The sequence below is a fragment of the Hirundo rustica genome, chromosome 1 (assembly GCF_015227805.2).
Source record: "Hirundo rustica isolate bHirRus1 chromosome 1, bHirRus1.pri.v3, whole genome shotgun sequence".
Taxonomy (NCBI): domain Eukaryota; kingdom Metazoa; phylum Chordata; class Aves; order Passeriformes; family Hirundinidae; genus Hirundo; species Hirundo rustica.
In genome coordinates this window covers 127,056,495-127,172,964 of record NC_053450.1, presented here as the reverse complement: position 1 = coordinate 127,172,964, position 116,470 = coordinate 127,056,495, and the positions used below count along the sequence as shown (strand labels likewise).

At 37.5% G+C, this 116,470-nt stretch overlaps 1 protein-coding gene and 1 long non-coding RNA gene across 2 annotated transcripts; both read right to left on the bottom strand.

The window, feature by feature from the left end:
• Positions 1 to 368: 368 nt before the first annotated feature.
• MEOX2 (mesenchyme homeobox 2) lies at positions 369 to 54,455 on the bottom strand. The gene is made up of 3 exons (XM_040080201.2): positions 53,526 to 54,455; positions 14,219 to 14,391; positions 369 to 1,674 (listed from the first exon to the last, which is right to left on the bottom strand). Exons 1-3 carry the CDS (start codon positions 54,034 to 54,036, stop codon positions 1,450 to 1,452), a joined length of 909 nt encoding a protein of 302 aa, XP_039936135.1. The 5' UTR covers positions 54,037 to 54,455; the 3' UTR covers positions 369 to 1,449.
• A 23,496-nt stretch (positions 54,456 to 77,951) lies between these two features.
• Positions 77,952 to 86,542, bottom strand: LOC120758982 (uncharacterized). Its single transcript, XR_005703084.2, has 4 exons — positions 86,104 to 86,542; positions 85,529 to 85,685; positions 79,205 to 79,303; positions 77,952 to 78,035 (listed from the first exon to the last, which is right to left on the bottom strand). It is a non-coding gene; the product is annotated as an uncharacterized LOC120758982 (long non-coding RNA).
• Positions 86,543 to 116,470: the final 29,928 nt, after the last annotated feature.

Below are 116,470 nucleotides of genomic sequence, written 5' to 3'. Positions count from 1 at the left end.
TTATTGAACAAAGGCATGATTAATACAAGTATGCATCCCTTCCTTATATTTATTCCCCTTCATCCAATTCCTCAAGCTTCAACAAAATAACCCTTTACATTTGCTCTAAATCTGGAAAAATGGTTGAACAGACTCTTGTTGGTTTTGGCTGAAGATATCATTAGCTGCTAGTTAAATTTGTTGCTGCTAAAGGAAAGAGTTTCCCAAATGGATCAAGGTAGAAGGTTTGTCCAGGATTAAAAGCCTAAATTTGAAAACAGCCTTGTATTGTCCCCAGATGAAGGTCCAAAAGACAGAAAAAGGGACAGAGCTGCTTAGGCAAAAATCACTTTTAGACTTCTATGAAATCACTGTAGAGAGACCAGAGTTATTTAAAAAGGATTATTTATTAAACATATTTCTTTACAAAGTACAATCATTGCATTATTTTTTTGGGTTTGGTATTTGCCTGTATGTACACAAAAGCTTATAACAGAAAATGTGTATTGATTTTACACATGGGACACAATATAGAGTTACCTTCATATTTTGATTCCTACCAACATAAGCAGTTGATACTAACTTTCAGTTTTTCTGCTGTTTTTTCAAACTGAGCATGAAGCAACAACATTTCTGCAGAGTGTCAGCATTTATCAATGTACTCAATTATGACAAAGTAGAAATGAATAATCCTTTGGCAAGTTTCCACTGAGCATGAGTGGAACATGACATTTGTGGCAGGTTACTGGACTATCCTTATGATTGTAAAAATCACTTTTTGCAGTTATAAGATAGGAAGAATTGAGGAGCTAGGTAAATTTAATAATACCCTATTAGCAGCAGTTGATAGTAAATGCAACATAAGGTTTGTTTTGTCTGTCATACAAGGATGTGTCCTAGCAGACACTATTGTATTGTTCTCTACTTGAACAAAAGTATCTGCATGTATTGTATGTCTTTGGAAAAACAAAACAAAGATATAGAGACAAAAAGCCATTTATTGTCATGAGTGACTATTGCCATCAGCTAATATGAATGCATTGCTAAAAAGTAGTGAAGACAGGAAAATGCTGTAAAGTAAATATATACAGAGTTAAAATACATTTCTTATCCACTAGATAGTGATTTTGTGGCACTGTGGTTTTCAGAATATAACATCTTTTGGGAGCAATGTAATTTTCAGTGCAAGCTTAAGCAAAAATACCTGCCCGCTGTCATAAAAACGACAAACAAATCTGGAATGTTCAAAGTAAGTTTGTCTTCCACTTCTCCACTCTTGAGGCACCTTTAAGACATGGCACTTACTGTAAACCAACTAAGAATCGAGAAAAACAGACACAATAAGCCTGAATTTTCCATAACAACGTTAAAGATCACTGCCAGAGTCACTTGTGTAAGTAAACGATGCCTGTTTAAGGCTTGCCAGCAAAGCATCTTTCCTGAGAACGGAGCTGGGACACTCTCTGTATATCATAAGTGTGCGTGCTCAGAGCTGTGGTCGCTGTCGTGGCTGTCGTCGTTGGCTAGTGAGTCCCCCGTGTGCTGGAGCCCAGCGGCGCCGATGCCGGAGAGCTCAGAGGGGAGCAGCGTGCCCTTTTTCACATTCACCAGTTCCTTCTCGCGGGCTGCTGCCCCTTGCTGGCCCCCTTTTACACGCTTCCACTTCATCCGTCTGTTCTGGAACCAAACTTTTACCTTCACAGGGGAAAGACAAAACAGGGAAATAAAGATGGGGTCACTGAAGGTAAAAATGAACTTCCTACCTGTAGCACGGCACTTGGGGATGGTATTTTTCTAATGTGCCTTTCTGTCTGGATGGTAAAGAGCTTAGCAAGCTTTCCCTGAAGATCAGGCAATTCAGTTTTGGATAGGATTTAAACACTGGGGATAATGACTGCAAGGGAGGGAAAGGGGTTACTCTAAGACAGCTGGGCTATCTGCTGCAGACAGTTCTTGTAGGAACATCTCTGAGCCCTTTAGAAAACATTAAAAAGATCACATACTCTTGAAAAACATATTAATGCCATTTGTCAGGGAGACAAAGGCAAAACGTTTCCCATCAAGGGACTGTGCAAAAGAACATACATACTGACTAACACAGAACTCCTCATCAGAGGGTAGTTACTCTACAAAGCAACATGCCTGAAAAGTTGGCGTTGCTTTCTGCTTTATTTCTGTAAGCTAGTGATGATTTTCAGGTGCAGCACTTTAAAGGTGCCTTCTTTTTTTTCTTTTTTTTTAACTTGCTGAAATATCTGAAAGACCATTTCTTGCTATAAGAGTTTAAGACTTCCCTGTCTATTTCACAAATGTATTCAAATTATTCTAGTCAACTGATCCTTTATTCTGCTACATATAACTATAGACCCTGATCAAATTTTTTTTGACAAATAAATACCCCCAAAGTCAGAAGGAAGGAATGTATAAATTTGAGTCAAAATTATCAAATAATTTCAGATAAGAATGAAAAAGAAATTCCTAACACAGAAGACTAAAAATGTATCTAAGTCACATTAAACCCCAAGATTTTACTCCAGCTGAAACTCATTTCCCCTCCTCCCCATCTCTGTATGGAAAGGGAAAAGTAAACCTAAATTATTTGCACTGCAAACCACAATATTTTTCAATAGCCAAAAGAAAAGAAAAAAAAAAAAAAAAAAAAAAGGATGTGCATAGCAGCTGTCAAATATATTAGACCAGATTAAAGGCTGATTTCAGATCAGCTTCAAGTACTGTCACTGAGAACATTATGAATAGAATATTGTTCAGTTTGATTCATTTAGAGTTAATGTTGCTGAAAAATCTTGTGTGTGTGTGTGCAACTCTTCAGATGAAGGTTCCACAGAAAAATAAACAATGCCTGCAACATTTAACTTGGAAAAAAAGCAAGAAAAAAATGCCTGCAACATTTAACTTGGAAAAAAGCAATGCTGGTATATCCTCTGCTATGTTCAGCAGAATGTGTTTCAGAGTTTTAAAAGAATCAGCAAGCAACAGGCACAGCAGGATATATTGTAGAACATGAGTAATAGAGCCACAAAAATGCTGTTTTGCTGAATCTGTCTTACACATCCAGGAAACCTCACAATTTTAAACCTTTACTATCGCTTTGAATTTTACATTAAAATTTTACTACAATTGAACTGATAGATAGCGTCACTATCTTTGTAAATGTATATAGGAAGGAAGAGAGGTTGTTTATTTTTTTGATACTAGAGAGGTTGTTTATTTTTTTAATACTCTACATTCCTGTTAAAGCCAAAGTGAGTTGTTAAAGCAAATCACATGGGAACAAAGCAAAGTGATTCCAGGTTAGTTACGAACCTTCAAGCACAGCCCATCTTTTCCTCTAGTCAACTCATCAGAGCTAAACTGCAAAGTGAAATAAGTGTAAGAGGGAAGGTATTTATTTCTGGCTGCTGTGATGCTGGAAATTACCATACTCAGGATTGGTATCAGAAGTGTCTGTGTAAACGACGTCTTCGAGAGGATACACCACTGGCAGCTTTCCAGGAGAAGTGATGTTGTTTTGTTTCATTTGGGCTTTGTTGGGTTTTTTTGGTTTTTTTTTTTGTTTTTTTTTTCAAACAGAGAAGTTTCCCTAGGAAAAGGCATTGCTCTACTTGTGCTAGATACTGTACAAGTAGATGTAGCTGCAATTATAATCTAAATATCAAAAATGATACACTTTGGATTGCACCCATTATCACAGGCTATTACCACACTTCTTATGAAATGAGGGCCAAGAGAATTCTCTTTGGTAAGAAGAAATTACAGGATTGGAGTAATTGCTAAAAGGTCCAAGCAATTCTTTGGATATTTTTATGTCTTTGAACATTCACAGAATAATTCACAGCACTCAAAGCCTAGAACCAGAGTAATAATGTATAGGAAACATGGTTTCAAGAAAAATTACTATGATACATTTGAAGTAACAGTTTCAGTGCACAACCTGGATGCAACCTACTTCAACTTACTGGAACAGGAGGCATACAGGCCTTCTGGATGCAGTCAGTTCATTTGCGGATACTTGAGAAACTGAAGCTAATACTCCTATGACCAGTCAGACACTGTCTTGGATGGGACAGGAGTGAGCAGGATGATTACTGCCTGGCTTCTGTTACAGGTGCTAATTTCTGTTCTCTCACAGACAAAACTAGTACATCTGCTAAGCTGACATTTCTTGACTGTTTTCTACTGTAATTTAAAAAATATTCTGGTTTTCATTTCTTATGACAATACATTTTGGTTCTACTTGTTATAATTCAGGCCACTTCACATAGCAGAGTTGAGAGCAGTCTGTCTCCTTGAGCATTAAACCCAAAAGACTGACCCCAGCTTCCAGGTAATGAGTAGCTGAATCCAGGCTGGGGAGTACTTCTTCACTCACATCACCAACCTTCAGATCAGCTTGTAAGATCATGCCTTAAAGCGCCTCCACCAGGGATTAGCAGAGGTCAGTATCTGCATATTAGCTGATAAAATCAGTTAAGGGATGATGACTTCCCTTTTCAAGAATAAGCACAAGATACATTTTCATATTCCTCCAAGGATCCAGCATGCAACACTACGGCTGCATGTGACCCACTGTATGGGAAACATGGCATTTGGGGAAAGTTGAGCTGAAATTACTCCAGCTATCTTTGCTTGCACCCTCTTGAATGTAGAAGGGAAACAGTAACCCTGACAATCTTATAGGAGGAAATATACTTCTGATGGACATATAGCCTTCCCATGAAGAGAAAATGGAAACAATGTTTAAAAAAAAAAAAAAAAAGAAAAAAGAGCTTTTTTTGCTTTTTATTTTATTAATTTAAATAAACTGCATCTGATTTACTTATAGAATGTAAAATAAGCAATTGACTTTTTGATATGTCAAAGATTATTCTCAAAAGCTAAAAATCATTTTTAGTGAAGTTTATCATTGGAAATATTGTGAGTTTATTTTGATGCCATTTGAAGTGTTAATGTACTGCAGAGGCTCTTATATAAGGGAATACATTATTATACATATACAAAATATTTTAAAATATATATTTATTTATGTCCTCCATTCTGAAGTATTGAAGTCCACTTTTGATCTGACTCAAAGTACACTAATGTCAATTTGAAAATTTTCATACAGCTCAACAGACTCTAAATGAAGACTTTAATGCTCATGTGCTAATAATATGAGATAGGTACCGCACTTGTTATTTCCTCTAGAGATCAAATATAGATATTGGAATTCTGAACTTCCTTTGGAGCTGAAGAGTCAGTTATAGAGGGTATAATTGTTACTGATATGTGATCCATCGACATTTTAGTAATGGAAAGGAAGTGAAGCAAACTTCGTGTGAAGTAACTCAGACCATCAGTTTATCTTCGTTCATGGAAAAATGTGCTTTTTAAACACACAACTTGTTTAAATCGCTCAGGTCTTGCATAAAACATGAATCAAATCAAAACACCCTGAGAAACATAAAGGAGAGAGGACAAAGAGATAAGACAGAAAATAAAAGGAATAGAATAGAATAGAATAGAATAGAATAGAATAGAATAGAATAGAATAGAATAGATCAAGAGTGACAGAGAGTGACTGACTAAGTGAAAGAAAATAAAGAAAAATTAAAATAAAAATTAAGGCAAGAGAAAAAAAAATCCTAACTGAAATGAACTTGATTTTTTTTTTTTTTTTTAAATTTACCCCAGTGAAAGAACTAGTAGTGGCATTTACAACTTTTGCAAAAAATTATATAGTTTAGAGAAGCTTAAAGATCTTTTGTGACAAACTTGGTAAGATTTACAAAACTTTAATGTTATTTTTCAAGGCTAAGTTAGCTCCAGCAGGGTCTTAGTGTGCTCACCACCTCCCGGAATCAGGTCCTGATTGCCTACTGTTTATTGAAATGCACTCCCTCTTCTCCACCCTTTGACTAGCACAACTTGACTGTATAGAGCAAGCAGATGTATACACAGAAAACAAAGGAAGTGACGGGAAATGAGCTATATTAAAGATGATGGTAGCGTTAACAGCTGCTTCTAAATGAGCCAGTCTATTGAGCACATCTGCTTACTGGCACGAAAGCCCTGTTTCTTTTCCCTTAGTCAACAAGTTGTTTAGCATCTGCATCTCCACATCTGATGATTAGACTGTTACTTAAGATATGAGTAAATTATTTCTCATCACGTATCTCATGATATACAAGATAAATGTTTTTGCTGTGACAAATTTATTTTAAGGCCTTCTCTTTAAGATATGAGTAAATTATTTCTCATCATCGCATATCTCCTGATGCACAAGATAAATGCTTTCGCTGTGACCAATTTATTTTAAGGTCTGCTCCGTAGGAATCATAGGAGGGGAGTCAAAACAAGGAGGTTGACATTATTAGTGTCTACATTGCCAAAATAATTATTACAAACTTATGATATATAGGTTCTTAGTAGTCTTAAGGGCCACATGATGTGCTGTGTTGCATGTGTATCTTTAATATAACTTTGTGATGTGGACATCAACAAATCCTTTTGATTAAAAATGTAAATATTTCCAAAACTTTTGATTTAATGCTCCTTCTTCAGCAGAGCGTTTCAGTCATGTAAACTTTCAGAATAGTTGACTGAAAAATTAATGACTGAATTCAAACTACTTTAGTTGCGCTATCTGCTTCCTTTATTCTTTTAAGAAAAAAATACTTTCTCTTTATAAAAGCTATTTTCTGGAAATGAAAGATTCCTAAAATCAGGTTTTCTATTCCAGGTTTTAGTGGCATGTGTCCCAAACAAAATTAAAATTTGAGGTCTGATATCTAGAGAGCCTTAAAAATTAGAAACAAGAGTGCTGTGCCAGTTGTAACTGTTCTTTTGCTTTATGGGATCTATATTTCTAAGGAAGAGTCTTTGCAGTCAGTATGCTAAAATCCATGTGTCAATACATCTAAATAATATGTCATGAAGACCAAAGTATCAAGCCTTTAAAACATTCTGTTTTGGTCAGACACTGTCCATTTTCTTTTGCTTTTATTATTTTTAAATCTTTACTTTCCTCTAATACAGACAAATGTACGAATAACAAAAAATAACCCAGAGTTTTTGAAATTAGAAGAAAAATTGAGCTTTACTTGTAAACATTCTTTGGCCTTGAAAATATTCCTGTTATTTTTAGATAGTACATTTATGCTGCCAAGTTTTAAGGAAAGTCAAACCCCTGAACTTTACAGAAATCCTTGGTGTTATACAGATGAAGCTTACCTTTTTTGCATGTATAGAGATAGTATTTTCATGATAGTTTATTCAGAAACTTATAGTAGTAAATAGAAATGTACAACCTACAAAAAAAAAATGTTCATAGAAGGAATTCCATTTTCTGTTCCAAAGAAATTCTCGTAAAACCCTCATATATATTTTAGAGATTAAAATTAGTTTAAATAAATCTTAGTATTAAATGTCTTCTTAGTTATTATAAAATATTTCCAATATCCATCACTTGAAGAAAATGGACTTATCTTTGGAAATTAATTAGTCGTACCAGAACCTTGTGATTAAAATTACTGAAGTCACCTGCTCACTTATTTAAAATTATCTGCTCCGTGTTATATTACAGAACTTTGCACTGAATGTGTAGAAGTACTTTGCAGTAGCTGTTGAGAGAAAGGGGAGGTTTTGGCAGGTGCACAAAGGACAGCTGGAGCTTTTGGCACCCAGGAAGGTGTAGGAGTGAGTTCTGGTTTATCGTTACATGAAAGTCAGTTGAGATTTCGGTACTGCTTAGGTGATACATTCTCCTTTCTACCTCCCACGTTTGAGCAGGGATGGAATAGACATTATATTTCAGAGGACAGCAGTGATAGCAGTACTTCATTCCAGTTTCAGAAATCTTTGGGAACACTCAGTTTACCTCCCTCTACTCCATCCAAAGAACAGTTGCCTTCTCCACCAATGGTCTCCAAAATTGATTTCATGATCAAACAGCTAAACCTCCTGAATAAAAACCTCTCGAAGGCAGATTTTTCAGTTAACATATCTTAAGCAGAAACCCGTACACTATTTCAGGTACCTTCCTCTTACTGGCTTGTTTTACACAATCTAAGGATGTACTTTTTTGTGAAATTAGTCTTTCCTTTTTTTTGGAAAAAAAAATCTGCAGGGCTGCTGCTAAAACTCCCTCTACCTTATTCTCCTGTAATACATCTTTTTAGAGCCTACTTTCATCCATTTCTTTATATATGTATAGTACCTAAAGGGGGCTTACGAGGACGGAGAGGGACTTTTGATAAGGGCATGTAGTGATAGGACAATGGGGAGTGGTTTTAAGACGAAGTAGGGTAGGTTTAGATTACATATTAGGAAGAAATTCTCTACTGTGAGGCTGAGGTTGCCCAGAGAGGTTGTGAACTCTCCATTCCCGCAAATGTTCAAAACTGGAATGGATGGGGATCTGGGCAACTTGGTCTAGCGAAATGTTCCCCGCCCATGGCAGAGCAGTTGGAACTAGATGATCTTTAAGGTACTCTAACCCAAACAATTCCATGATTCTATGATTGTGTGATTCCAAATCTACAAAATAAGCAAGTGGTGGAAAACTAATTAGTGGGGAAGATGATCTTTAGGTAAACTTCCCTCTTCTTTGTCTAAGCATTTACCTCCATGGATTACTCACATGTAGAGTATTTTACTTCATGATAAAAAAATTGTAATGTGCATCACTTTGCACCCATTTTGCACTGATCAACATTTCTCAGTGGCCTGCATAAAAAATATCTCTTTTATTCTACATGTTCTTTTTTAACTCTCCAAAATCATTGGTTCTCCACTGATTTCTTCTATTTCTTAAAGTGACTACCAATTAAAAATTTAAATGACAAATTCAAATTACACTCTCTTGCTAAACAGTTGACAGAAGAAGGCACAGCTTTCTCAACTTGAATCTAAGAAAGGGAAGGGGTAGGTAATGGTGGTGCCTCACACACTTTGTAAAAGCAGCTGTATGAGCTGCTAATATTCCTGTCCATATCACATATGCTTCTTGGCACAGGCAGAGGTATCTCCCCACCTCGTACCTCTGGGTGTTTCTCTGCAGGTATAGGGTCAATTCACAACTAACAGCTTGAAGTTCTTGGATCTTTGCATATGAACTGCTTGTTTGAATTCAATCAATACTGAAAATTAAATATGCTGATTGAATTTTTGCCATGTGATTTTTTAAAAATAATTATTGTACAAATCTAAATTATGCACAAATTATAACTAAGTTTTCTAGCTGCATTCTTTCCTGAGAAAGAACAGAGGTAGCAGAGTAAGTCTTACTGCAGGTATTTATATTGCTCAAGACAAATATCAAAGTTTTATTTTATTAAGAGTTTTACTTTAAAAACCAAAAAATCTAGAGGATTTCAAGCCACACAAACTCATTATTATAGTGTGGATAGACTGTGCTTAACAAATGAAAAGTGTGGAATGAGCAGCTGCCTTTCAGAGAAGATTTGACAGCATGACAGACAGGGTCAAGCCTGTCCTATCAATACTGTTTGATTTTGATTTTTGTTTGAAAATATTCAACACCTAACCTCAGAAAACTAGCTTCCTAAAGAAGAAAACTACTTATGCCATGTAATGTATGAAGAGACATTTATAGTTCCAGAGGCTGTGCAGAACAAACATGATGGAGGAATACTGAACTCCCTGTTTTCTTGCCTGGGTGACCAAGTGAAGTCACTCTTACCTTACCAGTGAAGTCTAAAAAATGCAGTGATAAGTTTCCCTGGACCTTTGTAATGCTGAGAAGTATTTTAATCAAGTCATTTGTGATGAAGCTTTGAGATAACTAGGTCTGGAGAAAAAATTTCTAGCGGTAAACTTCATGTAGTATTAGCATGGTCTTAACAATGCAGTGCTACAGTGTGGTACTATACCAAAGTGTAATTTAAATAATAGTGCTGCTTGCTTCCATTTCTGGCAGAAAAAGGCATCACAAAACTTCTTTCTTTGTGACTCATTCCATGTTGGTACCATATGCATGGAAGTCAAACACTTAACACAAAAGCATTCTTCATTTGGACAAAATTTTGTCCTTTGCCTATGCAAAATCGATGGCTTTAGGCCTTTTATAAATGATTGGTAGCTTCTAGACAGATATTGAAAATTAAAGTTGAGAAGAAATGAACCTCTCATTGCCATCAGCAGAATTTAATCTGACTAGGTGGGATTTTCCGTTTATGTTGGCAAACCGAAGCATTACATATTTGGACTGTTTATTCCGGTAACCTTAGCTAGCCTGAAGAACTGCAACATTACTCTTTTGATTAGCTCCATGCAAAAAGATCTTGCGAGATGGAAAGATCTCCTACTCTTTCTATATTTGGCAGGATCAACTCCATAAAAATGTCCATTTTGCCACTCCTCTGATACCCCACTGCAGCTGCTTCCTCCCCTCTTCCCACAGTGAGATATTAAAAAGTCTGCATGGAACCTTCTCCAAGTTTATCTGGAGGTACAAAAAAGCAAAGAATGTGCTTGTCAAGGTTACAAATATCTAGGGAGCTCAGATACTTTTTTAGTCTAACTAGCTCTTCAAAATACAATGGAGGCCTGCCAGCTGAAAATTATTAAGTGCTGCCTGATCTGGGATTGTGAGTGCACTCTATAGGAGAGGGAGCAAGAATTATATGTACCTATATTTCTGGAATACTTACAATACCATAATAGAGCCATCCTACCACCAGATGTGCTTGTAATGCTCTCAAAGTGCACTCTTAATATCTAGGCAATTGAGGCACTTATTTCATTTCATCCTCCTGTCCTGTAACTCAGGTTTCCTTTTAGGGAGTGAGAGGATTATTTCCTTCTCCTGAGCCATATGTTATTAGAGATTTTTTTTCAGTATTATTTTTTGTGAAATGGCCTTCCATAAGTCATTTATGTTTGAACTGATCTTGTAAATTATTTCAAAAGTCAAATGAAGCCTTACTTTGATTACTGCAGAAAGCTTTAATACCCTTATACAGCTTTTTAAATATGGTTAGACATATGTTTTTTTCTACAGCTTGTTTAAATGCCAGAAAGGTAATTATGAAGTGTTAGTTGGTCAGTGCCTCTTTTAATCTGTGGCGTATGGTAGAAATTATCACTATAGTCAAGAGGAAGGTAGAGATTTTTTAAGATAATAGGCTCCATGATTTATCTCACGTCTTGGGAAATAACTGAAAGTTGTAGCTTTAGGATGACCCAACAATACCTTCCCCAGATTATTTTGTTTTTTCTTCTGTCTCTGAATAATGCATGTAATTTTTTAAAAATCCTAGTCAAAAAATAATGCTGAACAAATAATTCCATCAGGGGTTAGGTCTGGTCTCAAACCTATTTTCCAAGCAGATACATTAGTTCACCCAACAGCCACCGCTACTTTTTTGCCATTGTAATATCTCAAGCAAGTTTCAATTATCTGTATGCAAATTCAGTGTTTCATGAGAGATCAAGAAATCTCCCAACACCAAGAGGCCTACAGCATGTGATGACATCAAGGCTATCACTTGTGTGTTCACTTATTTCAAACAAAGGAACTATCACTACTTTCAAACAAAGGAACTATCAACCATTGCAATTTCTGCAATGCAGCTTTGGGGAAAAATACTAAAGAAAAACAGTTCAGCAAGCAGCAATTTTCTAAAAATGCCACCTCATGGGAAAAGGCGGGGGGGGGGGGGGGGTGATGGATAATTCCATCAATACATTTTAGATCATTTTTTTGCACTGTTTAAATAGGTATCAAATATGATCTCCTCTGTAGGGATGGCTAGTTTAAAAAAAAAGTAGTAACACTAATAAGAATGAAAATAAGTGCTGTTATCTCACTCAAGAGTAATGATTCATTTTGGTAATGATGGAAAGACAGGTCCTGAAGGAGAGTTCCCTCTCTTAACAGGAGAGAAAAGACATATTAATGTCACACCACGCTCACCCTGAAGTACATTTTTAAGTCACTGGAGGAATACTGATGTAAAACAAGTATGCAAGAAGAGCCAAGTCTTTTGATTTATGGCATTCAGCTTTTGAAGTCTGCCATATACCATGGAAACCCATACCCAGATCCATGCTATTTACACCATTTTTCCATCAAAGCATATTTGGTTTAAAAGAGACATTTTAATTTTACAACATTGCTTGGCTTAGTATGATTCAGGAACTGAAAAATATGTCCAGAATTTCCCCTCAGGTTTCATTTTTTGATTAACAATACAGTTTTTATGCTTTTTGTTTGTTTCTTTCTTTCTTCTCCTCCTTCTTTCAGACCATTTTACTGTGGGAAGATACAGAACTGGATTCTATCAAACTAAAAATCTTAATGCTTTCATTTTCTAAGGTGGTGTTAAACAGGAAGGCAGGAAGGAAAGAAGGGAGTTATCTCTAGGAGCTCAGTTGTCACTCTGTGATAATCTGGAAAAGCAGAGAAGGATCAGATTACATAATTAAATAGACTAATTACAATCCTATAGAAATTATCATAATAATCAGCAGAATGTTTAAAACTGATGCTTTGTGACAGCTGGAGAACAGCAAGTACTGCCATGACTTAAATAAATTCTCTGTGCTTATGTAGTTGGGGTGCCTTTTCTCCTCCAAAAACAATATTCAATATTTATCTGTCCCTTTTCAATACGCTAAATGATTTTAGATTAACTATTTCCTTCAGGATAGTGAACTCTCTCTTCATTGCTTTTTACTACTCAGCATGATCTTTGAAGAAAAGAATATAGAATTTATTAGGGAGAACACTTAAATTCTAGGCTGAATTCACCATTATTAAATATAGGGATAGATCCAGCTGGCTGATTCATGTCAAATTGTCCAGCAGATATTTTTTAAAATTTATTTATCATTGTTCAGTTTCATGATGACTGTATCTTTGTCACCAAGACAAGAATTCATTCCTTCTCCCCTTAGCTGTCAAATCAGGTGTGAATCTAAATAGAATAGGCAGTGGAAATTTAAAAAGGCAAAATTTTATCCATTGTGTGATACATAATGATGTACTTCACAAATGTAACTACTGTACTTAAGTAACTGAAAATTACCCCAGTGAAACCTGGTTATGTAGTAAAATCAAACAAGAAATTGCTGTGGTTTTTTTGAAAAGTTTGAAGGCACAGCCATCCTCTAGAAACTTTCATGGCAAAAAGCTGTTGCATTTGCTTTTGTGAGTAAATGTTCTTTTTTTTTTTTTTTTTTTTTTTTTAAGAAAAGGCTGGATTTGATATATATACCTACCACAGGTGTTAATGAAACTCAAGAAAATTGCAAATCTTCTTATATGTAGACTTCACAAATCGTTATGCTATTTTGATACCTACTTTTAACCAAGTCTAAAGCAATCCCTCTGCCTATATTGATTCCTGAAAAAAGAATGACTATCAGTGGGCAAAAGCTTTCCATTTTAATATTAAAACTCTAGGAAATATTTCATCAAATTTTGTGTGTACTTGAGGCCAATATTATAAACCTTACTAAACCACATTTTACAAATGCGTACATTGATGTAATTATTATTTGAAATGTGATTTCACCACCTATTTAGTGTATAGAGATGAGATCCTGAAATATTTTAATACATGTGTAACATGGATATTTCCATTAGAAATCAATGTGACAACATGCATGATGAAACTTAAGCACATGCACAAGTGTTTCCTGGACCAGGCTTTGGTGAGCAGGAAACCAATAACAGTGATAAGAAATTCCATCATCTCTGCTTTCACAGAGCAGGGTAAGATAAAGGGGTTTAAAATGCCTGTATCCCAGTTTTGCTGGCGTTCCCATTTTTGCTGCCATCTGGAAACAGGATGTTCAGAAACTCTGCATTAATGGCCACAGCATATACTTAATAGACTGAACCAAGATGCTCATATTTGTTGCTTGCAGGCAAACCAACTACTTGCGTATACAGTGTTTGGGACCTACCCCCTCTTCAATGAAATCAGTGTGGCCTGATTAGAAAAGACATGCACCCATCTAACAGATCTATTACTCGTGCTTTTATCTTCCGACTCTGTCTAATAGATGAAATTAATCTGTAAGTGTTACATATAAAAGTATAAATTAAATTCATGGCTGAAAGATAATAAATTTATATAATTTTGCCAAAAACATTCAATTTGATATATCAACATAAATATTAGCATTATAAAAAGGAGCTTTACTGTGAGGAACTACTAATCACTGGTATGTATTGGGCAGGCATTTAAAGTCCATTATTTTTCATCAGTACCTGTCTTTCAGTGAGGTCAAGATTTACTGCTATCTCATATCGTCTCAGCCTGGTCAAATAGTTATGATGGGCAAATTCTGCTTCTAGCTCTCTGATTTGCTCCTTGGTGAAAGCCGTCCTTTCCTTCCTGGGTTTACTGTTGACCTCTGTCTTGTAGTTTCCTTCTTGAGAATCTGGGAAAAAAAAAAAAAAAAAAGTAAAAATAGCTTTAATGACACGTGTACAGCTAAATAGAAAACAAACCCAAAGACAACAATAAGCTGAAGTTACATTCTTCAAACTTTCTTTTCTCTGAAACACACCCTTGCTTTCATTCCAATGGATCATTCGCTGTAAATCAGGAAAGCAGAAGTAATTCTGGCAGACTTGAGCTGCTGCTTCCATTCACACCTATCAAACTTTAGCTTAAAACCTTGCAGTGTTTCATTTTCTAACAATTCTCTGAAGAATTTCTACAAAGCTTCAATTCCTTCCCACTGTTGGCAACACACATCCAACCAGTACAGGATATGTATCATTTGATTACTATACAATGAGTAATACTTCAAGAATCTCTCTCTCCTATCATTTCGCTAATACCTTAAGCCAAAGCTGTTTTACAGCAGACAGTTTAAGGTTTAGTGCAGTTGCAGTTTCAGGGAAAGCTAACAGACAAAGCATAGGAAATTGAACATACGTCAAAAAAAGAAGTTGGTGAGAATGTCCCATGGGATTTTCTCCGACTTATGCTATGGTGCAGGTAGGAACATTTTGGCACAGCTGGTATCAGTATAGGAAATTTTCTACCACTGAAGCTCATTACCTAAGGAATACTTTGGCCACAATCAGAGGAGCTTTGCTGAAAGTTTCATTATCATCCTCATAATTCCTTTTACTATCTGAAACAGGTTTATTTGGTCCTGACCCAAAGTGCTAAACTCAGTAGCTCAGTGACAGTCATTCTATTGCTGTCAGTGAAGTCAGTTTAAATAAATGAATGTTCAAACTATAAGGAAAAAAAAAAATAGAGAGTGGAAAGAATAAAGAAGGAAAGAATAATAATAATAAAAAAAAAAGACCAGACATTTGTAAGTTTGGGTATGATACAACACCTATAAATCCAAAATTAGCAGTATTGTACAATCACTATGAGTATCATTAGTCAAATTCTGGCTTCACAAACCATCTTAAAAATGTCACAGATTAATTCACACTTCAGCTGCTGATTTAAAATAGAAACGTGCATCAACATCCAAATGAACTGGCTCACAAGAAAATCTCTCCCTGGGACTCTGTGTCAGATGAATCATTGGCATCTCTGAGCCTGTCCAACTGGCCAGTGAGTCTGGTTTCAAATTTACATTTTATAAAGATATAAGAATATTTTCACTTTTTTGTCAGTCACTGTCACTTGTAAGGGAACTCTGGGGGTTTTTGTGGGTTGTTTTTTTTGTTTGTTTGTTTGTTTGTTTTTAATGAGAACTGTTGACGCTTGACTCATTGCTATAGTGATTATTTTAAAATGTTTTAAAGCTAGTGGCTGCATATCACCAAACCTCTACTTTTCCTCACATGACATACAGAACATCACTTCAAATGTGAAGTGTAGTGCTGGCTGTGTGACCGAGGGTATCCACCAAAGTTGTTAAGTGAATCTGGGAGTTGTTCAGCCACAAGTGGAGTAGGGATGTCCTAGGGTAGGACCACATTAGATGGCAGGTCCATTGACAATAGTGTGGGCCAAAGGACCTTTTCCAAATTCAACATAGAAAACTTGGTATTTCAAAACTACCTTACACCTAGAAATTCACATTTCTTCCTTTATACTAGTAGGCAAACTAGAGTCACTGTTAACTTCTCTCCAAGATTTTCTGTTTCAGGAACATGCGCATTTTTTTGTTTTGTTTTTTTTCCTTTAAATTTCCTTGTCTGCCATCCCATCATAATGCCCAAATACTAGTAGATTACCTAAATTTAAATGCTTAAATCCCTATATCCCCATTCCATTGAATCACTGAAGAGAGATACCTGAATCATTATTCTTGCCATTTTGGCTTACCATTCTTATACTGCCAGATGTGTTTCATACAGGTTTGAAAGCACATCGGTGTGCATAGTCCTTATCTGCAGCATGACACAGACAAGAATTTCATGCCAGTAATTTCTAAAGTACTCTTGTAACTGTCCTGGTCATCCTGTGCCTGCGCGAGGCCATGAGCCAAGAAGTCTTCCCATGTCAGTGCTTGCTGTAAGAAAGATCTGTGTCTCACAGTTTTCTGGACTAGAGGTTGCGTCGTTAAATTAAAAATAATGTTCCTACATATGACACTGATACCATATTGAAAATTAAGGACTAGAAATGAACACATAAGTCTGGATACACAACAGAAAGAGGGGTCAAGGCTATAAAACCTTGGTAGCTACTTCAATTGTGAATATTTGAAGGGAAAAATATCAGGACTACCCATCCAAACATCTCTCAGGAAGATTCTGATCTCTGTAAGTGACTGAGACTTATAACATGAGGAATTTTTGCAAGCAGATGGTTCCATGAGGAAAACAGTTTTGCTATACAGAAGTAAATGCTTTTTCTTAACATTCAGAGCCAATGGTTCTTAGGATACTTAGGGAAGGGGAGGAATATTCGGATAGGAAAAGGGAAATATAGCTGCATGAGTAGAATATGTCCATCATCTTTGCCAATAGAGAGGAATCAGAATGGATATCAATGTTAGCCCACACAGATCCCATTCATATATAAGCATTCTTGGATTATTGGTTAACTAGACATTCCTTCCATTGCTGGAAACTACCTTTAATTCAATGCTGGATTATAAATGCCTGACAGCCATACTTTTTTCAGCAGTAAGAGTCCACCAGCTGACTGACATAGTGGAAAAGTTGCAGGGTTTTATTTGTTTTTGAGAATATCATTGATTGGATCTGTAATAACTGAAATATACTAAAAAAGGTGTGGTATATTCAAACACTTCTGAAAGCAGAAGTTGGAGAGGTACACAAACCTGGGACAGGTACAGAAAGCTGACTTCCTCTCAATGCTGAGGTTAATGCAACAGAGCAACTGGAATCCCAGGAAATCTGTTTCAACAAAAATACGGCTAGCAAGACAATGGCATTTTGTTTAATACATTTGAGATATTGAAAATATATCTAAAAAGATACTTAAATGGATGTTAGTTAGGTGATCATGAATCTCTTGTTTGCATTTGACTTGCTCGCTGCAGTGGTGCTGTGGTTCATGTATAGGTGGTCTTTTATGTCCTATTCATGTTGTACTGCTTGGACTTTTACTTTTAAAATTCTGGGTTGTTGTTTTAATTTCCAAGGAGAAAGAAGTTAGGTTTACTAATCAGTCGGGGTTTTTTTAACAGTCTCTATAAAGCCAAGACTGGGAACTCCCATCTCTTTCTGACCTTCAGGACTCTGTTCATATCACCTGACTAGCTTCTTTTTGGTGGAAAATGGGTGGGAGACTTGGAAGAGATTCTTGGCAGAACTCACATCAGCCTACATCTGTTTTGCAGCTGTTGCAACTAAGGCAAGAAAAAGGTCCCAAGAACCTTAGTTTTCTTCTACTGGCTACATCTTGTGCCAAGTGGTAGGTGTAGAGGCACAGAACAAAGCCTAGGGGGAACTCAGTTAGACTACTTACCTCTCAAAAGGCACACATAAAATACATACAGATGGTACAAACCACTTGATGAAAAATACAGTAATCTCTGTTGTCTGTCTTCTGCCAGACAAATTCTGGCACACTTTCAGAAGATGTAGCCTACATGCAGGTATTTGTACCTTATCAGTCTCTCTTTTGGAAACCTTTGTTCTTTGGATGTCAAGTAATGTAGGCAGTTAAACACTGCTTTGAGGGATGCAGGTCATGCCTTTTCTTAGAACTAGTGTTTTTATCACTTTTCAAAAACTCCAGGCAGCATCTTTAATGTCTCCTGTTAGACAAAAATGCTTGTTGGTAACTGATGTAAGAAGGTTCCATTTGGAAAGACATTCAGAGTTATATATGGCTATTCCACAAATCTTTGAAGACTTAGATTTTTGCCAAGTTTAATAACCGCTCAAGATTTATTAAAAAAAAAAAAAATCCTAATCGCACTATTCCCCACCCTCTAAAGTTATTTCTGCTTTACTTTAAGGAAAGCTTTGTTCTTAATCCCGATATCTGTATTTTCCCACCAGAGTTTGTATTTTCTTCTCTCTACATCAAGAGCTGAAGCATGCCAAGCAAACACAGGATCAAACTCCTATGTGTAGAATATGAACACTGATAATTTTGATGGTTTTACTTCTGATACATGCCTAGAGAAAAAAAAAAAAAAAAAAAAAAAAAAAAAAAAAAAAAAAAAAAAAAAAAAAAGACATCACAGAACGCGGAAAGAGACTGGTGGGGATGTCTGTGGTACAAAGATTTGCTAGTAACCAGATAGGGTCAGAATCAAAGGTAAAAAGGGTAAGAAACACCTATTTTTTTTCTTGGATTAGTTCACCAACTGACATACATTCATTTTTAGACAGAAATGAACATACAGTTAATACCAGTAATGTAAATCCCCAGAAAAAAGTTTTCAAAAATCAATCAGATTGCTGGTGTTATATTGGTAGTTACAGAAGGTTTTCAGATCCTGACATCCACTCTGAGAGTGAGTAGTAGTAATAACCACTAATGATTTGTGACAAAAAGGGCGTAAGAATTTCACCTTTATTGTTCAGTATTCAGATTTTCAACTTTCACTAACAATTTCCAACACTTACCCTTGAAAAGCACCTTGCACCAGCAAACTATTTCTAAATGTATTTAACAATTTATAGTAAAGTTGGATAAATTAAATGTTTTAACTGTATATCTTCCTATAAATGATGATCAAGTGTTTGCAGAAAACAACTACTACACAGGTATCTACTTAAAAATGAAGCAATCTATGCAAAGTAGTAAAAGCAAAAATCTTGCTACTTCTGGGTAGTTTAATATTGAGTGAAAGAGTATTTCTTACAAACATAAATCTTTGACATTTGTTTAAATAACTAATATGCAACAAAAGCTTCTAGAAATCAAAAGAACACAATAATTATATGTGATTCAATTCAAAATGCTTGCTTACTTTTTTCTTTTGAGATGTGAGCAATATGAACTAAGGGAAAAGTAGCAAGGAGATGGTGCAAAGGTCTCCATATGGTTCCTATTTTTTTGCCAGAAACTACATGTGAGAGCAAGATTTACCCAGAAAGTCGCTTTCAGACATTTTTGACATTAATACAGAATATGATGAAGTTTTTATATTACTTTTTTTTTTTTTTTAGTTTTCAATTCAAAGTTGCTCAGAATTAATATGAAAACTTACCCTGCATCCAAAACACTGCTCTTTGCTTTACAGGATCATAAGTTAAATCCTTACTCCCTACTTTTGTGTATAATCTTTGTACAAAAGAAAAAAAAAAAAGTCTACATATCTATATTTATTTTGATGCACCTCCTCCTATTTGCACCAAATATTGCAGACTTTATTAATCTATTATTGTTTCATAATTTTTCCTTCTCTTCACAGTCATTTAAATAATGCTCTTAAAAGATTTTGCCTAGTGAAAAAGTACACTTCCAGATCACTGAAGACCTTCAGTCTGAGTGCCTCTTTTAAGAATGTCATTAAAAGTATTTCTGGAGCTGCAATTCACTAAATATTGAAAGAAAAGCATCATTATTTGCATAACTCACAACTCTTCATGCGCAAGTGGGCAAAACTGCACAGTAGCACAAGTACGATGTCAAAACTACATGAATCCTTCTTTTCAGTCTAATGAAAGCAAACTTTTGTTTGCTTATTGAGTTAATGCTTTCTAATAGTCTGTGACAATTAACAATTTAAAACAGTCAAAAAAACCACTGACCTATCACAGCAAAACCTGTGGGTATTCTGAAAGACACTGTATACTGTCCTAAACCATTACCTACTAGCTGTTGCTGCCATAATTTTGTTATTATTACCTGCTCAAAGTAAAAACCTAGGAATTATACTGCAGTATTGGAAACATTGATCCATAACACTGTAGCAGCTAGTGCTGCAGGTTCTTGAAGATACCTCTGCTTAGAAAGATATTTTACCTTCTAACTGTGTACAGGTTACTGCTTCTTCAAGCCATGCAGCTATGGAAGACAACATATCTATTGTCTCATATGAGTAATTACCCTAGAGAGTAGATCTTCATGTGGAAGACACTACTCTGGCCAAAGTGTGTGCATAATCACAGCTTATTATAGGAATGGAGACACAGGATTTATCTGAAAATAACTTTACAGGCTGAATTTTGATACAACATTTTATCCACTGGGACTGACAATTCCCGTTTTCAGACACATTCTGCAGATACATCTCTTACATGCAGCATCAAATAACACATGTGCTGGATTTTTGCCTTTTTACCAAATGAGTTTTATAATTTGCTTTCATGTAGAGGAGCTTTACTAAATGATGTTGAGACCTGCCAGGACCATCTCCCCAGTGATTAGAAGTGAATCTCCCAGAGTAGAAGCTAACCTATAAAATTAAACCAAAAGATTTTTCCAGACAGAAGCCTCTTTGAACAAAGATCAACAAGTGAAGAAAACTTCACTAGTTGAGAGAGAAGTTTATATGATTTCTCTTTTTTTTTGAATCTCACCTCCTAGACATTTCCCACAGGTACTCTTTCCAATCAAGAGGAAGAGAATAAAAGTGAAGAGCAACCAAACCCACCCCAAACACTGTGCATACCTCAGTCATCATCATTCTCATAATTCTGATCAAAGTTCTTCCCTGGAGAGGAGCTGTATCAGAACTCTGAGAAGGCATTGAAATATTCCTTTTGGCTCTACATTATTGTATAAAAATATTTGGGAAAATAGATCTTCTCTGCTAAGATAGTATTTGAAAGATCTAAAGCACTAGAAACTGTAGGGAAGTGGTTGCTTGAGAAAAGAGTGTAAGACACACAGAACTTACTTAGATAATCCCTTCTCAACGAGTCTTACCTCCATAAAATGATAGGTTGTAGTTTTTTAGCTTAGCTTTGTAAATCAGAGACCCCTGTCCAGCCAGAAATACTAAGCAGTGGCTTGGAACTCAGGTTTAACAAAAAACCGTATATAACTCACATTAAAAAGAAAAAAAAAAAAGAAGAAGCCTAAAATACTTAAGTGATAAAAAAATGCTCTATGAATCATTTCATCCTTTGGCCAGTAAGCTTTTTAGCTTTTTGACAAAATGCTTTCTCTCAAGTATGCGTAGATTTGCCTATTTAGGCAAAATATAGTTGTGGTTACTCCACTTTATATGACATAAATGCTATACATCTACCTTAAAATATTGCCATCAAAAACTGAAATATGTGTAAGGAATAAAAAAAAATGTTGCAGTGACTTGCTTCTAAGAAAGTCACCAGTAATATACCAAAATACACCAGGATGCTTCCTGCATGTGCTACCTAGAATTCAAACATCATGAAAACAGATACATTATTTTTTTCTCTGTAAAGCCAGACTGCTGCCTCTTAGTGTATTAGAATCCAAATCACAGCAGGATGGGAACATACATTAAGTGATGCATTTTACAAACCTTTCTTTATCTATTAACTTCTTTATGCAAATGGATATTAGTTTTATGTGCTTTCACACTGGCATTGAAAGTCCTTTATATTTAAGCAGCAGTACATTCCAATGCAAAAGTAGCCATGTTTGCTTCCCAGATGGCAGTCAGCACTTGATAATAATTCTCTTGCTTGGTAAGCGCAGACCTTGTGGATACTATTCTTTCAATCAGTGAGTAAAACTTTTTTTAATGTGGTTACTTAGTTACTCCATGGAAAGATGTCAATTATTTAATTTTCTGCTACTACTATAATAAATCTGCATCGTGAAATTCCAAACATATTTCTAATAAACAATTGTGTTCTACCTATAAGCAAATAGGCTTCAAATATTTTGCAGAAATCAAGGTGTAATTTGATTACAGACTTCACCCAGTGTTAAGCCTAGAGCTCTTTCTCCCATAGCTGGTGTGCTAGAGATAGGCAGTGCCATTGCCTCCACTCCTCCCTCACACGCAAGACCTTATATTAGAAAAAAGTAAAAGCCAGAATCTATAGCAATTCTTGTAGGTCCTACAAGAGACCACATCATTGTACCTTCACTAGAGCAAATGGCCTAGAAGAGTATGCCCTCTGGGCCAGTTTCTTAGGAAAGGCCCAGTTCTTCCCCAAATTACACTGAGCAAACTGGAGAAGCTCAAGAATTTCAATGGACTCTCTTCTCAACCACAAGGATATCGGAGCTGATTTTGCTCCCATTATAAATACCAGTTTGTGTAGGATCATGAGAAATATAGAGTTGAATAAAGAAGAGTATTTTCTTAGGTTCCTTCATATATGATTTTTTTTTTTAAACATACAGACTGAACTTACAAAGTTACGCTGACCTATATGTTTGCTTTTTAAAAAAAGTTTCTAACTTAACCTTCTGTCTGAACAAAAAAATAGATACTTTTCACATAAGCCAAAGAATCAAGGATTTTAGTTTTCCATACTTAGCAATAAAAGTTGAAACATTTTACAGCAGTTTAATACAGTTTCTTGAGGACTCCATATTGCCTAACTCGCTCATCTTTTCAAAGCTTCAGGATACAGTTACACAAAGGAAAATATAAATGGGTACCAACAATTCCACTTTAACTCTTTCTAAGAATTATTTTGCTGCTACAGGAAACAGGAAGCCATTTCACAGTGGTATTTTTAATGTAATTCTTCCACATGTGTTACACTACCTAATTTTTTTTCCCCATTCATCATGAAACAGATTTATTTGGGACCCCTTAGTGATGTAGTGAAAATTTTATATATGTTGAACATATGACAGAAAAAAAGCAGTGTCTGGAGCAAATCTAACATCCAATACTTCTGTTTAATCCTATGTTAGTGTGCCCTTTCTCTATTTTTTTTTTTTTTTTAATTCAATCTGCTTGAAATGTTTTTACTCTTTCTAAACCCTGTAATTTTTAAACACCCATAACTGGCCTCTGAAATGTATGTAGCACCTTGCAGAGCTGCAGGATCACAAATCACCTTCCATTTCACAGTCTTGATGAGTGTCACAACCCCTACAAGCAATTCCATGTGGTCATTCTGTGCCTTAGTGGCTGTCCCTATTGGACAAGGCTCAGCTAGTGTGGCATTACAGCTTTCAGCATGAGGCACCAATGTAATCTCTGTCTGGGTCTTTAAGAAATATAGATTTCTGTGCAAATGTATTTGCTTGCATATGTTTTAGTGACATGTTTTGTAAATCTTATTGTCCCTCAGAAAGCATTAAAATTAAGCCAACAGGCCCAGCTGTGCTCGTAACCTACCTGAGCAGATATCCAGACTTTTTCAAAACAGAAAAACACACACACATAGTCTCGTACCCAATAGGATTGCTTTTCTGGGTGTCTTCTATTATTTCATCACAGTTTACAACACTGTGCTGAGGTATAACACCAACTATAAAACTGGAAAAACAGTGAAAAGTACTTTCCCACATAAAATTAAATTGAATTACCTGTCTTTCAGGAAAAGCCAAAATCAAAAGGGTTGTAAAATAATTTTTTTCAGATGTTTTAACTATTTATACCATTGGCATTCCAACCATGAAAGTTTCATTTTTCACTTAAAACTATTACTGTCTGTTAATATGAGATAGAAACCCTCCTAATGACTGCTTTGGAAGTTCTGAATATCAGCTGGTTCTGAATATCAGCTGATTTACCCTAATAGTTCCCCTATTTAGCACCAAGCCACATTTTCCTTTCTTTTTTATCGAATTACTATCGTAAGTGGCAGAATCCTTTAAAAACACCCAAAGGATTTGTCATGTTTGGTGCTTACATAATTTCATTTTCAACCTATAGTATAATTGTTAAGGATGGAAAAATGCTCACATAATTAAACTGAAAACCCAAAATATTTCTCCAAATAGTATATTGGGTGAAGGAAATAAATTTGTAAAAGAAATAAAGTCTAGCTAATAATGCAAGTTTAATTTTTCTTCTAGATATATTCTAGATATATTTTACTATATGTTTTAAAGTCTGGGCTTTTTGATGACTATTTTTTCTTGATTGCTAACAATCAGTGTACATAGTTAAAGCCTGTCGTTCATAAATGAAGGCTTTGGCAGAGTACAGTTTAAAAACCCCTTCAACTTTCATGTGAGCAAAAGGTGTAGCATTAATTTTTTTGGAGGCCTTCCTATATTTTAAGATTAGTGTGCAAGAAAATACTATATATACCAAAGGGGGAGTCACTTCAGGTATGGGTTCAGGTAAAGCTTTTGAGATGGCAAACTTTTAAGCTATTCTTGTACTGCTCCCTTTTGCATGATATAGTGGGACTATAGTTACAGTAACTGAAAATTAAAAACCTTCTTTTAACTTTAAAAATGGTTCTACTACTTCCAAAGGAGTTGATATTCTCTACAAAGTCTTAATTTTCTATTTAGAAAATATTGCAACAGGGACTGATTCTGAAAACATGTCAGTGTGTATGCAAAGTTCTGGTCTCAAGTGAGCCCATTGCTAATACACACTAAAAAAACAAAAACAAAAAAACAAACTAACAAACAAACATACAAAAAAACACAACCCAAATGCATACAATAATTAAATCCCATACCCACAGTATTTTAGTCAAATTAAAAGGTTTTTTTTTTTCTCCAGCTTTATTTCTTAACTCCTTGTCAGTAATGCAAAGTCTTTCTGTGATCACTAAACTCATGCAAAAGTAAAAATTTTAAAACTTTTGTTTTCTCCAATCAGGAGACCATTTGGCAAACAAATGTTAAATAATAGAGCCTGGCTCTTCCATCACTCACCTCCCACAGCTTGCTGCCTACAAGCTGGAGAATAAAGGCCTTCCTGGTAAAGTACTGTGCTAATGAAGTATTCTGACAGTGCATGTCAAAGCTTAGTAAATCCTATATATTTTTTACAATCCTAGACAGTATTTGTTTTACTCTTTTAAAAAAAGCTCATTTTGAATACCTACCTCTACGGGGATAAGAAAATTTTTAAAAAATCATAAATATTGAAGGTAAAAGTTGGATAGGTGTAACTTTTTTTCATCCTAGAAACTGTACACCAAAAATAAATTAAAAGGTTATTTAATTGTACGATTAAAACATTTCAAATCAGTACCCACATTCTCTTACGTGATACCTCCAGTAACAACTGGCAGTTGGATGTAACATATTGTCTTGCCTTTTGACTTTGGTAAGTGCTGAACTACATCTTTCTAGGAAATTAAAATTGGTGTTACATTTCTTTGCTCTTCTTCCCATCCATATAACATAGGGTTGGATATCTGCAGTAAGAGTAGACACAATACTTGAGATTATCAAATCCCAGAAACAGGGGGAAAAATATCAATAAAATTATTAGCATACCTTCTTGAAGGATGTAGGAGTACACTTTAAAAAGCAGAGGCTCAAAGCAACAATGAAATCCCAGTATTTATACTGGTAACTGGCAATTCCAGGGCTGGACTGGAATGCAACAGTAATGCATGCTGCATTTGCCCATGTTAATGCGGTGATGAGGGGAGGTAGATAAATTTGCCTCTAAACCTCAAAAAATACCTCCTGAACTCTGGTCTGGCAGCTTTGAAAAAGAGTATGTAGCAGCTTTCAAATTCAAGAGGAATCTTGAAGTGGAATAAAGGTCTGAAACTTTAAAAAAAACCTAAGTTATAGCAGTTGCACACAAGTTGTGGGGCGTTACTCCTTTCAATATTAAACTTTATTTCATCTGCTTTTAAACTACTCAATCACTGAAATTCCACCCAACTGAATAAAATTATTAGATATTACACTATTTTTATCAAATATAAGTTGTTTTAAAACTGCACATCTTTGAAAGATCATTTCCAATCATTTTTTCACATTGATAACCACCCTGAATATGGGTCTCTTGATTTTTCTGTTCAGGATCTGCAGGTGAAGGGGACACCTACGAACGAGGGGCTGTTTGCTTCTCATAACCACCCCTGCAATATACTGGCTGATGGTTTCTGTTGATGCAAAACAAAACCTGAACCATCTGATCTCAACTGTCTGCTGCATGACAGAGTGTCAAGAGGCAGCTGTAAAGTGTTGAACAACTTCATTCTGTCTCTTACCCATTGTTCTGCTTAGAGCTCCTTAGCAGCACAGCACGTTTAGGATTCATCTGTTTGCTGTCCAGCTATTTAAAGTGTTCAGCTCACATGACTTGCTTTCCCTTGCTTTTTCCCTTCCTTTCTGCATTCCCTGGTGACTCCATTCAGTAGAACAAATGTCATAAATGCCTGCAGTTATCGTAGAGGCTGGACTGAGCATGCTCTGGTACAGCACAGCCCTACAAAAATTATTCTTGTTGAACAACTGCACTGGGTTGTTTCACATTGTTGTGATGTTTTCCAGGGGATTTATGGGCCTCTAGGGCACTGAAAACATGGAGCAACATCGACTTTCAAAGATACAAACATCGGTTTGAATAAATAGTTAATTTCTGCTGGTGTTAGAGCATTTGGCAGATGTTCCTAATCATAAACAAGAATTCTGCATCTTTCAAAACAGAAAGAAAAACTGGATATTGGCTTTCTTTATCATCCAAAAATCCAGACTTCTCCTTAAGCAAAATTGGATGCAGTTCAGTTCACAAATCCGAGTCAAAACTCAAAAGGAAAGGAAGTTAAAATGTTAGTCTGTAATGGTTATAGCTATGCTGAACTCATATGAAAAATCAAAGACCGTAACATGCTGATACATCTGATGTTTTTATGCAAGACTGACTTGTTTCCATTAAACAGCAAAAGGCAGCTACTGTTTAACTGATGAAAACTGATGGAAAATCCTCATTACTATATAAACAGTGGTATAAGGATAAAAAGTGTTTAGTTTATGCATCTGTGCATTTAGCTGAACATTAAGCTTTTTCTAAACACAATTTGGTGCCTTCCTACTCATATATTTTCACTTTTCTTTTTGAAAGCAGGAAATCTGTGTCTTCTCATGCCTTGAAATATAAACAAGAAAAAAAAATCAATTATTTTTGTATTATGTATCATTTTGTATCAACTAACCCACAAGAAAAACCACATACATTGCTTCTAGAATTGTAGTCTGACGTTTCTCTTTTTGTGTGTGTGTGTGTGTGTGTGTGTGTGTGTGTGTGTGTGTGTGTGTGTTATTATTTTGGGGGGGGGGAGGGGGTGCCTTTGTTTTTGGTTTGGTTTGGTTTGGTTTCGGTTTTGGTTTTTTGTTGGTTGGTTGGGGTTTTTTGTTTGTTTTGGTTTCTTTTGTTTGATTCAGTTGTTTGTTTATTTGTTTGTTTGCTTGCTTTTTCCTTTATTTCCAAGGAAGACTTGTCTTTACTGTTACCCTAAAAGACCTCATTGGCTACATCATTCAGTTACTCTGCTTTGGGGTTTGGACTGCTTACTTATTTGGTGTTATTCAAAAATTCACAAATGAACCTCTTTTTCAGTGATGGTTTCCATTCCTGCTTCACCTCTTCGAAATTGTTCTAGTCCTTATTAAAAATCTCAGTATCAACTCCTTCCTTTCTTCCTGCATTTTCATGATGTCAGTCCTGTAAGCCCTTGACATAATAAAAGTTGTCTTGAGTAACTGCCATGCAAGCTAATCTTCAGTTTTGTGGACAAAATGAGAAGACATCTATATTGACAAGGCTGACAACATCCAAAAACCACCAGTCATTCCTTCTTGGATTGCATCAATAATGACAGGATAAAAAGTTCAAATTAAATATCCTTCAACAGAACATTAATTCACCTATAACTTAACATGCAGGCCAAACAGGATTATTTGTGTGGATGGTGTCCTGTTTGTAAATAGAACCTGCCCCTCACAAACTACCGAATAGATCTACACTTTGTTTTGAGTATCTTAATATGTCAAAAGTGCCTTTTAATAATTTAAGAACTGATTCTGATTTGGTTTGATTTAACTTACTTTAATTTGCACTGACAGGTAATAGGAGTTCATTTCAGACAGTTTGTTATTACTTGAAAATATTCATCATTAATTCTCAAAGAAGGGGCATTATCAGGACACTCATGCATGACCCCACTAAGATTTAAAGGGATTTAAATTAATAAATATATTTTTATACTACAACTTGGAAAAGACAGCTATTCAGCTATTCAATCAAAGGCAGAAGCTAGAAATGCTAGTTCCCTAGGAGGAACATTTTTTGTTTCAAAAGCTGTAGAAAGAGCACAGAAGCTCTTTTTTTGAACAAATACATGTATGCCCAAAAAGAATGAGACAAAGAAAGTTCCAAATATATTATTCATTTGCATTAGTGCAGTAGTGCTGCTTAAAGGACTTCCTCATTGTACTGGACGCTGCATGCTATCAAAGGATAGCCCATGTTCCCACGAGGTGACAGTACATTTACCATATGCTGCACCCCACTTCTTCATGGTGGTACCAAGTGAGGGAACATGTTTGCTGCATCTTAGCTGTTATCCTCCTGAGCAGTATAGCGGAACAGGTTTTAAGGAAAGACAGGGAAAATCTCACAACCTCCTTCAACTTAGTCTCATAATTCATCAACAAGAGTTCCCATCTTGAAAAATATTTTGATTCTTGTTCAAGTAAGGTGTGGCAAGAACTGACCGATTTTTTTATAATTACAGACTGTTTTACATACAAATGGTTTTGGACAAAAGACACATTTTTGTGAAAAGAAAGGAAAAGGAGGGCAAAGCAGATTCAGGTTGTGCATGATGGAGTCAAAGATGTACTGACAGGGTGTAAGATGATGTTCATGTCCCATCCCACCAAGGCAGAACTACAGAGGTAACAGCAGCACAGTCTGTTTATCCAAGTCAAAATGGTTTTCTTAAGTGGTCTGATTCTGAAATTCCTTACAGTATGCTTATGACCAAAAAAAAAGTTTTTCTCAGAAGTTGAGGGAAATTAAAGAATCATAGGAAAAGGTCTAAATATGCAATATCCTCTGAGTTAGGTTCAGCAAAAGCCTAAGGAAAGGAAACATACTAGGGTCTAAACCAAGAATGAAAGAGGCCAAAAGCAATATGACTATGATATATAGTCCTTAACAAACCTCTGCAGACATCTCTGAGAAGGTGTGCAAACCTTTTGTGAGAGCTATGTCAGTAGATGGCCACATCTGCTGAGCTACATAACAATTTAACAGCTGAAAGCACCAGGTTTTGTAGGTATAATCAAAATATCTTCTACATGACAAATTGCTAATATGGAATGTGGGTATGATCTACCTTTCATGAACTCTAAGAACTTAAACAGATCAAGAGACCATTATAGATTGACATCTGACTTAAAATACCGGAAATATATTTTGGGAGCAGAAATAACAATTATCCAAAAATGGTTCCAGGGTGACAGCAATTTCTGAAATTATACAGGTGTCATTGCAAATGCAAGAGAACTATTTGTCAACAAGATAACTAAGCAAATCAGATGCTTTTTTTTAGGCAATTCACATGTCAAGTTCCCAAGGAGTAAGATCACTGATCAACTTGTAGATTTTCATCTTCCTAAGTATATTGAGAAGACAGATATTTTGATATTCCCTTTGCACAGAGGAGATGTTTAAGGGAATCAAAATAATTTTTAAACTTGGCAAAAGAACACACGTAGTGTACGAAATTCATTAGCTCAAATCCAGTTCTGAAAACCTGTTTACAAGTCACTATCCCACAGGGAACACATACAGGATATGAACAATAAGTTGTTCCACAACTCCTAGTGTGTGACAAAAGAAAGTAGTAGAAAGTGCTCAGAAAAGTTCTTTTGTATCCATTTTTCTAAGGAAAATTACTTTTGATGAAACAAAATGTTCCATTTTAGTAATTTCTCTACATCTTCGGCTGCTATTGATCATAAAATGTACCTATTCCACTTTTACTGGTTATTACAGACTTTTCTCTCAGATACAGAACCTTGTGAATCATTGTGAGTACAATGTCCCACACTATCTGTACCATTCCCTTCTCAAAGCATTCAGTAGTTTTAAAAACATAGTTAAGAAGCAGTAAGGCAATAATGTCAAAGTGCTAGTAATTATGTTCAGCTCCTTGTTTGCTCTAAATCAATATTAAAAAAAAAAAAATGTTGCAAATGGCAACGTTCTATCTGGTGCAAGTCATCACTTGGACAAAGCATAGCTGACTCTAGATAGGACCAAAGTACTTGTCTGAAATGCATCCTTCTCTCAGAATGCCTTCTGCCTCACTCCCCCTCCTCCTGATGTTAAGACGTGCAGGCAGATGCCCTTGTCACTGTCTAGCCCCTGTGTATTTGCTTGGATTGATGCTCAGCATGCTTGACTCTCTCTCCAGATGATGAAGATTATGCTCTATCCTACCCGAAACAAAGCAGGCACCAATGAACAGAATTTGCTAACTGATGTAATGCATATGCAGGTATTAAGTCACGCATCCTCAAAAAAAATCTGAGCTGCTACATAAACACTCAAGTAGTCTGCTTAGCATGAAGATACCCATGACCACTTTCCTTTCCTGCTCTGCACACCAGCTCCCCTTTGAAGTAAGGAGTCTGCCTCAAAGTCTCTCTCCAGCTGTTTAAAGACCCCAGCAGAAATAGAATAAGCAACCTGGCAGCTTTTTCTCTCCATGATAAGACTTTTCCAAGACAACTGTGCTCTACTGAAACAATTTGAAAATTTATGAGTGTGAGAGGTGCATAAATGCAGAGGCAGGTCTTTTTTGCCACCAACACTGAATCTCCATTCCCATGAAAGTGAAGCTTCAGAATTCATAGTTTATAGCAGCAGACCAAAAGCTCTCTTAACCCTGATTTAATAAGTTACGCACATACACACAACACAAACGGAAGTATATGTATTACATACAGGAAGAAGCTAATTCTATATTAGTGTATAGAATTCATGAACATGACATCTTTCAGTTCTCATAAAGCATCTTAAAAACTGTTTATTATTTCAGTTAATCTCATTCTAAATGTACTCAACTAGCATAAATATAAACAGTAGAACCAGCCTTGAAAACCAACTGTAGTTTTTGTTCTGAACACCTAAACATTTTTGATGTTTACAGGGAGCTTGTCCAATCATTATTTTTGGTGACTGGAATAATTCTTTAAAAAGAATCACAGATCACAGAATAATCTGAGATGAAAGGGACCTACAAAGATCATTGAATGCAATACTTAAATGAATGTTTATTTCTGACTGGATTTACAGTGTCTGCACAATAGTTTTTTTCAGGTAAATTTTTTTTTTGGAGGACTAAATAAACAGTAAATTCACAAATATTTAACTGTTACAAAACTAGCTATCAAAATAAAAACAGAAGTTTCAGTTTTAAGCTTAGTAAAATTTAAAATGGCTTGAAGATCCAGTTTTAGCACTACTTCATCCAACTATTTTTGATCTGGAAAAAAATCTGCTTCTTCACTGCATTCTTTACAACTTCGGAGACATTAAATGAATGAGTAGGAAAATGATCCCTTATTTACTCCATAAAATGCAGAAACATTCTTTACATTTGTCATTTAATTAATATTCCTTGAAGTGTCTTTAATGTAGAGCTAAGTGTTTAGTGGTCCTCAAATTTTCTTTCTTTCTGTAACAAGGTGCTTTAGCAGTAACACAAATCATCTGATGACATAATCAATGAATCCTTATGCAATTTTATTCACACCTCCTTTAGCTATACCTGAGTTTATTTAATCTTATGGGGGGTTTCCCCTCTTTTGTAGTTCAGCCTGAAGTGACAAAACCAGGATTCCCAATCATGCAGAAGTCTACATGCTACCTGACTGATATAAAAATACAGATGTGCAGATACTTCCTCATGTGAACAAACATCAGCCTTTATTGGTAATGAAACCTCTGGGAAACAAACAAACAAACAAAAACTAGATTTAAAGTACAGTATTTTTTGCAAGTTCGACTTCTATAATCTCTGTTTTCTTCGATTATTCCTATAGTTTCATTTTTTTGTTCATGTTGATCACACATTTTGCCTGTGATACAAGAAGACCTGAACAGTTGTGTAGTTTCAACAAAAGGGCCTTTCCAGGACTTAAAGCTACCAAAAATCACTTCGGAAAAATCATCTGTAAGCACATTTGCAGTTTGCACATGGATTCATTTCAGAATATTTTGGCAATTGCAATTTGGAAAGCAATTCCATTTTTTTTAAAAGTAGTATATTGTGTAGGAATTGAACTGTCATACAAATGGCAGACATATACATGCCTTTCTTTTCCTTGCTTTTGTTTTGTTACTGACAGAAAGACCTGCATAGGATTAAACATGAGCTAAAAAATATATATGGTGAACTGGAGCCCAAATTTTTTTTTTTTTTTCCAAAATCAGATTCAGTATCTGCCACTATAACAAGTGCCATACTCCTTTTGGTGTAGACTTGCACCATTTTACTCTGGGTCTGGTTTATATCTCCCCATCATTAATGCAATCCATTATTAATAAAAACAAAAAGAAAGAAAAGAGGAAGGGAAGCCCCAACCCACCATCACAGGAGGTTTTGTGATGGGGTAAGATCCTGGGTCAGGACAAGGTGTGGTGCCACACATCTCACTGGTTCCACACAGCATTTTCTCTTCAATTCTTTTCAATACTTCAGTATATTACCATAAAGGAAGATAGAGACACTTTAGCACTGTGCTGGGAGCATGCAAACACTTGGTCCATGGCAGGAGAGGGACAGATACCCAAATGTCTCCTTAAGTCACCTTTTTTGTAACTTTCTCTAAAAACTCCGTATTAACTTAGGAAAATCACTATATACTAAGAGCATCTGAAGTATTCAGCAATCTGAATACAGATGTTAGAATAAACTTTGGACAGGATACACCTGAAGCCTGTGGTTACACTTGTGGTAATTACAAGAATAGTTTCTACCATACCATGAGTTCAAAATGTTCATGAAGTATTAAGTTTGCTAGCAATAAAAAAATAGAGTGGAATGTCAGCATGAGTCTGAAAATAAGTAGTTTAAAAGGATTTGTTCATATAAGAACAAATTTAATATTTTATTTATGGGACTAACAAAAAAAAAAATAAATTACTGGCTGTGAATCCAAACCCAAGATAGAACTTTTACTGAGCATATAATAACACTGCTTTCCAACAATAACAGTATTCCAATGAAGAAAAAAATCATTGGAAATACTGATGTCAAAACTCTTAACAAGATTTAAAATATTTAGAAACAAGCATAAAAATGGAATGGGTAAAGAAATGTGAAAGATTTTTCAACTCTATTTATAAACTACATTGTAAAACTGTCCCATTTAAAAATTCTCAGCTTCTGCTATGCCAGGGGTCTACTCCTAACAAAGATTCATTAGTTTTTCCTAAAAATGTTGGCTTTCTTCTCTTAGTGATTTTTCCTTCCATGATTTCACCTTCAATTAGAAGCTTCTTGTAGTTTTTATAGTCACAGACATTTGTACAAGTAGAGTCGGGTATTTTATTGGGAAGAAAGCTTAAAGCTACTTTGCTGAAAGTAACTGCAGACTTTTAACAAAAGCTTTTTCCTTCAATTTTACAAAGAAGTAAACCGTGCTAGTTAAGTTAACCTAAAAATGAGTTACAGAAGCAAAAATCAATACTTTTTTCCCTTCACAACAACCATATTTGCCTGTCAGAAGCTTAACTTCCACTGCCTTTTTCAGCAGAAACAGACCATCAGTAAACAACAAGAACAAGTTAAAGACTAGTAGCTTTCTGAGACTAGTTTTTTACATTGAAAAGAGGTAGAAGATACCACTTAAGCCATAGGTTGTTGGGAACAGAGGCTGCAATGAAATTAATTCCATCTCAAGAGTAAAGAAAAAGCAGATGCAAACTTATACATGAGAGCACTTGGCACTACAGGCCGTCAAGGCCCAGAGGGGTGACCTGTGGAATGAAACACGAAGTCCAGCAAGCAGTGGACCATTTAGTTGAAAAATGGAGCCTGAGAAGTGTGGAAGTCAGAAATATGAACCAGGAAAACAACAGCTAATGCAATGGGTATCACAGACCTAGAAGAGTTTCCTGGACTCTTTCAAATTTCCTCTGTCCTTTGTGAAACTGGCTTGCTTTACGTAGTTTCCAAGGGCCCGCAATTCATTTCTTGGCTAGGCAAGGTTACTTTCACTGAACACAGTGATCTGAGGTTTGTTTGAATTCCTTCTCTGTGGAAATCTACTGTACTTTCTAGCAGGTGTGAGAACACTAAGGCTCCTTCAGTTGCAGCTCATTTCCACTTTCTAACTACATTATCTCTGTGGATGAAGCAAAAGTGACTTTTGTGTTTCCTGGCAGTCTACTGCTTCAAAGAACCATATAGTGATTTGTTTATTTCAGAGGAAATGGAGACCAGTCAGTGATGACAGATTTATTGGTTAAATGGACATCACAAAAAAAAAAAAATTCATGAAGCACAGGCTGGCTCTAACCACACTGTGAGAACTCATAGTAACGGGTGATGTGTATTCCAGGAGTCCAGTCCTATTTAAACCACTCCACTCTAATCTGTACATTTATATAACACCTTTCACACAATTTCCGAGAGCTCTGTACAGAAATGTAATAACCACTGTACTGAAACATATCCAGGTATATTGATGGCCTCCATTTAGGCTAGAAAATGCAGCAAAAGGAACCAGACTGTTGAATATCTCCTGGCAATGAGTCAGACAGTGACAGGCAAGAAAAAAATGGGTGCCCCATCTCTTCCAATTAAATCTCACAATAGAAGAGAATTTCTTATTTCGGGAGAGAAAATTTACAACATGGCAATTCATAACAGCTCCTAGTGGGTGAGATGAGAAATTTACATTGGAGCAATTAAATATGATTCTTGATATGAAAGTTATTGATACTCAGTAAAAAATTGTACAATATAGTTGATCAAACACAGTACAAGAGGAAAAGGAGTTTCAGCAGTTGGTAGGTTTGCAATGCATGAAGGATTATTCTTGGGACTGCATAATTTCAATGTGGAAAAAAAATTAAATTAAAATATTGTAGAGAAAGATACTACCAGACTTATGTTGCTATTGTCTTCCAATGATGACTGGTTGTGGTAATTGTGTCTGTCAAAGAAGGTACAGCAGATTTATGAATAACATACAGGAGCCTGTTTTGAAAATCCCAGATAACCAGACGACTGCTCGCCCTCTATTAGGGTGAAGAACACTGGTCAAAGCAAGCACTGAGATACAACCAGCAGGGCATTCCACTTGATCTGGATTCAATTTCAGAAAAATAGCTGGCTGAGGTCGTGCATCAGCCAAACAAACATACCATTCGGAAAGAAGCTGGAATATTTGTGGAGGCAGAGAAATATATCTGTACATCACCTCGAGACATATGGTTGGCTAAAGCACATCTGCCAATAATTGGCTCAAAAAAAATCGTCAAAATGTTAAAAATGCCTCTGTAAAAGACTGTAAAATAAAGAGTGCTATTTATTCTTTGGAGACACATACCTGCTCAAAAATGCCTTGATAGGTAAATTACCCAGCTTTTAGTAACTGGCATTGTCATGGTATTTTGAGTCCTCCATTCCCCAGTTTAGTTTGACATCCTGAATGTTTTATCTCTGTTTATACATAAGGAATGGTAAGCTGGTTCTGTCCTCTATATAGACTGAAGATCTGAAGTATGGAGTAACTACAGCACTGTGTCAAGGTTATTGAAAGAAACGAAACTAGGAGATCTACACAGGGATTCCTGTAGGGAGCGTAGTCATGGAGATTTGCCCAAAGTAATGTACTTGCTTCTCTGCAGGGCGAGTTTGCCTGACAAAGTCATAATGCTAAGTTTTTGGAAAGGAAACTTTTTCTCCTTGATTTCTTGGCACTGTCTTAGTTCAAAGCAACTCATCTTCTCTACTTTTGGGTTGCAGGGTATCATGAAGGCTTTTTCATTAAAATTTAATCTTAATCTTAATCTTTTAAGACTGCTAATAGCCTCACCCTTTTGGCAATTTTACCTAAAGTTTTAAAATTTATAACCCAAGAATGAAGCCCAAAGGTGTTTTTGGATAATATATAGCATCTTAAACACCTTGAAGCAAATGGTACTTTTATTGTATTCGTGCATGTGTGTGTGCATGTGTGTGCATGTGCGTGTATACAGAATTTAGGTGAAAATACGAGCTGATCTTTACTATCATTTTCTTAACTGTAAGAAGGCACAGTAGATGCTTTGTTCGATCTTGATTTAACCCAATCCTGCTATTATGTATTTCATGATCATCTGTATATTATCAACCCTAAAATATAAGTACACTGATATGCAACCAACTACACACTAGGCTCAGCTGAGGAGTTTTCTAGGACTGGAAGCTTACTTCATGGAAGAAAGTGCACAGCCCTGCTTCCTCTAAATACTTTGTGTTCTACAGGATAGCCAGCCTAAAGCAGACAAAAGCATAAGAACATACATCATTTTAAGAGTCCACACTGCTTGAACTCCTTGCAAATGTGTTACCAAAGCATTAGATGCAGAGAATTAATGTCTCCAGGATGAAAGCAACATGAGGAACATGTATTTTTAAAATTCAAGATACGCTGAAGGGATTGCAGCCTTGTAGCCTAGTAACAAAAGACCTCCTAACAATAAGCAAATGCTTGAAGGATATAGATGAGGGACAATTCTGGAACAAAATGTTTACAGTTAAGCTCTATAGCCAGGAAGAGATAGACTAAAACCTAGATGCTGCCTCAACACAAAAGGATCAGCTTTCAAGAAAGCTGCCCACCCAACTGTTACCATTTAGGCACCTAAATGAAGAACAATGGAGGCTTCTGGGTTCTGAGTTCTTTCAAGCATCTGGTCCAAATTCTTTCCCTCCATATGAATCAAAACAAATGTTTAGACTACCAACTTTCCACTGCCATTTAAGTTTAATGTCAGCTTTTCCAGCTTTTAAATTCCTTAGTATAGTTAGATGAATAAAAAACTAACTTTACAAAATACCCAATTAGGGACTATTTGCTGTATTTTATTTTTATTTGTAGTTGGCATATATTTTCTATAGAGTAATTGTAAAACTGTATCTTTCAAAACAATATCTTTTGGAACTTTTGTTGTTGTTGTTGTTTAGTACATTTTAAAAAATATTAATCCATCTTACTTGCCTATCCTAAGGTGGTCAAAGATTAACTCACAGATTTGAAGATGCAACAGACTGAAAATCTGCATAAAGCAAAACACAGCAGCAGAAACAGTCAAAACAATGCCAAGTAAATTATACAAGAAAACAGAAAGGAGACCCCATCATAGTGTGGAAATACAATATAAGTCAATGTGTGCATCAGCACACCTTGCTAAGTTTTAAATGTGCAGAATTCCTGATGCTCAAGACAACTATGTCCAAACCTACAGTGGCATGGATCCTAATACAGGAGATGTAATGCTCTGCAAGAGTTCAGGATACATTGTTGTGCCTGGACCCCGATACATCCTAGGATGTTTAAAATCTGCAATACTAAATAATCATAAGACTATGATTATTTAATAATCATAGTCTTATTTAAATGTATTTAAATGTTAGAGGGCAACTATCGAGACAGACAGGAACTACGTTAGTACGACCTCTGCAGAGATGCTGTACTAACTCAAGCAGAACACACAGGAAATGGTGCAGCATTACCTGATACTAACCCTGGGGGAGTAACAGTCCGTTTCCAGTCTTCTTCCCCCTGTGGGAAGCCTGGTCTGCAGAAAAGTATGAATTCAAGCATATTAAGAAAATCTCTGATTTAAAAAAAAAAAAAAAAAAAAAAAAAAAAAAATTGCAGGCTTGTTATAGAAAATACTGAAATATTCAACACTTTCATGCAACTTCATGACTGGACAAAAGAAAATAACACCTGAGTATCTCACTTTATTTGTACAGCACATGCAGCTGCAAGAGACAGAGCAACTCGAGAACACACAAAAGTATGAATGGAAATCTGGGTTTTCTTCTGACTTGAAGGAAGAAGAACTTTTCTTCAAGAAGGATACAAACAGCTAGCAGAAAGCATCTTTGCTAATTTACATGAGCTAATTTAATAAAATATGAGGGGTGGAAAAAAAAATACGGTCCATTTACAGCTTTTCCTTTACTGAATAAGAACCCTTCCCATCAATTTTTCTTTTCCAGACTATAGACAGGTTTAAAGTTTCTAGTGCTCTATAATTCTTACAAAAATTATATCCTCTAAATGATACTATGCTAAATGGCCATTGTGCCAAAGTTAACTCTGAGCTTCAGTTGTAGAAAGAGTTTTTATTAAGAAAAATAAACAAAAAAGTTTGGAATGAGTGACTTGAAGAACAAATACTCCTTCCCAAACTGACTACTCCTGTTTATAAGGATGTATGAGAACTGCCTTTTAAATCTGGATAACAAAGAGAAGAGATAAGTTACTGAGGACTGTAGTACAGTATGAGACAAAGCTCAGAAAAAGAAAATTCAGAGTTCTTTAAGATGAGTAGCAGGCCAAAATTCCTGCAACTGAGATTTACTACACCATGGAGTCTGATTCCCAAGATGGCTAATGAAGGCAAGCTATTTTTTAAAATCCAAATGAGCATTTAATAAATGAGTACCACACTCAAAACCCATATATATAACCCATTTTGTCATACTGAATTGAAAAGAGTCAACTCACACTCAAGCCTTTTAGTCATCACTATTTCACTCCATCTGTCATTCGTCTAATAAAAGAATATTAATATGGATTGCTGTTTGGCAGGGGGTACCTTTTTCCCTGTACATAGGATTCCTCCAGATAAATCAGCTATTACAGAAATGCAATCAATTATCTTACAATTAATTCTCTCAGGGGAGGTGTTCAACAACCGTCCACTGTATTATCTGACCATCATCCACATTCATTACACTGAAAATAATGTCATCCCTAATGGACACTGGAGAGTCTGTAATTCTTCTTTGGAACCAGAGTAAGCTTTTTCTGGCGTAGAGCAGCATGGAGAAAAGCGGAAAAGAGAGGGAAAGAGATGGAGAGAAGGGGTTTTTTCTCTTCTGTGTAGATTGGAAGTGAGGTGAGGTGAAGTGAGGTGAGGTGAGGTGAGGTGAGGTGAGGTGGGGTGAGGTGAGGTGAGGTGAGGTGAGGGGTGATGGAGTATGATTATGACCAAAATACTTTTCAACTATGGCAGTTTTGCCACATTTCCTGAAGAGGAGCAGCCTCTTGATCCTTTTTAATATCTTTATTAGTCTCAAGTTCAAGAAGCATTTGTGAGGACATATTTAACTCTCATTGAAGTCAATGGCTCTTAAGCATATGCTCAATTTTTTTCACAAATCACGACTTTAATCTGTTCCTTATGCACATTTAGGATTACAGAGAAGTCTTCTGTTTTTGAAGTTGCTGGAAACATCAGCTTGCTGATGAGAGGTGGGGGAAGGGAGAAGGACTCCATCACTGTCAGAAGTCTATAACTTTTCTATTTTTTTTTTTTTTTTTAAATCTTCTCAAATAGTTAGATTCTTATGTGCACTCCAGAAATGTGAGCTACTGATACAACTCACTTATAGGTCTTTGTCAGTATCCACTCCCTTCCTCCTCTACAAAGTTGATAGAGCTCTTACCAAAAACCCAAAGAGATTTACTCCTAGCAAGGGGAGAAAAGAGTTGAGACAAAAGCTGTAAAACTGTCTCCGTCCTACTCTACAGAGGCACTTCAATTCTGGCATCTACTGCTTTTGTCTATTTTGGTCCTGGAATAAAACCCTCTTCAGTAAGCCTGAAGGTTGTGCCAAACTGTATGGTGATTTTTTTGGTATGGAAAGAAGCCCACTGGAGACTAGCCATAAAGCAGCCAGTCTTGTGAGCTGATCCTCACGTGTATTTATGTCTCCATAGTTTAGATTTCATATTCTGTAATTTTACCATGCATTCTATTTGGTGATATTATGTTGAAAAACTCTAGACACTGAAAATAACTGAAAAATTGCAAAGCCCAAGCATTCAAAAGGTATCATCAGAACTTTGCTTTTCTCTCCCTTCCTGAAGCTTACTCCACCTTCACAAGCTGGTTTTAAAACATGTTTAGAAATAAAATAACACAGTATAACCAAGTGCTGCTCCAGTCAAATCACTTGGACTATCCAGGTCCCTATCTACTGTTATTTTAGATTCAAAATATATTTATGCATACACACACATACCCCCCAAATATATGTTCATGTCTATTATATCAGTGAAATGGAATCACATAAAAATATTTTACTGTTTTCAAAATTCTTCTTACAGAAAACTGGAGTAAAATAACAATTTGCCAATGCTATTTAAAGAGTTTACAGGCCCCTTCAAAATGAGACTTTACTGTCTTTGAACCACATTCCTTCTGCCACAAGTAATTACCTAAATTCTTGGAGTTAAAAGAGTGCATTTAATTTTTATTTTTTTTTTAAATACATTTGGCTTAGTTTCAAGTACTTCATTTTTACACACAGCTCGCTCATCACTGTTATTAGATACTAAAATATCAGTATTGCCACGTCTGGGTCACGCTTGATTTTTGTATAGCCATTTTCAGAATCTACTCTGTGCTACACACCCTTTTGGAGTTAAAAACTTGAGAGAAGAAAGGGCATATGAGGGACCCCTTTTTTCTTTCTTTTTTCTTTTTTTTTTTTTGTTTCTGTTTTTCTGTTCATTTCCTGTCTTGCACGCTTTTCATACAGACCGTAAGTCCACAGAAGAGCCATGACAGACCTACAGTTACCAAAAAAAAGTTCATGGTAGAAGAGATGATAGCTTGGTGACAATGGATAATGACAGAATCACCCATTGGTTTTAGATGTTTCTCGCATACTGAAGACAGAGAAAAGTGTGAATGGAAAAAGGAAGAACACACTTAAGACAGCACGGAGAAAATGTTGAGATAGATAAGAAACAGGATCCAAATCATTGACTGGGGCACCGGGAAACACGTTGCAGTGAAATTAGTTTAACTCTGAGATTATAAGGTGGAACCAGAAGAATGATTCTAGGAAGGAAATTTCAAAAGGATGTGATTGAAAGGTATGATGATTTCATCAGCTTCGGTTTTGGCAGGCTTAAAGTAAAAGCCAAGATAGGGCCAGGGCAGAATAACAGGATTAAATTTCTGCTAAGTGGTGAAAAAGTCACTTGCAAAACAGCCTGAAAGCAGGCTGGAGAGAGAGAAGACAAAAAATCAGCTTGCAAAGTCTCACAGCAAAATAAGTTCTTCTAAACTGTAGCTCAACCTGGTCAGAAAAGCAGTAGCCCATGGCCTTGCACTGGGGAAAACAAGGAAAAAGTTTTTCTATGCCTGTAAAAGATGCTTTGTGCTCACCCTAGATCTCTTTTGTGAGCATTTTTTCCCTACATCTGTGCATTCTTGCCCTGGAAGGAAAGGAAATGCTGTCTGCTTTTATAAAGACACCAACCTTTACCACATTAAGTCTGGCTTTATGGAGAGCAGAGATATATGAGCCATTAAATGACATAGCTGGGAAGGTGCAAAGGCTGACTAGTGAGACCTTCTTTCTTGTGCTTGTCGTGCAAGAGGATACACATATTCCCTTGACTTGTTTCAGTTCCAAAACTCACAGAATTACTCTTCCAGAAGTATTTAGTGAATATGTACTCCCCTCCAAATATCTTCTGAACTAGAAAGGCTCCATGTAGGTTTGTATTAACACCTCAGATAGGAGCAGTACTTCTTGCATTTCCACCTCATTGCAGATTTCAGGTCTGCTTTTTGTAGTAAGATTCTGCTGTTAACTTAATGAAGTCCTTTTATTTAACAGGCCAGCAATAAGATGTAGCCAGACTCCACTATATGGGTAATGCCAAGCTTTCCAGTTATCTACATAAGAAACCCAACCAAATGTCTCCCAGTTAACATGGACGCATCTTTCAGTTTGTGTGTGAATAAAGATTGTCAATTAGCTGTGGAAACATGCTTGAAATACACAAGATAAACCAGAGCCTCCATAAAAAATATTTTTGTTGTATCTACCCGTATGTGGTAGAACTACTAACATTTCTTAGCCGCACAGCATGGAGCTGAAGGAATCAACAACAAGGGTAGTAGTAACTGATATGCTTGTGCTTAACTTTGTCAGCATTATTCTGTTAATTCCAGAAGAATTATACACAGTTACCTAAGATGTGACAGAATTAGAGCAACACACCGGTAAAGCTGTGCCTATTTCAAGAGGAAAGGAAATGGCTTTCCCAAGAACTTTGGAGGACTGCGTCATTCTCTAAGTTCTATTTCACCAAACATACTTTAAAATGGCTGGACACTTTTAGCCACTGTATTTGAAACACACAACCTCTATTCAAAAAAAGTGTTTGTTTGGGTGTCATGTCCAGCAAAGCATTCTCAATATGTTTGCAAATACAAATATATGAAATCTCTGATATTTCTCATGCCAGCAGACTGCAAGCTCAATTGGCACCTTCTGTTTTTGTATACATTTCGGTTTGGAACCAGTGAAATAAAAATAGATTTATAGGGTTTGAATACTATTAGATTTCTGTGCATAGCCCCATATTAAAGTAATAAAGATGTTTCCCTCATAAAGTTGTAGCAATGTATTGAAGCGTAAAAGCAAAGGAATTAGAATGAGTGGAGCAAAAATTAAAATACAAAAATTAGCCAAACTACAAGAAAGTTTGGCAGAATATTTCTTCATAATATGGAGCAATCAAAATTGTTTGCACTCATCTCCAGCTTTTTCTCCTGCGCATGCTCACATCATTTTTTTAAATTTTGAATTTAAGATGTTATATTTTCCACTTTTAATACCAATATATTATTTCATAAAAACAAATAATACAGATAGAATAGTCATTCTCTTTATTGACCTAATAAGCTATTAAAATATAATGTAAATTAAAGTGCTAATATTACCAGAAAAAGAGATAATTCTGCAGATTCAAGATGCCCCATGAACAACTGCTAATGAAGCCTTCTATTTTTATCTGACTCATAACTGTTTCATCTTGCATTGCCTAATAGAACTAACATTACCTTACCTTATTTAGCAGCTCACCGCAGTTCTTAAATTATTATAGGCTACATCTAATGGAAATCTGATTAAGGTAAAGGCTCATATTTTTTGTTTTGAAATTAAAAGAGTGCCCATTTTGCATGGAAGAATGGAAAATGAAAGGATATACAGTCACACATTCCTTCAGAAATAGACTTGTGGGGGGGGAAAAAAAAAAAAAAAAAGTAGGGAGAGAGAAGGAGGGAGGGGGAGAGGGAGCCAGGAGTGAGACCATTAGTGTGTATTGTTCTAATGTCCCCAGGAACGCAAAGACTTAAGACACAGCTGCAGCTTGAGGTCATTGTGGTACTCCCAAAACAAGAATACAGAAACAGGAGAAAAAAAAAAGAGAACTTAATATTAATATGTCAATTCTGAGTCAATCAAACCAAACTGCAAAGAACTTGTAATATTCTCAGCTCTTCCTAAGCCCTACGTAACACAGGTATGAATTGCAGACTTTTACTAGGCTTTAATGCCTAGTTCTGAAAATATAATTTTGAAAGGCGTGCATGTGCTTGAGTCCCTATTATATTGCCACTTTCTTCTGGCAGAAAATACTATTTGGCATTCTAAGCACAGTTTTACAAGAATTCTTTGAGTGGTCAACATCACCGTAGCTGCCCGGGCTCCCATTTGCATCATTTTTAGCAATTCGATGTACAAAATCCTTGCAAAATATGTTGTCATTTAGTTTATCAACACAACTGACTTAAATTCTTCTCCCTTCACTGAGCCAAACCGATATCTTCACAAATTTAGGAGACATCTAGTCACTGTTCTTACCATTCTTTTTACAGCGCATTTTAGTAAGTAGTTTTTACTTGCCTACATATTCCATGAAGCCTACAGCTTCATGGTATTCTCCACCAGATGAGAGATAATTAAAGTCTTGAAAAGCGATAGAGACCAATGTGCCTGAGGAGCCCCGCTCACCCTGTCAAAACACCCCCTTCCAAAGAAGACCCCATGCACACTCAGGATATATTGCCTACAGCTAGAATATGCCATTTTTTTGCTTGGCAGGTAGAAAATCCCACAGTTCATTCAACTCTCTTCAGAGCTATATTGTCAGTCCACATATGTCCAACAGATTTTTTCAGTATCTATTTATGGAAGGACCAAAGTGGGAAACAGTTTTTTCCGTTTGGTAAATTTAAGTGACTAATGCCCTCAATTCACCAAAATGTGTAAACATACACTTAACTTCAGTGGTGCTCATATCAAAGTACTATGACTACTTCAGCTGTGAAGTCCTGGCTCCACTCAATAGCTAGTTTTGACTTCAGCTTCCCGAGATTTCATTCATCTCCCAACATACAAAATTAAATGCGTACTAAATCATCACAAGATCACAGTCTAAGAATTAAAGCTCACAATAGTGGCAGAGGATACTGAAGTGCATCTTACACAGTCTATGTAAGGCAGCGTTTGTCCAGACTTACTTGCTAAAAATAAGAAATAGCTATTAGAGATCTGAGACAATGCAGAAGGAAGAAGGACTTTTAAAGCTCGCAGTAATCTGTTTCGATTTTAGTTTTTCATATCCTATTTGCTATAAAATAATGTTCAATCAACTAGTTTTTCTTTAGTTCAAGAAGCAGCAAAGGAGAGGAGAGGAGAGGAGAGGAGAGGAGAGGAGAGGAGAGGAGAGGAGAGGAGAGGAGAGGAGATTCGAGTAGAGGAGATTAGGATTATAGCTTCTCCTTCTTCTCTGCTTCTTCGTCTTCTCTTCTCTTTCTCTTCTCTTCGTCTCTCTTCGCTTCTCTTCTCTTCTTCCTTCCCTCTCCCTCCCTCCCTCTCTCCTCTCCCTCTCCCTCCCTCCCTCCCTCCCTCCCTCCCTCCTCCCTCCCTCCCTCCCTCCCTCCCTCCCTCCCTCCCTCCTCCCTCCCTCCCTCCCTCCCTCCCTCCCTCCCTCCCTCCCTCCCTCCCTCCCTCCCTCCCTCCCTCCCTCCCTCCCTCCCTCCCTCCCTCCCTCCCTCCCTCCCTCCCTCCCTCCCTCCCTCCCTCCCTCCCTCCCTCCCTCCCTCCCTCCCTCCCTCCCTCCCTCCCTCCCTCCCTCCCTCCCTCCCTCCCTCCCTCCCTCCCTCCCTCCCTCCCTCCCTCCCTCCCTCCCTCCCTCCCTCCCTCCCTCCCTCCCTCCCTCCCTCCCTCCCTCCCTCCCTCCCTCCCTCCCTCCCTCCCTCCCTCCCTCCCTCCCTCCCTCCCTCCCTCCCTCCCTCCCTCCCTCCCTCCCTCCCTCCCTCCCTCCCTCCCTCCCTCCCTCCCTCCCTCCCTCCCTCCCTCCCTCCCTCCCTCCCTCCCTCCCTCCCTCCCTCCCTCCCTCCCTCCCTCCCTCCCTCCCTCCCTCCCTCCCTCCCTCCCTCCCTCCCTCCCTCCCTCCCTCCCTCCCTCCCTCCCTCCCTCCCTCCCTCCCTCCCTCCCTCCCTCCCTCCCTCCCTCCCTCCCTCCCTACACCAATGAAAGAAAGATGTCACTTGGCTTCCAGTTAAGAGTTTCATATTCCACTGGATTTTACTGGTTTAGTAAAATTATTCAATCATAAATTAAAGAATTGACTCATTGCTTTGAGACTTTTGAGACTTGCCTCTTTGGTTTCATCAATTATTTTGTTTCATTTATTAAAGAAAAACAAAAGAAAACATAGAATCAAGTATAATATTATTCTCTTTCACATGACCATTAACTTCTAATGGATTTGTTTTGTGAGGTTTGTTCAGCACAGGTAATTTTCAATACAAAGTTCAGACTTCTTTTTTCCATTGCATTGAGTAAGAAGCTCCAGGGATTTCAGAATGCACAGAATTCAGTGACTATATCCATCATTAAACAATAAAATATTAAGCAGAAAATTTGCAGATTTCACTTTTGGCATGTAATCATATGTCTATTTATTAACATGTACAAATTCCAGTAAAGTGATCTATCCTCAAAACTATTTGTAAAAATTTACAATTCCACATAGAAAATCAACTCACATTCCGAACAGGAGGCGCCATAGTATTTTCTGTAGATCCAAAAAAAATGAAAAAAATCCTTCCTAATCTATAGTGAGCATTACATCTTTAATATCACTGATGTTAACAAGTAGAATTTTGGCAACCTAGGTAGTCTATTTATAGTGTTTAATAGAAGACTTCAGAAGAAAATGTTCATGTATTACAGTGCACTGTCTACTACTATATCCTGTTATTTTAATGTGGGGTTTTTTTCACTTTGCGTTGTTCATTGAATGTTAGGATACAGTTATGCAACTCTGCGCTAGTGAATTTACGGATGTATAAAATTTGCAGAGGAAAAATGAATAACATCATTGTGATTTATACTATTATCTATTAAATATTTTTAAATGGATATGGTTTAGGTAAACTTATCAACGGACACAGATTTTGTAATATGTACTAATAAATAGCAAGGACAACACATGCTAGAAAGCCAAGACCAATGGCAGCAGTGGTTTTTTAAACAAGCATTCCTTTGCCGTATTTGCCGCTGGAAGAATTCAAGACAGCGTATAACAAAAGAACTTAAGCACTACCATGGCTAACTGGTCTATCTCCTTCTCCCAAACTGAGCTACATTTATAGCAAGAACTCACCACTCAAAATCTGACCCTAACAAAAATCAGTAGGAGTTTTGTCATCAGTATCTTCCTGTTGAAATTTCCCCTAGCATGTCTGTTTATAAACCACTTATTTCAATAACTTTCTTTTTACTGATTTAAATACTCAAAATATAAGACTAGACTGCATGTATCCAGCACAATTACATCAGGCTATTTTGAGTTCAGGTTTTCATTAAACACAACAGAAAAGCATCCACATGCTTGTGGAAGACCCTCGACACTCACCTATGTATGCATAGGTATATGAGGATATGTATGCATTCACAGCTCATGCTGGTAAAGGTGACGCCATTGCCCTGCTGAGTAGCAGGAGGAAGGCATTTTCTGCAGGGTCTTTTTCTGCTGTGCACCATCTTGCTCGTACTCTGCAACTACCAGTACTAGAGAAACTGTGATGCAGATCTGTAAGTCTTTAAAGCCTACTAAAAATAAAAAGCATGTACGCACACACACGCACACAAAGCTTTTAGTTTCATAAAAGTTTACAGTACTTCCCAAATGGAAGAAAAGCGCTGGTATGGCCATTATATAAGTTGGGCAGTCATAAAAGGACAGGGCACAGGCTCGAGACAGATCATAGGACTGGGTTCAGTGCCCAGCTGTGCACTGATGTAATGAAGTAGCCTCAAGCACTGTTTATCAAAATTCTCTAACACCACACTATTTCAGTTAGAAACCTTATTAGCGACATATGCAAGTATTTATATTTAAAAAATATGACTTTCCTTTTGCATCCTTTCAAGTTGCATTCTTATGTATATTAGAACAAGGACACAGGGCAGCATAGCAAAAATAAAGATTGAACCTATCCCACCATAACTACGTTTTACTGAGGGGTTTAAACTTTTCTCAAGTCTAGAAGATGAAACCAGATTTGCTTCCTTTCCGGAGACTTCCAAAACTGCTTGGTAGAGTACATTTTGCTACTGAGAGAGACATGCTTTGGCAACTCTTCATACTGCCAAGTAACATTGTGTCTTTGAAAGCAATAATCCAGTGAGCAATATTAGGGGAACAGCAGACAGAAAGAAGCAAAGACAATTACCTGCCCTTGAATTTCAAGACGCAGAGCTCAGTCTTTAGGAATTCCACAGAGCATATCAAGTTATTCCATCACTAAAGAAAGAGTATTTCCACGCGGCAAACAATATGCAGATTAACAGGCACAGTTGAAAAGCATTTATTAAACAACTGGCACCTCAAAAAATGGCAAAAAAAAAAAAAAAAAGCCACCATAATCTGGTTATTTACATTACAAAATACTACAGAAGTTGCACTAGATATGTTAGGACAAATTTTATCCTAGGATGTTAAAACCAATGTAGTTAAAATTCAATGTGTATATAAAATGCTCAATTATTAATTTTCAAACGATCAGGCAATCCGAACATTTTATCAATAAATATCTACAGGAATTATAAAGCATTTTTCTTTCACTACCTTGTAACAAGTTTAAAAATGCTAAAAGGTATCTACAGCTATGATTTTTTGATATTTTTAGTGCAATTTTATCCAGATGTTGCCAGAACGTTTGAATCTTTAATGCCCATGTAAAAGAATTAAGCTCTGATGGCTTAAAAAATCATGAGCACTTCAGTGGTTTCATTGGAGTCAATGGACCTTCTCACAAAAACATTTGTGATCCCGTAAACATCTGGATCGGCCCTCCAATGTTTCTAAAAGGGTGAGTCGACAAGGAGGGGGAGAGGGAGAAGTGTAAATCCTACTGAATCATTAATACCAACAGACAGAAATGCATAACTAGAAGCCATACATAGTTATTTTGTTGTTGTTGTTTGTCGACACAAAGTTCTTCTTTGGCTAGGGGCAAAGAATTTTGAAAATGTATCAGCAAAATAGTCTTTCAAAATTTTAGTCTTAGGAAAGTTCCTGATTATATTTCCTTAGAACAAAAGTAAATTTCTTGCAAGATTTCATCTATTAAAACAACTCAGCAAGTAGTTCACTAGTAGGCCCATCATTTGATAAGCTATTAAAATTTTCTCCTAAAAGTGTATGTATTATTCATTGGATTTTGAAATTGTTTCATTTATACAATCTACAGAGTTTTTGTTGTTGTTTTTCTTATGGGTAAGCGATGCTTTTCTACGAGATACTAAACAAATTAACTCTTTCAAGAAAAACTTTGCTTTATTATGTGTTTTTTCTTGTTTCCCTTTACAACCACACTGAAAAGCACAGACATATTGATGAATCAGTTACACTGTGCTTTTTGACTACAAGTGTAGAGGTCATTTTTCTTACTGACATGTTTCAGAAACCAATCAGAAGTCCTCAAAACTCATGATTTCACAGTATTTATAATAATTTATCATAATGATCTGCTTTTTAGAGACCATTTCAAACAAGTACATATGATTTATGATATTTCAATGTGTTTAAAGTAAATTCCCTGGAGATATAACTTTTTACTGCTTGCATGTTGAGAATAGGTAGGGTATAAAATATTAAAACTCAGGGGGGAAACAGGCATTGTTTTTTTCTCATGTGATTTCTCAATGAACAAAAACCCATCAGAACAGGCACTGAAACACTTGGCCGAACTGTTGAAATGGTGGATTCCTGAAATGCTTTTTCAAAAGCATTTCTAAATGTTACTATTGCAAATACGTTAAAAATATTAATATTTTTTATTACCTGCTAGCCTTTTCTTGGAAACCTGTGCCACACAGAAAGCATTTTCCTATGGAAAAATTTCTTGGTTTTTTTTTTTTTTTTTAAGAAAAGGTTTTTCATGCCTAAGGGCAAGTGTTTAATTACGTTAGACTTTAACAGGAATGCAATTTCCTTATATATTTATCTCTTGGAATATAATGTTTGAATAGCTGTATTGCTTAGAAGAACTCCAACTGTACTCAGCCTCCCCGTTCTTTTCAGCATAGTACAGATGTTTTGTTTCACCATAGCATTTTAGACTCCTTAAGACTAACAGATTCACTCATTTTTCCATATTTCTCAGTAAATCTAGATAGCACTTCCTATATAGGCATTCATATGCTTTTTTCCTGACTGAAGTATTAAAAAAACTTGGACCTAAGTAACGTAACTTAGGAAATCACAGAAGTAACTTTGCATCTGATGTGTTCTGCATCATCTGAGAATCAAAACTTACTCTATAATAAACAGAAATAAAATGGCCCTGAAACTCAGGGACAAGTAATGAGAAAGGGAGGCATTAGAAAAAACCAAAATATTCCATATAGAACAACTCATACCACAAAGCAACAGAGCACTCCAAGAATATGTTTTCTATACACTCAGCATGGTTTTCATCCGCACTTCATTAGCACACAGATAATTCTGACCATTAGGGCACTTTAAAATAAGCGATTTTATTTGTAACCAACCCTCAAATTTGGCCTCGTCTCTCTACTCGAACAGCCTTGACATACGAATAGCTGAGTTGCAAAGGTGAGGATTAGATGCCATTATTCACTGCAAAATGTTAGCATATATATATTTGTATGCATCACTCCTCAATTCACAGGCAACTTTACCGACCCACTTCTGAGCCTACGCAGGTTGAAAGGAATGCTCTGCAGATAATGAGAGAGCAACTACAAAACTTGGAGACACTGACAGCTGTAGCAAGCAGGGGTTGATGACTACGTAAGCAGTATTTCTCTGTCCTTTACAACGAGAACAGCTGAAAATTTCACCCTGTTCTGTAGCAGTCTTTTCATTATCTTCAAAGGGAACTTGCCAAACTGCTTAAAACTGGGGTTAGGGCTAAAGAAAACTGTGAGTCATGAGAGCACATTTCACCTTGCTTTCTCAATCCCAAATGAAACTACAACAGATTAGAGGAGAATATTTCTATAGCCTCCCATTCTGTTGCAGTATGTGTTTTCCAGAGAAAAACACACACTCCATCATACTAAATTCTACTTGCCCTCTGGATTTTTGTCTATAATTTTAAAACTTCACACTCCCGTCGTCATAACAAATAAGTAAAATGGGGTGTCCCTTCTGGTAAATTTTCAGAGTTCCTAAACCGCTAAGAAACAGTTACTTGTTCAGAAGATAAATGATACAAGGAATGATCATGTTTTACATTCTTTAAACGAGCTACAAACTCAGCTTTATGATCTTAAACATACAGAAACAAAAGCTAAGTAGTGCAAGAAAGGGGTAGCCTAAGGTTAATTCAGCTCTGAAATGCAGAACAGATTCAGTGCTCAAGAAAAAGCTGAGCATTCTGTGGCTTTAAGTGATATGCTTAGGAAGACGAAATATATGTGTAAATAAGCAAGAGCATTAATAATTGTCTCAGAATGCTGGCACTGAAAAGTAAAGCAGTCCCTCTCTCTTCACCTCTTAGTTATTTACTATTAGGATTTTTTACAAATGTCTATTGAAGTAGTTCCAACTATGATGAAGGCATGGAAGAAATTCTTTCGAGCACAGTCATTTGTTTTAAAAAAAAAGATTAATGAGAAATAAAGGAGATGGTGTTTAATCAAATGAGGAGCAATTATGGATGACAAATATAGAAACACAGCAAATTATAATTATTCTTGCTGCTATGTATGAGAATGGCATTAACTATCTAGCACCAGAGTTCAGGACTAATAAAGGGGTGGGGTTAAATATTCAGTCCAAAATGCAGGCTTCTCCTGACGAAAACCCAAACATACAGCAGCTATGCAGTTGTTGTCAAAAGACACCTATTTTCAGTTTGAGAGATTCACAATTGTGTGAACAGTCATATTTTTTTTCTTAGCAGAAGGGAGGAAGAAATAGTTACCTGCCTTGATCTCCAGAAAGTCTTAGAAAGTGAGGATCGAAGTACATGGCAAGATAAACGTAACCATGGCTAAAGGCTCAAACTCTTGTCCACTAATCCACTGGAAGATTCCAGTCACTTCAGGGTAAGGCTTAGGACATTCCCCACTGGTGTGTTTTTGGTTTGCATTGCAGAATGAAATAAACAGAAAGTGATTCAGTTGCTTCCCGGACAGTGAAAGGGACCGATTTCCTTTTTTCCTTCAGCTTTAAACAGACCTACAAATACAATCAATCCTTACACCAGCAGGCATCCAGTTATTTTCTCAGTTGTAACAGGCACTGTTCATGCACCTCACAAAATCAGATAATCCATTTTCTCATTGAACATAAAGAAGACAAAACAAAAGACATTTGAACTAAATACAGCAGCGTTTGAACTAAATACAGATTATAAACTCAAGAAAAGTTTTTAGCAACTATATCAGCTATGTAAGACAAAATTCAAATAACTGAATTTCTGTAACTGTAAATGTTTGCTAATGCAACGAACAATGAAGGAAGTGATGGTATTCTTGAGGGTTATTTTTAAAAATCCTTGTGTTCCTTACACTCTACCCAGCTTACAACATTTTGAGTGGAAGAGGTTATGGTTTCAGTTGTGAACTTGACACATACCTAAAAAAGCTCTTCACTTTTCCTTCTGTGATAACAAATAATTTGCTACGCCAGCTCTTCAGTTTTCAATCTGTTGAGCCCTCTCTCTTTCAAGTGCCTCTTGCCTGTCTGACTGTATTTTTGGTGACCCCCCCGGTTCATGTGTGCCCTAACGGAAGTCCCATCAGTTGTGCTGCCTTCTCCAAGTGGCTTTTGTTAGAGCAGGACTTTGACAGGCTTTGCTGTTTTAGAAAGCAAGAGATAACGTCAAGTTTTTTTGCACATTCAGTGATGCCAAATCATCGCTATGGGATGACTGCGGGTCTACATGTTTTTATGCTCGTTTTTAAGTAAGAATTACCGTGATTTTAAAAGTCAGACTGCTCCTTCCTTTTCTCTGTCCCCGCCACCAGCAAACTGAAGTGAAGGAGCTTTCTGAAACTCCCATTCACCCGCTTGCTTCACAGAGTCCAAATTTTGCCCCTTCACGCTGAGGATTTGATGCAGGCTCACTCAGATCCTACAGCGTAGCAAGGCATCAGCTCCTCTCCCGAATCCCCGCTTCCAAGGCAGAGCTTCCAAGCGTTGTGCAATCGCCTCGGAGCCGCAGTCAGCTCCAGCGAAGGGGCGGAGGGGAAGGAGCGCGCTGGATTCCGAATTTTGAAGCAGAGGTGTCGTGTCGGGCAGGGGGGAGGGGGCCGCGGTACCAGATGCTGAAAACCGCATCAAAACTACAAACGTTTCTCTCCTTGGCTGTAGGAAACTCTCCCCCACCACCACCTTGATTTCATACTCTATCACGTGCTGAATTTTTTCTTTTTATTTCTCCCCCTGTAGCCTTAATAAAGCTTGCGTTAGTGATGGAGATCCCGAGAGCTCCTTGGAGGGAAGGGGCAGCCCGGCGTCAGCCGGCCGCGAAAGCACGGCGGCGGCCGTGGCCGGGTCAGCCGAGCCGGGCCGGGCCGGGCCGGGCCGGGCCGAGCCGAGCCGAGCCGAGCCGAGCCAAGCCGAGCCAGGCCGGGCCGAGCCGGGCCGGGCCGAGCCGAAGGTGCCGAGCTAATCGAGCCCCGCCGAGCGGCAGCAGGTCCGCGGGGCCCGAGCGCGCCGCTTGCCCCGACACCCGCCGCCCGGGGATCCCGCCCCGCTGGGGAACCCGCGAGCCTTTACCTGAGCTGTCGCTTTTCCTTTTGCCGGACCTCTTCTCTGTTTCCACCGGGGAGAGAGCCTGCCTGCCATAGTCCCCTGGCGCACACGCTGCCCCCGTGGGGGTGTTGGTGCCCAGGCTGGAAGAGTTCGAACACAAGACAGGGGGGCTGCTGCCCAGCTCCGGGGGTCCTCCTGAGTCAGGCTGAAGGCAGAGGCTGTGCCTGGCCGCGGCGGGAGGAGACGACATCTGAGGAATGTGCCAGTTCGTCTGCAAAGCCTGGTGCTGCTGTTGCTGGTGATGGTGATGGTGGTGGTGGTGATGGTGATGGTGCCCCCTATGATGTTGGCTGGCAAACATGCCCTCCTCATTGGGGTATCCCGCTATTATGCAAGAGGAAGAAGAAGGAGACAGATCAGGGTAGGACATGTGGTCAGATCTTCCATGCAGGGCAAGAGAAGACTGGGAGAAAGGGTGCAAGCTCTGCGCAGTGGCATGGGGGCTGCGCAGGCAGCCAAAGAGTGTGTGATCCATGGCATGCAAGTCTCAGGTTCCAGGCAGGAGAGTTTAGGAAAGATCCAACTTCACCACCCTTTGTCAACTTTCACTGTAAACAGATCGGGGCTGGGATTTTTTTTTTTTCCAAAACGGCACCGACAGACTCTGCAGCAGGCAGCTGAGCTCAAATAATCCAGGTCTTTAGCCCTAGTGGCCAGTCTCCGCTGCATAAACACTCGGACCTAGATGAGCCGTTCTCAGAGCCGCTCAGATGTCAAGAAGTGGGAGAGGTTGAAGCCAATAGAAGGTGGTCCCAGAGAACTGCTTGAAGGGGGAAACAGCTTCGAGAGGTTATAAATACAGTAGTGTGTAATGTGAGCTGGGGGCTGGCTCAGCAGCACAGCACTGACCACATGCGAACTCCCTCCAAAACGCCAGCGCCGTCCCCGCGCCGAGCAGCTCCGTCAGCGGGCGGCAGCGCTGCGCGCCCGCGCCCCGGGCGCCCGCGGCCTGGCGGGGGGGCGGCTCCGCGGGGGCGCAGCCCGCTCCTCCCTGCCCCCGGGCGGGCCGCGCCTCCCCGCCGCGGCCGCCCCGGAGCCCCCCCGCCCCGGGCGGATCGGCGGCAGTGCCCCCAGCCTCGCGGCCCCCGCAGGGCTATCGCCTCCCCGTCGGGGCCGACGGGCCGCTCGGGGCCCGCCGCCCCTCGGGAGCAGCGGGCGGGGGAGCGCAATAAAGACGTGAGGCGACGTGCGGGGGGCGACTCTGGGCCGGGGGCCGCCACCGCCCCGCGTCGCCGGGGGCCGAAGCGCCCTCGCCAGCGCCTCACCTGCGCGCCCAGGTGCGGGGGCGCAGGCGGCGGCGTGCGGGGCCGCGCGGGCCGAGGCCGGGGCCGCCCGCCGCGCTCCCCCGCTCCGAGGGTCCCGGTGCGGGTCGTCCATCCGCTTCCCCTGCTCCCACCGCCCCGGCAGTGGCGATGAGCCGCGGCGCTGCCCCGGCTGCCCTCAAGAGCCTCCGCTGTGCCCCAGCATCTGCAGCTGGTTCTGCAACGAACCCACCGGCGCCCACCGTGCCAGCAGCTCTGGCTGCACGGAGAGAGAGGCATCCCCTCTTGCCCTCTGCCCTGTCAGAACAACAACTCGCATAATGTTTATTTCCCCTATCTTCATTTGCTTCGTTGCAAATGTCTTTAGTGGACTGGGGGGACGACCTGGACAGTCTGGGCCTGTCTTTTTTTTTTTTTTTTTTCTTTTTAAAATTATTTTTTAACATGCGTGTAGTGGAATTACAGTAGCCGTGAAGGCTGCTTTTAACTGGTTTAAATCAGGATAACGCATTTAGTGATCAATGACCAAAGATGTGCCCACTGGGCAAAGGTTTTGTTCTTCAGCTCTTCCTACTCGGTGTACCTTGCTCCTCCTCCCCCCATTACCAAAAAAAAAAAAAAAAAAAAAAAAAAAAAAAAAAAAAAAAAAAAAAAAAAAAAAAAAAAAAAAAAAAATTCTCTCAAGTCCAAATTCTTGGGTCCATGTGCTAAAGATAAAATGAATTTCAATTGCTAGTGGAAAAAATCAGCAATTGTATGACTTTTGCAAGAGCTAGTTTCTTAAACGGAAATTGAGTCCTATTTTGTGGGAAATTAGTTTTGCAGACTTTCTTTAAAAAAAAAAAATCTAAAACTTTTGTTCAGCAGCTGCTCCGATTTTCACTGCAGTTTCAGACTGAGCTGGAACCTGCAGCAGTCTTTCGACGGTAAGATTTCCCCCCTTTTCTGACATCTAACTCTTTTTAATAACTCTTTAGATTTAACTGTAACAACGCGGTCTTTACAAAGAGAGCGGCGTCCAAAGCAGAAGTCGCTGCCTCCGTGCACCGTTCAAAACTTGATATTTCTTCAGAATAAAGGAAATATACAGTTACAACACTGATGAAATATTTTGTGCTTTTCATTGTGTTTATCGTTTCAATATGTGTTCTAATATTAGAAGAGCGGAATACAAAGAATTCTCGATGGCCGAACCCCTCTTGAGTTTGGGAAGACGCCGGGCTGCCAGTGCAGGGCTGCTGCTGTCCCCCCCAAACCGGCGCTGCCATGGAGCAATAGCTGCGACACAGCGACGGGCGCGGAGCGTCGCGCCCGCGGCGGCCCCGGCGGCGGCGGCCCGAGGGCTGCGGGGCGGGCGGGCGGCCCCAGGTGGGAGCGGGGGAGCGGCGGGGCGGCCTCCGCGCACCGCACGGCACCGCACATCACCGCACGGCACCGCACGGCACGGCACCGCTGCCCTCCGCCGCTCTCCAACCTGCTGCTGTCCGCCCGCCCGCCCGCCCGGCCCGGCCCGGCCCGGCCCGGCCGCGGGGGCCAGTCGCAGGCCGGGGGCCGGGGCCGGAGGGGCAGGAATGCCAGCACCCCTCCTTCCAGGGCCGCCGCCGCTGGAGCCCTCGCACAGCCACAGCTGTGAAGGGGTCGGGGAAGTCCCGAAGCCAAGGAGGTGTAAAAGTGCATCTTTTTTTAATTCTAGAGGATGGTCATGCAGGATTTCTCTCGCATGAAAATAAATAAATAAATAAATAAGTGAAGCACAATGAAGAAAGGGAGAGGGTGCGAGGGAGAGAGAGAAAGATAAGGTTTCCAAGAGAAATAAGAGACAAGCCAAACATTTTAGGGAGAGGTAGGAGAGATTCCTAAAGGTGAAGAAGAAGAAGAAGAATGCAATAGCAAAGCTATAATGGCACAGCTCCGTGTTTATCAATAGCTTCATACCCAAATCTGACTACTCAAGAATGTGCTTCCCTGGGCTTCTGAGTTCCCAAATAAGTTCACAAGTCCTATGTCAAGTGTTCTCATTACTTCTTTTAAAAATCAGTTTTAAGCATGCATGAACTGGAAATGCAATTCGCTGCAGAGCTTTATGCTTTCATTTTAAACTATATAAGGATAATGCAAATATAAGCAACTAATGTTAAGGCAAATAAACGGCTTCAAACACTTTCTGAAATGATTCAGAAAGTTTCTATGCATTACCAAATGCCTATGGCTATATGATAGCATCCTTTGTAAAAGAAAATATAACTTTTCTTTTTAGTTACAGCTTCAGTGCAAATCTTCTCTGTAATAACTGAGAAGAATAATTAATGGAAAAATTGTAAACAGTTGCTACCTCTCGATATTAATGATTGAATTCTTGTTCGCATTGTACCTTTTCAGAATGTGTGTTTAACCTACATGTGGTACAAAAGCATAACTTAAATCAATGCCAGCAAGTTTGCCCAAAGCTTATAAACATCAAGTGAAAAAAATAGAATGTTTTAAATATGTGAAAACAGTAAACTGTTTAACTCATGAAAACATCTGGAGCCAACACAGTTTGGAACATCCTTTATATTTTCATGTATGGGCTACTATTTGCATTCACTTTGTGTTTCTTGGTTTTGCTAGTGGGTCGCTTTTGGTTTTTTACCTTACCATTTATGGGGAAGGAGATAATGTAAAATTGACCTGAATTCCTCCTCTTCAGGACTTTTGTATTCTTTCTGATTTTTTATGTTGGAGACTGAAAGAACCACCTTCCTGAATATTTATCTGAATGTAAGTAGGATTCTTGTCAGTTATTTCTAGTGTATGGTTTGCATATTTGCAATATGAGTATTACAGTAAAATCAGATAAGTCATACTTGGGGACCACCATTTGAGTGATATAAATTGTTATAACTTTGCTGAAGTCAGCGAAAAGATGGCAATTTACACCATTTAAGAATATTTTCCTTACTGTCAAAGGGAAAGGTTACAAATATGAATTCAGTTTCTTCTAGCCAAAATTTTTATTGTACTCAAGAGCCTACCAAAGAAAGAGGACAAAGTTTTATTCTACTGTAATTATGATCAGTTCGTATTTTTCCATGGCAATTTGGTCAATGCAGGCATCATTTAACCTTAGAGTCAATCCAGATTCACAACAGATGTATATTTCTTTTCAGCCTTTTCTTTTTTCCCTAATTTTTGCGAGTTTAACTCCCACTGAAGCAATATAATTATTTTCTCTTGGTACCTGTGCTGCAATATAAACCCACAGATATAAGCAGTAATAAAGCCTGAGGATTATGCATCATTTCAGAGATGCTTGAATGCCTTAACTGAAAGTCCTAGTACAGAAAATGAATAATTGTTCACTGAATAGTCAAAAATACTGAATCTCTGACTATTTAAAATTGTCAATAATCACATTTACCGTTCTAAACATATGATATACCAGTATCTTTACAATGTTTCATCATAAAAACATTTTTTTCTCTGAGAAATTGCAGTACCACAGTGTGTACCACATAATTTTAACATTGCATTTCTGTGGTGTACTTCTGTTTCACTCTCTATAGCGCTCACATGTGCCATGGTTTAACACTTATCAGACACAATTTTTGCTTTAAAGACAACTACTCGATCTGTAAAAAGTTTTAAGCCTGAATTCACATTTTCAGCTACTTCTCCCACATACATATGGCTTCTGTTCTTATTTTCATGATGTCCAAGCATTACGAATTTTAAAGTTATGCCAGCAATTTAGTATATTACAGAAAAGTTGTGCTGAGCCATGAGGCCCTCACTGAAAATGATTTACAAGTTTGCATTACATCATTAAAAGTTATTTGAATTGCCAGCCCACTGTAACTGGTAAAATATCTTATGTTTCCTATTCAATTTAATTAAACTGATTAAATATTAAAATTCTGAATGCACTTGAGGCTTCACACCTGAACTATGATGTTTCAGGAAAGCTTTTTAGAATTTGGGAAACTATGCTATGGGAAATTTGTATTTCACATTAGATACTCCAAGCCCCAGAAGTCATAGTCAAAACTTTGGGGGGGGTGGGGGGGTGGGGTGGGGGGTGTGTGTGTGTGTTTGTTTTAAATAAATAATTTATTTGCAAATTGCATCCTCTTGCACAATACTATTTGTCTCCCAGTCTGCATGTTGCATTGCAATTTAACATTTTTTAAAATTCTTTCTAGTATTATCTTCATTTAAGAATACTTGAACTAGAAAACAGCTATGACTAGCTTTGTAGGGCTTTAAGAATACGTATCTTTCATTTATATTTAGAAATGTACTCAAAATGCATACGCAGGCAAGTCAATAATGCCTGAAAAATATGTTTTCCATTTTGTTGTCTCCCGATCTTGAAAATTACACGCTACACTCAGTCCATTTTCCTCATAAAATTACTAATCACAGAGGGAAAAAAAGGCTTGTATTTTACACTTTAATCATTTTATTGATTGATACAATTCATATTGTGGATTTTGATCTGTACATGTATTTAAAAGACATTTCACTGGAGTCCCCATTGAAAAGGCAGACACTGTTGGGCAAGGAAGAAAGGTGAAGGGCATTTTTATCATTCTGTATTTTTAACTGCTTCTAACTGTGCTGCAAAATTAATTTTGTGTTGATTATACTTCAAGTCTGAGTCACCCACACTAAAAACACAGATGATTGAAAACTTTGTTCATCAAAAGATTTACGCTATGACTTACATCCATTAACTGGGTAAATACACTGTATGCTTACAGTAAAAAGACCAAAACAGAGACAAAAACACACCACTATGTGAGATACCTATTGTCTCCTGGCTAACATTTCCAAGCCCTTGCAGGACCAGCAGCAGGGGGCATATTTCTTAACTCTGCTTCCATCACTGGTAGAGTGATAAGTCACTAATTTTTGTCATCGCTTTTGCACATTAATGAGTATAATACTACTACAGTGTGTGTTTGTAGTAGTTCCTAATTTTCTTTGCTTTGGAGGGAGAAAAAGACACATAGGCATGTATCTATGCAGCAAGAATAAATAATTACAAAATCTCTAGGTTTTAATAGCTGCTAGGATTATGTTATTTACTTTGCAGGTGTGTTTGCTATGATTTATAGTGTGATGAGCTCTAGACTTGGAGCAGAAACTCCTCCGTAGCTAGTATTCAGAACAGAAAGATATTCACTGTCCCACAGAGCTCAGGGTCTGTTCATTTTACCAGTTTCACATGGGACTAATCCTGTGTTTTAAAAGAGTCCTACTTGTCTTCATGGTGATTTGCTTGACTAGAAACGTTTTCAGGACTGCAACATTAATTAATAATAGATGCAGGAAACAAAGACCTAAAAATTGCTAATGCGTAGCAGCATCATGCACCCCAAAATCTAGTATCATAGTGCTAAAAACAGATACTTGATAGGAGAAATTAAATACAAAATAACATTTGTTTGGAATTATTATTTCAGACTAAACTGAGGGCATTTTTAGATGTAGATATTCTGTCTTGTGAAAGAATGAGAAAAATTTTAAAAATAAAAATAAAAATAAAAATAAAGGGGCAAGTTAGGCTTCTCTAAAAAATATATGCCAAGAAGTGCTTAACTTGCAGATAAAGTCTCAAAGATTCAGGAAAACTATTGTAAGGCATCAGTGACGCTGAAAAACCATGGGTAAGTTCTTAAATGTCATGAAGAAGCATGCGGGTGACATAACTTGAGAATGACACCTTCCAAATCCATGTTTGCATAAACTAATTTTTATTTTCCCAAAACAGAATGCAGCTCTACTGATGAACTGTGAATATATGGTACTACTTGTTGAAATAAACCTTTCCAAGATATCCGTACTTGTCATACTTTATTAAGCATCCTGCTTGCATGTCCTCTGATACAAAGTGATAGATCTCAGGTTGGGTTCAACAAAGTATTCCAGTAAGGGACTATCCAAGGCACTTTTACATCAACTAAGTTTACATATTGGACTCTGGTGCTCTGAATCACTTTAAGTAGCCACCTTCCTCTCTTCTTTGAAGCATTTTCATATATTTCATTTAATTAGATGCCCATAATAAAAGTGTGAAGTCCATTTATTAGTATGCTGCTGCTTTTTTTTTTTTTTTTTTTTTTTTTTTTTCAAATGAAAAATGTCTAGCACTGTGGGCTTAGTGAAGGTCAGCTGTAAAAAGAGGTGTATTATTTGGCATACTTTTCAGCTGACTGAGACACATGCAATGTATAGCACGTGGGGACAGTCTGGATTTGTGTAATTCCCTCGTAGGTAATTTGTCCGTGAACTTTAAGCATTTGTACATTTGAGTTGTAGAACGTATCACTTAGGGATTTAGATTTTATTTAATAATCCAAGTATATTTCAATACAAGATGGTAAACTAAAAATATTTTTCCTTTAACTGTTTCAAAAAAGCCATGTGCAAAAGAACGCAACAAAATGAAATTAACTCATAACATATGCAACTCTTACTTGTGCAAGAGCGGTATATGCCCCTAAATCCAGACTTCAGCATCTGGAGGCATAGCATGTCTCTAATGGAAGAGAAAGGCACGAGACATGTCAGATTCTTGGCTGTGTTATGCTAAAAGTCGTGCCTTTTCCTTCTCGATACCCGTGTGACTCTGATTAAAACTAGTAAAGCGTACACTCTCCAGGTAAACTGCCTTTGAAGCATTTTGCGCTTTTTTTTGTCTCGCTAATTGTAGGCAATAGGTTTAAGCTGAGATGGATATTTATTATATGAAAGAAAAAGCTTCTTACATAATCTCTCTTGCTTGAAACACTGAAGTTTGAATCAAAACTAATATCCCACAGTATGAGTCGTGTTCTTAGTGCATCCAAATCTACACATTCCCATTTGTAGAAGCAAATTTTGCTGTTACTAAGATGACTTGAAGTGCCTTTTCATTATTACTGCATTTTACCCCAGTAGTATTAGAGATAATGTATTCCTCATATATTTTAATTATTTTGATCAGCCTGGTAGAGACTCTGAAAACATTTTAAAGAAATAGTTCACTCTTTAACTGTTTTACAAGAACTGTCTTCATACTTGACTTCGAGGAAGTGCTGAGCCTTTTCCCCAACGACCTCACAGGATCAACTTCATTGTTAGATTGTAAAAGCAATTTTTAAAAGCGCAGGGAAACTTAGATGCTATTCCTTGTGATTACAAATAAAATTATTTAAACAACCAACACTGCTGAAAATTATGTTTTGAAACAAGCCTGGTGGGGAAAATATTTTACTAACTCATTTTCAATTTTTTATTGCACTAAAATTTTATATTGCACTAAAAACTGTTACAGAAGATGAGATGTCTAATTTTAAATGTTCTTTCTTTCTCATTTTTATTAGCTAATCTCTGTTATATTCATAGCAAGAAAGGGGGAAGCTATGTCTGTCTATTGTAGTTACTCTTGTTTGCAGAAAATACAAGTAGAAACTACAAAATTGTGTTGTTACAAAGGTACTAAACTTGAAAATCCCATCATGAACAGCATGCTGGATTTTTAAATACACATATGTGTAGGCTGAAAGAGGATGTTCAGCTGTGCAAAGTACAAGCTTACCTCCAGGCTCAAACTCCTACTGTACGATTAAAACAAATTAGGTTAGTGCCCACTGTCTCTTAATAACAGGGAGAGTTCTTAAATGCATTATACTGAAATATAAGCTTCACATTAAATCAAATGAACGAGCAGAAAAAACTCTTTGCACAGATTACCAGAGAAAGTTCTGACTTTGCCTCCTAGCAGAAAAAAATGTTTGAGAATGTATCTAATCTAACACACTCTATAAAACTGTACAGTAGTCCCTACTACAACAGTGAGCTACATGGAAGACAAAGTCACACCCCAGAGCAAAATTCCAAGATTCCTGTGGTCCAAACCTTCCAGTTTAATTTCTAAATTATGAAGTTATGTATCCATTTTGCTAAGTTGGTAGGTAGACTTTTCTTACACATGTACACTAATTTCATTACTTATGACCCCCTGCAGCTGTGGTAATGAAGCTTTTTTAAAAACATACCTTTACTTGATGATGAGAATATTTGTATCTAAAAATAAGTCATATATTTAACTTCTAATATGGAAGGCATGGCGTGTATCCAGAGATCCTGGCAATAAGTTTATACTGTACAATTTGTAGTCAATCAGACTTTCCCAAATGAAGTTCCATAAATATGAACATACATTGGTCGTTTGTTTTCTTTTCTGCCTTTTTTTTTTTTTTTTTTTTTTTTTTTTTTTTTTTAAGTTTCCTTTATTGGGATTGTAATAGTATGACCCAAATATAAGGAAAAAACCATATCATGTTAAACACAGGAATACGCTTTCACAGTCGTTTATTGTGCATAGCTAGTAAACATTTCCTGGCAAACAATTTAGAGAGTCCATAAATTCCACCCTAACGCTACTTCCGTAGCTAGATGCAGTGCACCATACACGAGGGTATTAGCTCAGTCTCTCTCATCCGGAATGGGTGGATTGGAATTGAAAAATCCCCACCCCCCCATTATAGCACCATATGTCTCGAAAGTCTATCCTCTCTCAGGGCAAACGGCTCCTCTCAGATCCGCCTGATGGATCACGACTGAAACGCTGCTGTCCCTCGCTATTTAATCTAACAGCATTTCTGAAGTAGCTATCGGGACAGCACAACAAGCCAAGCATCCTTTGGTATTAGTGGCAGTTCCCCACGCAGAGAATATCAAGGACATGGAATAGCAGAGGGAAAATCTACCACACCATGCCAATTTGTATGGAAAATTTGATCCTCCAGCTAGAGGCAGGGAAAAGAAGAAAGCCTCTCATTTCAGCAAATTGAGCAGTGCTTATGACTCCCAGGTTCTTCATGTAGCTACTTAAGCAGTGTTAGTAGACCAGCTTTGCAGCATCTTCAGAGGAACTGAGTCTATAACAATTTCAAACAATTTTCTCTAGTTGTCTTATTGAGGTGTTTATAGATTGAGGGATTACTAGGGGAACAGTTTATCCATAAAGATTTTTGGTGGATTAGATTTCTGCTCAATATTTTTCGGATCTCATTCTTTATGCATGTCAATTTATAACAGGAAAAAAATACCTTTAAATGACACGCAAACATTTGGAAGGATTTGTTTGAGGTGATCATTTTCAGACGAAGTTCATATTATTATTCGAGAAGATTAAGAGCAAACGTATTTCCACCAGCTTATGTACTTTTTACAGGTATACATGAATATCATTCATGTTACAGGTATTATTTCCAGATTATTTTGGACTGAAAACAAAGACCTAGCAAAAATCTGGAAGCCTTCCAAGTTTCCAAAATCATCTCAAAAGCTCAAAGGAATTCAGTCACTCAGTCAAAGTCCTGCTTCGTGATTTTTGATGTTACAGGTTATAGTGTTAAAATCTCTCCCCTGTACACATTGAATCAGAATCTGAGGAAGGATGGTCTGATAACAAAGGGCAGAAAGGTTTTGTTCCACTGAGCATGAAAGTCTCTGGTTTTTAGCTCCCTGGTTTTAAAATCCTCTTTGATTTATTCCAGTTGAATGGAACCACTATTAAACAAATAGTCCTCTTCCTGGTTAACAGCTTCATGATATATCTTTGATAATCCATGCAAACTCCTTTAGGGTATTATTATGTGAACAAACAGAAATTTTGGAATAAAAAGTATGATGGGTTTCTGGAGCTTTTGAAACTAATTAAAGTTACCAGGACTTCAAGGCTCCAGAATTTTAGACTTTTTCATGTGTTCTTTGCCCAGTGCTCAACAGTAGACATTACACAATCATCCCTCATTGTCTGGCTACTCATCTTTACAACCTCCCTGTGCTTCCTCATTTTAGCTCTGAGGCACCAAGTTCAGCAATGAGTCCTTCAGGGGTACTCTGAAGAGAAGTAGTTTGTGGTCTGCAATTTGCTCAACTTATTGTCTCATGATAAAGTCCCTAATTCTTTTCCTGGACCAGGACCTCTGCCAGCTTCCTTTCATTGTGCATGGGGGCAAACAGAGCTAGAAGAAAGATAACACTGAGCTTGTTCAGCAGAACTCCAGCGATCATTTTCTCTTTTATGTTTTCAGTGAATCTTATTGCTGGAAAAAGCTGCCAGAAAAAGACAGGTCTGATCAGAAAGAGCAGGAGCAGAGAAAGTCCAGTTTCCCTCAAGGACTATTCTGCACTAGTGTTAGGGTGTATTAGCCCCCAGGCCCAGTCAGCCCTGGCCTCCCCCAAATGAGCCTGAGTGTATCCTAATAACCCTTTTGGTGTGAATTCTTGTCTGATTGGTACAATACGCTGTTTTCTCATATTTAACATTACACTCATGCATGGTCGTGTGGATTTTTTCTTGACTCTCCTCATGGTAAAGAATACCAATAACAAATTAAATTCATGTGTTTTATGTACAATAAATAGTAGGAAATAAATCTGTGTAGAAAATGTAGCTAGTTCCTGTGTTTGCAGAGACTCTCTGGATTTATTGCATTGAAGCCAAAACTATTGTTAATCCATTTAATACTGATTTTATTCTCCAAATATGTCTGGTGTTTCCTTTCCGAACTGATATATTGTGACTGAAAAAGTATTCTACATTCATAAGGTACTGGCAAAAAAATTGCTGAAAACAGATAATACATTTTTTTCTTGTTGATAAAATATGTAAAACCTCACTGAATAAATTTAGATGGTGACTGGTTGAATTATCAGTAATATTTTAACAGGATTTCTGTAGAGAACTTTTTCCTTTTGTGTCAGGTGCTGTGTACTGAACAGGAGAGCTTTCCATCTAAATAGGCAAGATAAAGGGCCAAAGAAATTAAATCAGGTATTTTTAAGGCAGCTATACTTAAAATTAGAAATGTCTACTGTAGACATTCACTTCTGTTGTTAAGAACAGTGTGCTTGCGACAGAAATAGAAATGCAGTATTTCTTTTTAAAAAATTTTCTGCAGAATCACATAGAAAGAATCATGTAGAAAGAGATGCATTCCCTGAAAGCATTCTTATTTTATACCATTTTTAATAGGTTTCACCCTCTTTAAGAATGGGATTAAATCAGGGTGAGGTAATTGGGTGTTATGGTCCAGTTAATGAACTTTAGCATGAGGCTGGTGGCAAGTTAAATCATTATAATATGGAACAGCATTTTATGAAGAAAACTACTGGAAGTCTAACAGTTTGAGCACTACTGACTTCAAAGAGCCTGGAACCTCAGACTCGATTTCCAGAATTTTATAATTTGATATAATTGTAGCTGCATTTTCAGTATGTTTTGTATTTCTGCTTAAAGCATTGAAGTGAGCAATCTGCATATGTTACTGTAAATGAACCGAGGCTATGAGAGAATACAGCGACTCCAAGTTAACAATTTACTCCTAACAAAAAACCCAAATGGCTTCTGTGCATTAAATCTTTCACACCTCTCAATAACTGTGTCAAAATTTTTAAAACCACACTTTATTTTGAAGCAATGATACAAATTGTAGTTGAATCAGGCCGACATTTTTTATCTCACTATATTTGCCTCATTTTAAAGATTCTCGTTGCTGTCAAAATTAAAAAAAAAATTAAAAGTCTGGGTTTCTTTCATACTGGTCATGAAACATCTTAAGAAGGAAAAATGCTTATGAGGTATGGAATAGTATTAACATGAACTGGAAAATTCAGAGTGTCCATAATAAAATGTTATCTACATTAAACAAATCAAAAATGACAAATTCTCTAACTGCATCCAGTGGAATTCTCTACTAGACCTCAGTCTAGCGACAGAGGGAATGGAGAATAAAAATTAATTGCTTATGTGCAAATAGCTAAGACTTGATTATATTTGTTATGAGAAAATGAATTAAAATCTAATATTTATAATTGTTGATAAGACAATTGGCTTTTACAAATTTGACAGTGAGTCTGAAACAGTTATTTGAAGAAAGTATTAAAGGAAATACTTGACTGACAGCTTCAGTCTGCTAAACCCATCGTAAAGGATATGTCATAAAAATTCACAAGGAAGGAAAAACCTCCTACTTTTTTGTTGAAAATAATAAAATTACATTGTCTTTGAATGCAGCTACTAAAAAAACCCTCAGAAACAAAAGGGAGGTGCAGAGGAAATGTAGCAATTAATGTAAATTAGAAGCGGGGAACTATAAGGCATTTTTAAGTCAAATATTACAGAGAGAAAACAGAGATAAGGACAATATGAAGACAGTTTGAAATTTTATTCTGAACAAAAAACCCTGTTTTGCTCCATTACTAAGTGGAAATTACAAGGACTTTTTTGTAAGAACAAAAAAATCTCAAATACTTTTCTTCTGTATATTGGGGAAAAGTCAAATGATGTATTCATATCAGATGAGTATGATGAAGCTCTGTTTCAGTAGTTGTGCAGGAGAACGTTAAATAGCAGCTAATAAAACTAGACATTTTTAAAATCAGTAGACCTGAATAATTTTCGTGGAGGTATTTTAATACATTTGGCAGAGAAGTCTGCATGGTTAGGGGGGATTTTTAGTATGTCTTGGAGAACTAGGGAGGTTCAAGAGAACTATGCAAAAAATTTTGTGAATAGTTAAAAAGAATAAATGTGATGACCTAATTGTCTGTAAACATTTCAACCACACACTGATGTCAAGCAAAATAAGGAATGGTTTCTAGGAATATTAGCTCATTTTAATCAATGCAGCAAGAATGTAATTTTCTGGAAAATCATCTTGCCAAAGCTAACTCGATAGCATTTAATAGGAGTATAAAATTGGTAAGATAAAGGTAATTTTAATACTATTAAATATGCAGAGGAATATTGGAAATTCTTTTCATTTTTAATCATATAGTTTTGATAAAAATATTAAAATCAACATTGTATTTACTAAATAGAATCAAATCTCAAGCATGTAGCAAGTGGGGAAAAGAAATCAGTGGTGGTTATTTTAATGATGATTCACAGATGCATGATCCTATCTTTTTTTTTTTTTTTTTCTATTGGTGACTCTTCTACCAGTTATAGAAAAAATATATTTAGAAAGTTTGTACTTCAAATTATTGGAAGATTAGTATATAAAGAGTAAGACAAGTCACTGTGAACTCAGATTCCTCGGGAAACTGGCCACATTTAAATAAATGGTAAATTTTGATCCAGAGAAAAATAATACTGCACTATTAACAAAGACTTGCCACAGCTACAAGGTAAAGACCCTGCCCACAGACGGAAGCAGCATGAAAAAGCCTGGAGAGCAGATAATCAGTGCCAAGAGCTGTGAGTATAAGAGGGTAGACACGAATCTGAAACAACCGAAGAGCGCATCACCAGAGAAGCGTACAATATGGTTGTGTTACCTCTGTCCTTGGCACAGATGCAACCTGTTCTGGAAACACTGTGTCCACAATTCAAGAGATGTTGTTGAAAAATTGGAAAAGGTTCAGAGGAAAGCAACAAGAATGATGAAAGGAGTGGAAAACATTCCTTGTAGTGAAAGACGCAAGGAGCTCAATCTATTTAGGTTATCAGAGAGACGTTTAAAAGGCTACTTGATCACAGCTTATAAATAACTCTGTGAGAAACAGAAATTTGATAACACTAGAGTTTTCAGTCTGGTGACAAAGGTGTAACAGAAGCCAGTGGTAAGAAGATGTAGTTGGAGACACACACTGGAAGGCTTAAATGAAGATGTATGGGGTTTTTTGTTGTTTTTTTTTTTTTTTTTCTGTTAAATCACACACACACGCACACACAAAAAAAGAGTAATTCAGAAAAGTTCTGGTGCCCCTTTCACAGGAGGGGCAGACTGAGTAAATGACCATAATGGCCTTTTAGTTTTATAGGCCATGAATCTACAGCTTCAATTGCAGGCTTCTCTGCTTCGTATTTTCTTGCGCCATCACTGGGCAGATCCAACCAGCGCAAACTTAATCGGAACCAGGTGGAGCCTGCTTTTTGCAGCACAAGGGAGCTTCCTCCTGAAGCTGCATTGGATAAGACCAGGATTTGACTGGACCAAAGGAATCAATACAGTATGAGGAGTGTGTGTTTATCATATTGGCACTTTTCCTTTCTAGTTACTGCAAAAAATACTGATATTTGAGTGAGTATAAAACACAGTCTTGGGAGGTGAATTATGGTAAATTTTATGACAAATGATTTTAACACACACACACACCTTATCGGTTCCAAAGAAATAAACAGAAATAGAAGATTACACATGTGCACTGCTTAAGCAAGGCAGAGTATGGGAAAAAGAGCTAACTCATTTTGCCTGGCATTTATTCTTTTGAGAGCAGCGCAGGTCCGAAAATTTTCCTTCGACCACAGAAGTTTTTGAATTAACTTTGTTGTTAGGAGAGACTGCAGGAGGAGGTGGAGCAACAAAGGAAAGAGAAATGCTAACGGAAAAAACACATATAAACAACATACCATATGTAGGACACTCACCATATGCCAGCCTCACTTTTTTCCTCTCTCTCTAATGTGGTCTAATAATTCCAGTCATCTAGAGGGTAATTCACACTGTCTACTTCAGGCATCTGATTTAGGTCCTTTGAATTGCAGCAGTTGCCCCCTCGCCTACAGCCCCCCGGCACCTCTGTCTCCCTGCCAGCTATGCAGGGCAGTACAAACGCCTAGGCTTAGTTCTTCAAACTCTGCCGAAGTTAGATATCTAAGTTAGCCTAAAGCTGTTGTATAAATATCACTCTTTCCTATTAAATTTAAAAAGAAAAAAAGAAAAGGAAAAAATTATTGCTATGGAAAAAATTACTTGTTTAAAGTGCAGGGATATAAAAGTGCAGGAAAGTTTACAAATTCAAGGCCAGCTCCTTAGCGGGTACGATTCATATACCAGCATTCAAATAAACAGGCTGACTCCGATTTGCCCTGGCAAAAGTGCAACCTTCAAGCTGGTTTTGCAAACTTAGTCAGCCACCTGATTCTGTTGGGCAAAGAACATACATTTTCATAAAATACAAAAAAGAAAGTTTTACAATGTAAAAGTCCATTAAAAAAAACAAAGGAAAAAAAAATCTAAAAAGAAAACGTTGTGTAGGAAACAGCAGCTACTGCAGTCTGCAGAAAGCACTTCTCTTATAAAAGCAGAGAAAAAGTGGTGAGAGACCAGCATCAGACACAACGATTGTAAATAATATACTTTTCTGAACAAACATCTTACTACCCTTCCTAGAAAAATTGTCATTTTATTTACAAAACCCCCAAACATTCTAAATGCTTTGCTGCCCCATATTAGCTTTACCATTACTTCATTTTTATCTTGTGGTACTGCAGCAAGCCAAAGTAAGCGAAGCATGTGGATCTCAGCTCTGCACAAAGCTAGACAATTCACAACAGCAGAAAGGCAACTTGGCATAAATGTTGTTGAAAGACAGTGAAGAGAGAAGAGGAAATTCTGCATCCTTAATGCAAGGTTTTTAATGCTTATATATATCAAACTGCTCTGTATACTCCTGGAACCTTTCTGTTAAAATGTCTTTAACTCTAGGGACACATTCTACGAGGCAGCTATGCACCATTTAAATGTGAAAAATGCACACTTTGCTTGGAAAAAGATGTGTGATGTGAAGTGTTTTTAAGAATAATTGAATGATTTTGTGATTCATTAAATGCTTTTTCCTCAGCAAGCAAGTAATGGCTTTTCCACTAAGCACCCAAAAGGTGAAAAGTCAAACTGTTAGAAGGAGTAAAGTTAGTCCTTAAGAAGATGATCATTTACAGTGTTTTTGTTTTATTTCTTATCTCTTTTTTTATTCCAAGAGGAACAGAACAAAGTGTGTGGGGGGATGGGATGTGGATAACTACATGTAAGAAATTAAGAAGGTTGAATGATGGGGACAAAACTATAGGTGGCAGTTGTCTATTCTTCAGAAAACAGAAAAATTGTGACACCTAAGGTTTACTGAATATGGCTTCACACACATATTCCTGCTGAGACCATGGGATCAGTTCTTTTATGGGAGTGAAAAAAGAGCTGTTTTCATATACCCACTATATCTTTAAGCCAAAGTGTAAATCTTCAGTTTCTTCCCCTTCCTATTTTTTTTTTTCCCCTTTAAAAAAATAATAAAAATCTAGGGAAACAATACACACCTTGACTCCTGCAAAAAAGATCTCTGGCACAATCACAAGACGCTTGCTTAAGTAATACCCAAAAGGTAACTCCATGCATTCCACTGGCCAGAAATAATTCACAGCACGATGAATCCACAAGAAAGTCAATAGCATATTATAACACTCTTAGGGGAGCTATAGCTGTAAGAGCAATGTGAGGCAATGCCTTAGCATGAGCTATCACTTTCTATATGTGCTGTATACATGAGTATGAATTATATTACAACATTTGACACGCTGTGGCTTTTGATCTACTGTGACTTGTGACCTCTGTCCTATTGTGACCTTTATGCCTAAACCTGTAGGGAATAGTTCAAACAATAGAACATACATGATAGATAGCCCTTAGATAGGATAAAACTGTATAATGCTTATGAGTACTCATGGACAGAGCAAGAGCTAGTCAAAAACTGCCAAATGTTAGGAAGATCCTTCCCCTGGGAAATGATATTATGAATTTTCCTGCACCTTCCTCTGGGGCATCTGGAGCCAAGGATACTAAGCTAGATGGACCATTGGTTTGATTAGGTATGGCAGTTCTAGTATTTCTGTGAATATATGATAGTGGGGAAAAATACAGCTTTTGTGGTTAATAGAAAATTCTGCATAAGACAGGAAGGAGGCTGCGACCAGTGAGCTTTCAGCTGCAAAGCCAGTTGAACTTTGTATAGATTCTGTTTCCACCCAAATCAGCTGTGATTTCCTGTTGACTTCAGCAGGTCCAAAAGAAAACCTACAAAGAAGCCCCACATATTGTCTTGTATGGGGGAGCACTCAGATGCCACAAGCAACTATATTTTATTTTTAATAAAAAATCCCTGTAGATCTGGGGTCTCGTGAGATTTTCCAAAAAGCAAGGGTTGCACTTACTTCCTTCTACAGGAGGGAGAATTTGGAGCCTTTTACAGCTCATGTGTATCAGCCTCTGCTCTATTTTTTAACAGCTCCTATTTGTTCTGTTCCAGCAGCTTCCAGCTGCAGTCTTGGACTCCAAAGACTGGCTTCCTGATCTTCAGCTACCTGGCTCCACGGAGCAGTCCAGGGACCAGACATTCAAATGCAATTAAACTGCACTCCAAAAGAAAGCTGGAGAGCAAGAAATAGTGTTGGCATGTGGCAGAAAATCAGGAAGACAAAGAATCGTCTGACAGCCTATATAGCATGAGACTAGAGTCTCTGGCTAAAATGTGGAATTATACTGCATCTTGGAAAAAAAGTATGGTCAAAAAGAGCAGACATGGAATGAAGGTATTCTTAAGGCCTTGGCATACAAAGTTTTCAGCATTTCTCAACATCTGGATATAGACACATTGGTAAACTTTAACCATAAATTGTATTTTTAATATTATTTTCATAACCTTAAGACATAAATTTACTTTATTTTTATAAAACACAGAAGTTATAGCTTGCCTTTATCAGGTGTAAATGTGAATTTATTTAATGAAACTGATTTCAAACCAAACAAACAGAAAACAGTTTTTGGAAAGATTCTGAGTTTTGCTAAAACCTCATTTATTTCACTACAGCCCTCATTTATTAGTTTAAACAAAACAACTCACTGAAACTGTATCCAGGCTCCACAGACCAGGAATTATATTCATTTGATAGAAATGTATTTAAAAATCAAGGACATGGCATCAAGGACTGGTAGAGCAAGGTCCTGTCACCCCAGCTGGAATGAACCTCAGCCCTGAGGGAACTCTGCTCCTGCATCACTCTGTCCAAAGGGCTGAAACAGTGATCACTGCTCAACAGGTGACATCTGCAGCTGCCACCTGCCTCTCTGCCCGCTTACACGGCTGTAGATGGAGAGGCACTTCTGGAGCAGTACAAAGAATTTACAGTGGGGAAAAACACATTGTAGGATAGAAAGATAATGTCTTAAACAAGGACTAGATATTGGCAAGCTGCCCTTTATGGCAGAAAATGCACACATGCACAAGCTATTAGTAGTGTCTCCTTCATATAGCGAAATATATGACCCAGAGCAACCAAGTCTCAGATGACACCTGTTACCTACACCTGCCCTCGTATGTGGATATTCCTGATGTGCCATTCTTGATATGCTGGGGGAGAGGGGTGCAATGGTGTTTGAAAGTGGGACATTACACATGACAAGTTGGATGGACCAGTTTTGCTGTTGTCCTCTCCTGATGACCACTGTTACAGGGGCTAGATACAAAACTTGCCAACTTTCTCTGTCTTAAAACTAATTAAAACAATATTACAGAAGCTAGACAAACTGTAAATAAAATTTTATTAATTTTACCCTGAAATATTTCTGTTTCCAGACGCAGAACTGGATATTGGTGTGCTGGCTAAGTAATACAGCAGCATTAGTGGTAAAAAGATTCAGCATCCTGAACTGAGATTCACCTGTGTAACTTAAACCATTTGTAGCCTAAAGACAAAATGAAAACTTATAGTTGGAAGAAGCAGGTACTTCCAAGCACAGCTCATCTGCTTTATTGCAGATGCCTGCTTTGCATAAAATTAAGCCATTCTCTAAGCTCCTGTGACTCAATCTCCAAACAGCTGAAGGAGAGGACAACTAAAACACCAGTTCTCTTTTCTCCATTAGAGGAGTCACCAGAGCCCCCAGAAAAGAAAACACTTCTCTCACTGTTACACTAAAATAAACCAAATCTATAAATATGTGGATTGCCACTATGCCCTATTGATAATCTAGCTGAGGGACTAAAGTGTACTATTATCTATATATATATATATATTTAAAAAACACATGGCTTGTAAAATAATAGGCTGTCAGCAGTACATGCCAATCTATTTAGCATGAATTGAGACAGAGATGCATTATAGAGAGAAAGCTGACACCAGCGGAGTTTCTATTTCCCCTATGACACTGAGCACGAACCTTGCCTCCAGACCCTTTGTCTTCACACTTCTCTGACACTGTTCCTTTCCCTCTGTTCCTTTTGTCTCTCTGCCTGTCAAACTGTTGCTCAGACACCTGCATTTTTTTATACATTTCCTACCCAGTGCTTTGGAACAGTGCATTTTTTATCTCACAGATGTATGAACTGAAACATTGTATTAAGTTTACGGGAAAAAAAATCAAATACATATTCCGAGCAAAATAAAATATCATAAGCTGTTTCCTGAAAAGCATCTACTCTGTGCAAAGAGAGATTTTATTCTTTCAAGACAAAGCAGAAAATTCCCCCACACCTGAAAAACAAGATTTATTCTATTTTAATTAAAATACTATTTTTTTAAAAAAAGTAAAGCAATGCACACAGCATTAAAGCAAAATGGCATGTTTTTATGGATATGTAAAGGAGAGCTAAAGAAACAAGGGATATGATTCACAAAACTGAAGGTGGACCCACACTCTTACACCAAATCAGGGTTGCAATTCACGCCAGGTGAGAAGTGTGCTCAATTCCTTTTTCTTCATGTTAATAGGACATAAACCTGTATTAGCCCAGTTCAATGCCTCCTCTTAAAAATTCTTTTGTACTGATGGACAACAAGGCAGATAAATTGATACCAAATACCTGGAAATAAGGTAGGTATTGGATCTATGCTGGTCAGTATACTGGTTCTGCAGAAAATGAGTAAAAGCTAAAATAAAAAGTAAAGTTAGTGGATAAATAAACTGAAAGGACAAAGGGGATTCCTTAAATATGAGGAAAAAGATAGAGCTTGTTTCTTTACAAGATCTTTCACTAAACCTCTTTAAAAAATCCTAAACAGCTTGTGATAAGAAACAAGGTCTTCAGATCTTCATTAGTTGAAGAGATGGAACAGTTAAATGGCTAATTCTAAAACTAAAAGGAGGTCCCAGAACTAAGCAGTATAATAAATGCCTATGGAATGATGAGTGGCGTGATAAGGGTAAATAAGGAATGACATTTTCTCCTCCAGTTCAGGAATTAGTGAGAATCAAATAAAGGGAGCAAGTACCAGCTTCCATATAACCTGAGAGCTGTAGTTCTTCATGCAAATGGAACAAGAGAAGCTGGTGCTAGAAGTTTGCCGAGATCACCAGCTAAACTCTCGTCTATAACCAGTGACTATTAAACATGAGACAACATTGGAAATGAAAGGATCCCAGAGCCACACTGTTGGAGTCTGAGCAGGTTTTTTTTTGAAATACCAAATGTGTTCATTTGGTCTTTTTTCTTTCTTCTTAAACTTCTGTCTCTTGATGTTCATTTGCAGTGGTGTGTTATCAACTTGCAGAATCTCTGCTAGGATCCAGTACTGTTTCTCTTAGGGCAGAAATGGTACTAGATATCTCTCAGGCAGAGCTAATTAATTACTCCAGGCACATCACAGGTGAACAATGATATGGTAGAGTAGGGGTTAGCTAAATTTTTAGAGCATAGTGCTTATAAATTCAAGGTTGTAAATTCAATCCCTGTATGGCCTGTTCACTGAAGGGTTGGACTTGGTGATCCTTGTGGGTCCCTTGTAACTCAGACTATTCTGTTATCTGTGTCACTATGTATGTACGGCTGCTTTAAATCCAGAAGGAATGTGAGCTCATTTCCATAATGCTGCACCTCCAGAGCTACTCTGACCCAGCTCAGAGGGCTCAAAGCCATATTCCTTATCCTGGATGATAATGATGCCATTGCAGAGGAGAGAGCAGTGCTGTAAGACTGAAGGCCATGAAAGGCTCAACTTCCAAATACTGACACTGCACATAGCAATACCACAGGGCTGGTGCTCTAACCCACAGTAGGGACTGCTCTGGGATGCTCCTGCATTACAGGGCTCTGGGAGAAGCTTCCCAGGAGGAACCTCAACCTCAGGCTTTATTACCATGACTCAGAGCTAGATGGTCACGGTGGGTTTGGGCTGCTTTCACCACTGTCCTGTCAATCTTGGGCATTGCATGATTCCCAATATTAATTTATGTGTTTAATAATCTTGAATAATATAATAATAATGTGTGAATAATCCTGAATATTTCAGACCTCTTGGTGTGAGATTATAGGAAGATGGTGACTTAGACTTCTCATTTTTCCTGGTCCCATTTTCCTTTGAATGCTAATAATCCAAAAGTTGTTTCAACACTTTTGAAGTAATTTTATACGTGGTAGAAAGGGACAAACTCTTTTCACATAGGCATTTCTAAGAGTAGTTGAGACAGGACTTTATTTTAATTTTTTTTTTTTTTTTTTAAAGCAGTTCTCCTTGTCTGACCAGCATAGCTGATTCTAAGCTCATATGTGGGGAAATAGCAGAGTGCCACAAGCACCACATTTTGTGCTATGTAACTGCTCCAAAATGGAGGAAGTGGAAGTGATGAATTAAGTGAGAAGCTTTTGTTATGATTCTTTTAGGTTTTAAGGGTAAAAAATTGAGAATGGATCTCCTTAGAGAGGAAGGAGAGAGAATGGCACATCTAAAGGATGCAATCTATCATCCTAAACATTGGTAAGTGACATTTCCTTAGGCAGCTGACGGCTAAATATGTCTAGGTTTTTCAACTTGTGCTGGTAGAAGAAAGAATGCCCTCATTTTTTAAAAGAATATCCGCAATTCAGTGAGCGTAATCCAGTCCACAAGTTTCTGGTAGAGTTGTACTAGCATGCTTAGCTACATAGCCTTTTCCCGTGTGGATATTTTGAGAAGAAAGTATTTTTTGTTTGTTTGTTTCATGTATGTTTTTTAATAGCTTTTTTTAGAGGTCTGTGGTGTTTTAGAAGGCATCATGTGCACAGAGGAACTGCAGCCCCTCCTGTAAATTCAACAAACTGGTATATGCTGAAAGCAACCCCTGAATGATTTACCTTTTTCACAAAGAGAGGTGAAGAGAAGGAGAGGGGTGGGAAAACAACAGATTTTTTAAATTATATTAACACTCACTACCTGCAAAATCATTTGTAGAGAGTTACCCAAATCTCCTGTGGGCATTTCAGCAGAAGTCCAATACAGAAATACACCAGAAAGGAATGACTAGTTGATTGGGCTACAGGCCAATCTCAGCTACAACTGTATGGTATCATAAAACACCTTGGCCCCTTCCACAAGAAGAAATAATCAAGTCTCCATGATACTGTATTCCTGAGGAATGTGGTTTTTTCCAGATAAATTTCATTTTCTGAGTCACTGTTAATTTTCTTCAGGCCTACATACAGTTCACATTCCTGTTAAGGCAACACCTTAAGAAGTATTGAGATGGTCAGAAAGCAATAGGAAAAGAATGCTAACAGCAATTACTTCCTCTAAAAGACACCCACAGTTGCTTAGGTGTTTTAAAAATATGACAGGTTAGATTCAGCCAGGAGGCTCATTGAGCCAGCCAACACTCTCCTTGGTTTCCTCTCCAGAGCAGAGCCAGGAGATCCCCAGACATGTCCCGCCAGCAGCTCACACCACTGCCTCACTGTCCTCTTCAAGACTCTGTCCAACTGGGAATGAATATAGTGTCTTGTTACTGAAGTTATTGCTTTAAGACTCACCACTATTGACAGGTCAGTAAAAATCTCTTCCCACGACTTAGTCTAAAACCACAAATTTATAAAAAAACACCCCAAACAACTACATATCGCTATATAAAGTCATTGCAGAAATGACTTAATTATTTTAATTAAGTGATTAAGAATGGGCACAATATTATCTTCCACATGTCATTAGAACTCACAGCAGTAGTTCAATGCTTACAAAGATTTACATTTATGTTGGAATATTATTCATGAGTTGGGAATTTAAAATACCACTCAAACGTGCCTTCACACAGTTGGCCAAATAAAGCAAAGTTGTTCAACAAGGGACTTCTGTGTTAGAGACCTTGAAAATAATGGCTTAACAGTATGCTAACTTGTTGAAAAGAATCTCATCAGAGGCCTGTCCAGCTATGACATGTTATGGATTTACTTTGGACTGAACCAATGGGCTGAGGTGTGCCACCGAGATGAAGGAATACAACTTGAAAGATATATATGTCTCTTTTAAGTAGGAATGTTCATTCATTAGCTCACTGCTTCATTCACTAAGCCATGTGCAAACTGCTGCACCAATGAGTGATTCAATACAGATGCCTTTAAAGCACCCCACAGCAGGAACAAGCAAGATACTTGCCATCGTGACTCCCCTGGTGAGACAAGGAAGAAATGTCTTCGTGGTTGCACTGGAAGCCTTGAAATGGAAGAATACAGGCTATACTGCAAAAAGTAATCTTTAACCAAATGTAATCTATACATTAATACACTCACAATCCGCCCTCACACCTTCAATGCTTCAAGTTTATTTTGGGGGAGCAAGGGATAGAAGAGGTGAGTAGTTTTGAGGTGCAGGCTGAGAAAAACTGTCCAGAACAGCAGCTCCAGGGGGCATTGAAATAATATACAAGCCTTCGAAGTGCTAAGTATGCTAAAGTGGGTCATACAGTTTATTTCCAGATGTTCTCACCCCCAGTATTTTCTAATGATATAGATGAAATCCATAAAGACTTCCTGTATGAGGCTAAAACTGTGTAAAAAATGAATAAAACCTGTGCAGAATAATTTATAAGGATGTAAAAACAGAGAAAGTAAACAAATAAACAAAATCACATGGTCCCTGTATTTAGAACTGAAATTAGTAAATTTTCAGTATTAATAAAATAATTTAATAAAGCTCACAGAAAGTCTTTTTTTTCTACCTGGAAAGTTTCCAAGCTCAAAAAATATTCTAACTAGAAGAGGAAGTTTAACAAATACCAAACACTGGCAGAAGAAGCATAAGAGGAAACAGAGAAAAGACCAAGCAATATAAATGGTAAAACCTCTCAGGTAAAGCATTGTGAAGTAATGGCCTACTTAAAAAAAGCCTTAATTTGTTTTTGTTGAAGTTTCAAAGTGTCTGTAAAGAAGATTGTCAAGCAGACATTTTTGTAATCAGTCCAAGAAGCACATATGTGTTTTAATAAGTGGGCTTGAAATATAAACAGGGGCATTTTCTCAAAAATGAAGCAGAGCATAAAGCCATATATGGTTTTGGTCACTGGAGAGAAGGTGCCTGTTTCAGTAGAGGATAACATTATATACAGATTTGAGCCAACAGAGTTGCATTTTGGCCCATATATATGGAGCACAAAATATAATGCATATCTGAAACTATGGGCCTTCCCAAAGATTGCTAGATGACACTAGAGGATTTATGTTTCTTAAATGAATACATGTGCCATTGCTGCTATAAGGCACTTTCTCATCACAGACCTAGATGCTTTCTGTTTGGGAAAAACTGAGCCAACAAAATAAAATTAACCAAACAAAAATATCAAAACCTAAACCTAAAACTCACCAACCAAGATAAGAAAAACAAACCTCAAAGACTTAACGCCTGTAGTCTTTCCTTGCTCTTCCAGTTGTAGCTGTCAATATACCCATTTAGCAGTGGAGGAGACTGAATTGCCTGTGGAGAACCTGTGTTGAGAAGGACAGAAGACCATAAACACATATGTGATACATTTGTATAAGTTTTCTTCTGTCTGACTCATCTGCACTCCAGCTCTTTTTAGAACAGCTGAAGTAAAACTCTCTGTGCATCCTTGGTGCATACAACCATATATAAAATTCCATAATTTTTGCAGCATTCACTGTATTTGATTTACTTACTTCAAACTTAATTCAAACTCATCAGTACAAATTGCAAAGTAAATGAGACAGTACCGTACCTAGCAAAAATTACTTGAATTGTAGAGAGTAAGGAAGTAAAGGGCAGGCTAGGTATCAGAAATTCAATCTTTTAGTTGTTTGCAAAGCATTAAAACCAGTGATACTTTCTTCTGTTACTTTACATAATTTTCCCATTCCATTGTGGTTGGTTGTCTTTGAGGTGTTTTTTTGGTGTTTTTGGGGGTTTTTTTGGGGTTTTTTTTTTTGTGGGTTTTTTTTGTGGTTTTTTTGTTTGTTTGTTTTGTTTTGTTTTTGTGATAGTGATACTGGTATTTATAGTACATGAGTGTTTCCTTTTTCACCCCCATGTATACCCTAGTTACTTTTTCCTGGATGGTTTTATATCCATGAGATACCTTTTGGTCTTCTAACTTGACCTGCTATACAAACCATGGACCAAGACACAGCAATATCTGCATCAGCTGTACTACCTGTTCTATGCTGGGTGTCTTTCTGGGAGATACGTTACAGCTCAATTAAAGAACTGCAACAGATGGCAAATTCAGCACATTGCTATGTAAGAATTTGTTCCAAATATTAGCTATTATAACTTGATATTTGTGTTCTGTTTCCAGCTCAGAATTGTCAAAATTAAATTTCCAGTAGTTCCACCTGTAATATTAATAGGATTATGATCAAGTTACAACAACAACTAAAAAATTAAAAATTAATTAAAAATACCTTATTAGACCTCATTTGTGACAAAATGGTCAAGAACGTAATTTCCATGAATGGCCTTACAGATTATGGTGAAGTCTCCTTCTTGCCTATAGTAAACTGGGCTTCTTCAGTGTCACAGGATGAAGCACATCTCACAGACCTCTGACTTTTCTTGTAATTTTCTTCTGCACCCCTTCTAGTTTGTAAAGGTCCTTGAAAAAGGATAAATGCTAGATCTGGACAGAGTATCCCAGGAATGTTCTCACTAATGACATACACAGATGGAGTATCATCATCTCCATCCGTATGCCATTGGTTAGACATAAAAGGATTGCATCTTACATTTTAATCATAGCTTTATTCTCGAAGTTTACCTTAAAATTAGTATTTAAGTCTTTTTTAGAGGAATCTGTTTCCCAATAATAATTGCTCTGTAAAATCTTTTTCCTATGGCCTGTTTTGACCACACAAAAATGTTGTTTTTTAATGAATTTATTGCAATGAGCACTCCAGACGAGCTCATTATTCTTTCATCATCATCAAATGATTTTGTCACTTGAAAGTTTTTCTATAAATAATCTCACATTTTCCAGACTTTGCTAAAGATGCTGCATGGCATTGGAGAAAGAAGAGATCTTCATAGGACCACACTAGAAATATTTTCCCCTCTGTGACTATACCTCATCTATACTTATTTTTCTACTACCTCCATTTTAGTCAGCCTTTTGTATGATTTTTAACAGACTTTCATTTTAAATATTTGCATTAATTAAGTTTTCTGCAATTTCCCCTGCATTCTGTAATTTAAAAAAAACCCCAACATTAGTACACTGAAATAAACTACCTAAGCTTACATGAAACCTATTGTCTGATCTTGCTCATTTGGAAAAAAAAAAAATGTTCAGCATTATTTCTAGCTACTGATGGTATATAAAATACTTCTCATTATCTTTAAGGTAGAAACAGATCTTCCTGCCTTTTCTGACAAAAGAGGTATGAATGAGCAAATCTGCCTTTTGCACTTTGTGATCCATGTTTTAACTATCCTTGCTGAGAACAGGATATAAACCATTACTAAGATCTCACTTTTTCTTTATATACTTCATGTATTGTTTCTTATTTCCCTCCACCCTCTACAGAGTTTTTCAAAGGTATTTTTATCTTCCTGTATCAATTGTCCATAATTCCCCAGAGTCAGTTTTAAATTCATTGCTATTACTCTTGTTTTCAGTTGTGTGAATTTTTATTTCTGCCTTCATTTTCCCTTCAACCAATAGAATATTTTTAGGTTAAAGATGTCTGTTAAGAATTGCTAACTAGTGTGTCTTTTCACACTGAATTTATCAAATCTGAATTACATTTTATATTATCATGTTTAAATGTTTCTTGACACATAATTTTGCTCACAGTTTTTCTCAGCCTTGGGAAAACAGTTTTCTAAAAGGCAAAATATATACATTACTAGTAAAATACTGCCAAGGCAGATATTGGCAAAGTACACAGATGTTTCTGATGGGAAAAAAATAACAATCTTGCTCTTCCTTTCCGCAAAATACACATCAAAATAAAGTTAATTCCAGAAATACTCTGGGTTGCTGGGGTTTCTTTTACTCACCAATTTAAATTAATAATGTTTGGCTTGATTTTCAAATAAACATTTTGTAGTTTAATTCATTGCTTGTGGTGATTTGTTTGAAGGAAAACTATAGAGTGCTTTAGAAGTTAACTATAAATTCTAGATCTTTTAGCTTGCTCTAACTCATGTCCTCTAAGATCTGGGAGATGTCCCTTAGTCTCTCTGTGCCTCAATTTCTCATCAGAAGACTGAAATAACAGTCTTCTAATGTAGACAGGTATTATGTACATATGCACAAAATTATGTGATGTCCAGGAAGTATGCTGAGAAAAGCATTTAAGTATCTCTGATTAAAATCCAAAACCTCTTAATGGCTCCATCATAAGACTAAGTGCAGAGCCATCCTAAAACTCTCTAGTGGTCCTATGCTATTCACATTTTGGAAAGTACTATTTGGAAAGGGCAATTGTGTCTCTGTTCCACTTCAGAAGTTCTGAACTTCTTAATTTTGAAATTAAATGTTGCATACACATACATAAAGCCAATAGTACTAAAGATCTTTTTTATAGCCTTTCCTTCTGTATGAAAAATCCCAAATTAGAAAAACAATTATTTCTATGTTTTTTAAAAGTTGCATTAGTAGCATGGTAATTCATTTGGGCATCCTTAGATTTTTTGTATTTTTCAGTGAATGGCACAAAAAACAGGCTTTGTGTGTGTTGTCTGAATCTTTAGCTGAAGCATGTGTCAAAGAGATTGTATAGGTAGCAGGTGGCAACCTTGCTAAATAGTCTGAAGAACAGAACTTAGTTCTTTCAAAAACAACTGTGAACTGGGATTAGATTCACTTAGAATTAATGGCCCAGTAATAATTTATGTGCTTTGACAAAAAATACTAATCACTTGGGGCTGTACTGGTACTGTCTTTTGGAGATTTACCAGTGGAACTGGAGAGAAAATAGAGAACTTTACAGAATCACAGAAAAATAGTTACTGCAAATGTGAAACATGAAGGCTGCTACAAGCCTTCGATTTTTCAGTTTTATAGCTGATCTGACAAGCAATTTGGTCTTTACATGTTCAATTAAAGAGCACATAGGACAATGATTAATTGTTTTGCTCAGACCAGCAAAGGTGTTTCCTCCACTGCTGCTTCAGAAGTTACTTGCTCATAATTAGGTCTTACATCACAATCTCTAAATATTTTTTCCTTTACAAAGAGAGAACATTTATGGCTACTTCTGATATGCAAACATTTTGGGTTTGAAAGGAAAGATTTTTATATTGTTTTCTACCAATTATAACTTATTTCAATTCAGATCAGCGTATGCATAATCTACTTCTAAAGTACACAAGTTCAAACCCAAATGTCTTAGACCTTAGCAGTTGATCCAGGTTTTGATTGCTGAAGTGTTATTCTGTTCCAGCTCGAGGTTGTGGGCAACAAACTACTGAGAACTTCAGTTCATAGGTGGGTTTTGTGCATGTATATGTGTGTACACCTAATTTCCACAGGTTAAATGAAAATTAACTTATAGAATCAGGAACTTGATTACAAATATCTACACTTAGGGATTTTTCTGCTTGGCTAAAAACACCTTATTAATTTTAGTTCACTAAAACACAACACAGCTGTAACTTGACCCATTTTGAGTAGCTATACTTAAAACTGATGTTATGCTTTCTGTACTAAAGACTGATAACTTGATAGCTCCCCAGGGTTTGTTGGTTACAGTTTAAGTACAGAGTTGACATTACATGCTATTTTTCTGAAAATCCCGACAGTGATATTACAACTGAGATACTGGTAATTGAAGATATAGTTAAAGATTGTTAGAGTGTGCATGTCTTCAAATATACAGTATCATTCACTAGCCTGCAATTTAACTCATTTTCAGGTCCCTTCAATCTTAAGAAAATGGAATTGGAAAACCAAATGAAAACAGCAGTTCAGAAGTATTCTCTGGGCCAAGACAAAACCAGCCTGGTTTCTCTCACCCTTACTCACAGTGAACAGTAGGCTACTCTGTAAATAGTTCTCGTTATTTAAATAGGAGTAAAGGTCACCCAATCTGGTGCTTAGGGATTACATAATAATTTTTCTTCTGTATTTCCTCAATATTTTAGAAAATATTCACAACTCAGTCATTCTTGCTTCACAGTTGAGAAGCTGGTGCAGAGCTAGATCAAATGAGTTATCCTATACTCCTCAACAAGGCAAAGGAAGCCAAAAACAGAACATCATTTATTTTTCTGAGCGGATTTCAATGGAACAGTGTAGCATTCTACTAGACTTTCCTTCTGCTTCTGCACCATTTCCAGAAAGCTCTATTTCCAAGAAAAAAGGTCTACTGTGTGTTTTTATTAGTCATTTCTTAGACCATCAGTGGATGCAGTCGATGATGCTGTCTGATCCCAACAAACTTTTATTCCAAATGCAAAAGAAAAAAAATACCACAGGTAGCAAATCTATGAATCTGAATGATTTAAGGCTTTCATGCAGATTAATGGAGTGTTTTATTCTATTTCCCAGAATTTATGTGTTTGTTTTCTCATAATAAAGGAAGTTTCTAGCTTCTGGTTGTGAAGATAGCCTTGACAATGTAAACCAACATACTTTCATCTTGTTGAGTCCTCATCCTCACCAGCTAAAACAATAGCATCAAGCAAGTTAACTTCCCCCATTCATCTTGCCAGGGTGTCAGCCTTGAAGCAAAACATGCACACTTAAGTACCAACACTGTTAACCAATTCACTGCTTATTATCAGATTAGAAATTACTAGTCAGCACAATTAGACAGCGGGAGGACACTTGTGATGTTCTTGACTTGCAATCACTTGGAAATGCTGAATAAACCACTGACTGGAAAATAGAGAACAGTCTACTGATTTAAAATGTATTTTACTAAAATAAGTATCTGTATAAAGCTGCATCCTTAAGTTTTGAAATGCTTTCTAAACACCTTCTTCTGCATATCTAAACCTCTCCCAAACAGTGACTCTTTAGATTTCTCTCCTACTCCCTATCTCTAATTTTGGTGTTCTGTGACCAATTGCTCCCTGACTGCCAGATTCCTCTGCCATGACAGCAACTTCACTTCATATATATCTTCAAGTTCTTTGAGAGAATATTAAGAAGCATAGTAAATTGGCCCAAAAGGACAGATGTATATTTATTCTGAATTGATTGAAACAACCAAGCAGAAATTACAAAAAAAATTATACTAACACCATCCTTATAGTGTTGCAAAGATGAAAGGAGACAATGGGACCATGCAAAATATGCCCTCTCTTCTAAAACATCCAAGATAAAAGTAATTTCCAGTTATTATACACCACATTTGCTGTCTATAAAGAAAAATACATTACTTATTGCTTCTGCAATGCTTACTGTGTCCATTTAACAGAATAAGAAATAGACATTAGGCTAAGAACATGATTCAGCAGGAAAGCAGTGGCAGAGATGAGAAGGGATGCAAAGTCCCAGGACAGCTCTCAGTTTATTAAATCACTCTGCTCAGGTAGCATCTTAAGCAGACATTGCAAACCCTGTTAACAGCTGCTTGGAAAAAAGCTTATCTGCCCTCTGGCCTCTCACCTTGAATGACTGAATTAAAGCGTGAACCCAGAGCCACAGCATCAATCATAGAGGCTGTATCTCAAGACCAGTGCTTATGTTCTTTGCTACAGAACAGGTCCAGGAGCAAATTGATGTAATTAGTACACACAGCAGGTACCTGATTTCTGGAATCTTCCCACTTGCCTTTTCTTCTTATCTGCATTCTTTTGCCAGACATAACTTTACTAGCAGGTTTTAACAAAAGTGGGTTTTTGCCTATGTAGTTCTGTCTCCACCTCTGCCTTGAGGCTTCTTTCAGCTCAATATTTGTTACTCTGGAAATGCAGATAAACACATAATAACTTTTTAAAAATTCCACAGTATGAGGACAGGTGATGTATTCTTTGCATAATAAAAGCAAAAACACTTGGAGTGGATTTTATCAGAAAAAAAAAAAAAAAAAAAAAGTATTTGCTGACACAGTTCTGAGAGAACAGTTATAATGTTGTCTTTATTGACATTCATTTACTAGCTACCATGACAGCACTTAATTAAAGTCCATGTGGCTTTAAATTATGGGATGCTTATAAAAACCCTCTAAAATTTAAAAACTGCCTTTAGTTTGCATGGCAAACGTTTAGCAGAGAATTTTTTAAAACTGTTCTGTTAGAAGGTGTTTTTCACTTTCAAAGCAGTTAACAAAGGTTCTGCTAGTTGCCCAGTTATTTTGTGAATTGATTTGCATTTCCATACCTAGGGGAGTGTGCAGAAGCTGCAGTTGGAACGAAGAGCTTCAGCAAAGGCAGGAGAAGATACCAGAGTGGCAATGAGCCCAAGCCGCTCACACACTGATGTTCAGGACAGCACATGTGGGTGCCACATGAGCAGGTGAAGCTGTGATTCTAGCTGTGTGGAAAGGCAGATAATAATTAAGCAATCAGATGTGCTAAGTGCATCATGCTGGGACATCGCTCCGTTTCAGACGGGTTGAGAGGCTTGAAACTGAAAGCAGTGGCCAAGTTACAGCTGTAATCCTAAGGTTTTCCTCGTGGTCCCTGGAGCACCACGGTGCCAGTCTTGTCCTGACACACTCCGGGAGCGTGCCAAATGCTTTTCAGCCTAAGGAGAACATTTGACGTCCTTCAGCTGCTAAGACTCAAGGATTTGGGCTCTGGATATATTCCAATACTCCTCTCCTATATGCACGTATTCACTGCAGCCCTCCCTAACCACCGCCCCGTGCTGGATTCCCAGCTGCCGCCTGCTCCCGGGGACGTTGGCGAGTCCCGGAGGGCCGGGATCGGGATCAGGATGGGGATCGGGACAGGGACCGGGACCGAGCTCTGCCGTCTCCCGCCAGCCTGGAGCAGCGCCCCGCGCCGGCACAGCCCCTTGGCAGCGGCGCCGCTTCCCTCGTTTTAATTGGAGCCTCATACGGTGGTAAGAAGGCTCATCATGAGGCCCAAGGAGCTAAAACCTGCTCTAGCAGGGTTTTATGAGCCATAAAACGCACATCAGTACACGTTCGTGCATCCTGGCTTGTCCTTCCCTCACCGTTCCTGCCGACAATCTTTTCCTGGACGTGGTTTTCTTTAATAATGTAAAAGTAAAACAAGTTGTTTATTTATTATTATTATTATTATTATTATTATTATTATTATTATTATTATTAATTGCATGGTTAACATTAGTGTTATTATTTCTTTTGAGGTAGAGTCTATACGATCTGGAGAACGCAGCTGTAATCTTTGCACTGTAAGTGAACTATTAACCCGAACTGCATGGAAATGTTACACCACACAGCCATACATTTGTTCAGCTGGTTCTGGCCCTTTTTGAAGCCAAACCGAGGTAGTTTCTCAAGAAGAGCTAGAGCGGGAGGTCACGGAGGGCAGCCGCCCCTCCGCTCCCGGGCCCTGACCCGAGGAGCCCCGAGGGGCCCGCTGGCTCCTCCCGCCTGACACGCACGGAGCTGCCGCAGGGACCCGTGGGGTGCGCGGCCACGTCCCTGCGTGGCTCTGCGCTTCCGCACAGTCGTTCCACGCGCGAAGCTCCGAAGGGAAAAGACACAAATGTACCCTCCTGTGGGCTGAAAGTCACAGCTTGCACCATGGGGCTCAGCCTCTGGGATCGCTCCTGCTTTCACTGCTGTCACTGGCAGCTTGTGTCTTGCATAAATTGCTTCGCTTGAAAGTCTGCTTCCCTATCCATCAGGTCTGAGACATCTGTATTTTAAGTTACAAGCTCTTCTGGGTGAGGATGATGTCTGTCTACACCCCTGCAGAGTGTTTAGCGCAGAAACCCTGATGTCTTGCATCGCTTCTAAGGCCTACAGTCATAGACCACTGGCAGTAAATGCACATTGGTGAATATCTTTACACCACCGGCTCCAGTACTTGAATACAAAATAACTCAGAGCTTTGCCCCTCCTGATAGAAATCTTGCATAGCGTGAGTTCATGCTATTTCACAAACCACCTGCCTTTTCTAAGCCATGCGTAGAACTGACTCCTAGGAATCCCGATGTGTTTTATGTGTTATTAATAAAGTTAATATTTGTATGAAATACTACTCTGGTCTGGGATTCTCACACAATCCTGAAAACAATAATCAAGAAAAACACTTTCTGTCACATTATTAAAAGTTCAGTTGCAACAGTATAGAAGACTGGGGTAGCAAAATGCCATGCTGACATCTTTCCAGTATGTGAATTTTTTTTCATAGTTTTTTTCGATTCAACTTATTGCAAAACAGTTGCTTTCTGTAATATCACAGATTTATGCAGAGTTTACAATGCAATCATTGCTCCTTGCTATTGAAAAAGATTTATTTAACCAGTTTTGGCCTTCATTCCAAAAGGCTGAATGCCAAATCATTACAGTGTATCTGGTGTTTTGCTGTCAGAAAATATGATCTAGCATTTAGATACTATTCAGAGACTCTAAAAGCCAGAGAAAATGATTGTGGTAAATCAAAACCTCATAAATACTTTATAAAGTTGTTTTTAATCTCTGTCCTCATGTGTGACAAAAAAGTACCAGTTTACATGCAGCCAGAATACATGAATTTTGAGGCTTCATTCCCTATACAGTCTAAGTTTTAAAACAACATTAAAATCTATTCCGTATAGATGCAGAAGTCAGGCAGCAGTTGTCACATTATATTTTCTAGTACTACTGCAGTTTAATAAGCCAAAAGACAGCAAACCACTTCTCTAAACTTAATTCCAAATGACGTCTTTTCTTTTTTTTTTTTTAAAGACACTGAGAGGCTAAGAAACATATATATGTCTCTGAAGCTGAAGCCACAACTGTGCAAGCAGATACAGACAGGCAGCGCTCTATGTGGTTAAAGAAAAGCACATGCCAGAGGCTCGGGAGCAGCTGGCCCCAAATTTTGGCCTCAGCACACCATGTAAAATTGAACATATGCGTGGACTAGGTTTGACTCCCTTCAGATGCTTCTGAAACACAATAATATCTCACTGGGTAAGAAAGCTGCTCTGGCTTCCAAACTACCTATGCCAATAACTTTTTATTTCTCCACCAAAAATAATGCAGAACAATTTTCCTGTGCGGCACGTCAGTGTGACAGATAACAGTTACTGCCAGAAACTTGGAGATGGCAGTATATCTGGGATGGATATTAAACTGAGTCTGTCTAGAGGCATGGGAAACTTGGGGGAGCAACAGGCAGAACAATAAACTCAAGCAAAGATCATGTCCAGATCTTACTCTGTAAAAATTCCACTTATTTTTGCAGCACCAGAAATTTATCAATAATTTACCTTTTAAGGTTGTAAACTGCATAACCTGTGGGCCAGAGAATCTGCTACCTTACATCCTATTACATACAAATTCAGAAGCAGTTAACCAATGCAATATGGAGGTTCTTTTTGCAAAGAGGAAACCACAGAGGCCAGAAGGGAGCACTGGTTTGAGAAAAAGGGATTAGCTAGGAGGTAGCACTCAGCCTGATCTGACTCACTTACCTTTGAGCAGTTTAAACCGTGGCCATATTCCAAAGGAGGACAGAGCTTATTAAATCAGTGTTATGAATTGCTGGTAGAGGAAAGTGAAGGTAGTGAAATCCTGCCAAGTTCTGATATTCATAGTAAGCTGTAGAAACAATATTAGTTTTGCCCAGATGAGGTTTGTTGTTTTTTTTTTTTGCTAGAGACTGATCAATATGTTCTGAGGTGACCAGTTTTATTTTATAGGCCTTACTCGAAGAAAACAGCTTTTCCAAAAAAGAAGAGGTGTTGATCACTATCTGAATATTAGAGGATTTTAACAATGTTTCATGTTAAACACTCAGAACTCGATAATATTCAGTCTTCAATCTACTTGGAATAGTCTTGCCATTGTATGGACCTGGCTCTAGTAAGAACAGAGAGGGCATCTCACCAAGAAGAGGGCACCAAACAGAGCAGCATGTAAAGTCTGTTTACTTATACCCTCCCTTCAGAGTGTTTAATCCATCCTAGCTCCTGTTATATCAATGTGTTTTTTGAATGTCAGTCCCTCTGCTGATGGCTCTGCTGATGACTGCTGACAGTCTTGTTTTTGAAACTTCCCAGAGGTAGTAAGCCTTAACAAAGCTAGAATCAAAATTCAAAGTTCTAAAAGAGCTTTGTTTTGATTTGGGTAGTTTAGCAGACTGCAGGTGTGATTATAAATGGATTACTCCCATTTTACTAGTATTATGGAATGAGAACTCCTTATTTGGATACTGCCTTCGACAGTCTTAAAATGCCCTCATAGTCTGATAATAAAGTTGAAGTATAAAAGAAAACTCAGCATTGAAAATGAGAAAAGATGCAGCATAGAGGAAACAACGTTTACTTCAGTTAGATTCAGCTTCTAAGAAATATAAATAAAGCTCAGTACCAACAAATTATTTTTTGTTGAACCATCCTAGTCAGCATATTACTTACAAGCACTTAAATACTTACAGTGAAAGCACAATGAAGTTTCATAGCAAAATAGTCAAAATACACAACTTCTAATATTGCTGCCTGGACAATGTTAATTCAGTCCTGATACATATATATATAAATAAAAATTACTGACTTGCAAAAGTGTTTCATTGGGGATATTCTTACTAAGCATCTACTGATTCTGTTTTATCTGTTCAGTTCAAGATGTGAAAGCAGGTCACACTGTGGTACACAGAAAGAAATAGTGTTTATTGTCGCAGATTTCACAACATTAATTTTTATAGTGCTTCCATCAGTTACAAAGCACAATAATACCTGTATGAATTTAGGGGACATTCCCATCCACATTCTTACTCTGAATGAGCAGAAATACAGACACAGCTAGAGCTGACAGACCGATTTCACACACGTAGGAATGATCTTTTAAAAATCTATTACAGCAGGTATTCTATAGCTTTTAAAATCACAGTTCCCCATTCAGTTTAGCTGCAACTGTGTGTTGAGATGTTCTACATGTTGGTTCTCCACAGACACCCAGGAAGCTATGGCACAGAGTCTCTGAATGCCTTCAGGAAGTGAGTTTTAACAGTCATCTGGAGCCACCTCCCAGAAAACATAGGTAGGAAGAAAGGCCAGATCATCATGATACCATGGGGTTGACGTGCAAGATGGTCTTTTTATCTTCTGCAGTCCCAGACTCATTCAGCACTACTAGCATCTGCAAAAAAGAATGACTCCCATTGCTACAAAAATCCCTTAATGGGCCCACCTTATATGCTGAAATTTTATCCTGCTAAAATAGTAGATGAACATGTAAGAAAAATCTTTTATGATTAGAAATGCCAAAAGATTTCAGGCTATCTCTTTGTGTTCCATAATAAATTCTGTAGTTAGGAAACTTTGAACATGCCCCACAAATCTGGGGAAAAAACCCAACAAACCCAAAATCCTCCCCCCAAAAAAGAAAGGTCTCTGAAAGTCTCTGAAAGGTCTTCTTGTCTTGATTTCAAATTTTAAAAATGTGGTTTTAAATATTGTATTTAATTCAAAATAAAAAAGCAGATGACAAGAAATATCAAAATACTGAATCCTGGTGATGAGAAAGCAAAATCTTGCAGCAGCATCAGAGCCTCTTTTCCTTCCTTAACACAAGGCTTTCTTTCCCTTAATGCTTCATTCCTTTGTCTTGCTGCTTTGTCATGCTGCTCTGTTCCTTCACCTGAGCTGTCTCCCTAAAGTACCTCTGGTATCCTACCAAGGTACAGTGAAAGATGGACAGTATCACTCCTGAGCACAGTGGCTGAGGCAACTGTTCTTCCTGGTGAGCAGAAATACAATATTATCCCTAAAAACACCCCACTCTCTTGTCTCCACCAAAAGAAGACCTTGGGTCAAGGCTGGATCTCTGTTTACACAGATATATTTTCAGAGGGAATATAGTGAAATCAGAAACTTTAATTATTCAAGTTTAGTGTTGTTAGTAGTGTTTACACTAAGAATATTCTTACCATCCCTGTCACAACAGTTACTAAAATGGAAACCTTAGCAAAATAAATTAGGTTTTCTATTTTACTTTCCAGGGGCCCAAGTTAGTTTTGACCAACATTAATTCTTGGAACTTCAGCATTATACCATCCTGTAAGTCAAGTTCCAAGCAGCAAAGTTTTCGTAACATCTGCAAAGGTCAAAATATATTTTGACAAACTCTATCTCTTTTAGAAACTATGAGCAAAAATCATTAATTATCCTCTGTTTCCTCCTCTTTCATCTACTCCAGTCAGTGTGAAACCTTAGGATGCATACTGACTTTCACATTATCAGAGTCTGCAGTTATTCCTACTTGGTTGTGATTTCTTGCTGATGTCTTCAGAACACGTAATTTCCTTGTGACCTTCCCTTAAAATTTTATTTGACTTGAGAACTATTTTTTGTTTATGAAGAATCAACATCCAGTTCAATGAACACACTATGGACTGAGCATTTGTGACTATATGTGAAGTTTTACTCCACTATACCCTCTGACACAGATCGCTGACAGCAACTGGGCTCCAAGACTAAAAGGCAAATGTGCCTTTCACGTCCTCTGAAAAAAAGCTTGTAGCTATGAATATGAAACTTAGAGCTATGGATATCTTACCTAATAGTCACTTCCAAAGATTTTTTTTCCTTCTAATGCTATGAAAGCTTCTAGGCTTTGAAAAATCTCTTTCCATGTTAAAACTCTAGCTGCTAAAAATTAGAAAACAATTATAATCTTCTCAACCTTCATTCAAAGATCACAACAATATTATTTCTATTTTAGTTGTGAAGAAGGCTATATCTATATAGCCTTCTGAACTTATTACAATTTATTTCTGCTGTGTCTGCTTCTCATCCAGTTTTGGGTTTGAGACTTTGTCTGTGTTTGGTGAATAATTCTATTTTTTAAAAAGCGTATTGGGGGAATATGACAAAAATCTCTCTTAAATGAGATTTTTTTTTTAATGTGTTGCAATGGTAATTCAGCACTTTGGGAGGAAATAAGGAGAGTACACACACCACTGAGACAACGCATGATAAAGAGAGCTCCACTTGCCATAGTGCTCCTGGCCGAAGGTTGTCAGGTAGCACTGTTTATTACCTGCTCCCCTTCCTGCTCCACCAAAAATCTATGGTGTAACCAGGGATCCTAGCCCAGAGAGGGTAATTAATGGGCACATAAGACATGATGATATCTGTCAATTAAATAATGCAAAACAGATTATATTTTTACTTTTTTTTTTTTTTTTTTAAATGTCACAGAAGGAAATAAGACGAAAACCAAATTACAAATTCCCAGCTGAGGAAATTCCCAGTTTCTTTTGCAGTCACGCTGTTTTGAATTTTGAATGTGTTACAAAAGCTTACAGGAAATGCTGATGGAGATAAAAATTGCTTTTAGTTTTTAGTTATCAGTGAATATTTCACAGAGGGGGTGGATAGATGCTGAATGAAAAGAGACTGGAAAAAGATATTTTCAATTAACTCTAATATTTTCCTGATTTCAGCTGGCAATATTTGAACCATTTTGTATTCCTATACAACATGCTATAGTATTATTATAATGATTTGAAATATTTAATTTTGGTCAGGTTCTTAATTTTTAACCTCAGATAAAAATGAAGTAACATCCTTCCAAACACAATGCTCTCAATCCAGAAGAAAAATGAGTACTAACACAGTAGGTGGTCTTCCCACTGAATTGCTATCAATGCTTGCACCATCTGGATTTTCCTTGGAGGCCTCGTATCCAAGAACTGACAAGATCCAACCTTACTTAATTTATGAGACAAGATCATAGCCAGTGATGATGTGAGTGCAAGCGTGTATAGTAACATTTGTATGTTACTATACACGCTTGCAATTGTATAAGGATTGCAAAGAAAAAAGTCAATTGTATGAAACTTACAAATATTGTATGAAACAACTGGTGCATAAGATTTTAGGGTCACTATAACATCTTTATGGAGTTTTTCGTCACTGAACTTTCATGGCCTATTCAGTTTACATTCTATGTGACTGGGAAAAGTACCTATTAAAGAAAGCAAGATTTCAAAATTTTTTGTTGTTGTTGTTGGAAATAATACAAAAACTCTATTTACTACACATGGATTACATTTTGAAGCTCTAGTATGTGCCCAATTTATTTCTCCTCCAGGACATCCAAAAGCAGCAATCAAGTTGCCTACCAAAAATAAGATAAAGAATAAAGGAGAGTTCATGCTGAATTAAACAATATTTTTGTGGCAAAAAACTTACCTTTTAACTAAATTTAATTTCATCCTATTTAGAATTTCACAGAGTAAAAAATCTTGTTTAAAGGACTCTAAATATTAAAATTATATTTTTAAACCCTCAAACAATACATAGAAGAGCATAAATTACAAACAGAAGTATATATTTATAAAGATCTATAAAAGATAACTGAGAGCAGCAAGCTTTTCAAATCTCTGAACAGTACATCTAAGTCATCAACATCCCATATCACTCAGAAAGAAACTGATATATTTCATGATTAATAATTTCTTAACCAATAACCCGAACTAGAAAAGTCGTGGAAAACCTAGTTCAGAGCTTCATATCCAGGTTTCATACATGCAGAGCTGAACTACAAGTTGCTGTAGTCCTGACCTCCTACTCACTCACAAATATTTCGTATTACCAAAAGTTTTTGTTTCTACCCTTTTATAGTTAGTAATTTGGCTACTTATTCAAAGAAACATTTTTCTACTAACCTAGATATTACTTACCAGTTTTATTTTTTCCCCTTCTTTGTTATTTTCTCATGTTAATTATTTTGATTTCTTATTCCCTATCCTTCTTTTTTTAATAAAAAGATCCACTCTGCAGACTTTCACAGTTCCCTAGAATATGCAATAAAGAGACAAGATATAAAACTTTGCAGCCAATATCCAGCAACAATGGGCACGTTTTCACTTAATTTCCTCTTAAAATCAGAAATACATCTGGCTTGTCTAGACAAAGACATAGGATTAAGATTTCAGGCACCCAATTTAGGAGCACTAGATCCCATAAAGAGAGGCTAGGGGAAGGAGAGGTTCTGAACTACCTGCAATTTCATGGTGTGAAGACTTCCCTACAACTGAACCAGGCTTTAAGCTGTGAGAACCTACTAATTCAGTGGTTTTAGATATAACATTGATGACAACTTAAGAACTGGGAATCTGCATGAGAAGCACTGCCATCTGCTCTTGACATCTTCTTGAAGGCAGCTGCCCAGACACGGGTTTAGGAAAAGCAGGTCCTACCTTATGAACCTGATCTCCTTCTGTGACAACATGACCCGCTCAGGGGATGAGGTGTGTCTGTGGTTGTGTCTACCTGAGATTTTAATAAAGCCCTTGTCACCATCTCCCACAGCATTCTCCTGATTCTCCTGGAGAAACTGGCTGCTTATGTTTGAGATGGGAACACTTTGCTGGGTAGAAAACTGGTAGGATGGCTGGTCCCAGGGAATGGTGGTGAATGGGGTTACATCCAGCTGGCAGCTAGTGGTGTTCCTCAGTACCAGTGTTGGGGCCAGGACTGTTTAATATCTTTATCAATGGTCTGGATGAGGGGATTGAGTGCCCACTCAGTCAGTCTGAAGACAACATTCAGTGGGTAGGAATTTTGATCTGTTGGAGGGTGGGAAGGTTCTGCAGAGGGATTTGGATGGGCTTGATCAATGGGCTGAGGTCAACTATGTGAGGTTCAACAAAGCCAAGGGCCAGGTACAGCACTTGGGTCACCACAACCCCAGGCAGTGCTACAGGCTGGGGACAGAATGGCTGGAAAGCTGCCCAGTGAAAAAGGACCTGAAAAGCTCAATCTGCACTCTTTAAAAGTCATTGGGAAAAAAGCAAAGCTCTTCTTCTCTGAGATATATTCTTTACCTAAGAATTAATAATCAAATGTAAATTGTTTAACCACTTAGAAGTCGATATAAGCCCACAGCCAAAGACTGTACAAATTTAATCAATCATTTTCAGGAAGAGGTCTGAGCAGGAAGGCTGTTCTATCATTCAGAGAAGAAAGCAATACATAAATGGGGTGTTCACCTTTTCACATGCAGGTACACAACGGGGTAGAGGAAAGAGCATTTTGAAAAATGCAGGGTTGTTTAAACAAGAAAGTCAAATGCAGTTCCTGTTACTGAATATACATCTGTGCATTATGGTTATCATATCTATGTTGCAGAGAGAATTGCATTATGTAAATTCATATTCCTTCCTTTTGCTTCAGTCCCAGACTGATTCAGACATATGGTTTGCAGAATGCTTGCAACTGTCTCATTTTTGGCACTTCAAATACAGGAAGCAATATGTTATTTGTATATTCTGTTAGGGACTAATACAATACAAAGCCCACTGAAACAGCTCAACTTTGGATCATACCCTTCAATTCTCTCCTGACGAGTCTACACTGTTTCCTGAAAAGGCATCACAGAATTTTTTGCAAAGGTAGTTTGACAGCTGCTCTACTGGTTTTTACTAGTCTTTTCCTGCATTGTTCTGCACTTACCCTGCAATTTTTTTCCAACGCCTCTGTGTTAGGCTCCAGACCTGATCTCAGTGTAGACAACAGTAATCTTTCCATTACTTCATTACAAAGGGTTTAGATTGGAAACCAAGCCTGCTCTCCAGGGTAAGAAGTGAATTGCATGACTTCCAACTAGAGAGATTCCACTCTCCATCAGGACACTCAGCTATTCCACCACACCCTAGTTTCTGAGTACTTGAAGGAAAGCTATGGATGTTATGGATGTGCTGTGTCAGCATGTTAGGCAGCAGTGCTTGTAAATACAGGACATAAAATATGTTTTTGTGATTCAGTGTCAACAATGCTTATATGTCATTTCCAGTTACTTTTTTTTTTTTTTCTAATGTGGCTTACATCCGTGTCATTTAACCACAATTTTATTTTTGCTCTCCTTGAGCATCAGTCCCAGTGAAGTTTCGTTTCAAAAAATCTGAATCTAAAAATCTCTAAAAATCAGAGAATACCATGATATTGAATATTACACCTTAATCTTTTTAACAAGATGGTCATTAATTTACCCCATGTGAAAGGACACTTTTTCAGTTCTGTCTCTCAAGATATACAGTAAGGTCTTTACTTTTAGGAAGAAAACAGGTTAATAAATAATCCAGAGTCTGAGGTTTATTGGCCTTTTTTGTCATTCACCTCCAGTGGGAATTACAGCAAGGAACAGTTGCCCCTGTTAACCTGCAAACATTTTTCACTCAGTTAGGTCATTGCCTCTGGCTCAGGGGTCCAATTTTCCTTTCATTCATTAAGCACATTGGGAAGCAGAGTTCCTAACCCTTTCCAGTCTAAATGTGGAACAATCACATCCCCTCACAATCAAGTGCCAATGTGTTGGGACCTTTACGTTTCACTGTGATCTCTCAGTGACGCAAGTTTTTAACAATTGAAGGATATTAAGTCAAAAAGTTGTTTTCTAATTGGAGGAGCTCAGGGGATTTCAAATAATGAACTCTTATAAACTGGAAGCTGGTACATGTGCCTTTCCAATTATTTTTGTTGCAAATCAGGCAAGAGGGCACTGCTAATCTCAGAAAGCAGATTTCAGAAGTTCTACCTAGAAATTAAGTCCATGAAGCACAACGGTTGAGCAGGCATAAACCATTAATGCTTTGGGGAGATGAAATTACAGAGTCTCCTATGTCATTTTACTGAGTGATGTAATAGCTAAGGGACAATGTATTTCCAGATTTTAAAGTGTGTTTGATATAGCTAATTCATTCCTATAAAGATGGGCTGAGAGGGTTGATGCTGTTCAGCCTTGAGAAGGGATTCCTCTGGGGAGACTTGGAGCAGCATTCGAGTACCTAAAAGAGTCCAACAGAAGAGCTGGAGAGAGACTTTTTACAAGAGACTCCACTGAGAGAGTGAGGAGTAATGGTTTCAAACCGAAAGAGTGTTGGTTTAGATGTGGGGTTGGTGAGACACTTGCCCTGGAAGAACTCGAGGCCAGGTTGGATGGAACTTTGAGAAACCTGGTCTAGTGGAAGATATCCCTGTCCATGGCAACAGAGTGGAGCTAGAGGATCTTTAACATCCCTTCTGACCCAAAGTATTCTATGATGATTTTATGATTCCCTTTGGAGCATTCATAAAGAAAGAAGAGAGAGTGAGAGTTTCTTATTGATAAAAGACTTCGCTACAGATAATCTTTGGATGGATGACAGGTGGTTGCAGTCTTGTAATTAAGAGCCAAACACTTGAGTTCTTTATATACAGATGCTTCTATACACATAATTGGCTCTGCCAAGATATGATAAATATATCTCTCTGCAATAAGTTAGCAGCAGTGTCTGAAAGCTAAGCCAGGGCCAGGTCTAAAAGGTAAGCAGAAAAATCACTAATCCTTTACAGGAGTATAATTACAGATTTTGTGAAGTAGGGCATTTTAAAATGAGAATGAAATTACAGGCAACCTCCGTGCAACTGCTCAGAAGAGGCTTTGAGACATGACAAAAGAGAGGAGGAGAAATGTAAAGCATTTTGGATTTCATATCATCTGATTTCTCCTGCTGAGTAGTCAGAAAAAAAGTGGAGGAAGGATTTTTTGGGAGCTCTGTGTAATGGTTTCAAGGCACAGTGGGGAGGAGTAAACTGGAAAAGTGTATTTAGGACATGAGATAAGCATGGCATGAACTATAAACCTGGCAATGGAGGATGAAAGGAAAGAGATGCAGGCTGAAGCCTGAGCAGAGGGAAATCATACACAAGGGTCTGGATGTGTGGGATGTATATAACAGCTCAGCTGCAGATGGAGAAAGAGAAAGGCTGACACTAACACTGGCATTAAACAGGAAAAAAAAAAGAAAAGGGCTGATGGTTAGAGGCTGGCAAAAGAAAAGCTGCTGTGGGTTTTCATCTTGAAAATATTGAGCTTATTGTGGTCTGTATAAAGATTCCCAGAAAAGTTAGCAGGCATATCAAGGGAAGTAGAATATTGTTCAGTGGGGAGAGATGGAAAGGGAAATTTGGGAATTATGTCGTGGCCAATTGTTGAAGAAACTGGAACTAAGTCAAATTTTCAGGGAGGCTCCCAGAGAGAGGGAAAAGAAATACTGGTGCTTTTCAAAAACACACTCATTCAGCTTCCTTGTTACTTCTACAACTGATGTGTCAAATGTCAACATTTTGTTATTTCTAAAAAGGAGAGGAGAAATATGCTTTGTTTGAACCCTGTGACTGCCTATATGCAGCCAGAATAAGTGAAGACTTCAGCTGGAAGGGTGTAGGGTAATATGCTCACATATTTTGGGGTCTTTCCTGAAAAATTTACCCATACAGGCAGGCTGTTTAGGACTTTTTACACTCTCAAAGGCTCAGGCCAAGAATTACGCTGGAAACTGGACAGCAATAAAGTTAATCACAAAAGTTCTGAAGCAATTTTTATTTCTATTGGAATTTGTCAAAATTAAATTCTTAAAGTTTACATGCATAAATACCTGTAAGTACATATGTACAGAGAGAAATTGAGAGAAATCTATATCTATATTTACAGAGATAAAATTCCTATATGTCAATATTGTGTCAGATACCAGTAGAGAAGGCTCCTGTTTGACAGTCTTTGCATCAGTCCAGCATGAATTGTCCTGGGTGAATCAGCAGCCAGAAGGAGTAGCTAGAGGATCCTCACTTCCCCACTTCCTGTCCCATAGGGTCCAGAGGAGGCAGAATTCCCTATGAGCTGGAGCTTCCCAAGGCTTTCAGATTATGACTGACTCCAGCAAACTTTTTTTTTTTTTTTTTTTTTTTTTTTTTAATGAAACATGGAAGTTTTCCATACTGGAATGAAAACAAAGCTGCTCAAATTTGTATGTGTGTGGCAGATTTATGCTGGAGAAACTCAACTGTCTCTCAGATGGTGGTTGTTACAAAAGCCTGGGACATGAGAGATTCAAAATCTTAAAAGAATAGTTCTTCATCCGTACAACACAAAAAAAAAAAAAAAAAAAAAAAAAAAAAAAAAGGCTGAGTGGGGCCTACCTCTACCTCTTTTTTTTCCAACCTGGACCACAAAAATTTTTCTCGTATGTGTCGCCTCCCAAAAGAAACCAAACAAACCTGATATATTGCAAAAAGTTTCCATTTGAACAGAACACCATATTCTTTGGAAACTCCAGTGAAGTATAGTTTTTTTTGACTCCCGTACTCAAAGATTTTTTGAGGGCTTGAAGGATGCCATGAGGCCAATGAAATTTTCCAAGGTTTTTCCTCTGAGCATGGACTTCAAGGAAAGCAGTCTGAAGACAGCTTGATTTCAAAGGGAATGTCTAATATATATATATATATATATATTTTTTTTTTTTTTTTTTTTTTTTTTTAAATACCCTGTGGAGTGGGATTGCTGCTTTCTGCCCAGTTCTGGTTGCACACACAGGTGTTACTGGAAGCTCAAGGGTCTTGGCTAGAGGATGAGCTGAATGGCAGAGAAAGAATAATGTTACTGTCAGGTCCCATCACAAAACCTGTAATGCTGTTGCTACAGAGTACACACTTTCAATATCAGCAGTTACTGTAATTTATTGGAAGTCTGTTGTTATGTGGTGGTATTTCTAAAGGCCCAGCTTCTGGAAACTTGCAAAGACATGTGAATTTAAGTGCAATTTCCCTGTTTAAAACAGATTCAGGTTTGAATTGGCCACAGAGAAAAGTTTAAAATCATGAATCAAAATGCTCAAACATCAAAGAGCAGGCAGAAAGACCATTCTCTTCACTATATTCCTTTTAATTTCATTAATTTTAATAAGATTTCTGAATTTCTGGAGCCAAATTCATAACGTTTGAATGCTCAGGTTTTGCATAATTGGTTTTTTTGCCTCCCACACAAGCTGATGCAAGCAAGTCATTAAAAAGGGCTGAATATGTCTAGTTATAAGGCTCTGCCAAACTTCTGTTTGCTGACAAGAAAAGCATTTTTGAAAGTCACAAGAAACACTGAAAATCTTTTTGTCAGCTTTAGAAAAAAATCAAAGTTGCACCTCTGTATTCCAGGCCACACAGACTGAAATAATTTCTGAAATGGAGATTGCACAGGAAAGAATGTCCTTATATACATTTGTTAAAGCACTGAAATCCAAATGCAGTACTGATTCTTTACATTATAAGTCAATGTTACAAGACAAACTTTAATTCTGTGAGTGCATCTGATAATAACAGATTGTAATAGCCTGTTCAGGAAGAAACACTTGTAGGTTAACTTCTTGATCGCATTGAGAAATTATTTGAGAAAACACTGTAAAAGCTGTTTACACTTTCCATGTATTATACATAAATATTTGTTTATGGAGCAACTGTGTGGTACTTTGCCTTTGTCAGCAACTGGAAATTGTTACTAATAACAACATTTAGGGTTATAAATTCCATAACCCCTATCTGACTCCATGCTGTACTTTCCAAGAAATTGCAAAGTGAGAACTCTGGCCTGGGCTTCAAGGAAGAGTTATGCTGAGATGCACAAAAGTGTTCTGTGAGAAACTTCAGTGCTTTCTGCACTCCACGTTACCCCCATCCCCACAGCCATGCAGAGGACACTGAAGCCTTACACAAAGGTGTGTCTACAATGCCAGTTAGTCAGAAGTTTGAGACTGTTTTTAAAACCAAACCTAACCTGTGCCATGAGCTACTTTATCACAGAATCATTTACATTGGAAAATACCTCCAAGACCATCAAGTCCAACCTTCAACTGACCACCATCTTGTCAGCTAGACCATGACACTAAGTGCCACATCCAGTCGATTTTTGAAGACCTCCAAAATGCTGATTCCACCATCTCCCTGGGAAGACATTTCCAATGTTTAAAATAATTTCCACAAAAAAGTTCTTCCTCGTGTCCAAGATTATTCCTGATGTCCAGATCATGATATCTCATCATTCTTCTCTTTCATCTGGTTCAAAATTCTCCCATCACTAAGGACCGAAGCCCATGATGTAACGAGCTGTGGGCACTACTGTCATATAAATACTCTTACTAGACACAAACTTTATCCTCCACTCATATTTCTATGTTTGACCATCAGTTGACTACATTGGAAAGTTTATTTTCAATTAACATGTCCCACAACAAACAATCTGAAGTATTTGAGACATTTTAGCAGTCAGTTTAAAGAATTTAGGGTAAGCCAAAATTGAGCATAATCAACAGAATTCCTTCCTTGTATTCCAGATAACAGTATCAGACACTGGCCAGATACTTGGGTTCTAAGAAAAGAGCTTAGAGAATTAATATTTTTTAATCATGTAAGATAACAGGTTTTACTACGTTACCTTGTCAGGTGAAAGGCCAGTGGCATCTTATACCATAGCATAGACAAATGAGCTCAGGAAAGTATTCTGGGTGCTCTGCTCTATGGCAAGGTTGTCTCCTTCAATGAGCACAAATCCTAAATCCAAAAGTTATCCCAAAGAAATGAGTACAGTATTTGGCCTATTGTTAGCATACTATGCTTAGCAATCTCTAACACAGAACAATACCCAGTGGATTTTGAGAGTTCAGCTTTCTTCAAAACTATTTCTTTCCTTCATACAAAAAAGGACAAAAAAGAAGAAAACACAGAAGCATGGGAAAGTAAGTTAGGCAGGAAACAAGTCTGTATTCACATTTGTTACCCAGAAGAAAAGTAGAATTAAAAAAAAAAACATATTTCAAAAGCCGAACATTTTAGCTTAATTTTAATTAGTATTTATTCAGAGTCCTGTGGGAAAAGAATGAATGCCAGATATATTTATCTGATGCTGGAAATCCCTGAATATCTTCAAATTCATGTTGATTAAAGTAGGAAGCATGTGAACAGAAGGTCCTGTTTTATATTTTTTTATTTACAATCTAGGCCACAGTTTGATAATAGTTAAGTAAAACTTTAGGGATTTTATTTTATCATGTAAGAATTCATAGGAGAAGGATCTTGCGAAGAGTTATGTTTAAGGCTGTGTAAGAGATGAACCTCATCTGCTTTAACTGATTGTGTGTGTGGTCAGAATGCCTAAAGTCATCCCTTTTATAACAGTTCTGTTGTAAGGTTTTCCTTGTTCACATCTATAGAATCAATAAATGCAAATGCATGGACTGTAGTAAATGTGTCTCAGTTAATCTTACCTGTCATTGAAAAAGCAGCTTCAGAGTAGTTCTGTCTTCAATAATATCACTTTAAAAAATCAAGAAACAAAAGGCAGTTCATGGAGTTATAGTGCAAATTAACTGAATCCATTGATGTTCTTATTGTGCTTGTTATAATTCATGGGAACAAAGAGTAGTCTGAGTTCTCATAAATCAATAAAAAAGCAAATGACATGTGGACAGACTATATATGAGAATAAAAGTAAATGTTTAAAATCACCACTGCTAGACTCATCTATATTTCTTACTACTTTCCTATTAGAAGGTACGTAAGCCCTAGAACTTTAGAAAGTCATCCAATGACAAATCATTCCATCTTTTTCTCACTACTGTCTAATTACCCATAAGATTTCTCATTCTAGTGTCAGAAATCACATCTTCTGGCCACTGTCCTCAAGAAAAGGTGAATAAATTCTCCACAGTACTCCCTCACTAAAAATTTCTTTGAGAAAAAAGGTTATTTCAATGGAAGGCATCATCCCCAGTTCTCTTCAATCTCTTCATTAACAACCAGGACACAGGACTTGAAGGAATACTGAGATTGCTGACAGCAATGAACGTGGAGGAGCTGTCAACTTCCTCAAGAGCAGGAACAGGCTTTCCAGGGAAGTGGTCAAAGCATTAAACCTGTCTGAGTTCAAAAAGTGTTTGTACAACACTCCCAGGCACATGGTGTGATTCTTGGGGTGTCCTGCACAGCACCAGATGTTGGACTTGGTGAACCTGGATCGGTCCCTTCCAACTGAGTGTTTTCTATGAGTCTATGGCAAAACTCTCCCATGGTTTTATGAGAACTGGCAATTGTTGATGCTTAGCTGGAAACATTCTGGTTTTCTAGGATGGGTTCCTCAGTTGGAGGGTGGAACTATAAAGCTCAAAATATTTCTTAAAACACTTTAAAAGTCTTAAAAATTAAAGTTACTTTAAGTAAGAAGGAAACTGATAAATATTTTCGTTAGAACATATTTTGGCTTAGAAAACAACATAATTACTAGCCTACAGATCCATTCTCCAACCTTTGTAATGGTTAAAGGATAGAAATTGTGAAATTTTGTGGAGTTTTTTTGTTGCTCAAGATTAAGTTCTCCATCTAATTCTGGACAAGTGGGAGAAGATTTTTTTCAAATCCAATTTCCTCCAAATAGGGGACAAGAAATAGCAAACAGTTCCAAACCTCTTTTTATATATGACCCATCAAATTCTGTATTTTGGCTCTCAGATACGTGCTCTGTTTCAGAAAGGAGATGCGTTCTTCATTTAAATCTGCCTAAATTACTTGCAGTGAGCCTGCTGTGTGAGTAGCAAAATCAGCTTACCCTGTCCTGGCCAGGATGCTTAATTAACTCCTAAGTTCCAAAAATTTGCTGAACTCACCTGGAATTCACACAGAAGACAAGCTCCCTAATGTCTATCTGTACTACCTTGAAATTAGTTAGGTTTTAAATAAACACAGGCTGTACACTTACCAGGATTTTCAAGATCAGCTGCTTCAGGATTTCTCTCAAGACTTCTTTTTTATTGCACTGATTCATATCATTCCAAAGGTCTGCATGTTTCCTTATCCTATTTCCCTTTCCAGCAGCTGTTAGCTACCTTTGATCTGGGAACCTAATTTGATAGACTAGGGTGCTGTGTTCTGGCTCCTCTGTCCCAGTACTAAAGGGGTCAGCCATCCACATGTGCTTACTTTTTATATGCCCAGAGGTAAATAGTCACACTCAGTCTCTGTGTTATCTTTCAGCTTTCCAATCATTGTTAAAGCATTAAGGTATTTTTAAAATCGGGGAACATTTTCCCACTGATGTCCAAAATGTCCAGAACATTCTAAATTGCTGTCACTGTGTCTACTTCACACTAGGTGTCCAGATCTCCTTGAACACAGGAGAAGGAAATGTAAAGATGTGGGAAAAGAGCATAAGCATCAAACTTCACTGTGACAATCTTACAAGACCATCCTTTGGGAATCAATCAATCAATAAATAAATACCAGAAGGACAGGTGCTTAGTTTCTGGGGTTGGGAGTCTTCCTGTCCTGATCACATCTTCCATTTTCTTTCCATTCTTTGTTAGGCTAAAACTGAAGTTACTGTTTCTCATTCCTATCCAGTTGCCTTTTGTACAATCTATTTACTTCTTGTCTTTTGTGTTTGTATAAGAATCTTGTAGCACTCAAGTACACACACTGAAAAATAAAGATTAATCACATAAACTGAAAACTCGGAAGAAAAGAATCAACTGGGCTGAAAATGTTTAAAGTCCTGCAAGGGTTTAAAAGGTTATAAACTGAAAGGACAAAGGTTTTTGGAAGCAGACTTACGAGTAAACAACCTCACTGTGACCTCATGCTCATATAAGGAGTGAAGAGGAGGAGATGGACCCGTTAGGCAGGAAGTTATAAGAAATCTGCTGAGCTAAAAAACAGCAGAGAAAATAATATATGAAGGTCTACAGTTGAATCTGAAGAGGGGGAATCTCCAAGGACTAACTGGAGAGAAGAAACTACATTACAACATTTTCCTGGCCTATAAGCCTAAGTTAGGAAGTAAGCAAAGTCCAGACCCAGTGCCAGATAGCTGGGATTCGCTGAAGGTTACTGTGTGCCAGAACATTCTCCAAATTGAACAAGAGGGAACAGAGACAACAATGACCCTGTTTTTTATAATCTTTCTTAACTAGGAACTGTAAAGCAACAAAACCTAGGGACTGATCTGGAGATGATCCACATGAATCTGCTTAGCTGTCCACAGGAAGAAAACTCCCAGAACAATGCACAAGAGGGCTGAGACGAAAGGGATTTGGATGACTGTCAAAACATAGAGAAAGAGGTTTGTCTCTGCTACCAGACAGGATGCTCAAGTAATGTTTTAAAGGAATTTCTGCAAACCAACCTTGTTATTTTTCTAGTGTGAGAAAACAGGCCAGGTTACCTATCAAGTGAAGAGACAGTACCTGTTCAAAGAGCATCTGACCTTATTATAGAATGACACCAGAAGCAATGACTGTAAAGAGAAGTTACTGGAATGGCAATCTGTACTTATTTATATTCAACTTAACTAGAAAAGGGGCCAACAAAATGGTGAGGAAATGTGGTTAACTGACAAAGCACTGTGCTACAGTCAAAAGGAAGTATGAAAACCAGGTAAGGAAAGAATAGGAGCTGGAAGAGAGTAAAAAGCCTGCATGGAAAAAAAAAAAAGTTGTTGCAAGAACCAAAAGGTGTTTAGTTTAGAGAAAGAGCAAGCAGCCAGGATCTGAAGATCTAGTTAACAACTCCAGTTACTATTTTAGGATATAAAGAGTCTGAAGTTGTATGAATTTGTAAATAATTAATATAATTTAATAAATTTAGTGTCCTTAGCATAGCAGATTGTTTTCATGTGGTGATCCAGACACATAAAAGGCACTGTACCAAGTTCTTCCCGGAGTAATACATGGGTTAAGATATCCATTCCTTCACAGACAACTGTACAGCAGGCATTATACTAGAGGGGGAATCATCTAAAATACATTCAGTGCCGTATATGTTGGTTATTTCCAAGTTCCATCTTCATATAATTTAATTTGTCAGTAAAGAAGAAGAGGAACTGATAGAAGACATTGTGGGATCGCAGAAGCATTTCATACCACATACCTTTGTCTACTGACTTAGGATCATCGCTACCTCTCTGACATTTCTACAGTGAGTAGAGAATGACAGGCAGTTGTCAGGCAGTTTTTCAGAAAAGGTCCCAAGATGTTTCTGTATCCTCAGCTAAGTACTTTTAAGGAGTTTGGAAAGGCTAGCCTTCCAGTCTGGGTGCTTCAGCTGTGTCCAAAGTCAGACTGTAGCTAATCCCAAACTATCCTTTATCTCAGTGCCTCAGAGATTAGGGTAAAATAAGACTTCAGGGATCAATTCTCTATATAAATTAATCCCTTAACTGTAGTCTGTACTTTGTAATATTGCTTTCAGGAAGGTTTCTATACATAGAGACTACATAAGGTCAGCATTTATGTCCTGCAAATGAGTCCCTTAAAAATTCTCCTGTGCTCTTGAATTGGTTTATAGAAATATTTGTTCCACATGAACATTTGCCTCACCACACTTGTCCCAGCTTGTTATATATTTCTTTGTTCAAAGACTTGGCTTCTCATCCCACAGTAATCAATAATATAAAATTTAAAAGATACAGGGTGCATGATGTATAATTGCTTCCCATTCTTGGACTGCCAGGTTTCTCCCCCCCATACATAGTCATGGCACTCATGATAAAGATAAAGAGAGAAATCATCTTCTTGGAACATTGTAAATGTCACTGAAGCAAGTCAAGCAAGCCAGAGGGGCCAGGATGACATAGGAGTGGAAATAATAATATCCCAGAGGTGAAGTATGTGGAAGCTGAATGATGGACTTCCATAGGAGCAAGTTCAGTGAAGCTTTTTGGGGTGTGAGTGGATGAGGAGGTAGATACAGCATATAAAGGCAGTAATGTGTGTGTGTACACATACACATGTGTTTGTTTATTGTAGATGAAGGAATAGAGTGGATTCAAAACTCTATAACTCAAAATAAAATGAGCTGAATTCACAACACGTATTTGTGTGGCAGCCTTTAATGCACATGTCACATCTGGAATAATCTGGGGTCCAGATGGCTGGATAATGAGAGCTCACTGGCCTGTCCTAGAGAAGGTTCCTAAGTCTCTTCCCACACATGTTGACTCAGGGAGCTGCAGCTGCTGTGCCAGTAGGCACACCACAGTGCAGGCTAGATCCATGTATGTTTGAAACAAGTGCAACCTCTGTAAAATAGTTCATCTAGGGCAGGTAAACCTGGAATAACACAGATTGGAGTAATCTTTGTGACAATGACATTATGAGTGGGGACCCTTCTAAAGGAAGCATTTCACTGTTAGACTACAACAATTCACAAGAAGCCTACAATCTGAATTTCAATTGTTTTTTCTGTGTGAATTATCAATAGCTGACTGCTCAGCAGTCAAAACTACAGGGAACAGTCATAAAAACAACGTATCACTACTTGGGTACTTTAACCCCATTCATTCTTTTTTAAAAGTGCTGTCAGGCTGTTGGCTCTGCTACAAAAATACTTTGAGCTAAGGAAAGACATGTGAACTCAAGCCTAAAGCAGCATTTAAAGGGAAACAGACTATACAAAGTATTAAGGCCTGTAGTGGTGAAGGAGACACATACGCACAAATGCTGAGTCTATTGGCTGGTCACAGAGAACGGATTTTCTGCAGGCGAAATAAACCCCGGCCCTGTTATTAATGTTATTAATTTTTTCTGGATCATCCTTTGTGCCAGCTCCACCTATCATTCACACTTCATGGATAGTTCAATTAAAAGCACTAACAACTGCCAGCTTTATGATGTTAAAAGAAAACAGTTGTTATTAAAATAGAAAATAGCAGCAACCCATATCATCAGACCACCATAACATTGCACAGCTTGGCACAAGTCTTGAAGTCTCTGCTCTACTGAGGCCCTGTCCAGACCACACACAGAGCCTGAAATAGAATATAAATCATAAAGAAAAAAAAAAAAAAAGATGTTATGTCTTAATCAGGATTTGCAATATCATCATCTGATTTGCCTAATCTGTAAGTGGCATAGATGACAAAACTTTCCAGTCTAGGAGAAAGACTGATATTTTGATACTTATTTTTATAATTAACAGAGACAAAAGTTTAAAAACTCTCCTTTTCCTTTTTTAGCTTTTTAGCTGAATTATTTTAATATCCTTGAATCAATGTATTTTATCTGATCTGTCAAATCCAAACTGAAATAAAAGCATCTATTCTCTCTGCTAGCATGCATCTCCAGGGACCATACTTCCATGCAGTATGGAAAACATAGCCCATATGCAGAGCATCTTTTATATAAGGAAGAAAAGCATGAAAGCTCCAAAGCAACAAATTTTATATGTCATTTCTAATCTTATGCTGAAACAGAAATTAAACACTGGCAGACCTGAAATATTTCCATCTCCTGTGAAATCTTCAGAAAAGGGGAAGTGGAGAAAAAAAAAAAAAAAAAAAAAGAGGATCCTTTCTTATTAAAATTTCTCCTTTGAGAAAGCCACATTTACTGACAAAGAAAATGCTGTTCAAGTTTAATCATCTCACATGTTAAAATTACTGTCAACTCTGTATGAATGTAAAGAACAGCCACTTCCAAATGTGTATGCATGTACCTTACAAAAAAAAATATAAAAAACCTACTGGAAAACACCTATTCTGGTATTTTTGACATTTCACATGCAACCATTAAGAAATCCTTAAATCAAGACTGTTTTTTCAACTGTACTAGAATTGTACCTCTTGTGCTTCTACGTTATTATACAATCTTCAATTACACAAAATGCACACTATTTTTTCCACAGACTCCCCCCACCTCTTACCTCCCCTCTCTCCACCACCCCCCCACCGCCCCCCCCCCCCCCGCCCCATTTCATCCGCTGCACAGAGCAAAAGGTGATGCAGAAATGAATCAGTGTTCTGCACTGAATGAGCCCATTGTCCCTCAGTCCCTCGCCTCGCCTGGCTCGCTGCACGACTTAGGAGGTGTCCGGTAAATGAGGCAAAGGGCTGCAGGAAGAGGATTGTTCATCCTGTGCTCGCTGTGCCTCCCAAAAGTACTGTCTACAATCATGCTATTTAACATACTACTTGCAGTTCTCACGCGTGGGGAGACCCAAGCTGATGTTATCTATAAAAACATAATGATAATTTTCTGTACTTTTGAATAGGAACATTTGCTATGTTCTTTTATGTACAGATCTGTAGGACTTGTGCACTTGATATTAGATTTCAGCTGGCCCAAGCTTTTTGCAGCAAAAGAAGGCAATCACTGACAAATTTAATTCACAGACACTTTAATACACATATACAAACATACACAAAAATAGAAGGAGGATTTGAAATAAACTCCTTTAATACTTCAACATATGTTACTCAGCCATTAAAGAAAGCAAAATCCAGTTTATACCATTGCTGCTGAAGGGTTTTATTTCAGTATCAGAAAGCTTGTTATGTTGTGTCAAGCTGATGCTGCTGAAGACTACTGAAGTGCTGATATGTGAACCTAATTTGGAGGATTTGCAAGCTGTGGAACTAGTAAGATCACAGATAACAAGGGGATGGATCTATTACACACTTTCTCTGGTTTCACCATGACATAATGCTCCAAAAATCAGAAAGTAAAATACAGACTTGGCCCCAGTCCAAGCATCCCAATATGTTAACTACAAAGTTGGATTTGTGCATGCAGCACAATTAATTAAAAAAAAAAAAGTAATTGTTTTAAAAAACTAACATAATCAACAGTAGTGAAGACTAGAAGCCTTTGTTAAACACACAAAGCAGTCTTCTTCCTTGGTTTAGACTGTGGTGGAAAGTCAGGAGGGATACAGTGTTGTCTCTTTCCTTTTCCCCTCCAGTGAGCGTCACTTAGCACACCGTGAACCCTGGGTCACACACAGTCATATGGTTTGCAGAGCTCCACTCCTCCTTCCTCTCTCCACATCATTAGCCTCTGCCTTCTGCTGCAACATACCTCTGCCCTGAAGAGAACAGACAATCTCAACAATCAAGCTGAATATTCTGGCTCAAACTTCATTCGGGCTTTGGCTGCTTTAGTAAAACTGTCAAAAACTAATGGAAATGTGTTGCATTTACTGTAATGGTTTTTGTGTTGTAAACACCTGGTCTTGATGGTTCAGATATTTTGTATAGGCTGTAGAATGATGATTTAGATCACTGCTGGCTTTGAACTTTGAACATGTTACTACCAGACTACTCAAGCATCTATATTAGAAGCTGCGAGAGAAAGGACAGTTTCATAGCAAAAGAAAAAAAAACAATCCTGAAGATTTTTGCATGTGGTATTTGAATGAAACAGACATCTCTTACAGTTTTGAGGCAAGATGGCAAGACTGTCACCAGAATAACCAGTGTCCCCAGATGATGAAAAAGAACCAGACCCAAATCACCATTCTGAATCGATGCTACAGAGATTGAGCTTTTTTTTCCTAAAGCGAGGGTAAGTATCCCAACCATTTAGCCGTCACCACATCCATTGTTTTTACATTGGGTTTCTGTAACTAAAAATTCCATCGTGAACCTGCAAAGCCTCTCTTGAGAAAAAAATTGATTGAAACTAACATGCTTCCCTGTAAAGTTTGATTCGGTTTTTTGCACTTTCCAATAAAAATAATCATACAAAAGTATGACTTTCATTATAATTTATATCTCATTTATTATCTTGGCACCTGAATTACAAACAAACTTACTTGTGAGCCTAAGGATTTCTGAACAAAATTACCCATTTCCTAAGAAGCCAAGCTCCTGAGTTTTGTCTGATTTTTAGTCTTAAATTTGATGTCTTGGACCCAAGACTTGAGAAATAAGACATTTGGCTTCTGTTTCCACTTCTGCCATTGAGTCCCTGATGGAACTTGAATAAGTCACTTAATACCGCTGTCCCACAGTTTCTTGATCTATTAAGTAGACACAGCAGTATGCAATCTGAGTGTGTTACAAAGCTAAATTAAAGGTCTTAAACAAAAGGTTCTAAGTGTCATTTCCCCCCCCCCTTTTTTTTTTTTTTTTTTTTGCTAGTTATAAGATCAAAGAGTGAGAGAGGGAGTGTATTGTGTTTATAAGCAGTGAACATCTGATAAGTTTTATAGTCTATGCCAATATTGCTGTAATGCCCTTTTAAACCTACTGTCCCCAGCTAGAAAAAATAGGAATAAAAACATTATATAAGCAAACAGTAGTGCAAAAGACATGCCAAGGTGCAAAGGACAGTTATGCATATTCATATCCCATTAAATTTGGTGTAACTGCACAGCAGGTTTTCCAGCCCCCAACGTTTTCTGATGATTAACACAAGTTTTCAGTGTTTGATGCATACTCCCTGTTAGAGATCAAAATCACTCTCCTTTACTCCATTTTTATGTTTCTGATTCATTAATCCCTCCGAAAACTTACGTCAAAATGGCAGTCTTAAGTTCCAAATGTAATTTTTAACCCAAATGTAATTGCTTGTGCCATGCTTATGTTGATGCTCCAATTGTGTATCAGATCTTGTAGCTTTACACACAGATGGATAACAAGGAACACTATTACCAAATCTGCATGGAGTTATACAGCTGAAAATTGTTCCCATACACACTTCCATCTCTGATTTAAATCTTTGCCTTATGTCTTTAAAGTGCATGTCAACAGAATATGGGATCATGCGCTTATTCGCGTTGTCATCAGACCACTATCATGTCAGAAATATTCATACCTCCAGTGAAATTACTGCACAAAATAACCTTAAATGTATTACATGGCACATAATTTCTGTCTTTCTGTCTTACAGAGCACTGCTACCTGCTCTAAAATCTTACGTTTGTTTACTTTTGTAGGTACAGCGTATTGCACAATTGAATAAATCTTTAGCTGGAGAAGTCTTCTACAATTTAGTTTCATGTTGGTTTTCTATTCCCCTTGCAATTTACTTGCAGTACAGATGCCCAATCCACATATGATGTTTCCAAATTTTTCATGCTACCTATAGGTCTATGGTGTTTATCTAACCCCATTGATCAGTTTGGTCCTGCCCACCACAATTTTATGATTATCCACAGGTTCTGGGATAATTATTGTGAGATTACAATCTGTTCAGGACTTTTCACTGAAGCTATTTTTCCAAAGATTATCTGATTTTTTTAAAATGCAACCTTCCTAAAATTTTTCATCACAAGGGCTAATATTTCTGTATTTATACCTAAGAACCTCAAATCTGTCTTCAATCCAATGTGAATTTGCTTTGACAACCAGGAAGTTTCTTCCATTATGCCCCTGTGTTTCCATTTTGTGCAAAAATACTGGCTCGACCTTAACCCATTTGTTGGATCAACACTATCTATAATACCAAATAGGCTTTGACTTTTTACGATGTCAAATAAGAGAGACGAATACTCTTCTAGCTGAACTCATGATGACACCACACTCCTTTCCCTATATTAGTTCAAAACACCATGAGCTGTCAATAAATGTAAAATTATAAATAAGAATCCAGGCTCCAAACCTTTACCTCCTGTCCTACCCAGGAAAAAAAAGAAATGCTGAAGTCACTGCTGACTCACTAAACATTTGTTACTGGAAAACAACCTATTTCTTTGGGAATGAGGTTTTTCAATATGGCCTATATCATTGATGTTTGGAAGCACGTTAAGAATCCAAATAGCCTAGACCAAAATCATGGGATATAGATAATTGGAATAGGCTCAGAAGACAAAAATTCCTTTATTTTCTCAAACATCAAAGCAGTGTCTCAAAGATTTCAGTCTAAATCTAAATATGCAATAAAAATCCTGCTTTGGTTGGAGCATCAGTTTAAGGTAAATTTCAGGCACAGAATGTGAAGTCACCATGGGGAAACTCATTATCACAAGTCATGACATCAATCTCAAACTTGCTGTTCCAATGTCCATGTCTCAGGGCATTTATAAAACTGCTTCAAGTCTCGAGTGAAGACTGTATTTAGAAGCTGTCTGGAACAGCGCAGCACTCTACAGCAACAAAACTGTTTATCTAGGCAAAAGACAGGATTTTCTCACAGACCTTTCAAAACTGTGAAATGGGCCCACTCACCACGTAATAAACTTTAGAAATCCCACCACCTTTTGCTCCAAGGTCAAAGAACATTTCTTTCAGATGGACTTGTAAAACCATAACTGCATCTATAAACACAAAAGAACAAACCAAAAGAAGCTCTACTAAAACAAATCTAAACATAGTTTTCCCTATGGGAATGAGATCTGGAAAAAAAAATACCTCATGCTCATGGTTTTATAGAGGGTGCTCAGATACTGAATTAAGAAATATGATAAAAGGACTACATCTGAAAGGATACACATACAGAGGTATTCCCACAAGAAAATAATCTCAGGGTGAAATATCCATACACCAGAAATGCCCACCATTTAACCATATTTATTGTTTGACCTCTCACCTCAGGTCAAAGTTCAGAACAGTTACAGATTTGAAAGTTTCCAAACAAAACAATTCAATATTATGCACAGAAATACCTTTTTAAATACTCATACAGACTTTTGTATGAATGCACTATCAGTCATTTTACTGAGAAAATTATATGCCCTAGAGTTCAGCTATGACCCATCTTTCAGAGCTTTTTTTATCTAAAGAAGCATTGTGTGGTTTTTTTACTGCCCCTGAAATATTCAGGGACCAGATACACCTTTTATTGTAAAAACCCTATGTATAAAATAGAATACATCTAGTAAGCAAAATGATTACATCATTTTTATCTAAAGGTTCATATCAACTCTTTCTAACACCGTAACTACATCTGCTTCATTTAAATTTATGCCTTTGATTTGTTCTGATGGTGTTTTAAATCCCCTGTCATTTTTTGTTTTCTGCCACATGTCTACCACATGTATTGTATAAAAATAAAGGTTATTTTTCTACCACCCACCTATATAGATTATCCTTCTACCAAAATGGCTGAAAATTCTTCTTATGAATTTACTCTAAATATAGTATAATCAAATGGTGAAAAGCCAGTCTTACAATACACAATAAGAATCCTAAAAGTTGCCAAACGGAAGACAACCACTTGACCAAACAAGCACATTATTTATTACCTACCCTGGAACGAGAATCAGGTCTCCAGTGGGGCTAGGACACTAAGCCTTAATTCTAGGACTGGAAAAATTATTTGCCTCTCCACATTGTTCGCTGAATTTAATCCATTCTCTGTTTCTTGGTTATCCAAAATTCAACACACAATTTAGCTATGACCAAAGGTCTAAAAACTTATGGCTTCAGCTGGAAAAATCCTACTTTATGTCACTCTTGTGGGCATTGTCATGACTTGAGACAGTGAATATCCTCATTCTACAGTGTTCCTACAGCAACCCAAGGTCAGATGACACAAAATCAACACTACCCCATTGTCAGCTTTTCTCTTCATTCCTTCCCTGGAAAATTCATACAAACACGGAATTCAATACTTCACATAAATATAAATATGAGTACAAATTTTGAGCTTTTTTTTCTTAAAGGTGTTTATTGCTTATCGTAAATGCATTCAGAATATGCTACTAAAACGCACGATTTCTGTGAGTAAGCCACTAAAGAAATCTTTTTCTGGTTATGTCCTGCAGTGCAGGCTCAAAAGTGTGCAAAATCACAAACAGAGCAAATTCTTTAAATAACAAATGTGTACATTTTTTGTTTATATGTAGCTCTTCACATCAAAAAATAGTCTTGCTTTTGTGAGATAAATCTGATGACACAGTCTTGAAATATATTTTTTGCTCTATGCCACTTTTATCTCCTTTGTAACATTCTCTAACGTGACTGCCAGAATGCTGTTCTAATTTGGGGGATAATTTTCTATATGAGAACTGACAGAATGAAAATAAATTCAAAGTTCCAGGAAATAATGAGTTCCCGATTATGTGTCTGATTACTGTCAGCTCAAGGAATGTACAGACTTCAGAAATGGAAGAGACCACTTTTCCTTTCACCAAACTGGGAGTCCTGTGTTGATTGCATGGGGAGAAGGCTTTCAAGTATTTTTAAATACTCCCTAGTTCTACATGAGAGTTATTTTGAGGTCATGTTCACGTTTCCAGATCGAATACAATTCTCTGGTAGAGACATCTGAGTCTTATCTGCCTATTTCTGGCACTGTTTGAGAATGTTTATATTATTCAATGTGGGAGACTTGAACTCATGACAAGGAACATGATAAATTTTCTTAATCAAACTGGGTATCAAGAGGTGGTCTGTCATCATTTCCCTTTTGTTGCACTGTGAAAGAAAGCAAATAAGGAGGATCCAGTGTGATCCCCACTTCTGTTTCAAGTCTCCCCACCAAGTCATTAAACATTCTCTGGCCTTTGTCAACAGCCTGGTAAACATCCAGAGAAAGAATCAGAATAAAATAGTTTATTTAACATTCCTCTCCTCCAACTGCTGATTAGGATAAATAGTTTGTATAAAAAGCCTATCTGTTCCAAAAATCACAAAAAGAAAAGATTCAGCTATCAGCAAAGTTTAGATTTGGTTTCAAATATTTTTAAACAGCAAAAGAGTTTTTTGTGCTCTTTGATATTTTCTCCATCCTCAGCACATCATGTTAGCACCGTGTCAAAGCAAAACATCAACATCAAATGATCACTGGGTAAACTCCAGTGAACTGGAGTGAAAGGCTGGAGTCTGAAATTCCAGGCACAGTATAAAATTTGGAGAAATGCCAGAACAGAGTTCTTTTTAAACTGCCTAAAAGGCTGAGGAATTGATATCCAGCAAATCCCTTCATTGACCTAATAGTTTGGAAATTGCTAATTCTGGTCAGACTGATGAGTCCTTTGAGCCAGGATCATTTCCTCTGACAGGGAAAAGTGTCAAATGTTTCAAAGAAAAACAGAATCTTCTTCCTGTGACTACCATTGTGCTCATCCATAATGAAAACAA

Excerpts from the sequence above, each read along its gene's own strand:
- MEOX2 (XM_040080201.2), bottom strand. The coding sequence starts at position 54,036 with ATGGATCACACACTCTTTGGCTGCCTGCGCAGCCCCCATGCCACTGCG. Across the intron at positions 14,392-53,525 it reads AAGGAAAAGCGACAGCTCAG|ATTCTCAAGAAGGAAACTAC; the intron begins GTAAAGGCTCGC and ends TTTTTTTCCCAG. Across the intron at positions 1,675-14,218 it reads TTGACCTCACTGAAAGACAG|GTAAAAGTTTGGTTCCAGAA; the intron begins GTACTGATGAAA and ends TCCCCTGTGAAG.